This window comes from Larus michahellis, chromosome 21 (genome assembly GCF_964199755.1).
Source record: "Larus michahellis chromosome 21, bLarMic1.1, whole genome shotgun sequence".
Taxonomy (NCBI): domain Eukaryota; kingdom Metazoa; phylum Chordata; class Aves; order Charadriiformes; family Laridae; genus Larus; species Larus michahellis.
The window spans coordinates 2,650,263-2,763,437 of record NC_133916.1 but is presented as its reverse complement, the minus strand read 5'-3'; the positions used below and the strand labels follow the sequence as shown (position 1 = coordinate 2,763,437).

General features: G+C 53.0%; 5 protein-coding genes and 2 long non-coding RNA genes across 13 annotated transcripts; 1 reads left to right on the top strand and 6 right to left on the bottom strand.

Annotated features, from left to right (window-relative positions):
- Positions 1-1,214: 1,214 nt before the first annotated feature.
- On the bottom strand, positions 1,215-3,232 carry LOC141733763 (uncharacterized). The gene is made up of 2 exons (XR_012584388.1): positions 2,603-3,232; positions 1,215-1,813 (listed from the first exon to the last, which is right to left on the bottom strand). It is a non-coding gene; the product is annotated as an uncharacterized LOC141733763 (long non-coding RNA).
- Positions 3,233-22,572: 19,340 nt separating this feature from the next.
- Positions 22,573-24,361, top strand: LOC141733529 (uncharacterized). Its single transcript, XR_012584329.1, has 2 exons — positions 22,573-22,896; positions 23,531-24,361. It is a non-coding gene; the product is annotated as an uncharacterized LOC141733529 (long non-coding RNA).
- A 2,828-nt stretch (positions 24,362-27,189) lies between these two features.
- Positions 27,190-38,893, bottom strand: PI16 (peptidase inhibitor 16). Of its 5 annotated transcripts, none has more exons than XM_074563991.1 (8): positions 38,775-38,893; positions 38,039-38,198; positions 35,828-35,937; positions 33,107-33,325; positions 32,380-32,489; positions 31,508-31,596; positions 29,016-31,091; positions 27,190-28,634 (listed from the first exon to the last, which is right to left on the bottom strand). In XM_074563991.1, the coding sequence occupies exons 3-8, from the start codon at positions 35,843-35,845 to the stop codon at positions 28,492-28,494; spliced, it is 2,655 nt and encodes an 884-aa protein (XP_074420092.1). In that variant the 5' UTR covers positions 35,846-35,937; positions 38,039-38,198; positions 38,775-38,893; the 3' UTR covers positions 27,190-28,491. The 5 variants fall into 5 exon arrangements, with proteins under 5 accessions (XP_074420092.1, XP_074420093.1, XP_074420094.1 ...); XM_074563992.1 differs by having other exon boundaries at positions 38,039-38,172; positions 38,775-38,875; XM_074563993.1 differs by lacking the exon at positions 38,775-38,893 and adding an exon at positions 35,527-35,645 and having other exon boundaries at positions 38,039-38,074.
- On the bottom strand, positions 38,438-65,762 carry C21H6orf89 (chromosome 21 C6orf89 homolog). 3 transcript variants are annotated; one of them, XM_074563995.1, is made up of 8 exons: positions 65,587-65,762; positions 59,749-59,956; positions 58,309-58,474; positions 46,207-46,361; positions 45,764-45,885; positions 44,376-44,502; positions 43,572-43,695; positions 38,438-43,191 (listed from the first exon to the last, which is right to left on the bottom strand). In XM_074563995.1, the coding sequence occupies exons 2-8, from the start codon at positions 59,935-59,937 to the stop codon at positions 43,106-43,108; spliced, it is 969 nt and encodes a 322-aa protein (XP_074420096.1). In that variant the 5' UTR covers positions 59,938-59,956; positions 65,587-65,762; the 3' UTR covers positions 38,438-43,105. The 3 variants fall into 3 exon arrangements, with proteins under 3 accessions (XP_074420096.1, XP_074420095.1, XP_074420097.1); XM_074563994.1 differs by lacking the exon at positions 65,587-65,762 and adding an exon at positions 64,285-64,412; XM_074563996.1 differs by lacking the exon at positions 65,587-65,762 and adding an exon at positions 60,302-61,764.
- A 2,040-nt stretch (positions 65,763-67,802) lies between these two features.
- RAB44 (RAB44, member RAS oncogene family) lies at positions 67,803-83,026 on the bottom strand. The gene is made up of 17 exons (XM_074564523.1): positions 82,856-83,026; positions 81,204-81,429; positions 80,991-81,105; positions 80,597-80,768; positions 80,171-80,314; positions 79,724-79,814; positions 79,506-79,601; positions 79,000-79,187; positions 78,552-78,600; positions 78,137-78,231; positions 77,234-77,628; positions 72,623-73,210; positions 72,025-72,106; positions 71,579-71,693; positions 70,729-70,830; positions 69,806-69,882; positions 67,803-69,335 (listed from the first exon to the last, which is right to left on the bottom strand). Exons 2-17 carry the CDS (start codon positions 81,411-81,413, stop codon positions 69,248-69,250), a joined length of 2,607 nt encoding a protein of 868 aa, XP_074420624.1. The 5' UTR covers positions 81,414-81,429; positions 82,856-83,026; the 3' UTR covers positions 67,803-69,247.
- A 3,007-nt stretch (positions 83,027-86,033) lies between these two features.
- CDKN1A (cyclin dependent kinase inhibitor 1A) lies at positions 86,034-90,821 on the bottom strand. The gene is made up of 3 exons (XM_074564519.1): positions 90,705-90,821; positions 87,997-88,407; positions 86,034-87,456 (listed from the first exon to the last, which is right to left on the bottom strand). Exons 2-3 carry the CDS (start codon positions 88,397-88,399, stop codon positions 87,392-87,394), a joined length of 468 nt encoding a protein of 155 aa, XP_074420620.1. The 5' UTR covers positions 88,400-88,407; positions 90,705-90,821; the 3' UTR covers positions 86,034-87,391.
- An 11,206-nt stretch (positions 90,822-102,027) lies between these two features.
- SRSF3 (serine and arginine rich splicing factor 3) lies at positions 102,028-107,983 on the bottom strand. Its single transcript, XM_074564299.1, is given in 8 exon segments — positions 102,028-102,887; positions 103,176-103,206; positions 103,209-103,261; positions 104,012-104,039; positions 105,488-105,489; positions 106,225-106,368; positions 106,839-107,046; positions 107,861-107,983. Coding segments are annotated over 7 exon segments (492 nt in total). The 5' UTR covers positions 107,045-107,046; positions 107,861-107,983; the 3' UTR covers positions 102,028-102,859.
- Between the last annotated feature and the right edge of the window lie 5,192 nt (positions 107,984-113,175).

Sequence of the window (113,175 nt, the reverse complement as noted above, 5' to 3'; positions counted from 1 at the left end):
GAAGGCCAGGGGCTGCCGGTCCCCCCTCACCAGCCCCGGCAGCGATGGAGGGGCCCCGTCTCGCGGCCGCGCACGAGGAAGTGCCCCCGCGGCGCGGCCGCCCTCGATAAGGCTGTTTGCGCTGTTCTCCCGCAGCGCCGAGCTCCACGTAGGCAAATCGTTTTTTAGAAAAAAAATAAAAAAAAAAATAATTAAAAAATAAATAATAACCCTGGTGGAGGAGATCCTGCCGCCGGGGAGGTGGGACTGGCTGGTGCCAGGAAATGCTCGGGGTGGGGACTTGGACCGGACCCAGGCGCTGGTGGCACGGTGGCCCTAGACCCGTCCCCTGTCCTCGCACGGCCCCGTCCCCCGGCATGGTCTTCGCTCAACGTGGGGGGTTACAGAGGAGATGGGTTGTGCCACATTCCTCCTCCCCTGGACAAGGGAAATCCCGGCTGGAAACAAGGAGAGAAGGCCACAAAGGGCACGGTGGGACCGCTGGGAGCGGTGGCCTGACCTGCCACGCTGGCGGTGGCGGCTCCGTCCGTGGCTGCCGGAGAGGAGGGGAAGAGCTGCTTTCCACGCTCCCCCTTCCTGCTGCGGGCTCTTTTTTGGGGAGAACTCCCTCAAATCCCCCCAAGCCGAGTTGCCCCGTCCCCTCCGGAGATGGCAGCACTCCCGGGGGGAGCTGATGGTGTTTTATCCCGCCCTGAGGAGACCCCAGGCCCTGGGGACAGAGGTGGTGGCACAGGCCGGCCGGGGTCAGCCGAGATGTTTCCCTGCAGCCGCCGCACGCCTCCCTGGCACTTGCACGATGCCGGGCCCCCCGGGTCCTGGGGGAGAAGCAGGAGGCCTGGTGAGCTCAGGGAGGGGGGAAAACTCTCCTGGGCTTTCGATTTGGCTTGTGACCCGACGGCCGGGCCAGCGTGGCGAGGGGCTGCAGCGCTGCAGCGGCGGCCCTTGTTCGAGGCGCCGTCTCTTGTCGGGAAAAAAAAAACCCACCCAAGCCCGTGTTAATTCTCTAATCTTTCGGAGTGGAGTTTCTCCCTTAAAAAGCCGCCTGCGCTCTGCGGCCGCGCGGCGCGGCTCTTGTCAGGCTGCCAGAGGAGGCCGGAGCAGCGTCACACGCCGCAAAGTTTTACAAGGCGAGCGGAGCCGTCTGGGGAGAGGGACGGGAGAGGGGACAGACGCACGCACGCACTCGGACGCGGAGAAACCTCCTCCGGGCTCCCTCCGGCTCTGATCCCAACGTTTATTAATATGTTTTCTTTTGGTTTTTTTCCTCCTTTTTTTTTTTCCGTTTTTGTTTTTGGAAGAACAAAGACTTTGGGGTGGGTTGGCGCGTTTGTTTTTCCGGGGTTGGTGTCGGGGACGGCGAGGGGGGGAAGGAAGGGGGGGAACCGGCGGCTTGAAGGCGAGAAAGTCCCGAATTTCCCTGGCCGAGTTGCCGAGTCTCTGCAAAACTTGAAGGAGGAAAAGACGGGGGGGAGGAAAAGGCGAGGAAGGGAGCGGGGAGGCGGGGGGGGGGGAAATAATTAAAAAATAAAATATGATGACGTCACTTGGAGCTGGGGTGCCTTCCCCGCTGCCTGTCAGATGCGCCTGAAAAGAACAGGGCAATAAAACAACAGCCGCCTCTGTCTCCCTCGTTAAACACGGCACTAATTGGATGTTAATTTCTCCTTGCTCTTCTTGCTGCTCGATTGTGAGGGCTCTGCCTGGCTCTCCCTTCTCTCGCTTTCTTTCTTTCCTGTTGCAACGCTCTTGGCAGCTCCGAGGGACTCCGGACTGTGCGTTCCCCTCCCGCTCATGGACTGGAATAATTCAGGAGCTGGGAGTATTAAAAAAAAAGACGAGGCGCGGGGGCGAACGGTTCAGAAACGGGGCGGGCGCGATGGATTTCGAGAGCTGGGCTAATCTCCCCGTTTCCCGTGCATTGTCCTGCCGACTTGGAGCTTTTCTCTTCCCATTTGATTTCTCTTCTTCACCCCCCCCCGCCCCCCGCCCCAGCCTTTTCGCTTCGTGTTGGGTTTGGGCTGCCGGGCAAAAAATATACATTCCAAAAAAAAAAAAAAAAAAAAAAGAGGAGCGGAGGGGGAAAAAAAAAAGAAAAAAGGCCAAAGAAAAGGAAAAAAGGCAAAAAAAAGGAAAAAAGGCAAAAAAAAAAGGAAAAAAAGGCAAAAAATAAAAGAAAAAAGGGAAAAAAGGAAAAAAAGGGGAAAAAAAGGGAAAAAAAAAAAAAGCATGGTTCAATGACGACAAACCCCCAAACCTCCTCCCAGCTCCCCCCGTCTCGCCGCGCCGCCTAACCCCTGCGTGGAAACAGGCGTTTTAGGGAGCCGGAGCAGGAAGTTGTTGTTCTGTGTCTTGCCCAGGTCATCCTCGCAGGGTACGTGTGCCAGAGCGGTGGGCGCGGGGGGCTCGGCGGCCGCCCCAGCGGCGGGCGGCCGCCCCCAGCCTTGCCCCCCGAGCCGACGAGGCGGTGGAGGGGCGGAAGGAGGGGGTGTTTTTGGGGGACGGGAGAGGGGGCCCAAGGGAGAGGATGGGTGGGGGAGCGGAGGGGAGGGAGCGGGAGGCGGCGGTGGGGGGAGAGAGCGGGAGCCGGGGAGTAAAGTCCTACCTGGGATCGGTGCCAACTTCCTGCAAAGGGTTACAGACCCGCGGCTTTGAGAGCCCACCAGAGGCGAGTGCGCTCTTGTCACGGTTCCAAGGCGAGATGAAGGCAGCGGGAACAGGTACAGCAGATGCCGAGTGGCCTCGTTTGCCCGCCCGAGCGGGGCTTCGGCTGGATTTAAACCTCGCCGAATAAGGGAGGCTTCGATTCTCCCGCCGGCGGGGGCCTCGCCATCCCCGCACGAGGCCGGCGCGGCCGGTGGGTGCCAAGGGTGGGGCGCAGGGGCCCGTCGGCGGTCGGGGGGGGTGGTGGTGGTGGGTGCATGGCAAAGCCCGGGGGGGGGGGGCCCTCCGCCGCTCGTTCGCCTTCTCGCCGTTGGGATTAACATGCGGAAGATGCGCCTGTCACTTTGCTTACTGTCAGCGCCGGCTCGGGGATGGGTGACGGCTTTGTTCGGCGCGGCCGGGGGAGCCGTGCCAACTCGGACTTGGCAGGCGAAGGCGGGTGGGCAGGGAGAAGGGGGACGAGGGAGCGGGAGCGGCCGCCGGGGCGGCTGCGGAGGGACGTGGCCGCAGGCCCGCGTCGGAGCGCGGCGGCTTTCTGGCGGCGTGCGCCTCCCTCTCCCTCCCTCTCTCCTGCGCTCGCCTGCGCCCAGGCTGGTGCAGACAAAATGAAAACGTGTTTTGTTTTGTTTTTTTGGCATCTCCCCAGCAGCACTACCAACCCTGGCCGCCTTCCCCCCCCCCCTTCCCTCCCCTCTCATCCTCTCTCCGGTCCCTTCCCCGTCGCGACTCCCCTTTTACAATCGGCACAACCCAGGTGCTCGGGCTGCAAAAATAAAAAAGGCCAAAAATACCCCTTGGCACCCAAACCACCCCCAATCCGCCCCCCTTGGCAGCGACTGCTCCCAACCTTCCTCCATGGCGGGTGGGTTGTTGTTTGTCTATCCTTTTTTTTTGTCCTTTTTGGTCTTTTTTTTTTTTTTTTTTTTAATCTTCCCCCCCCCCCATCGGATCCCTCTCGCGTTGGGTGTGTGCGTTCCTATTCAAGGACCCGCCGCCTCCTGTCGTGCTAAAACCAGGAAGGAGGGAGCCCAGGGCTCATTTCTGATGGACGCTGGGGCGGCGGGCGAGGGAGCCGGCGACGGAGGGTGCCAGGATGGAGGAGGGGGACGAGCAGGCGGGAAAAGGAGCTTGGGGGGGGGCGGAAAAAAAAAATAATCCACCTCCCCAGGCCTTTTGTTTAACCTGCATCAATGGCTTTTTTATTTTCCTCCCCTTGTCCTCTTTTTTTACCCCCGTGCTTGAGCCTGGCGGGGCGTTTTCGAGCCCAACGGGGCAACTTTCCGGAGTGGGTGGTGTCGGAGGTTGATTTTTTGGGGAGGTGGCGGGCTCGTCCCGCGGGCGCGCAGCTCCGAGTGCAGGAATTCCTGCCAGCTCGCCTTTGTGCCAGCCTCCGTTGGCCTTGGGTGTCTCGTTCGGATGGAGCCTGGCATCCAGGCACCGCCCATTTCTTGGCGTTGAGCTGCGAGGAGAAGGAAAGGGGAGAGAGCGAGCGAGAGAAGGGAAAAAAAAAAGCTGTCTCACTCAAACTGGCCTTTCTCGGAAAAGGATCCTTCCCCGATGATTGTCCGGATAAGCGGAGCTAAATCCAGCCACCACTCAACAACAAAACCACTCTCTTCCACGGTGCGTCTCTCTTGCTGCCTTGGTACGAAATCGAACCTCACTCTTAATTTTGGGTGGTTTTTCTTTTTCCTTTTTTTTTTTTTTTTTTTTTTTGTTCGTGCGGTTGGGTTTTTTTGCCTTTGATTTGAAATAACGTTTTGTTCCTCCACTTGCTCAGTCGCTTTGTTGTTGCTGTAACCTGCCTTCTCCCCGAAACCCCTTCCCGTGGAGTCGTCCGGCCCTTGGTGCTAAAACATCCGACTTTAAAATCGGTCTCCTATAGAGAGGGATGTATAGCAGATAGGCAGGTCCCTACGTGCGGCGTTTGGAGCAGGACTGGAGGGTGATTTCTCTCCCTGCCCTCGCCCCGCCGCCCGGGACGTCCCCGAGAGCTACCCAGGGCTGGGTGCGTGTTGCCCGGGCGCTTCTTTAGTTCCCCACCGGGTACTACCGAGCGGGGGAAAAAAATATGTCGAATCATGTCGGATTTGCAATTCAACATGGCAGCCGCAGCTAACGTGGTGGGAGCTCCTAGCACCGAGCAGACCGGCGGGCACGCGTGCTCCCGGCCGGCCGTGCCAGCGCAGGGTGGGGGCACGGGAAGGGTGGAAGGAAGGAGAGGGAGGACGGGAGGGAGGGAGGGAGGACACCCGGGCGAGGTCAGAGGAGGAGGATAATTTTATTTCTTTTTTGGGGGGGTGAATTACACCAGGAGCGATTCAGGAAAGGAGGGAACTCAAGCGGTCTGGTTTTGTCAGCGTTAACTGTTTAGAATCTGGCTTGTTTTCCACGCTGGCATGGCGTGCCAGGGCAGGCGGCAGGGCCGGGGAGATGCCCGGGAGCGGAGCGGGAGGCTCTGCTGGCCCCGGCGAGCGAAACTGGCCGAGGGAACACTCTGGCGGATGATTTTCCCGGAACGATGGCGGCCTTTAGGCTTTGGGGATGGACTGAGCCGGGCGCTCCCTGGAGGCAGCTGCTCTGCGAAGGCATCGGGACCATTAGCGTGGCTGCCCAGTGCCTCCCGCCTCGTGGAGGTTCGCGCCTCTCCGCTCGCAGCCGGGCGAGATCTGGCACCGCTGCGCCGAAGCTCTCCAGGTCTGTCCAGCTGTAACCGAGCCCAGGGGTTTGGCCCCAGCGCGTGTGAATCTGCCCTCTTTCTGTCAAACTTAATTTAGGCCCGTTTGGGACACAACAAAAGCGGTTTGTTTGCAGGGCAGGGTCCTCCTTCCCGGCCACCGTGCGCTTCGCAAGCGCTCAGGAGCCATGAAAGCCACCCCTCCTCCTTCACCAAATTTTTCCTCCTCCTTCCCGCCCCCCCCCCCCGCCCAGCTTCCCCCCTCCTCCTCCCTTCTCCGAAAAAAACCCTCTTTCAGTGAGTGACGCATGGCCCTACGGTAAAGCCTTCAGACTGGCCACAAAACACCCGAATGCCTCGGCCCTGCTTTGCCTCCATGACCCGACAGCCTGCGCTGGCCGGCTCAGCTGTGCTCCAGGGATGTCCCTAAAATTCCCTCGCCTGTCCTTTTCCTCCCAGAGATCCTCTCCCGGGTGTCGCACATCTTCCCGGCCCCACAGAGAGCTGCATGGCCTCGTGCACCCAGGTTTGGTGGCCGGGACGCCGGGGTCTGGCTCTGAACCTTGCCGTTTGGCACAGCCGTAGGCAGGTTTTCACAATACCCTGCGGCTGGTTTGGAAGCCGAAGCTCCCGTGTTGCGGGGGCTGGGGGTGGTCAGTCGTTCGAGGGGTCTGACCCCCAAAACGTGCTGGGATGGCCTCTCCAGCGGAGCGTTTACACACCGCTTTACATCCAGACCCTCAACGCCAGTGAGAAGGCAGCACAAGTTTTTTGCTCATCAGCCCAGCTTTCTCCTTGCAGATTATTTACACCAACAGGGGCTGGGGTGAAACCAGACCTCTCCCAGTTTGCTCCCAGTCCCTGTTGCTTCCCTGGGAAAAGCTGGTGGAGGGCAGATATGAAAAAAAACCCACTGAAGCTGCAGTGGGCTCTGCTGTGGGCAGCCCGAGAGGAGAGAAAGTCTGAACTCAAGCAAGACACTTCTGACGTGTCCTAAGCAAAACATCTGGCACCCCTGGAAGAGCCATCCAGCCAAGGGACGCAGCTGTTTTATTCCACACAGCTCGCAGCAAAATAGGGCTCGTGCTTCCAGAACATGGCTCAGCAAAAAAGATGAATTCTTGAAATTGGGAGTTGGATCTTTCTGCTGTTTATTGCCTTTGCTCTCAGGCTGCTCCGGGGCGAGCTCTGCTCCGACTCCAGGCAGGAGACCCGGAGCTTTTCCCCAAGGCTCGAGCCTCACTCGGCTGCTATAACCCCCCAGCAGTCAGCAGAGCCACTCTGCATTTGCATTGACATTCCTGAGAGCAGGATCGGGCCTCCAGGTTTGTCGAGGGGGGCTCTGGGAAATTTCCTTTCCTTAAAAGGGCCAGGTTTGGCCAAGGCAGAATTTTGGATTGTGATTTCCTTTTTTTTTTTTTTTTTTTTTTTTTTTTTTTTTTTTTTAAAACTAGGAGCAAAACTCGCATTGGTGAAAATCGCCTGATTTAGTGTTGCAGAAAACGCTGTGCTCTGTGTCTCCACAGGCCAGCCCTGAGGGGACCAGCTTCCCCCATGCTGGACCATCCATGTAGTCAGCTTCACCGCTCCAGTGACCGCTTCTGGTGGGGAAAGAGCGAGTAAAGGCAGGGAGGCTGACTTTGGCCTTTGCGGGCTCCATCCTCAGCCTTTCCACTCATTGTTCCAATGGATCCGGGGACACCAGTTTAACGGGATCTTTGTAGAAACACATCCAAGGGAGAGCTGATGCTGGCAGCTTCATGCACCATGGGGAACATACAGTATCCAGAGGTACCCAGAGCTGATTCACCCTCCGTACCACCCCACAGCTGGTCCTCGGAAGAATCAATACAATTTATTTTCCTTCCTGCAGTTTTTTTTCCTCTCTCTCTGCCACCTCTTTCATTCCCTAATTTCCCTCTGCTTTTTTCTGTAGTACTGGTTTGTTATTGTGGAGTTGCTCATGGCTACTGTTTAGCTTTGATGTTACTTGGCTGCTGCAAAAGGTGAGGTCTGGGAGGACAAAGCGAGGCGGGCGGTTTGTTATTGTAGGGTTGCTCATGGGCACTGAGCTGTGCTGTCTGGATTTGCGGTTGGAAAGCCCGTGAGATACGCGGGGCTAATGCACACCGGGTTTGGCATGCTAAGGTTGCTCACAAGATCGTCCTGGCTGCAGAAAATGTAAGAGGAGTAGCCTCCCAGCACAGGGCACGACGAACACGCTGCTTGAAGTGAGGTCTGTGGGGACTAAGAGGTAGGTCTTATATTGTTGCGATGACGACGACCAAAAATCGCCCCGTATGTAACACCCTGTGGTTTTGGGAAGTCCGTAGCCAGGCTGTGGGGTGGCAGTTTTGGAAGTACCTCTCCTCATTCCCACCAGCACTGTTGTGTCCTGCGGCTGCTGCCAGCACATCAGTGTCACCATCCGGTGGGGCTTGGGGACGGCGGACCAGCCCAGGGGAGATGGCCGTGCATCCCAGGGCAGCCCCGGCCCATGCAGGACCGGGCAGGAGGTTTCTCCTCACCTGCAAGACCGTGACAAGTGTTGTGCTTCCTCTTCCTCCTCCTCCTCCCAGCTCAAGGGCTCCGCAGGGCAGCCACAGCTGCCTTTGACTTGACCGACTATTGAGCCAGGACCTTCAGGGTCTGGTTTGAACCCGCAGGATGGCCCATGCTGACATTTTAGTGTGAGGCGTGGGGACCCGAAGTGGCTTTGGCTGGGCAGGGAGGTTCTGGGAGTAACACCAAGAATTCCCAGGAATGGTTTTCCTCTCCTTCAGTCTTGGCTTCCTCGGTGCCGGGCACTCTCTCTGCCGAGGGGAATGGAGGTTGCAGGGGCAGCACGTGGCATCCTGGTGTGTGGAGCCGGGATGGCTGCAAGCAGGCAGCAGGATGGGAGCAGGATAATTTGCTTGCACCGAGTTTGACAACACAAACCTGAGGGCTAGGAATGGCGGCATCCTGCGCACGCATGGGGAGAGGGTCCAAAAAAGCCTGACTCGGAACAAGAGCTTGAGTTATAACATTTTTGAAGCAGGCTGCACTCCTCATGTGGAGACTCCACCGAAAGTCAGGGTGGGGGCTGATTCCAACGTGATCAACAGCTTGAACTTCTGCACATCTGCTCCGAGGGCTCCTGGTTGTGGGAGAAGAGTTGGGAACAGCCCCACAGGGAGAACGTCTGGGGCCATCCCTCCAGCCATGCTGCCTTGGGAGCACATCACTGTGGCTGAAGAGCTGGGATGGATGCAGAGGGACACGAATAAAGGGGTCTAGGAGGGTTTGGCTCCTTTCTCCAAGCTGGCACTGCACAAAAGTTAAGCAACCTGACCGCTCGGCACGTTTCAGTCTCCCAGGAATATGAATACAGATAAGAAGGTCTCCAACGTTACCTCCCAGTTCAGTCCCGCCGGTCGTCCTACAGCCGGCTGGGGGATTGCCTCTGCTGTTTTAAGTCTGCAAAAGCTCCTTCCCTCCCTGGCTCCATCAGCCGTGGGCTGTTCAGCACACACCGGACTCCACCCCAGAAGCGGCTGCATCTCAGCAGAGTCGTGGCGACGCACGGTGTGTCGATCCCCAACGCAGTCTTTGTTACACAAGTTGCTCCCATTAGTCCTGAAATCTTCCTGGCTGTTCAGAGAGGCAGCAGCAAAAGAAGAGTCCGGCAATGAGCTCCCAGAAAAGGGATACTTGAGGCGGTGGAGCGTGGCTGTGCTGGAGCTGAGGGGCAGGACAGGCCCCCGACCTGAGGCTGGATCCAGCCGTGCCTGAGCACTGGGGGAGTTCCCATCTGGATCTCAGCTTTCCAGCCTGGGCCCTCCCCTGCCCAGGGGATTAGCCGAGATGTGGTTCCCAGGGTGGGGGAAGGGGCTAATGAACAGAGACAGGATAACGAAGCAGGTAGGGGCTTCCTGTCCTTTAGGGCTCAGGAGGAAATCCTGCAGCTGGTGAATCTGGATACGATTAGTGTCCATTTCTCCCTGTGTAATCAACCCATCTGTTCATCCCTGCGCATCAACAGCGCACACCCCGTTGCAGGCAGATGCCTCCCAGGCACTGTTTTTAGCCGTGTCTGCCATCGCCAGTCCGGGCAGACTGAGAACAAGGCTCGCTCTGAGCCGTGGGTGCCGTGACGGCGTCTGCTCCCTCTCCCTGCCGGGCTCAGCAGCGTAGGTCAGGCCAGAGGGAGCCCCAGGGAGAGCTACAGCCAACAAACCAGCTACGATTGCTGCAAACTGCATGACCAAGCCCAGGAAAAGCCTCTTCTTTGGAGGGAGGGAGGGCGGGCGCCTTCTCCAAAGGGCTTTGAACAGAAGTTCAAAGCGGTCTTTGTAACGGGCTGATAAGCTCAGCTTTCCAGATGCTGCCTGCTCATTTGAGCTCAGCTTTACTGCAAGCAGGTAGGTGAAGGTGGATTACGTTCAGCTGCCAGGCTTGTAAAGTCTTGTTCATCAGGTGGGACGCTGAGGACGGGTTATACAGTCCCCACGTGGTCGCGGAAGGGACTGGGCTTTCAGTCCCGCTCTGTAGGAGCACTGGTTCAAGTTGAGAGGCGTTGGTGCAGGATCCTGAGGATTCGTTCCGCCTTCTTTTCCTTGGCAATCTTGTTCAACTATGCAAAAAGGCATGTGGTAGCCCTGTGTTGGCTTGCAAATGCCCGGCTTGGGCTGAAGTGAAGTCAAAGGAGGAACTGGTGTGTGGATCGATGCTTTTCCGTAATGCAGTGGCTCAAGCTTGGATGGTCCTTCAGGGTCTTCTGAAAGGTCAAGCCTGGTGCCAGAGGCAGGACAAAAATCTAAGCGTTACAATTCCCAGTCTTGTTGTCGTGTAAACACAAACTGTGTGAACTTGCCGTTATATTAGCTCTTCCTTGCGTTGCATTGGGTCGTTGGAGCGTCTTGAGGGATCCATTGTACTAAGTGCCGTCCACATACGGAAGATAAAGAATCCTTACCCGGGGCAGCTTATACGCCCAGCCCAGATCTCTCCTGGGTGTAGTTTTAAGTGATCCAGGCACCTGAGCTTCTGCCATTTGCACAGAGTGCCAAAATGTCACCACCGGCCAGAAACAATTTGAGGTATGCAACACAGATTAAACATTTCATTTGCTTTCAAGGGGTACTTGTTGCTTAACTTCTAAATGCAACCTGTCTTCGGCCCCTGTTATATTGCGCTGGACTGCTCTTTGGGTCCTAAATCTTCTGATTTTTGTTTGTTTTGGAATGCACTGATTTACCGCTAAGGAATAAATGAAAAGCAAAAGAAAACAGCAGTACTTGTTTGCATAGGCCCTACATTGTTCCGTGTTCTACTGCTACCAAAACAGAGGCAATAAATCCTACTCCCTGGACAGAGAGAGGGGTTTTGGGTGGTGGCTGTGTGCAAATAAGGCCAGGGAAGATAAACAAGCAGAAAAATATTGGTTTTAGGAAATGACAGTTGAGGATGGCCAATCAACTGATGGGTCAAAGCCAACACGACACCATCAATTAGCAAAGACATATTGATATTATTTCTCAGAGGCATTTTTTCGTCAACAAAGAGGGAAGAGAGATGGATCTGTGTTATGGTATCTGTGGTCAAACTTGGCTGCAATCAGGAATCTGTATAATTTCTGTGTTGGAAAAGGGGAGTTTTGTAAAGAACTCTGCCTGTAGAAAATATGTCCACAGTTCCAGAAGGGCTCAGCCAAAAGGGTGATGAAAATCTGTCTGTTGGTGTCATCGTCAGAACTGGTGGAGGTGGGAACATTTGCTAATCTTGCTTATTTTAGGGGGCCTGCTTCCTGCAGCAGTTCATTTCTGAAAATGCGGCTCTGAAAGCTCAGCCCTTGAGAGTCTAATACAATACACGTCTCAGACTAGAAAGAGGGATGCATTTTTCAGCCTGTAGGTTCTTGCCTGCCTAATTATGATTTCCAGCTTCTTAAGATTAGGCCTTTGCTTTGTGTAAATGTGACACAGAAGAAGTGGCTGTGACATTGCCTTGCGTTTCCTTCTCCAGCTGGGGAGGAACCCAGCTAAACCTGCAGAGTGTCAGAGCTTGCAGAACTGATGTGGAAGGAGAATTTAGTCTCACATTTGAAAAGCAAATTTGACCTCAGCTCCCTGAGCAATCAAAACTGCGGCAATTTCTCTTCCATCCACCTCACACAGGATGGCTTGGGGACAGTCTCCCTCTTCAGGGGTAACTTTTGGCACCCTGAGGAAGTGCAGGCTGTAGATGGATTGCTGTATCCACACCTGTGTAAGGCAAACAACCTTCATCAGCTCCGGTGGTTACATCTTTGTTGGAACCTTTAGAACTAGGTTACAGCCTCCGCTGGGGGGTTTGACTTCACTGTTCAGTTGCCTCTATAGACACAGAAAGTGTTTGAAGCTGCATGAAATGGCCTTTGGATGAGCTCAGGCCTGGCCAAAGCCTAAAACAGTTTGGCTTGTGGGATTCATTGCAGCTGCAGCTCCAAATCCAGTTTGGGGTGGGTCCCAGGGATGTGGAAAGCCAAGCCAGCTCACACTTTAGCAGGCAGAGTGCTCTCTACCACCATCCATCTTCTGGAAGAGAGAGAAGAAACTGCCTTGGGTGTTGGCGGTCCTCCAGAGCAAGGTGGAATGTGGGTCACAAACAGACTGCTGGGCATGTACCAAAAAGACTGGCAATGTTGTCAAAAAACCCTAGCTTGGATTTCTCCGTTTCCTTGGTCTGGAGACCCAGGGCTGTGTTTGTGAGAAGAAAGCCAGCTGCATCGTCAGCCTGGGTGGGAGAAGCAGGCAGGGAAGAGCTTGGATGTACCATTTGTACTTCAGATGTGCTGTGGCAACAGTATGAATAATGCATAGAAGTTCAATTCTTTTCTCTCTGGCGGAGGGCAAGGTGTCCCAGCTGATAAGAACTGGGAGCCCACTCTTGTTAAAGCCAGCATTAGACTTAGACCTTCATGAGATCTACCGCCTCAAGCAATTCCATTGTTCAAAGCACATTCGGTTAATTAGTACATTAACTAATTAACCTTCTCAGCATCCCAGGTAGGGAGTATCTATCTCCCAAAGGAGGAAACCGAGGCAAAGTGACTCACTAAGACGGGATGCAGGAGCTCAGCAATGCCGCTGTATTAAGTCTGGGTTTTTTCCTTTCCCAAATGGTTTTGTTGTTGCTGCTGTGGCCTTAGGTACATAGTTCCCCTGAGACAGAAATGGGGGAGTCCTAAAAACTCCCAAGAGAGCGCTTAGGCCCAGTGAGGAAAGGTACCACTGGACACGCCTGGAGAAGAAAAGAACCCATCCAAATGCCCAGAAGAGGCAATTTGATTCACCCGCACGCTTGTACTAACTAAGGGAAAAAAGCTAATGCCATTTCTCCCCGTTTACGAGGAAAGTTTTTCTCATCAGCAAATGAATAAAATCCCTTTGCTTCTTACTCACATTTTCAACCAGTCTAAATTTCATGAACCAGGAGCAAAACGGCCAGCGCGGGGAGTAGAGAGCACGTGAGAGATGATGGTGGGGCCACGTCTGTATGGGCTCACTGGGATGCGAATAGACCAGAAGGATGAGACCTGAAGAGATTCCAGCAAACAGCCAGAGGGGAAGCTTTGATGCTGAGGAAGTCCACAGACTCAAACGCGTGATGAGGAGGCAGCTGATTTCCACTGCTTTACAACGTGGTAGGAAAAAAATAGAGCTAAAGCACAAGGATAGAGGTCTTTGGCTTGCAAGACGCATGACAGCATCACAGGCTCTTTCTCACAAGCCCTGATCACAAACAGAAATGGGAGCCTTGTCCTCCCCACCCAGCTCTGATCTGAAGTCAGACAGCCCTCTTTGCTCTGCTTCCCATCAAATGACAGTCCTTGGCAGCATGTACATGTGTGTGGAAGAACGAGCACCAACTCCTGCACTCAACGATCATTTCCCTGTGGAAGAGAGTCCGCTGGGGCTTGAGTATGGGCCCACGTGCCTTACCAGCCCTTTGCTCCTGATTTTCGACCGGCTTTTGCCCAGGCAGTAAGCCCTTCACAACGCTGGAAGCTTGACCAGCAACGTCAAGGCTGTGCCTTGAATGAGAGCTCTGGTGAGGCCACAGCAGCAGCACCTGAAAGCAGAAAGCGCCAAGAGCAAGTGGCTTGTCCTGTAGAAGGGACTCTTTCATAACCACGTCTTAATCTACCACCAGTTCGCTAAGCCCACAGCGGCCCAGATTGGAGGCTACAAAAATATCCCCCTGCTCAGCAACTCCTCCCTTGTCCCTTGTCAAGCTCCAGCATTTCAATCGTATTCACACAAAACCGTCTCAGCTCTCGCAGTAACCCAGGTCCACAAAACCTGTGCGTTCGTAATCCCCTTCCCTTGCCGATACACTCAGATGCTTTCCCCTCCATGCTAATAAGCCTCCTTAGTGCATACACCCCTCTTATTTACTCTTATTCCCATCCTTCACCCTGTGCACCCCCTCCCCCCATTTGGCTAAAATATATTGAATAAGCAATTAGTGCTGAGGGGCTATATGCCATTTTGCGTGGGCTATTAACATCTTCATCGTCCCAGCCCCATGCATGTTCCTAATCCTCTCTTGCCCCATCAGGACCCACCGGGAAGGTGCTGCCCAGCTGACCCAGGGGCTCTGTTACTGGGAAAGGCAAACCAGCCTCTCTTGTATCTTGCCCTGCCCTGGGCATTGTAAGTTTTCACTTAGAATAAGGATAAAAATAAAGTTCCTTAGTTTGTCAGGGTTTTTCTAGATGAGAGTATTGGTGTCAGAGCAGCTGAAGTTGTTTCTCATTCCTAAGTTCAAACTGACATGCCGCACGTCGTCGTTTCTTGATCTATCGCTATAGGCATCTTTGGTCTTCCTCTATCGCTAAAGGCCCTTTGGTCTTTATTCTGCGAGCTGCCCTGATGTTTTTCCTGGAAGAGCATTGCACAAGAAACGCAATATCCTTGCAGTAAAAAGGCTCGGGTCTGCAAGTCAGCCTTGCCTTCCCCAAATCCTATTAAAATAAACTGGGCTTGGATTTCTCAAATACCTTCACATTTCCCCAAACTACAAGGTTAATCTGAAGTGCGCAAACCTACCTCTGAGGTCATATGGCTCCCCACCAAGCCCCTGGGAGAAGCTAGGGCCAGCAGGCACTTGATAAAGTGTGTTGCAGGTGATGCTTATTTTCAGGAACTAATCAACCACAGCAAATGACTAAGCAATGCCTCCGTAACAACTTTCACCTGGAGATCTTAGGTTGGTTTGCAGAAAGTTGGTGATGATCAAATAGTGAGGAATAGCGGTTATTAAAAAAAAATCTTCTGATGTTAGGTTTCTTCATGGGATAACTCAAGATGTCAGCATTATGTTTCTGCTCGGAATTACTCCACAGAGAAATGGCCCTTCCCACTGCCTAGATAAAGCCCAGCAGGTCCAGCCTCTGGTGCTTAAATTTATCCCACATGAATATGCCACAAAGTGCCTTGGCCAATTAACAACCTTCCTTAATAGGATTTTCCTACAAGATCTCTAACAGCTTCAAAACTCTTCTAGGTCTTGTCATTTCCAGTTCCCTGCATCCTTAGGGCACAGGGCTTTTAACTGGGAACTCTTACCCATCCTGAATCCTGGGAAAGTCCCGATTTTCACCGCTTGCCTTGCCTAGAGAAGCAGAAAGCCCAGGAGGTGTTCTATTTGCGTCCTCCTAAGGGTCTTCCCATGAGGGTTACTGTCACACAAGGTTGTGAGGTGCTTGCCCTGCTCTAAAAACCTCTCGTCTGGTTTTGGTCAGGACTTGAAGGGACTTCACCTCTGCGGTGGCTTCATCTCAACAGCTTGTGGGCTTCTTCAGTAAGGCTGCTAACTAGGAGCTCCGTGCTCTAGGGAGAGGTTGAGGGGCTTTCACTCCATGCTTCTCTGGTCCCTCAGGCCACAGCCGTGCTGTCTGGCCGGGTACTTGTGGTGGTGATCTGTGGAAGGGCAGAAAGACAGGTAAAAGCCATGGAGCTCATGAAGTGCTTTTGCGCTGCTGGAAAGAGCCAGGCGGTCGCTGGGCAGGCAGGGCTGAGCGCTCGGTGCGGCTCAGCACCGTCCTCGGCGTGCTCGCAGGATGGGGGACAGACCTGTCCCCAGGTTATGGGCAGGAACCAGGCAGCCGCCCGCACTGTCCCCGGTGTGCTTGAGAGTGGGGAGGCATCGTGGCCGGCCAGCCCGGACCCTGCACAGGCCTCAGCCGTGCAGCCCTGTTTCTGAGGCAGACTTATCCGGAGCGAGGAAACCTCGGCTCACTCCTTGCCGCAGATGCCGTTAGGATCCGGGTTGTGGACGCCATGCTGCTGCCGTAGCCGCTGTCCCTGAGGCCTCCTGGCCTGCTCCGGGTTCCTCTCCCCCTCCCTGCGGGTGTTATTTACACTGTTTCCTGCCCAGGGAAGTTCAGGAGTTTGACGTTACCGGGTTGGTTTCCGCAGTCAGGTTTCCCGCCGGCAGCTCCAGCAGAGCCCTGCGGTACCGGCGGTGGCCGGGCAGGAGCCTGCCTGTGCCAGCGGGGAGGACGGAGGTGCCAGCTGGGCCCGGGGAAGGCAGCGTAACCCCTTTCAGGCCGGACGCCTCGAGCTCAACCGGCCTGGGAAGGCTGGAAAAGCCGACCCCGTGTCCATCCCTCCGCGTGGGTCCTGCGGTGGGGCAGGACCCGCTCAGCCCCGGCGGGAGGAAGGGAGGACGCGCCCGGGCATCGCTGCGGAGCTTTTGGGTTCCTGCCGAATCGACGCCCTCCCCCTTCCCCCCCCCATCTTTCCCGCCTGGCCTGCGTCTCCCCTCCCTTCCCTTCTCCCTCCCATCCCGCAGCAAACAAAATGGCTGCTGCATGGCCATTTTGTTTTCCGTCTGGAAGGGGGAAGAAGCCAGGATGCTGGGACTTGGCTCTTTTTTGGAGGCTGCGGCCATGTTCGAGCCCAACTCTCCCGTCTCGACGTGGCACCGGCTGTAGCGAGAGAGAGCGAGAGAAAAAAAAAAAAAAAAAGAAAAAAAAAAAAAGGACCTTTTGGAACGAGACCAAAGTCAGAGGCAGAGAGTGGGTAGTTTTGGCGTATGTTGAACACTGAAAATGCCTGGAATTGCCAAACTGAGCTTTTGTATTAGCAGCGTAAGGCTACTCGGTGCATGCAGAGTCGCGGGGCTGCACGGTATAGCCGGACGGAAAGGTTTGTTCGCTATATTCAATAAAACAGCCCTCCTTTCTTCTGTATTTATAAAGTACCAGAGAGCACTGTTGTCTAATTTGTTTTTGGACAGGCGGATGGTTTTACACATCGGCTTGGTATGATTAGAGCCGGTCATTGCCGGACGGTAGCATTTTAACCTGTTGTGTGTCCTCTTGTTTTTTGGTGGATATAAGATCCGACCTTTCCACTGATCTGGCAGTGCCTGGATTTAGCTGATGTGATCCGGAAGATTTATTTTAGGAATTTTTGTTTTGTTTATTGCCTTCTTGCCTTGAAAGTTTTCATCTCGGGAGCACAAAAACTTCATTTAAATATTAAAAGAAATAGCTGGTCTTGGCTTTTTAAGCCCTCGCTTTTCTTAGGAGGATGGAGCTGTACTGTGGTGGCAAGCTGTTTACTGCGCCAGCCTGTGTATCCCGCACACGTTCAGGTGCGATACACAACAGAGACGCCATCAACAGTAACACGCCTTGAAAGTTTAAGGGAACTTGGTGGCGTTACCATACAATTTTGCGCAGAAGCGTGGCAAAAATACCAGAACATGCGCCAAATAAAAGCGATTTTTTTTTTTTTTTTTTTTTTTTTTTAAAGTGATTCTGCATTTCCTTCGGTAGCCTGGATGTCTTGGAGTTAGTAGTCACGTCTCTTCGTTCACGGCCGATCGGAGGAACAGCTCTCCGTCCAGTGGCATGGGGGGGGGATCGGGCTTTGATAAGGCATCGGTGTTGGGGTGATCATCCTGCCTTTCCTTGAGGGGCTTCCCGGACATCTGGAAAGACGCAGACACTTTCAGAGAGGAGCTGGGAAGGAGAGCAGAAAGAGGGGAAATCGCTTTTCTTGCACAGCAAGGTATTTGCCTCCATATCTGCTTGGCTTGCTTACAAACAGACAATGTGGAGAATCGCAGGGGTGACGGTGGTCCCGGCGCCGGGGCGGCATGGGTGGGCGCTGGGCGGGCGGTTCGCGTTGCAAAGTAAATGTTTTGGTCCAAATCTACGTTCGGGGTGGACGTTAACCTGCGCACCTTTCGTGAGCAGCTTTTGAACTGAACATCGAGAAGGAAAACAGTATTAATGGAAGAGTTTTACAGAGTATGCCAGGGATGGATCTTCTTTCTTTAGATTTTTGAGCTACACCTATAGAATTGAGTATGGAGCAGGTAAAAGTAAGCCAAAAGGCTGTTTTTTTCCTCTTATATCTCTTGATTTTTAGTATTTTGGAGAAATGACGCTATGAAATATCAATAACACCTGTTTCAGTTTAATGACAAAAATTCTGGGATTTTTTTTTTCCGTCAGGAGATTGTAAATTATATGCTAATTTACAAGGAAAATACATGAACATTTAGAAAAAAACGTTACGTTTGTGGCCACCTTTAATAACAGATTTATGAAGGGTTAATAAAAGATAAGTTGTGTAACAAGCAGGTTACAGATGCCTGTATTATAAATAAGAATTCCAGATTCATTAATGATGATCCAGATGTTTATAAACACCTGAAAGGACTCGAGACAACCCCTAACAGATGAGTAGCTATTTATTAAGATACCTGCTAATTGTTTAATAATAAACAAATGCTACAGCAATGTTGATACGAAAAACTACCTACGTCATTAAAAAAGCATGGAGGAAAAGTATTGCTGAGACACGGGGGCTGTTGCAGGAATGAACTTTAAATATTTTTACTTCCATTTCCCTTCGCCTATTTGCAGTACCTTTGATTAACTGTTTCGAAGGGTAGTATTTTAATACCGACTCCCGGGTGGGGTGCCAGGGAAGATGGCTGGCCTTGCTTTTCCGAGAGGTTCGCCTGGCCTGTGAGAAGTTAAAAGCAACTTGTCCTTGTGGCTAGTTTGGCAAATGTCAATTTTTTGCTTTCCAGTGGCACCGGGTGCATCCAAGATGTTTTTTTGGGCCGTCTGCTGCATTTTCTCTGAGCGGGTTTCCTTGCTGCCGGCCGGTAGAGTTGCGCGGCTCTGAGCGGTGCTGTATGTGGATGCACACCTCGGCAACGTTGGGGAGCTATTGAAAACCTTCCCCACCTCTTTTTTGTTTCTGCTTATTTCGGGTTTGGTTTTATTTTTTTTTTTCATTTTGCCACTCCAAGCAACGCGGCGAGGCGAGGGACGTGAAGTCACGACCGGCTTCCCTATGGGCAAAGCTAAGGAAACAAAATGGCCGACGGTCAGCCATTTTGTGCCAACGCAGCCGGCTGGCTGCCGGCAGGCTTCGCCTTGGCCAGGGCCGCTTCTGCCCCAGCCCAGCCCGTCCTCCGGGAGGCTGAAAAGCCTCTCAGGGACGCGGGGCCCTGATTTCCCGCTGAGAAGCCCTGCCTGTCCCCGGCACGTTTTGGCACCGACGCGCGGGACCACGGCTATACAAAGGCTGAAAAGCAGTGTCTGCTTTTAAAGGAGCGACTTTGTTGTTTTATGGTTTCCTCCTCCCTCCTCCCCCCTCCTCCATTTCATTCAGTGCTCCTTAATAAACCAGATCAGCTCCTCAAAGCTTCGGAGCCTTTCCAGCTTCTCTCCGAGGCGGGCACCGCGCCTCCCCGTTTTAAAGGCAGAGACTTGGCCGCGCTTGGGCATCTTTGCTTTGCAAATGTGTCAAAATCTGGGGGGGGAACATCAGCTTGGGGTCACCACGAGCCGCCCTGAGCCCTGCAAACTGAAGAATAGTTGTGGGTCGCCTCTCCCTTTCAAAAACGAGCCTGAAAGCTGGACTAGAAATGCCATTTTTTTGCCAGCCTGGAGGATCTTGCTGTGAAGGAACATATTAATCCTCTACCTGCCAATTTTCCTCACGCCTCCAAGCACCTCTAGGCAGCAGGACTGTGCTGTGGCACACGCTGAGCACGGGGACCTTCCCAGCTTTTTCACAAAAGTCAAATTTGGCTACTTTTGAAGGAGTCATAGGAACGTGGAAGAGGAAAATTGCAGTGCCACCACCTTAAGGGCTGCACGGAAAATGGCCTTTTTCAGAGAGGTCCAGCTCTTAGCAGTCAAGTATACAAAAAATCTTCAAAAAATGGGCTTAAATAACTGAGAAGGCAGTGAGAGGCCTTGGGGTATGGGCTTCCGACTCCTACAGACCCTGTTGGCTGTTTTATCCAGAATTTTGCATAGCTGCATCGATGCGCTGGAAGGGAAGGCTTCGTGTCTGGAATGCAGGGCAGAGCTGGAACGCAGCTCGCTTTGGCGATTGCCGTGGGATTTTTGTTGAGAATCTCAGTAGATACGGAGTTTGCACGAATCTTGTGGCTGCATGGATATATATATATATATGACTAATTCATAATGCCTCTTTGTGAAACTCCAGGGGGGGTTTTACCATTGAGCTGTTATCCAGTATGCGCGTGATCCTCTCTCTCCCAGGATCTATGGTTCTTCTGCAGATATTAAAACGGAACATCACTCTTTCCCCCTCTGTTAAAGACAGCCGGGAGAGGTGGATATCGACCTGTCCTAACCCGGTTAGGCTGGCCCAGGCGAGTGTGATCAGAGACTGCCCAAGGCTGGTTCCATGGACTTGCTGTGCGATCTTTGACAAATTTGGTCACCTCTCTGCTTCTCCTTCTTCCCCCATCTTTTGTCCTAGTGGTTTAGACCACAAGCCACCCAGGAGAGGGGCTTGCTCTTGTTGGAATGCGTATAGCACAAACAAGCGTGACGGTGATACTAAGGATGGGATGGTCGTAGTGATCCTTACCAGGCATTGTATTTCTAAATCCTCCTGTTTTGACTCCTTTCTTCATGGATCCTGGCAAGATCAGGATTGCAGAGTCAGCAGCTGGGTATGCCCAAAACCTATACTCATTAAGAAAATTATAATAATTAAATCTCCTGTTTTCAGGATTACTTATAGAAGTCAGAAGGGATTTTTTTTTTTCTCTCCGTGTATAATTAGATCTATGTGAACTAGGAGTTATTTAATGTAATTTCCCACCCACAGTTTGAGATTGACCCGAACGCTTATTCTCTGCCGTGATTTCAGGAATGACCTTTTAAATGCCTGGCCTATACATCTTGCTTGTATGCTTAAAATGATATAAAGCACCAGGTTGGCAATCAGGAAAAATTGTCCCTCCAGGTCAATTGCCAAGAGTCTCTTTGGAGAAGATGAGTGTCCTCTGCTCTAAGCATCACCTGATGCGATCATTGGGGCCAGCCACCTCCCCAGTCCTCCACCATTGCAGCGACCGCTGGCTTTCTTGCCACCATGATCCCTTCCGGTTGATGCCTGTGGCATTAGCTTAATTTTTGGGCAGCTGAAACACTTTAGTTTAAACTAAAAGTTCTGTCCCTGAGGAGGCAGAGTGGCCTGGGACAGATGGGATGGACCTTTGAGCCTGATTGTAACCTCGGTGAAGCTCTGGCTGGTGCTGCGTGTCCTAAGGAGGGATGCGCAACCTCCATGCATCGCTTTTTAGGCCAATAAACCAGGAAGAATAATATTTCCCGTCAAAAGGCTGTTTGGAATGCAAGGTACTTGGCACTGTGGATGGGCTGCATACTTAAATGCTATAGGAATCAGTCCTGCAACATTGATTTTTTGACGTTGTTTACACTCTGTCACACCAGGAGAGGCTTGGGCCAGATGGCCTGGCGCAGTAGGTCATCCCTTGTGAAGGCTGAGTTTGTCAAAGGAAATTAAGAGAATTACCTGAACCGTGTTGAATGCCAGTGAGAAGGACTTCTGGAGAGCTCTGCCAAGGAAGCGGGACACGTTCCAAACCTTGCTGCAAAGATGTCCTTGTACCCCAGCCCATCCTAAACTCTCACCTCAAGGATCCCAGCTACAACAGTTCACCAAACCTTTGGGAATCTCGCTTATTTGGGCTGCTGCCTGTTAGCTGTGGAAGCACAAAGCGTTAGGCAGCCTTTGTCCCTTGGGGGACTTCTCTCTTAGCCCCTGCCTCTCCCACCACCACACTCAGCAGACGCTGGGGGAGGCTGGGGACCCTCCTGCCAAGCTCTCCTGGGAAGTCCTCCGTTGGGTCTCTGCTGTGCTGCACACGCAGCTCCCGTAACGTGCCACTGGTGGCTCCCTGTTCGCTACGGCTTTCTTTAATCTGCGAGGGGAATTCTTTTGAGAAAGAACCTCACACGTTTCTTTTAAACTGCCAACTTAATACCTTGCATCTGTATTTGGGTGTAGAGAGAACGAAAAAGCCTCAGAAGGTGAGCCAAGGGCTTGGGGGGAAGCCAGTCTGTCTCAGATCCATGCTAATATTGCCTGGCTGAGCTGTAGCATTAAAGGGACACCAAGCCTGCATGTTGCACTCATTTGTTTAGGAAATGAGATCTGCCTTGATGTACTCGATACTATTACATTTGCAGCCTAAAAGCTTCCTTGTACTCAGTTATTTCTAATCTGCTCAATTCCCTGGAGTGCCTAGCAGCTAAATTGATGGATTCTCTTATCTGGTCTGGCAGGTTTGTTCTAGATACGCTGTGTGTTCAAGAGGTGAGGTCAGCCTGGCTGGATGTTGCTTGGCGTTACTGCCGTTTCAGAAGGGACGTGCTATCTGCCTGCGTGGCCCTGGGTTCAAAGGGGAGGGCTGCTGCTGCCGTAAGGTCTTGGGTGCATAAAGTTTGCAGCCAGTGTGATTGCCAAGGATAAAGTATAGTCCAAGTGGATTGAAGGAGGTTTAAAGAAGGAAAGGCAGGTCCGGGACAAGGTTGGGTGTGAGACTCCTTTTCCCTACCATCATGAAGTCTGATGAATTTTCACGCATTTCTCTCCACAGGAGCCGCGGAGCACCCGACGCCTGGATAAGGATCATCTCATTGCCGTAGACTGCCACGGTCCCAAGCTGTCCTTGAGGCTGAGGTAGTAGATTGAATAGTTGTGGAGTCCGATCCTCCCTTTGAGCTAACTATACAATCTACTGTCTTTCCTAAGGAGACAGTCAGGTCTTCAGTTCTCGTCGTCTATTTCTACACCAAGCATGGAGGCGGGTGGTACAAGTAAGGCAAAGCCAGCGACACGGCCGTGAATCAGGCGAGACCTCTGTACTGCTCTGTGGAGGTGAGGTAGTAGGTTGTATAGTTTGGTGGGAGGGATTTTATCCCATTTCAGGTGATAACTATACAGTCTATTGCCTTCCTTAAAGAGCAGCAAAACCACCAGAGGACTGGCTCAGCCACAGAGCTCCTGAGGCGTCACCTCTTTCTGTTGAGGACCCCAAAACACAGCACGATGTTGTTGAACCACTCAGGGGGTCTTCTCTTATAGCATCCGGGATTGCATTCTTCCAGAGACTGCTCTGTGCCTCGGTCAAAAGAGCATGGCACCACCTGCTTACAGAAAATCTACTTCTCTGTTTAACGGGTGCAAGAGAAACAATGAAATGAGTCGGTGCGTCACCTCCTGCTGTTCAGGTCTACTCTTTTTTTTGCAGGAGATGGGTGCAAGTTGTAGAGGGTTTAAGCATGCTGTTCTTCTCTGTTCTGTCCTCGAGTCCTGTCCTCTGGAAGGGAGTGGATACTTTGGTACAAAGAGAATAGGTCTGAGCTTGTGATTTAAGTTCGTTGCACCTAATTCTGAAGTTTGGGTTAAGAACTAGATCCAAGAGCAAGCTCAGCCTGTGTACTCAAAGCCCCGGGAGCTGATCAGATTTGGCTGCTTGGCCCCTGCTCAGGAAGTACATTCTGCTTTGGACAAGTTCCCAGCTCTCCCATGGTATAGAGTCAGAGGGTGGTTCTTTCTGATTTGATAATCCATATCAACCTAACTCACTTATATGCAAACCCCAGCGAGGAGATTAGGACTCCTGTGTATTTACGTAGAATAAGCCACCGATTCAGACTAACACCCTGTCCTCGAGGGCAGACAGGTAAGGAAGAGACGGGAGCCCAAGGGAGCAAGTCCTAATCCTTCTGGGTTCTCCCAGGCAGGTAGCACTGCCATCGGGCATATGAGAAGACAGCAAGCTTCAGAGCTCTGGCACTTGTCAAGGGACAGGGAATCGTTGTTCCTTCTCTTTCTTCAGAGCAGAAAGGACTGTCTCTCTGCCATGTTCCAGAGTTAAGTAGGCTCAAGACCGTGAGTGGAGCTGTAACACGATGAGGGCTGCGTCAGTTCTTCACGACTGAAGGACATCTCGGGCCATTATCACTGCCATCTCACTGTCGGAGAAACGCGGGAGATCTGAGACGTCGTGGAGCGAGGGCAAGCAGAGGACACCTTCTCAGATGAAGTGGGAGGAAGAGAGCTACGAAAAGAAATCGGAGCCCTCGCATTTCACCCTGAGCAAACACACAGGGAGACCCAGACCTGCCTGCTTGGGCCATGGGACTCCCCAAAACGAAGCAGCTTGGTTAAGGCTCCTCTGCTTCTTGGGATGGGGAGTAGCTCCAGCAAGAAACAGGGATGTGAATTCCTCAGGCTGGGCAACAGCTGGTGGGTGGGGATGCCGCAGTGTCTAGCGGCGAAGGAATGCAGTCCTCTCTCCATAAATCTGGCTCTTCAGCCGTCCTGGCGACTTGCTGCACAAAACTACAGCTTGGTCCTCGCAGATGCATTATTATCCTCTAGCTGCTTGCTAAGGGGCAGGACTCCTACCCACAAATTGCTTGGAAGGTACGGAAATAGCACCACAAGCGTGGGAACAGAGCGGCATAGCCACTTCATATTTAGGAGGTATCCCCTAGAAAAGAACCGATCCTGCGTGTCCCAAATGAATCCGGTTCAGTCCCCCTCCATTGCGTTGATGTTAATGCAGAGAATCTCAAGCAGTGAAACTGTGAGCTGGAAGCCATGAATAAAATATTACCGGAGATATTCTCTTGTGAAAATAAACTTGTTTTGACTTTTTTAAAAACAGTGTCTTTTTTCTGCCTTGAAGTGAGCTTGCCTGGTGTATTGGGACCTCTGGAGGGGCGGCCAGCGTTCCTGACTCTGAGTCACTGACCAAATTCTCCATTTGACCAAAACCCCGAGCGTGAACGGGAAGCCACAGCCAGGACACGATGAGGATGTGGGGCAGATTGGGTGGGCCGAGCAGCTGAGACCATCCATTTTGGCTGTCGGCAGTGCTTTCCTGGGCCGCCCCGAGTCCTAGCCCAAAGCCCTGACCTGCTTCCTCACCCTTGGCCAGCTCAAGGGCTGCAGGTTGGGCTTCTCTCTGCCTTGGCCAATCCTCGCTATAAGCATGTTTAAAACTCTGATACCAGCAACAGGAAAACACAGGGACTTCCAGGCGCCACTAACCCATCGTCTTGTCTCCGATAAATCACAACTAGGGCTCAGAAACCTGCCAAGGCAATATTTACTTTCTCCAGCGCTTCCTGGAATATGGGAAAGGGCAGCCTGCGCCCAGGAGGAGGGTTGGCAGGTTGTCTGAGCTTATAACTATGGATATTTAGGACACCCAGCTAACTCCAGGCACATCTCAGCAGGGCAGCAATGCCATCGCTGGCTGCAATGGCAAGGAGGGGGCAGGCACCTTCTTTTAGCAAAAACCAGCCAGGAAACAAGAGGGAGAAAGGTGAGTCCCCTCTGGCACCCTTGGGGACACCGCGGGATGAGAGCGCTTTCAGCCCAAGCACTCAGAGGGAATATTGGGCAGTTGGCTGGACCTACCCCCAGCACGGCCCCAGTCACAGATCCCCAGGATGGTGACGCTTGCCCCAACCCTTCCGACTCACCACCTTCAGGGGAGCTTCAGGAGCACGAAGCTCAGCGACCTCTCGCTCAACCCACAGCAGGTACGTCCCTCTCCCTGCTGGGAAACAGGACCCAGGGTTGCGGGGAGGAACCAAGCAGGTGGGGTTAATGCAGCAGCCAAGCCTTATAAACACCACAAATCCCACGATTTTAACTCAACTGACCACAGCTGATGGTGAAATGCCTCCTCCCACCACACTATGGGGCTGCCAGGACCCAGCAGCATCTTTGCCAGGGTCTTGGCTCCATTTCCCCCCCCACCTCCAGGAGCTTCCCGCCGTGTCACCCTGATGCCAGAGCATCCATCCTCCATGCCAACCCCAGAAATGGAGCCGAAACGCTGCAAAATTCTCCCCTGGATGTTTTGTGTCCTCCCCTGCACGCCATACCCTGCCCCTGCCATGAGGTCACCTTCCCTAAATCCCTCTAATTTAGGATTAAACCAACCCAATCCAAATGCTGGTGCTGGCAGGGCTCAGCCCCACAGCCCTGGGGTGCGGGGGGAAGAGGATTTGCTTTCGGGTATTGAATTTTCTGTTACAAGGAACTCTATAAATAGGTCCTTGCACAATTACAGGTCTCCAGAAGTCAAACCCTTAAGGAAAACAAAACTCAACGGTTTTTAGAAGGTTCACTAGCCCCAAAATCATGATAAAACAGTCAGATTCTACAATTATTTTGATGGGCTTCTGCTAATGCTGTTAATCAGCAGCACGGTTGCTCCCAGCTCCATAACGGCTCTCAGCAGGGTGGGGGCTCCAGCATTGCAAAAAATCAGGTGTTGACCAAATGCCCTGATTTTGCTGGGAGGAAAAATGCTTTTCTGCTCCTTTTATTGTTTCTAGGGAATTAACGCTACAGTCTCCTTCACCCAGATGCAAAACCAGACAGGGGCCTGAAATGCTCTCCCAGCTCCATCCCTTACAACAGGCGGACGGCAGCCGCTCTGGCTGTATTTCTGTCATCTTGTCCCTAACCCAAAGCTGGCTTTTTTTTCCCCCCGAAAACAGCTCAGTAGCAGGAGCTCAGCCTGCAACGAGAGCCTACGGCAGCCATGGCACCTGGGCAGGAGGTTATTTTTAATCTGATTCTTAACTACATCTGATGCCTGTGATTAAATAAAGCCCTGGACTCTCTGTAGGGTTCTGCGTAGCGAGTTCGGAGCTGCCCAGTTCTCTGCGGTGTCTCTCCCACTGCCATCTGCCGGTCACCGTTCAGCGGGGCCAGCCGTGACCGTGACCTAAAAAAACCCCGCAGGCAGCTGGTTTCCTGCGAGAGAACTGGTGCTGCTGGGCTCCTGCAGCAGGGTTTCAGGGAGAAGGGAAACACAGAGCCGCGGGGCAGCAGAGGCACAAGGATGGGGAAAAGCAAAAAGCCAAGGTCTCACCCCAGCGTCGCTCCCGTGCTGCGAGTTTGCGCCTCGTGCGGCCCTTTCTCCCAACGCCGCTGGCGGCTGGGTGACGTTCTGCAGTGAAAATGCTGCAGAAACACGGGATCTGGGGACACACACTCGCATGCAACTTCGCTCTTTGCTGCAACGATGAAAAAGTGTGTGTTTGGGGGTGGGGAGAATCTGGCTGCCGGGTCTCTCCAAATGGGGAACCAGAAGTGCTCCAGCCCCGGTTTTGATCCTTTTTTTTTTTTTTTTTGCTCTGAGCTCTCTTCCTCTTGCTTTCCTCGCCCAAAAATTCCTGGTGGGGACACATTTTTGCTTTGCACTCAGCTGGGCGCTGGGGGAATACTGCCTACGTCATCCTCAGCCTCCTCCTCCTGCTGCTTTTACACAGGCTTAAAAACATTACGTTGCACCCCGATGCTTTTGGAAAGCCACAAAAAAACCCCAACAAACCCTTCAGCAACCCCAGGAGCCACGTTGTCTTTTAGCAATTCCACCTAAGGACACCATCGAGAGCGTTTTACAGATTGAATACGCAGGTCCCCGGCTTCCAGATCCCCCAGCGAGACACTGCACGCCCCACAAGAGACTTTCACAAGAGGATTTATTCAGTGCATGCTCTGGGGATGCACAGGACACAGCATCACGGGGGAGGACACGAGTATTGGCCTTCAGGTCGTTCTCTACCTCATCTCTTTAAGAAACCAAAGGATGCTACAGCCAGAGAAGGGCCTATGTCTTCTAACCCCTTCCACCACTCTGCAAAGCTCGTCACATATTTAACACACCTTTCTGGGAATCCTCAGGTGAAGGGAGCAGAGACATGGGGGAATAAAACACACAGTGTCCCAGACAACAAAAGTGGTCCTCCAACAAGTCCTGGAACCACCAGTAACCTCTAACATCATTCACTTGGCTCTCTCGAGCTCAATTTGTACCAGCACATGTGATGACTTGTTTCTCCTGGACCACGTTCCACCACACACAAAATATATGTCAACCGGGATCTGTATCTAAATTCAAATACACTTAAGTTATGCAAAGAAGGAAGCCATGCAGAAGAAAGCTGTAGGAAGGAGCCGGGAGCTCCTCTTTAGCACTGAAGGTTTTTCTTCTGTGCGTGCACACACGTGCAGGCACACGCGTAGAATAAAGTCGTGGCCATGGACTAACTGTGGAATGGCGGCAGAGAGCAGAAGGGAGGAGGAGGAAGGGTTGCAGAAGTGTGAGGAGGAGAAAGGAGTGGAGCTGGGTAGTACTGGCCGCAGCTGTACCAGAACCAGGAAGGAAATAGGAATCCTTTCCTGTGGAAAAAATAAAAGCGCCACTCTTTTTGGACACGGAGAGAAGAGATGAAACTTCTCCAAAATTGAGACAGACAGACACATCAGGAGGGGAAAAGAGCATTTTTGTTGGAAACTCATCCTGACAAAACACCAAACCCCACCACCATGTCTCATCTACAGACACACACCAAAACCAATGACCGTGTCTCATCGCCGCCCGGGTGGCCAAGCCATTCTGCTTTCCCTGGGGACATGGTGTGGCGGGGCCTGCCAACCACACAGGTGGGTGGGACAGCTCATCATTTCCAGTTCGGAAACAGACCAGAAGCCCAGGCTGGCTGGGAAGAAAGGAGAAGCATCCAAGGTCACCAGCATTATGGCAGGCACCCTCCTGCCCTTGGGTCTCCTTGGGAAGGGGACCAAGTCCCCACAGGACTGCCAGCTGCCCTTGGCTCGTCGGGGTTGGAGCAGATAAGGCAGTGTAAGAAGAGAGCGTGTCAACCTGAATTGTCCGTGGTGTCTCCCAAGCCTACCGGGGTTGTGGAACAACCAATGCTGAAGAAAGCCTTGGTGACTGGTGGAGGGACAGCTGAGAAAGACCATTCAAAGCAGAAGGCCCACCAGGATGAGACTGGGTAGGAGGAAGAGTGAAAGCCCCAAGCAGGTAGTTGGGGCTCCAGCTGTGGGCTGATCCATACTTGTCTGGTCTGAGTTTGTCTCCAGTTCTTCAGTGTCCAGGGCACCTGCTGGCAGAAGAGAAGAAAACACAGAGTTAGAGGGGAAGATCTGGGCAAAAGAGAAACTCCCGCTCATGCAGGTCCATCAGTGATGTGCACCAAGACACCGCGAGGTGTGAGGCAGCAGTGCACCGATCCAGCGAGGGCATGACACAGCCGGTGGGTTAGTGGGGAGCAGGCTGTAAATAAAACCATGCTTCACGAACGAGACATCCAACCAGCCCCTTCCAGTGTTAGAGGAAAGAGTGAGGAAAAGAGTTGGTGCCACATACGAGAGGAGGATCCAGAGGACCAGTTCGATACTGGTTCCTCCCAAGCGCTCTCCATGCTGCTTGGGGATCACTGAACATCTGAGTGTCCATGCCAGGACAGACTCCACAAGTACCTTACCTGAGAGGGAGGTCTGGAAAGCAGGGCTCTGCCCTCTTTTTTCTTTGGAAGATGATGTTAAGCGCAAGAAGGTGGGCTCTTCAGGGCTGAAGACCACTGACTTTGAGGGGGTTATGAGCTCAGCTTTATTGAAACCTAACTTGATCTCTGGAACAATTTGGCTGAGGGATGGAGGCGGACTGGAAAAGGCAGATTTCTCTTTCCTGTCCTCTTCTACACCTTTATTTGTTTCTGGGACTGATTTGGGGCTGAAGGCCGTGCCCATGCTTTCTAATAAGGCTGGATCCTCTGTGGTTGAGGGGCTAACAGGCTCTCCAGTGTCTACCTCTGCCTCTGCTTCTGGAGATACTTTATAATCCAGGTCTAATGTGGGCTCAAAGGAAAGAGTTAGCCCAGTTGCCTCAGTAGGACCGGGTCTTTCTGTTTCAGTGGGTTCTGGCTTTGTGGTTGTGGCAGTTTTCAGTTGTGTCTTTGCTGTTGTAGTACGTACTGGTGTTGTAGTGGTGAGTTTTGGCTTTGGTGATGTTGTAGAGGCAGGTGTTGGCTGGGCTGTAGTGGTGGTAGATGCTGGCGTGGTGGGTGTTGGCTTGGCTGTGGCAGGTTTTGTCTTAGCTACAGTTGTGGTGGGTGCTGGCTTGGCTATAGTGGTGGTGGGTTTTGCTGTGGTGGGTGTTGGCTTGGCTGTAGTGGTGGTTGTGGTGGGTTTCAGTGTGGTGGGTGCTGGTTTGACTATAGTAGTGGTTGGGGTGGGTTTCAGTGTGGTGGGTGTTGCTTTGACCATAGTGGTGGTTGAGGTGGGTTTCGGTGTGGTGGGCATTGGCTTGGCTGCAGTGGTTGTTGTGGTGGGTTTTGGTGTGGTGGGTGTTGGCTTGGGTATTGTGGTTGTTGACTTGGTGGTAGGGGTAGTTGTGGTGGGTTTTGGTGTGGTGGGTGTTGGCTTGGTGGTAGGGGTGGTTGTGGTGGGTTTTGGTGTGGTGGTTGGCTTAGGGGTAGTGGTAGTTGTAGTGGGTTTTGGCGTGGTGGTTGTTGGCTTGGCGGTAGTGGTAGTTGTGGTGGGTTTTGGTGTGGTGGTGGTTGGCTTAGGGGTAGTGGTAGTTGTAGTGGGTTTTGGTGTGGTGGTTGTTGGCTTGGCGGTAGTGGTAGTTGTGGTGGGTTTTGGTGTGGTGGTGGTTGGCTTAGGGGTAGTGGTAGTTGTAGTGGGTTTTGGCGTGGTGGTTGGCTTAGGGGTAGTGGTAGTTGTAGTGGGTTTTGGCGTGGTGGTAGTTGGCTTGGTGGTAGTGGTAGTTGTAGTGGGTTTTGGCGTGGTGGTTGTTAGCATGGTGGGCTTTGGCTTGGCAGTAGTGCTGCTGGGTGCTAGCAGTGTGGGTTTTGGCTTGGCTGGGGTTGTTGTTGGGAGCGTGGTTGTAAGTTTTGGCTTTGGTGCCGTTGTGATCGGTGCTAGTGTTGCAGGTTTTGGCTTGGCTGTGGTTGGGAGCGTGGCTGTAGTCGGGAGTGTTGTTGTGGGTGGTGGCTTGGCTGTGGTTGTGGTGGGGAGCATGGTTGTGGGTGGTGGCTTGGCTGTGGTGGGGAGCGTGGGCTCTGGCTTGGCTGTGGTGGGGAGCGTGGTTGTGGGTTTTGGCTTGGCTGTGGTGGGGAGCGTGGTTGTGGGTTTTGGCTTGGCTGTGGTGGGGAGCGTGGTTGTGGGTGGTGGCTTGGCTGTGGTGGGGAGCGTGGTTGTGGGTGGTGGCTTGGCTGTGGTGGGGAGCGTGGTTGTGGGTGGTGGCTTGGCTGTGGTGGGGAGCGTGGTTGTGGGTTTTGGCTTGGCTGTGGTGGGGAGCGTGGTTGTGGGTGGTGGCTTGGCTGTGGTGGGGAGCGTGGTTGTGGGTGGTGGCTTGGCTGTGGTGGGGAGCATGGTTGTGGGTGGTGGCTTGGCTGTGGTGGGGAGCGTGGTTGTGGGTGGTGGCTTGGCTGTGGTGGGCACTGGTGTTGTGGGTGCTGGTTTGGCTGTGGTTGTGGGTTTTGGCATGGCTGTGGTTGGGGTGGATGGGCTTGCCTTTGTTGTCACAGAGGCTGGAGTGGTCTCTTCTACAGTGGGTTCTGGTAAGAGACGAAAAGTGCCATGGGTTAGGGCTGGGGTCAGCTGACCTCAACAGCTCCCCTGCTCTGAGCAGGGCCAGCAGAAACCAGTGGGGGTGTGTGAAGCAGCAGCCGACCCTTTTCAGGTCACTCTGGGCCATCCCCCACTCTGAGGTCCCAACCTGGAGACATCTCGTCTGCCTCACACAACCTCCTGCCCCTCAAGGGGCATCCTCATGGGGCAACAATTGCTGGCTAAGGTCGTGCGAGGTCCTTGTCTGATCCTCCTCATCTCGAGGCAGCTGACCTGTCTTAGGGGCTGCCGTCGCACCTGATGTGTCATGGTCCAGCCCTGGGACTGCTGGGCCAGGACTTCCTGAAAGCTCCAGGTGGGTTTAGAGCTTGGAGCCCAACCCACAAGGGTTCACTTCACTTACCACACAAGGAGTTGACACAGACTCTGCCCTCGGGACACTGCGAGCATGAGGGTCCTTCCTTGTACGGCTTTCGGCCTTTCATATTACCCCTGGAAGCAGAAGACGGCGGCGTGAGGAGAGAGGGAAACACCCATCCCAAAGAGGGGGCTTGAGTCAACTCGAATATCCCAGCCAAGCCAAAACTCAGGATTAATGTAAAAATCAGGTCTTGGTCTCCTGCCACAGAGTGTCAGTGCCGTTTACTCAACAGCCTGACCTCAAGGCTGCTAAAACCAGGGGAGACAGCTCCATGGACCAGCTCCTTCACCACCCCCTAGAATGGAGCAGATGATGGGCACTGAGACAGGAGCAGAAGGGAGACAAAATCACAAGACCCCTAAGAAGGTCTGCAGCAACTGGCTGCTCTTGTTGGTCTCAGCAGCTCCAAGCAAGTGGTCCCCAAGGCTAGTCCCAGGGCCTTGCAAGCAGGCACCCACCTCTCCTCCCACATTCAACCCTTCCTGCTGGTGCAAACGTGCTTCTCCATCCCAGGCAACTGCTGCTGCTGGCAGGGAAGAACAAGGCATGGAGCAGGGAGCTGCCGGTTGTATCCTCAGCATCAGCCTTGGGTGGCTCTCAGGGGGAACTCCCTCCCCGGGTCTGCACCAGGAGCTGAACCAGACCTCAGTAATCGCAATCATGGGCAAGGATCACCAGACAACCCTTCCTTCCTTTGTGACCAACCCAAGATAACAAAAGCCTTTCTTGGAATTGCTTTGTTTTTATTTCTGAACAAGGCCAAATCCTGCTCTGCTATAGGGACTGAAGGAAGGACATTTCCAGCACAGAAACCCCGTCAAGAAGCACCAAGCCACGTGAGCCACGGGACTTACGGGGGATAGTAGTTGCAAACAAGCAGGTACATGTCCTCTGTTTCGATTCCTTCGATCTTCTCGCAAAACTTTGACCCACAGCCGATCTGATGCGTGCTTGCCCAGACCACCTGAGGCAAAGACCAGGGGTGAAGGTGAGGTGATTGGGTGAAGGCAGGTGCCCTGTTGGCAGCCTGGTCCCCAGCCTTGAAAGCTGCTGTCACTATACTAATGTCCCCCTCATCTCTTAGTGTGCGCCCCAGATCCCACACCCTCACGTTGCTTTAGCATTCAGGATCCTGCCCCTTGCTCCTGTCTGCACCACCTTCCCAACCTCGGGCTGCAGCCCCCTTATCCGAGTGTCCCAGCTTTCCTACCACAGAGTCCACCCCGGTAGAGCATCACCATCTCGGCTTTGGTTCTGGAACCTTCCATCCATCCATCCATCCTCGTATTTACCACCACCATCTCTGCTCCTCCTTGCTCCCACCCAAACCGTGAAGAAACAGAGACTTCATATCTCTGCCCGAGACAAACTGGCACCCAGCTCTGCCAAGGAGCCAAAAAAAAGGGCTGCACAGCTTGTTTAAAAGAGGTCTTCTCCAAAAAGGCTGGTCATGGCTGGCACCATGCCCACGTCCCCCTGTATCATTCTGATTCCCGCCCGGTTCCTCACGCCTTTGCAATGACTCTGGGGGCCCAGCTCCTTTCCCAACAACCCCATCCCTCCGCCCCACCGACTCGGTACCTGGGTGTAGTGGCCACACATCTGCCCGGGGACACACGTGGAAGTCGTCAGGTTGTAGTATTTCTCCTCCCCATTCCAGTCTTCCACCGCGAATTCTAGGTCCAGGGTTGGGGCCATAGCGAAGAGGTTTTCCCCTCGTCTGCCCCTCTCCTTGTTGTGGTCCCAGATGCACTTCTCTGCGTAAGCTTGAGCAAAGGCCTCCAGCTCCGTGTCCCAGCTCTGGAAGAAACTCGGCGTCAGCACACAGAGAGGGACACCAGGCTCTCCAACATACACAAGGATGCGTACCAAGGACCCCTGGACTCTCTGGCCACAATTTTCCCATTCACGTGTAAAACTCAAATTCTTACCCGCTACGTGGGTGTCTCTGAGTGTCCTCTGAGGAGTCCTCAGGAGAGGGGAGCTCCTCAGTCAGTCCCAGCACAACCCAAACCTTAGCTTATAGGGCAAATAGGTGAAGGTCAGTGCATCAGCACGACTCTCACAACCTTGCCTGGAGCATCTCTAACATCATCATGGACCACCTCTCAGCGTGGAGAAACTGTGAAGTTGGATGGAGGAAGGGAGGAAACTCCCCCTGGGTCACACAGGAGGGGACATCCCTCTTTGACCAGGGTGAGGACGGGAGGGGAGCAGGACACACCTCCCCTAGCAGCTGCACAGAGCCTGGGAGCACACACTCCTGGGAAACATCATCTGTTTGCCTGGATGTGAGATGCGGCCGGCTGCCAGGAGCCCCCTCCGGAGCGGCAGCGGCCCCACCGCCAGCTGAGCCCACCGGCCCACGGTCCCCTGCTGACCGCATTGACATGCAGGAGGAGGAGGAGGAGGAGAGGAGAAGAGGTTTTCTCACAGGGAGACATGCAGGGAACCCTACACTGCAGCTGTTTGGACCGTCCTTGCGCCATTTGATGGAGACAGCAGCTTTGCTTCTGCATCGGGCTGGAAGGCAGCCCAGCAAACAGCGGGTCCTGAGGGGGGACCTTCCCAAACAGAGCCAGGGCTGGATCCAAAGGGGGACAGAGCATGGCGCTGCTGCAGGACATGTCACCCTTGCGGTGTCGAGGGGACACCAAGCAGCAGCGCTAAGGGACCGGGGGAGAAGGAAACACCAAAACATCTGGATGGGGGCACAGAATGTTGGTTGACCTCCCACCGTGGCCCCAAGCCAGGCTGAGAGCGATGGCTGGAAACCCTGTTTGGGGAGTGCACACCCCTCTGGCACGGAGCTGGGCTCCAGAATCTGAGACTCACACCTGCAGGATTTGCCTCATTAAAAAAGAAAAGTAGCTTTAGGCTACGTATCCCCCACTTCCCCCCCCATCGCCTAACTATTTCCACAGCAACCAGAGCCGTGTCCCAAACAGAAGCGCGGGGTGACCTCAGCCGGGCACGGTGCCACCGCAGCAGGTGAGCTCGGAGGCGAAGGCAGCCCAAGCAAACATCCCAGGAGGGAGGCGAGGACGGCGCTCTCACGGAAAACCTCTACCAAGAAATTGTCAGGGCTGCCGTAAGCTGAATGTTCCTTGCGCTTCAAAAATAAAAGCCTTTGGCTCTGGGCTGCGAGTGGGTCCCCCGTGTTTAAGCAGAAAGCAAGCAACGCTGCGGCGGGGAGCACCTCAAAGCACGCGATCTGCAATCAAAGCTTCAGCCGGCAGCAGCAGTCACCGGTTCAGAATTGCCGCTGCCTCAAGAACCTTGAGAGATTGTTTCCCTCAGGCTTTTTCTAAGACCTTAGCTCCAAATCCCTTATTCTCCAACTTTTCCATGCCTTGCTCTGGTGGGTGTCCGTGGGATCACGGTGATCGGGGTTCTGGCTCTGTCCCCTTTGAGTCTGAAGGCACCGGTCAGCCCTCCTATGCCTGAATATCGCTTCTTGCTTCCTTTGCTCTGTAAGCTCCCATTTACCAGCCCACAAAGGTTTAATTCAGCCTGGGCAACTTTTGGGCCAGGCAGAGAGGTCTCCTCCAAGCTCACCATGACCGAAAGAGCAAAGCATTCCAACTATCCGTGATAAACAGTTGTTGTCCTCCTCCTCCTCCTCCACGCGCATTGCAAACAGTGAGAAAAATCACATGTGGTGCAAGATAAAACACGATAGCCAAATTTTAATCAAATCAAGGGTCCGAGTAAGACAAAAAGCAGCACCAGCTCCAGAACTCCTTTTGGCTGCCACTGCGGCTACACGTGATGGTGTAGAAACCTGACTCGGTTTCCCCAAGCAAAATGGGGGACCCCTCACCTCCAAGAAAGCCACACACAAGTCATGGAGGGGATCAGCAGCACGACGGAAAGCCCCAATAACTGAGTGACCCGGTTGTCATGTGCGAAGTTGGTGTCCCCTCCCATAGACAAAAGCCCCGCAAAGGCAAACACCCCAGACGGCAGGATCCCCCCTCCAGCCCACGGCGATGTCTCACCTGCCTTTGCTCCCCATCACCAGGAGCACTCCCATGAGTGAGACCTGCAGCGCTCTGGCACAGAGCATCAGGGGACTCGGATCACACTTAGGAACTTCCACAAACAATCAAAGGCAACTCTATGGGTGAAAGGAAACTCATCTCTTTAGAGGCAATTTAGGGAACCCCTCCATTGCTGCCTGGCTGTAACCCTACAGAGGAATTGCCCTGTCTCCCCTAAAGAAAACTCTCCCAGCATTAAGATCGAAGCTCGCGCTACACAAACACCCTCTGACATTCCCCTGCAAGAAAAGCCACTTACCATCTTCAGCATATCCATAGCAGGAGGAGAGACCTGGGAGCGGTATTTATTGTGCCCATCCAAGATTATCTGCTTTTCTTCATCGCTCAGGGACCAGCTCAGCTCCAGCGCTGTGAGCAACAGGAAAACAGGAGGAAGACCTGAGCTCAGCATCGTGCAGCCAGCTTCTGCTCTTAGCAGCCCACGGCTCTGGCAGTCACATTTAAAGCACCTCCCAAAAGCAAGGAACACCCAACAGCTTGAAGATTGGGGAGGAAATGTATTTCTTTATTAGAGCAGACTTTCGGAGCCACGCGGTACACACCCATCTCACATATCGGCCGTGATGGAGAAGCTGCAGTACGGCCGGTGCCAACGAGCGCGCGTGGTCCGCTCCCCGAGACAGACCCTGTGCCTGATTCGTAATCCCCAAATCGAAATATTTTCATCCCAGCCTCTGCCGCTCCAACCCTCAGATGTCGACTTAGCCCTCAGTTACAGGTCCTCTCTTCTACCCCCTGCCCCTGTTCTCTTAAACTATAATAATAATCATCATCCCTAAGCAACCGGCAAAGCCCTGTTTTACACAAGGGTCCATCCTCCCCTGTCCCTGGAACGCAGCTGTGTCTAGAAACGAAGGCAGCAAGATGCAACTGCTGAGAGTGGTTTGCAGCGTAGGAACTCCCCAGCTGGGAGCCAGAGCCCACCTCATCCAGCCCTGAGCCTGTGCCCCGGCCGTGTTGGGGAGAAAGCTGTGGGCAACTGGGGAATAGCCCCCCTGGGGCTCCCCCCGCCTGCTGGGAAGGGGGGCGGGTAAGCAGAGGGTTGATGCCCCTTCCCTGTGCCAACAGGAGAAGGGTGAGCAGGAGAGGAAGAAGAGGATACAGAGGTGAAATTGCCCCCCAAAAGGGGAGCCAGCCTACAGCTGCCTTCGGGGCTGGCTGGAATAACCAGCCTTTGGCTCTGCGGGGCCAGGCTGTGCTCCGTCCCCAGGCAGACACCTGGGGGGCTCAGCACCAGGTGTCCCCAATCACCCTGCCACGGAGACTGCCCGGCAGAGACCCTCCAGCCTCTTCCTCCCCATTGGAGATTGTGCAACCACCCGGCCCTGCTCCAGGCGCTGCCCTGGGGGACTGCAGGCAGTTAGAACGGATCCGCAGGTGGGCAGCTCTGGCAGAGCCAAGTTCATCACATGCTGGTGGCTCTGCCTCCCCCTTTCCCCTCCTGGCTCCCCAGGCAATGCTTTGCCATTTTTCCCTTTGTGGATCACCTCTCTTGACACAATAGCTCTCCTACGGCCCCCCAGATCTCCTACCTCTGCGTATTATCATCTCCATCAGGTCCAGGGTCTACCATACTCTCAACAGTGCAATTTCTGCAAGCAGGGTCTGAGGCTCACATCTCAACAACCTCTCGTCAACCCATCTGGTCAAAGGAGAGGTTCCCATTTATTGCTAAGGTGAACTGGAATCTGGGTCAAGGCAAACCTGTCTCCATCATGAGACACCTCCAAAGCTCTGCTGCTGCATCTCCAGAGACCTGGAGAAACAACTAGCAAGGGCCAACACTGGCTCCAGCTCCTGTGGGCCAGCTCGCTGCGGCATGGCTTACGAGGAACACGGCAGTGCTGAGAAGACCCCAAAACACACACCGCTCCCTGCAAATGTGACATGGAGACGAAGGGCCAAGCTCCACATAGCCCCTGGCACTACAGCATCCTGACGAAGCCTCGCAGAAGATAGCACAGCAACAAGGATCAAGGGAATGGGACACGCAGTGCTTGTGGGCAAGAGAAAAACAGCCCTGGAGGAGCCACAACCGGGGCACGTGGCCGGTGCGGGAAACGTGAGGAACAGCCGATGCGTTTGGCAAGGTCAGGCGCGGCTGCTGGCAAAGGGGGTGCGGGGCCATTTCTCAACTCCCCAACCTGCCCCCGACAGCTCTTTCTGGAGCCAATGTCTGAAGCATTAACAGCCCAAGGTCCAAGCCCCACCCTGGAGCTGACAAGCTGGTGTCCAGCCGGCATTAGGTAAGCGCATGAGGAATGCGGCTTTCCTTCTGCTCACTCAAAGAACAGCCCGTCCACCGCACCCCCAGGAGCCAGCACAGGGGACAGGAGCTGAACGCCGACACCTGATGGGGTGTGTGGGGTCTGCCTCAAGGCTGGTGGGCTCCAGGAAGGCCCAACTCTTCCCTGCAGGAGCAAGGAAGCCAGGTTTTCTACTGACTCACGTCTCGAGGGTCTTCAGCGTGGCTTCTCTGGCGTCTAACAAGGCTAACGCATCGTCTTGGGAGCAGCAGGATCTTTCTCTACTTGCCTCTAAGAGCTCATCGTCTTCTGCCCCTCAGGGTTTGGCTGAAACAAGCTGGATTTGTGAAGGACGGGCAGAGGCTGTTATTAGGAAGGAGGAACAGGCAGAGCTGTTGCATCCACTTTGTTTAGGGAACCAGGCTAAAACTGACAAAACATTTGCCAAAGTGTTTCTTTCGACATTTTCCAAACTGAAGTGTTCCAGCTTTTCACTTAAAATGACACTTCTGCTTAGAAAAAGTGCCCTAAAAAGGGTCAGATAACCCCTTAGTGGCAGACATGCAACATGAAAAGAAAATAAAGCAGGAAAGAGGAAAAGGTGCGTTAAACACTTGTATTTAATTGCAAAAAGTAAAAACTTTTTTTTTTATTCTTCTTACATACAAATCTCATTTATTTACACACTTTACAGGCTTTTTCCAAGTATTTACAAAGTTTGCAATATATTAAATTATGACCATCCGTAAAATTCTGCATTAAGTGCATATTTACATTCTTTTTTTTTTTTTTTTCTTTTTTTAATCCACCACTGAATTTATAGTGTTCAGCATTGAAACAGTCTTTATGCATATATAGCTTTACCTCCTGGCACCCCTGAGCCTTTATAACCTGCCTCCCCTCCCTGCAGACAAAGAGATAATGCTAAAAATAAATCACCTGTCAGTTGTCTGAATCTCCAAAGCAAAGGGGAAGTCCAGCATCTCCCTTGTTTAAGCTCAGCAGGACAGTAAATCTATCCTTTACGAGGAGGAGTTTCCTGAAGAGGAGAATATAGAGTTCTACACACAAAAAAAATTTACGAAGAGGAGAAAGTTTGGTTCGCAGGAAGCAAAAGCTTTTTGCGTCCCCACCAAAACTGGCCTCACCCCAGAAAGCGCTCGGTTCCCCGGGGCTGAACATGGACCACCGAGCCTGGGACTGGGCTGACCCTGCCAATGTCCCTCCCCGGAGCAGCATTCCCGGTGTGAACACAGGGGTTTAAAGGCAGGAGGATCACAGCTTTCTGAGCAGCTGGTGTTCACAGAGCTCGTATGTTTAATAACAAGATGCTCTCCTGCTCCTCACCTCCTCTCGCTCCGGGTGTTCCCACGCTGCGAGCAGGATTTGCCGTGGAAGGGTGGACAAGGCTTGCTGCTAGAAAGCCGGGGAGGCCAGCCACGAGAGAAGGGAGGTGCTTTGATCCAGCCCAGTAAAACCAGTTTCTCTGCCAGATCATTACGGCAAAAGGACTAGCGGGAGAAGCTAAAGGCCCAAATTCCCGGGAAACCCGACCCTAGAAAGCTCTCCGGGGTTTTGCAAAGGGAGTTTGAGGCTGGGATCTGCAGAGCTGCCTTGGGGGAATTTGTGTGTGCAATGCCAGTGCGGAGGGGAAAAAAAACAACACAGAAAGAAGAAAAAAAAAAAAAAAAAGAATCAATAGAAACTGGCAGCTTGGCTCCCGTAGGGGATGCTGATTTCCTGGTACTGAAGTACATAATAATACTCCTTTCTCCCCCTTTCAGTTACCCTGAGTTCAGGACTGACTGAGAGCAACAGGTCAATGACCCCTGCTTTTGGAAACCAGCTTTAAACCACGATCCTCCTGCCCAGCTGACAGGCAACAGCCCATCTTTCCAGCCTGACAAGGAGAGCAATGACCCCTCTCCGCATCTCTGCCCACGAGGTTTTTCGGGTAGCACCGATTTCCGCGCCTCGCTGGTGTGATTTCAGAGCTGCTTTGCAGCCTCTGGCACGGTGGGCGAGTAGGAGTCCATCTCCCAGCTCCCAGGCAGAGAGCTCTGAAGCACGCAAGCAGATTTTTAAAAAGCTAGGATGCAGGCAGCGAGCAAGCACCCCTCTGAGCTGGGCAGGGTGGGGAGTGGGGGATTGTCCAAACCAGCTTGGATACGCGCAAGTGTCAAAGTGAAGCTAGAGGTGAGGGAGACCACGATGGGACACACACCCTCTGTGACTCATCCGATCACATCTGTCCCGCAATGCATCGATAGCTGAGAAAACAGCCACGTTCCCCCCAGTCCAGCCCCAGCAGATCGCTAGGAGCTGCCAGGAACTCTAGGGAAGCCACAGCCTCCTGCAGCCATTGCAAAGGCTCTGTGAAGCCAGAGCCCTGGATGAGGAAGACGACCAGGGCTCGCTTGCAGCCATTTGGCCAAGGTGTCAACACCTCCTTTCGGCCATCCGAGTTTTGCCGCTTTGGCTTCACCTCTGAGTTTTCCATCCCGGCTCCTTGCCCACGTTGCGATGCGGAAGGCGTTAGCACTACTTCTCTGGCAGCAGAAGACAGGAGCTGCTCTAGAAGCCATGCTACAGACCGGGGCTCCGCACTCAACAGCGGCCAGGGCCAAAATCGGCTCTTTATCAGCAGGAGAATTGCCCTCCTGTTTCAGTTTAGCAGCTAATTCCTTACAGCTTTTGGAAGAGGAAGAGAAAATATACTGGAAGTTTAAAAACAAATGATGTAAACTCCAAAGGGAGTGAGGTTGGGACATATGCAATGTATCGCCTAGACACAGATCTGGAAACTTATGCAGAGACCATAAAGTGCACTTGGAAAGCTGATCTGCAAACAGTCCAGATTCACCATCTTCTGTCCAACCAGCTGCAACTCTTTGCGGAGGGGAGAAGCAATACGTGAGAGCACTTTTGCTAAATAGGCACAAACCTGCCCTAGAACCGCCCCTTTCCCCCCAATCTAAACAGCAACCGTAAATCGATCCATTTTCTCCAATTCTTCCCAAAGGAGCCAGACAGCCACAATGGCTTAAGTGCGACTCACAAAATACAGGCATTTCGCAGACACTTGAGAATTGTCTCCACAGCTTTTTTACAAGTTACATTCAAGGACACTTAGAAGGAAGAGCATCACCAAACCACCTGCGATCTCAGCACTAATGGCTCCAGCAGGTTCTCTCCCCACGCATCTCCAACCAAACGCTCTGCAGAAAGGGACCAGGTACAAAACCAGTAAGAGGTGAAGTAACCCCGTCAGCCTTTGAATTTGACTTGAGAAGCTGCCAAAGTGTAAATAGCAACAGTCACTAACAAGGCCCTAATTCTGCCATCACCAAACTCCCAAATTTCCATGAACTAAGCCCCAGGCTTTAAGAGGAGGGAGAGGGGTGGTGTGTGCACATGTGTGTGTGTCTTGGCATGTACAAGATCGCAGGTAGTGTCACAAGTGTAAAACACACCCCAAGCATTAACAATACTAACAGAAGCCTTATTAATCCCATTCCCTTTAATATTTTGCTACAAATTAAATCAGTCCTTTTCTCTTCTAAGAGAGTCAGACTCTCTCCCTTTGGTTCTATTAAATCTGGTCCGTGTTTGTCCAGTGTCGAGGGCCATGCACACAGGCTGACATGGGTGCTGCCGCTGTTCTTATTCGTTTACAGGAGAAAAACAAGGGTTATGCATAGAAATGTTTGTAGTGTCAAGGCCTCAAACTAAATTCTTTGGAGCAGGAGCTGGCCTCTGCCTTATGCTTGTACAGGAGCCAGACGTGGTCATCCCACTTGGCAGCTTTTGTCAGGCCCTAATAAGATTAATACCACGTTTGCTCCCATTCTCCTGGTCTTTTTCAAAAACAAAGGCTGGACAGACATTTTTCCAATCTGTCATTTTACGCGTACCTAAAATATTTACAGAGGAAAAGGTTCTCACTCGTGAGAACAGAGTTAAATTGCTTTCAAACAAAACCCCTCCCAATTCCATATTAACAAGTGTGAGAGTATGTCCTGAACCGCAGCCCTGGCCTATGAGTTCAGCCTCACACATCTGTAAATGATCTTCAACAGCAGGATCAGACCCAAAGGATCAGACTTGGAAGGGACCACAGCATCCGCGGCCTGCAAACACTGAAACCGAGCCTCTCTCAGGGCATTGGATAAAGCAGTGCTCAAGCAACAGGAAGCATGCGAAGGCAGCTTGGAAAGGACTCAGGAAAAACCAATGTTCGTTCTGAAGACAGAGTTCCAGGTCTGGAAGAAGTCGATGCAAAAAAAATGCCAGGGATGAGGAAACTTTCGGGTGCTCCCGTAGGTACCCTGGGCCAGGAACGCAGGCAGCACCTCTCAAAGCAAGGAGCATATGAACATGGTGCAGCCCTGGTGTGTCTCAGGTACACGATCAGAAGGTGAAACTTGTACAGAGCTGCTCTGCACCCAGCCCCATCTACATCCACAACTACTGCACTCTCAGCACCATCCCCACTAAAACTTGCATCAGGATTTTTGTAGGAAAGGAGGCGAAGGGGGGGAAAAAAGAAGCAGCACAGCCACTATTTGATTCACTCACAACCTGCTGATAGAGAACCGCAGAAGAGTGACCACAAGACACAAAGAAGAGGCCTGAACAGATTCTTTTGGTACAAGAACAACGCAGTGGGTGAGGGTCTCTGCCCCGAAGCTTCAAGGCTCATCTCAGCCCTGGAGCACGGAGCCGACATGGGCTTTACAGGGTACACTACTGAGGCACACAGCTACGTACGTGATGGAGAGATGGGGTGAAGCTGGGACACGTCACCAATTCATTCCCTTTATAGAGCTGGCCTGACAAGACAGGCTCAAAGCCTCCTCCTCAGGAGGAACGTACACAGCAATGTCACACACCCCCTCCACTCCCAGACCCCCCCCGGAAGTTTCAGAAGTGCCATAATCCACAAAGGACACAAGGTGAATCTCATCCTGAGAAATCCCTCTGTTGTTCATGGAAAAAAAAAAAAACCTTTGCTGCAAACCCAGGGCTTACCTGAGGGGACAGGGAAGGTCATAAATAGCTTGAGCTTCTCCCAAAATACATTTGAGGAAAGGCAAAGAATTACCTCGAGGGTCAGGAAAACAGTCATTTTTAAACACTGTAAACATGCAGCGTGGCAAAGCTGCCTGCCCCAGTTGCCCCAGCTCTATCGCTTTCAAGACATTGCCTTGGCTTCAAAGCTGAAAGTCTTCTTGTCCTGGAAACAGCTCTGTTTTCCCGCCTCACTGTTCTTAGCTAGCAGCTCCGTCACAAACAACCGCCGGCTCTGTCCCTTTGGCCATGAAGCTCATCGTCCAGTAATCTGCGCTGGCATAACCTTTGGAAGACGCAATAGAGGCCAAATTAGAGGAATCCATGTTTAACGACTGCTCGCATTTCCCATGAACCGATGGGGGTAGGCAGAAGCTCTTTGGAAAGACACTGCCCTCAATGACATGCTGGGTTTGTAACACCCAGCAGAGCATTGAGTCTTGTGTGGCCCATACTGTTCAGTTTTCACACCGAGCATCTCATCATATCCCGTTGTTTGTGTTCCAGGCCACAAACTCCCAGTCACTCCTCCACACAAGCAGGTACACACCAGTTTGGAGGCGGTAATGGCACACAGAGGTGTCAGACAGAAAAGACCCAGTTGGAAGCAGTCTCCTGACTCCGAGGGATCTCCCAGACCCTGCATGCTACAGCCACAGTACTCACCCAGGTCTCCAGCTTCCAGCTCCACCTTGAACATCTCACAGTGTCCTCTGCACGTGTCCAGAGGTACAACAGTCAGGGTGAGCTGTCCACTTCCAACAGCAAAGAGGCTGTGCAGGCTGTAGCTCTAGGATGAGAGGACAATATTTCAAAAGCATTCCTAGCTCTCCTTGGGTCTGTCTGATCAAACCAGGGGCCAGTCACTGCCCTGCCGCAAGGTGAGACAGTGCAAACCGCAGATTTGCTTCTCATCCCAGCTACCAGCGGATCATAGCTGGGGTCAGCTGCATGCAAGGGTCCTCCTCCCCTCTTCTGTCCAAGGCAATACAGGCCCTCCACACCCAAAAAGCCCACAAGAAAACGGAGGAGGAGATCAGGCTAGAAGCCCGAACTGTCAGTGAAACGTCCCCATGGCAGGTATCTCAGAATGGGTGACACTTACTGCCAGAAACCGCTCCTAAAATGCAACTCTTCAATGAATTCTGCCCAACCGTGCACAAAAAGACCATCCCTCATCCAGCTACAGAGCAAGGCCAGGACGTGAATGTGAAAGGAGCTGGGACACCACGCGGGCATCTGTAGCTGCTGAGGGAGATGGATGCGGGGTACCGGTACCACCCAAAAGAAACTAGACGCGACTTCTGGGTGGTACAGCAACCTTGAGATGTCCCAGAACTGATACCACACTAATCCCTTCTGCCAGGATTCTATCAGCTGAAAATATCCTGCAAATCGCCCAAAGACTCGGGGGACTGGAGGACGAATCACAGACAGGGAGATAATACACCTCTGGGATGGATTTCTCACCTTATTCCCCAAATCTGGATGGCGGATGAGGAAGCAGCTCTCCAAGGACACTGTTTTGGGGAAGGACAGCAGAGAAGAAGAGGGGAAAAATTCCTGCAGAATCCAAGTTTTATTCACAGATTTGTTCCTAAACAAAACAAAACAACCCATATTAAAGAATTATCATGCAACGATAATGCTTGTATTTAAAAGGCTACTTCCAAGGTCAAAATTCTTCACAAATATTCATGCTTGATAAACAGCCTGCTGACAGACTAGCCTCTAGGCGCAGAATTCGACCTCTCAGCTTCCAAAGCTGTGCTCCTTCATACCTTCATCTTGGCACGGGCAGCAGGACCATGTAAACAGGGAACAAACAGATCATCATGGATCTCTAAACTTAATTTCCCTCCCACCTCTTCCCTTAAAATGATCTGAGTCATTGATCGGATCCATTAATCGCAAAAGATGCAGAGAGGTGGCATTGTACACAACCATAACTGAAACCACATGGCGAGGCGGGGGGAGTCCAAGTCTGTTCTCTAGGCCAGGGAATGTAACTGGAAAAGGCAGGGTGGGGCTTGTTATTTTTACATCTTTGTCTAGTGTCTTGACATGATTAATACTTCTGTCCCCTGATCATCCATCTACCAGTGCTGCAGTCGAGAAGTGCAGCAAGAAGATCCCATCTAAGCATTAGCCAAAGCAGACTCCACCATGCCTTTCTCCAAGTCTGCTTGGACACTGCTCCTTTGCTCCTACAGAGGTGCCAGGGAGCCTGGTCCACACCAGGTGGCACCTTCTCACGTTACTTCTCACCCTTCTCCACATGAAAAGACTTTGCTAATAAACTGGGTTGCTCTCTAATCTTAGAAACCTCTTAGACACCTCTTGGAGTTCACATGTCTTGTAGCCACACTAAAGGCTTTAGCAAAAAGCTTTTAGTTAACAGGGGGTCAGGATTAGGGTTGCCCATTTTTCCTGCGTGAAACCAAACACAAACTGCAGGATCCCCTGGCTTTCTGTTAATTCTCGGTGTTTTGCTAAAATCATGCCATTTCTTCTTGGTCAACACTAATGGTGAAGGATTTCCACTGGGCGGACAGCAGCGATGAGAAATGTAAACCAATTGCCTCAGGTGATCAGACCACAGCCCAGATGATTAACATATGGCCTGAAGAACAGGACTGAGCCGTCACTGGGATATTTTTGTCTTGTAAGGGGAGAAATATGCGAAGTCCCAGGCACAGCACTCCATTTTTAGTGCAGAAGTCTTCTGCTTGGATCAAACGACTTCCCTCCAGTTAAAGTGCAACGTGCAAGCACCTGGTAATTCACATCGGCCAAAAGCCTGGGCACCCCTGCAGAAGGGACGCATGCATCTATCACGGGTTTTGTCTTTGACTCACCAGGGAAAGAAAAATGGGCAGCTCCACAATTCAGCTGAATTTTCTTCTATTATAACCTCTGCCAGGTCTGGATCCTGGGACTGAAAATGCTTCAGTTCTTCATAGGAGAGATGCTGCCCTGTCTTAAACGACACAAAGCAAAGATAAAAGCTGGGCGCCTGGGGTTCTCTCCCTCTCCTATTTCCATCCTGCCAAAGAACATCCAAAAGTAACAGCCATCTAAATCGCTAAGTTTCCAACTATAACAATAATTAGTTAGAGGACCAACTTGCTAAGGATGCAGTGGGCTCCTCACCCCCTGACATCTTTAAACTGGGGCTAAATGTCTTAGATATATGTTCTATCAGCTGGAGTTTGTGGTTGAAAATACTGGGCAGGGGTCTTTAGGTGCTGCTAATCAAGAGTTTGGATTAATCATCTGGCCTGACATATCCATGCATTACCTTGATTAGAAAAGGCTGAGACCTCTGGAGCTTTTCTGATAGTTCTCCGAAGTCTGTCACTATCTGAAGGCTTTTCACAGCAGAACAGACTGTGCAGTTTGCAGGAAGCGTAGAGGTGTTCTGTCTGCAACCTGCTGCCCACCAGTCCTGGCATTCTTGGGAAGAAACAAGAGAAATGTGTTTAATAAGATCAAAAATGAATTGGAAAGGAGACAGACTCGATGATAAACTCATTCTCTCTAATATGAAACACTGAGATTTCTTATAGCTTCCAATGGTTGTAAGTTAATCAAAAAGAGCAAGTTTCACCAGGCCAGGGAACTTGTCACAGAACATTTACAGCACAGGCTGGAGATTCTGGAGATAAGGCTTGGGGTTGTGAGAAATGGGAGAGCTTTACAGAAATTACACTTTTCTGTACATATGAGGCATACAGGCTAAGTTACCCTTTCATTATCAATAGGAGGGTGGTGACCACTATATATAGTGCAATTAAATCGAAATGAGTCCACAGTCAAAAGAGCAATCCTCAAGGAGACACCCAGAAGATTTTAAAAAAAAAGAAGATCCAGGTTGAAAAGAGTAACTCTATTCTGGTTAGCACTGATGCCATGAACCCTGCTACGACATCCCTAAAATCACTACACTTTACCACCGCATTAACTAAGAAAGATTCTGTCCCGGGCAGAAGATGCTGGGGAATGTGGGATTTCACCAAGACGTGCTGCTGCTGTTTTCACTCATCCCATGCATTGACTTGAAGATGAACTGGGGAGAAAAGGCCCAGCACGAGAAACCCCTGGACCACAGCTATATCCATTTCAAATTCCAGAAATCACTGTTACACCACAATTGGCTGAACTGGCCTACGATGAACACTGCATATGTTTACATATTCAAAAATTCAATTTTTTTATGGGAAACCATTACTTGATGCCCATATCCCGCTTCCCTGCTCCAACTTAACAGCCCTCACAGCGCAAAAAAAGTAAGTAAACATTAACAGAAGAGACTTGTTGCAGCACTGAATGAACAGAAGAAGAGCTGATAATGCCTAACGCCCCATGTATTTCCATGCTAAAGGATCTGCAGGAGCAGCCACCACAATAAAAGGAGGCGGCTTTAATTTCACGGCAGTGACAGCCCTGGTTCTACAGCCTTAATCTGACAGGGAGATGTTTAACTTTGTCAGCGGCAGCAAACCCACCCGAATGCCTGATCTGTCAGGGCGGATTAGGAAAAACTGAAGGCTCAGGACACACCTCACACAAAAAGTCCAGAGATCTGTCCTCACGCCAGGCCCACCCGCCCCCCCGCACGGTGCCAGCGCATGTCAAAAGAGCTGATGTCTCCCGGACATTGCTGCAGGCCACCCACTCGGGAAATGGAGCGGATGGGAAAGGTGAGAAGGCAGAGACAGTGAAACCTGTCTGAAAAATAAAATTGGGAAATGTGGACGCACAGCAGCTTTTCAGGGGGGGCGAAAGAGACCACACACAGCCTGCCTGTTACTGCCATCGCAGCTTCCAGCCACACTCATGCTCCCGCACACGGGTAATAACTGATGAACAGCGCTTGATAGGAAAGCTCTTGTTTTATTTTTCCCTCCGACATCTGCAACAGACAACAAGGAATGTTCTAGAGGATTTACGTTCATTGGGACAGAACAACAAGGAGCAGATTTGGATTAATTTTGCTTTTTTCCTCTCTCAATATGTCCAGTCGACTCCCAAATGCTGCATTTCCCACCCTACTGCCGGGGTATGGACTGAAAGGGACTAGGATATAATTCCCAGTCTTTCTGGAAGACGCGTCTACACTGCTTTCAGGGAAAGGGGTAAAAAGGCAAAACAAAGTGTAAAATCCTTATTGCGAGCAGAAGTCCCAGTCCCATGAGAAACTGCTCCAACGTACTTTCCCTCCCTGCTCACAAGAGAAAAAAGAAAATCTTTGTTCCACTGCCTGTAGAAAGCTTCAATTTTACAACAACAAAAAAACTCAACTCACAAAAACCAGCTGGTCAGTGACAGGAAACAAAAGGCTGAAAGATCTCACCAGAGGAAGGGCAGTCGCCATGAAGAGAACAAGAAAATATATCTTATGGTGTCTCATCACACAGGGAGTAGCAATACTATAATTTCTTTCTGGGCAAAACTTAGAAACCTCATCCCAGAGCATTAAGCACAGTTGTCCCAAAATTTTCTCTTCGGGCTCAGGGCAGTGCCCCACGTAACGGGATGCTAATCAGCTTGACAGTATAGAGCTTGATTCCTCTTTTGAGCTAAGCTGGGATATTTGCATTCTCAATTGCTCGATTCAGGAGGTTATTTCTTTTCCCCATGAATAACCCAAGCGGAGCAGGGTTGAGACGCATTTCAAACGCCGCAAGTGGGGTTGTGGGATTTTTTTTTTTTCCCTTTTTTTTTTTTTCTTTCTTTTTTTTTGGTAATTAATCTTTTAGATTTATTGTTGAGGGTGTTAGTCTGTGCACCAGCATGCGTGTGACTGGCATGACAAGTACGGGCAGCGAGAAGCGCCTGCCCTTCCCAGGGAGGGAGGGAGAAGAGCCGGGGCGCAGAGGAGAGGGCATGCAACTGCACACTGGGGACCAGAGCAGGAGTTTTACCAAGGATGCTTATTCTCTCTTTCGATTACCCTCCCTGCATTCCTTTTACATTATCACCCTTCACAGACACCCTGGGGGATTATTTTGGTTTAAGTCGAGCCCGCTGTCTGTGCGCACGCACAGTCTGCTCGGAGACTGAAAAGAAAGATACACTCTTCATCCCAGTGCAACCATCACGTGCAGCCGTCACACGATGGTCCCATCCACTCGCATTCAAATGTTAAAGTGCTGGGCGTGTGCAATTATCCCTGCGGAGCCCGAGTGCAGGAAAGCAGCTGTAGTATTGACACGTACAATATCCATTGCGCGACAGAAGCGCGGGCCAGTCTCAGCTAACCTCTCCTCCGCGCTTGTGCTTTCTCACCCCTCTTTGAGGAGCAGCCTTCAGTTCGTAAAGCAGAACCTCAGCTCCCCATCGGTCATACCCACCTAATACTTGCTTTTATGCTTTATTGGCTCTCCAGAACAAGAGCTGTCTCCTCCCCTGTGTCAGGATAACTCCTAGCAGAGCCAGGGCTGGGGACTTCCAGCTGCTAACGCAGCACAGACAGAGATAACAACTTTCCTTAAAATGCGCCTATGATTAATGCTAGAAGGAGTTTATGACTGTACTTTCCACTCTGCAGAAAAATAATTTTCAACTTGCAATTAGTTTCAAATGAGTACCCCGCCCTTCTTGGCCATTTTCACAGAGGATCTCCCAAGTTCTTGGCTGTCCCCAGAACTACAGAGGGGTGTGTGTGCACAACCCCAGAGATGCTGGGTGTGGATGATCAGATTGGAAGCTAAGAGGTTACTGAGAAGACCTGGCCCTGCTTCTATGGTTTTACTGCAGTGAAGCAATAAAACTTATGGAAACTTGCCCACATAGATCTGAGAGCAGCACCTCAGCAACAGCCCTGGTGTCTTTAGGGACGATATGGAGAGCTAAATATCAGTCTGCGACTGCAGCAGGTTCAAAGGGAAGCCCTGTAGCCGGGCGACCTTTTGCTCCTGCAAGACACAGGGAACCAAGGGCTGCTCCTGACCCTAATGAAGTGTTGAGAACGTAAACCCTGCTGCACGTAGAGCTGCAGGTGCTGAGGCAGCTTGCTGGCTCTCCACCAAGCTGGTTTGCTCCCCAGCACTCAGGAATACAAGGCTGAAGGAACCTCCAGCAGGCGAGCGATGGCTAGGTCTGCACAGGAAAGTCTGGTCCAGGGGAAGGGGGACTCCCCCAGGACTTCGCAGTAACCCCAGGTCTTCTGACCTTACAGGTCGTTGCTACCCTCACCCATGATAACTAGAAGAAAGCTCCCCGGAGGACTGCCTAATGCTCTAAGCAGCTCCACAATCTGCAAAGGTTGGTTCCAAATCCCCGATTCCTCTTAGGATGACACTATTCCCCATTCCCACCATGTACCTCACTAGGGACCAGCGCTACGAGGGTTCAGGGAACTTCAGGAAGCCTAGATGAACTCAGGGCTCTAAAGAAAGACTAGCCTGTGCGCTGAATATTCACAAGACATTTCTCTGTCCTTTCTTGTAGGTCCATTGTACAAGTCTGGCTGCAAATGCTCATTAACACCCAAAACACTTTTGGAGTGTCCCTCACAGGATCCAACACAGCATCAAGAACTACAAAAATACTTGTAATCAGGGTAGGTGAGCAGGTAAAACCTCAGGGCTCTCAAAAAGCATGAGCAACTCTACATTGGCCAATTCAAATGTAAGCTCAGGATGGGATGGACTCACCCGGGCCCAACCCAGTGACACATTTATGGCACTGCACTGACAGCCACAACCTTGCTCCTACGTGCTACATCCAAAAATGAGAAGATGCTGATGTCCACTCCTACAGTGTCTCCCCTCAGCTGCACATTTCTAAAAGACAGGGAATTTTTCAAGGTGGATCTGAAGAGACCCTTCAAAAGAAGGGATTAAGAACTCAGCCTACGCTCTGCTGTCTGCGACCACACTTTCCCCTTGGCCAAAGAGACCCTTCATGGACTTGCATCTGACACAGACCATGGGATACTTACCTCGTCCATTAATTGTCATAGCAAAAGCCCAACTCCCAGTTGATTCTTATGGTTGACATAGGGTAGAGCTTTTTAAGAGGCATTTGACCCTACCTGTAAAATTCCCACTGATGAAGGGGCCACAAGATCCTCAGCGCTCTGACATCCCATTACTATCACCACAGAAGGGCTGCAGCTCTCCCTCCAGTTGGAAACATCTAGCTTCCAGATGCTGGATTTTACAGTGCTGTTTTCCATTATTTTAAGGACAGGGATTTGCAAGGTCTAGCCCTTAACCTTGAAGTGAAGTTGCAGCTCATAACCTACTGTTATTGCTTTGACAGCCAAAGAATATGCAGGCCAGGTTGTTCTTACTCCTAAGATACGACTAGCCACTTGCCACATTGAGACCACTTATAGATACTATACCATAGCCTCAAGTGAGTAGCTCGTTACTTGTCAAGCTACGTCATTGCAGCAGGACATACTATATGCTTATCACGCTCCCTTTCCTAGACTTTATAGAAAGATAAAACAGTATTTTAAACACTCAAAGCAATTTGGACATCAATTCATGATCACAATCTATGACCTGGGCAAATCTCATCATTCTTACTTTACAGCTGTAGAAATTAAGAGCTTTGCAATTACTGTGTGGCACAGTTCGGAGGAGACATTGGCAGCACTTGGCCCAAAAGCAACATTTCCCAAGCTCCATCTTGCTGAAATTTTTCACTAGGCTAAAAATTAATTTGATCATTTATAATGTCATGTCAAAGTCAGGCTAAACTGATGAGTTCTTGAGTAAGTCAGACAGGAATCATAAGGAGTGCTTATTAATTACAGTGTGGAAGTCCTGATTAAGGAATGCATCACAGTGGGGTTTTAAATCTATACTACAAAGAGGGTCCCTGTGCAACACAAGATCCTCACTTCTTTCTCATATGGAACTTTTTTGTAGCTCTGACTATATTTAATATATTTGTGCCACGAGAAGAAACTACCTCCCCATTTGGTTCACAGCATTTTTAGGAACAGCTAGCAACAAAATAACAGCTACAAACAAACCCATCAAGAAACTTCTACTTTTGTTCTGGGTAAAAAGTCAACATCTCGAAGAACTACTCATTCATTTCACTAATGGGTAACGGCTGGTCAAACAACCAAATGATGATTAGTCAATCTCTAGCAAAGCACAAAAATGATTTTGATCCAACGAGACATTGTGAAATCAAGTCTGCTCAGCCTAGCCCAAGAGGAATTCAGAGTCCACTGGGGCAAAAGAGCATTATTTCCAGGAGAAATCTGCACCTACCAATCTAGAAAACTGAAGGCAGGGACCAAGCTGTCAGGAAAGCCTCCAAAGTCCACTCCAGCCTGCACCGCTGGTGACGTGCCCTAGAAGGCAGCTCGTGCTGCTCTGGCAGCGTCCACAGCAGCGGTCTGGCTCGGAGGAACAGCACACTTTGGAAGCAAATCCCTCCCAGTTGCTGCCATTTGCCCGAAGGTGGCTTCACTCCGTAAAAGGTTTGATGTGCCTGTGTCACTAGCGCAAGGAGGGCTCTGCTAGGCTGCTAAATGCCTCTGTGACAGGCCACGCACGGCACGCTCGCTCTCTCTCCAGGGAAGCAAATCCAAAGCGAGAATTCGCTTGCTCTGCAAATGAGGAAACAAGAAATTCTGGAGGCATCAAAATATAGAAGCAAAAGGAAGAGTTTTTCATCTTCTGGATTACCACAATGATTTGGAGTTAGTTTACTGTCAGTAAATGCAAACAAACAGTCCACTGGCTGAACGGAGGCCAAAGTAAAGCAGTATACAAAAACAGCTTGGCACCACCCTGCACTGCAAAGTCAGCCTTTTTTTTTTTTTTTCCCCCCTTTGAACGAGCCAAGACACACGTGTCTGTTGGTCACTCTCAGGTTATATTATAAAAGGGTTGTTTACACACACACAAAAAGAGATCAGATAAACTGGCAGCTGTACAGCGATGGGAGGGAGCCCTGCACAGTGCTGCAACCCACATACACCTCAAAACGCTCCAGCCCCTGGAGCGGGTGCATGAAAATACGCACAAACAAGAGCAAACCAGCTTAACTTTGCTTAGTGGGGGAAAAAAAAAAGAAAAAAAAAGTGAGATCCTTGATGAGCAAGAGGAGAAGGCCACGCTGAAGGCAGCACGAAGTTAGAAATCAGATCCTGCTTTACCTCCCAAGCAGCGTTGTTGTGCAACCCTTTCATTCAGCGCAGGCCCATGTTCCTCGGGCTCACGCATCGCTGAACCCAGCAGGTCAGACGCAGCGTGGGCTGCAAAACCCACGGGGAAAGACTGGCTGAATACCTGGGCGCTTAAGCCCATGTCGAAACAGAAAGTCCACCCTCACGTAAGGCAGGCGTGCTGGATGCTGCCTTTCTGCACGGAGCTGCGCCAAGGATGAACACACCTCAGGGCTAAAGTAAGAGGGGAGGAGAGGAGTGTGAGAAGCGAAGAGAAACGCGGCAGTGGCTGGTCCACTGCAGGCTGCCTGCGAAGGGTTAAGATGAGAAAGACGGCCAGGACCTGGCCAGGCGCCAAGACAAGCCTCCAGCTAAATGGAAGGTGGCCAGCCAAGAGGCAGAGGCTGCCGTCCTCTCCCAGACACCCAGCCTGCTGTGACCCGTCCCCAAGGCACCCAGCAGGCCTTGGGACGGGACAGTGACAGGCCATTTACAAGGCGTTGCTTAAACACAGTTCCTCCAGCAGGGTTCCTTTCTCTAAAATAAATTACATATAAAACCCATAGACATAATTTTAGCCCTACTGGTCTCGGCAAAAAGGAATATTTAACACGAGGAGTCTTCTCCAAGCTAGGGACAACTAGCACAGGATCCCTTTTCCAACACTGAGCTATGTATATGCTTGCATCTGATTTTAGGTGTGCTGAGCAGCTACCGATCCAGTTGATTTTGAACTCTGTACGACGTATGCGGTGAGGACTGGGTCTCATTATCAGAAGCAAAGTTGGATTTTCCTTGAGGTCGTTACAAACGCCTGCTATCGGTACAACGAGCAAATTGTCACGTTGTTGCATGAGAGCCTGTTCGCCACTGCCCGACCTGCTCTGCTGAGGTTTTTGAGCTGTGAGGACTGAATTTACCATAGGCAGACACACAGGTTCATGTAAGAGCAACTTAACGCTCTGCTCATCACGTCATTGCTCTGTGTGGCTTGCAGGAAACAGTCATCAACCAGTTGACATGAAAATTCATATTTAGATATTAACAAAGCTATACAGATGTCACACAGTTGTGAAGGGAAGAACCACTGAAAAACGAGTAGGGTGATCACCATTGTGGGTTTAAAACTACAAAAAAAAAAAAAGAGAGAGAGAAAACCCCTTTTCGTTTGGCTCCAATTACTACAGACTTTGAGAGCTCATTCATGGACATGCTGGAGCAGGGTCAGAGGCAGCCTCAGAGATGCTGGGAGGGCTGGAGCCCCTCTGCTGTGGGGACAGGCTGAGAGAGCTGGGGGGGTTCAGCCTGGACAAGAGAAGGCTCCGGGGAGACCTTCCAGCCCCTTCCAGTCCCTAAAGGGGCTCCAGGAAAGCTGGGGAGGGACTCTGGATCAGGGAGGGGAGCCATGGGACAAGGGGGAATGGATTTACACTGGAAAAGGGGAGATTTCGATGGGATCTAGGGAAGAAATTCTTGGCTGTGAGGGTGGTGAGCCCCTGGCCCAGGTTGCCCAGAGAAGCTGTGGCTGCCCCATCCCTGGAGGGGTTCAAGGCCAGGTTGGACGGGGCTTGGAGCAACCTGGGCTGGTGGGAGGTGTCCCTGCCCAGGGCAGGGGGTAGCACTGGCTGGGCTTTAAGGTCCCTTCCAACCCAAACCATTCTGTGTTTCTTTTATATTATTTCCTAATGCTTGCAGGGAGAGGGAGGTACCTGCACCCCTACTTACCACCAAAGAACTGAAACACAGAGGGAATGACACTTCCACCCCAGCCTATGTCAGAGAAGAGAAACGAATCCAGGTTACATAGGCCCTACTTTCTCCTTGGGACAGCACCAGAAGGTCAACCCATGTGCCCACCCAAAATCCACCATGTTCCTTATAGGAGGTAGAGCCCAGAGGTCTGCAAACCCACTGCCTCCCTGGGGGCTACCTGAAGCACAGATCTACCCGGTCAACAGCCACAGGCCGTGGTGGTGAGAGGCGTTTCCTCCAGCCCAAAGCAGGCAGCGTGACCCAGCACTGGGGCTTTCACAAGCTCTGCGTAAACACCAGCTCAGGAAGACCAAATGCAAACCACATTTATGCAGAAGTTTTCCCCAACTGAAGGGCCCTCAGTTCCTAGCCCTGGGAAAACAGCTGAAAAAGAGGCATGGACGCCAAGGCCAAGGGTCTAAGAGTCAGCTTTGAAGAAACAAAGGGTGGGAACATTAGTTTTAATATGGGAATTGGTCCGGGGGTGAAAGCCAGCAAGCAACGGAGCAGAGAGACAGGCAAAAAGGAAATTTACTTTGGACCTAATCCTATAAACTTAATGCAATCAAGAGCTTTGTGGACACTGCTCCTCACCTTGGCCGCTCAAAGGTCCACCCACAGCCACCGACAGACAGGCAGCCCTTGTTATCCACAGCACGGCTCTTGGGGTGGAAGGGACGAGGATGATGGTGGGGATGAAGGCAGATCACCCTGAGTATACTGCACCCCCGCTCCTCCCAAAGCCTCACCACTACTCTAACATGGGGCTCTGGCTCTTGGGGTAAAACCAGGCATCCGAGCTCCCTTTGTTCTGCAACACACACCTGCCTGCTCAGCCCACATCTACCAGGAGACCAGGCTCCAACCTGCAATCCCGGAGACAGGAAAGCTGCTGTGGGCAGGCTCAGGAGGGACAGCACGGCCCCAGAGCACATCCCCACGCAGGCGGGCTGTCCCTGCCTGCCCAGGCGGCTTCAAGCCCGGAGGAAGCAAACTGGACCACCCATGCGCCCACACTGGCCACGACTGGGCTCCGTCCGCACCACATTGGGCGGCGCAGGCAGGGGAAGCCTGCCAGCGCTGCCGGTGGGCCAAGGCAGCCTCCGAACGGCTAACAGGTGGCTTTCAACAAGAACAGCCCGAGCTGGATTTGAACTGGTGCCCAAGCACAGAAAGTTCCAAGTTTCCTCCTCAGCCCCCTCAAAATTTTCATCTACCAGGATCTACGTAGAGAAAGGACTCGTCTGTACATCGAGTCCCTTCGTTAGTGCTTTTCTCTGCTGCTCAGTCTCCTTGGACAGTGCCATCTCCTATGCAATCACGCACCAGAGAACACTACGCCTGCTTACAAAACCTCCCGGCCTTATGCTCGCATCAACAAACAGGATGACAAGCCATAGCACTACCCCTTCCCTTCAGCAGACAACAAGGCCAAAATTAAGGGCAAAACGTCACATCATGCACAAGGCAGGGCTGACAGACAGCTCGGGAGCCCCCCAGCCCCAGGCCATGCTGCTCCCTCTTCCGGATCCCTGCTGGATGGCTTTACTATGGTCCACTCAGCAGCGAGCCGTGAAGTTGACACCAGCGCCATTGGGACAGCCGGATGCTGGGAGAGCCCCGGGGGCCGCAGCTGCCTGCTGGGAAGCCAGGACGTGAGGGATTCCCACAGGATCCCAGCCAAGGTTCAGGCTGGGTGCTGCACTCTCCCATTCCAATAACCAGAGTCTAGTCCACTTTCTTTTGCTGAGGCAGGATCAAAATTACCCCAGCCACCCCTAGCGAATATGTTAATTGGGACATGCTATGGTTTCCACCACACCTAATACTGTTGGAAAAACAGAGCGGCAACTGCCTCATCCCCTCTGCACCTCCCCTCCTTTTCCCAGAGCTCGCTTGCTGTCCACCCTATTGCTCATGACTTCAGAAGATTTCCGGGACTCATGGAGGTATGAGGGGTTTTATATGCATTTAAACAATCGCCTCACATCCTTCCTCCCCATCCATCCTTCCCTTTTGCCCTGCTCCTTTGGATGTTTCCCTGTCTCCTCCCCATTCAGCTGGTTTCCCCATCAGTAGCCCAGACTTGCTCCTGCTCTTATTTATCTTCACAGCAACAGGCTCGTGATTTCAGGCAGCCCTTGTCCTATAAACCTTTTGCTGTCCCAAGGAACCTCCCTGGGCTCTCCCCACCCAAGGGAGCCTGGCGGCATCTAAAGGAAGAACCTACCAACCTTCTGAACAAAACTTCACTGAACAAATAGGAACATTAAAGTTCACGTTGGTTTCCTCCTCCATACAGAAGCAGAGGGGTCTTCACTCATGTCAAGGCTGAAATGCAGTAGATACGCAGGCTACAAATGCCAAGTCGCTATCAGAGCCATCTCCTCGCCTTTGTTTTTTCCTCCCTGTGAGAGATGCCAGTGTATAAGGAAGGAGACGAACAATGGGGGATACCCCATCCCACCCATACGGGCCCAAACCAACAGAAATCCCACGTGTCAGCGGAAGAGAGGGAGACACACAGAGAAAACGCAGGACGGCGCTGGCATTTCAGGGCGCCCTTTTTAGCTACGGCAGGAAGGTCAGAGCCAGAACAGGCAACTCCAACACAATGAGCTGCCGAAGCTAAATATAAACCCGTCGAGGGCATGGATACAGGAGTTTGTTTTTACAGTGAGCCGACAGACGATCAACATTGTGCCACATCCCTGCTCAAAATAATTCACAGCTTTATCACCACTGACAGTCTTTGTATTTTATCAGAGGCAGAGCCCATGCTTACACCCATTTGCCAGCCTAAGTCAGTGGAAATGATTAACTGAGAATGAGAAATACTCAAAATTTTCCATCTCTATTATGCCAGCCTCGGAAAATCTATTATGTTGCTCTCCTGTGATGGGACCACCTCATTAGGGAGCCATTTATCTAGCTTCCTCACACACACATTACTCTTAATGTTAGGTTAACTGCTATAAACGCCCTAGCTCTCAAGCCCCCAGTCCTTTCCCAACATGCCACTTGGCAAAAACTACCCTTCCTCGTCACGTGTTGAGGTTTTTACACTTTGCTCATAGATACCAAGATTTGGTTGACAAACTGTTTTTGCCTGCTTACTCGGGGGGGGGGAGAAAAAAAAAGTGACATTTACCCAGCATAACTCAGTATGATTCTCAGAACTGAAGAGATCTTTTTAGAGGAAGGGGAACTCTTGTGGAAGAAAAAACCTGAGGTGTTAAAAGCAAGAAAAAGAGAACGTGCAAGAACAAAACGAAGTTAGAGACAAAATATGCTTCAGTCCCAGTGAACGGAAGGAAAAGTGCCCTAGCTAGAACTCAGGATGCTATTTTTAAGTACAGTGGTAGGAAAAGAGAAAACCATGGTGCCATGCCAGTAACACGTTTGTTATTTGGTGCCCAGGGAGACACTCAAATGATTCGCATGGCTGATATTTAACTTGGTATTTCTTGCTAGGCTTATGTTACAGCAGAGAAATCGTTTCCTTACTCTCGAGCATGTACTTCTTGGCAATGGGCAGAGAGAGCAGCCGGATGTGACCGATGAGGGAGCCCCAGGCATGGGCTCTGGAGAGCGGAGCTTCGGGTGGCAGCGGGCTGTATGGCTGGATCACAAAGTAAACAGTCAGCAAGACCAATCCCAGCGTGAGCAGGCCCTGCGAGAGAAAAGAGGCATGTAATTAATTATATGCAGTGAGTTGGTGTGTCTTCAGAACAGGACACACCTTCTGGCTGGTATCAGAGGGTTGTGGCTGCGTACTGTAACAGGAACACTCACATTTTTGCTGTGGCTCCTTGTTCAACTGCAATGCTATTTACGTACACAGAGTTGTCACTCAGTTTTATTGTTAGGGGTGTCCAAGGACAAAAATCAAGCAGCCTTCAAACCCAAGCCACACAACTCTGTTCTTCTATCTTAGCACTGCAAGTAATCTAGCGCCAGACCAATGAGGATCATCTACAGATACTTCCGATTCCTCCCACCTAATCAAATAAAAGCTCGCACTTCTGCCATACCTCTTACACAAGGTTTTCAAGGCTTTTTGCAAACATCCGTCAAGCCTTGAAACGCTTTGGCAGAGTTGGCACCAGCTCCCTCCTCCATACCAGAATCCCAAATAAGCCTTAAAGAGATGACATGACGCATTTCGCCCCCTGGCCAAAGTCAAAGTGAATCAACAACAAAAACAAGAACAGAAGCCAAAAGTTCAAGCTTCCAGTCTCCTGTTCTCCTGCCTCATTTTACAGCTTTTTATAGGACACGAGGAAGAAAGCTTGATTTTTTTTCTAAATAGAAACCATCCCAATGATTTTGTACAGATGACACTAAAATATTACTGAATATTATGCCAGTGGGAAGCTTTTCATCCTTGTAGCAAACACCTCGAACCTGCCTAACAATAGCATCCTTTCACCCACTTTGCAAAACCTTTTACAGCATCTTTTAGTTATGGGTCTCAAAGCATTTTTCTAGCATCAAGCATCACGGCAACCGGTTTATTAGACTAGAAGGAGAATAAAGACAGGCAAGAAGCTTGTGACAGGATCAGAAACAGAACTTGGATCGCTTCATTATTCAACCCTGAACTTTAAGAATCTCCTCCCTTCCTCACAGTTCCACTGAGGGTGTTGACACTAGGAATCTTTGCCTGAAGAATCAATCCAAGCCTCATTCTTTAATAGTTTAAGGAGAGGAAGGTGTTGACATGTTAAACTTTCGATGTACATGAGTAATTTCAAATCTCGGTCGGCTGTATTCTGTTTTCAAACAAGCTCGTGGGACAAAGGAAGGAAACTACACTTCACAGCTTTTTAAATAAAGAACTCACAAAAAGTCATCAAGAAAACGCAATGGGAAATAAAAGGTTCAGGTGCAAAAGAAGAACTCCGACCCTCCAAATGGTCTGCTCATGCCCAAAAGACACCTTACCTTGTAGAGTGCTACTAAGATAGGGTACCGCGGAGGTCCCCTTTGGGGTTCGTTTCTTTCCAAGAGCTGCTTGATAAATTTCTCAATGGCTTTTTCTGACATCCCACACTGGTGGCCAGTCTGCCTCACTAGATCAATCGTCTCCGATAGCTTGTCATAGATGCTGAGCTCGTTGGCCGAAAGCTCCATGGCCTCCGATGAAAAATCCCTGCGGAGAGATTCAGTACATTAACAGAAAACACACTCCAGCCGTACAGCTCAACACCAGCATGTGCAGAGAGATCACAGGAACGTCGCAATGTCTAGGCAAGAAGGAAGGCTTCTCCGGAGCAAACCTGTTCACAGCCTGAGGCACAACATCTAGCTGCAATCCTAATAGTCTCAGCTGGTTCAATATCTCCCTGGGATTGAAAGAAGCCGTGAAATTTCCTGACAAGAGAAGAACCGGCTGAGATTCACAGCTTATGTAAATGAACAAAGCTTCCCAGAAATCAATGAAACTCCATTTATTCATCTATTCCAAATGAATATGTCCCATAAAGCGATTGCTCACCAAGTACAAGAGCCGGCAATACAAAGCTGATCATCACACGCAGTGGCCAAGCTAAGCTCGCCTGCGCTATCATTTTAGTCACTTATATTAACGTAGGTTTGTTTTCATTAAATCTCCTGACAGCAATAAGAACATGATAGAGAAATAAGCAGTACATGCGGGGCAAAGTTCAACAGTTTACAATTTGTTTAGGTTTTCGCAACATGACGTCCAGGCCAACTGATTATTGAGTAACAGTAACGTGATAGCAGCATGCTCTGCAGGCAACGAAAGGTCCTAGTTCCTCTGAAAATTTGCCTGCAGGTCGTTCAGATGCAGAAATACCACCTAACTAAATACCACAGGAAGAATAGCATCGTGAATACAAAACAGAGACAAAATGGCATTTAACAGCAAATTATTTCCCACCGTGAAATTTCAACGGGGAAGCTTGTAAGAACACACCTATGAGCGATCAACATTAAGATGACCAAAAAAAAAAAAAAAAGAAGATAAATGCATTCCTCTACCGCTCCCCCTGTCTGCCACAAAGGCAGAGCCTTGCGATACCAAGAGCAGCAGATGGGCTGAAGAAAAGATGCAAAGAAACTGCTGGACAAGCTAATAGCTGCCAATGCGAGAATCTTATCGTTAGAGAGACATTTAGCCTCAGAGAAACACTGCTGGGGGAAAGGGAGCATCTGTGAGGCCTTGCTTTGCTTCTTGTTTCTGAGCTGGGAAAACTAACTTGGATCAAACTGGAACAACCGAAACTCTTTCTGGAGAGACACAATTTAGCAATGCATCACCCTGAATGCACAGCCTGAGGATCATCATGTAAAAAACACAAGCAGCACAACCGATACACCCAGCTCACAGCTGAAAATGGCAATCAGGCCCCTTTTTCTCCAAGTACCCCCTGACACCAGCAACCCGTTCGTGAATCCCGCGTTCTGCTTCACCCAATTCACCACCTCGCCCCAGGGAGTCTGGCGCCGAACTGCAGGAATTGTATAACTATTTACACAGGTCTGCTCTGCACACACCTCGCAGCACAGCTGGCGTTTTAAAAGCACAGATCCGTTTTGCTCACTCGAGAACAAGCTGACAAGCACTGCATAACATGCTACCTAAACTTAGATTTGCTCTGCTGTAACTCATTCTGGCTGCTCCTGCAGGACAAGTCAGCCATAAATGGATGTACGTACCAAGAAATAAGATTTCACCAAACTTGAAATCTGATTTGCCTTTAAAGAACTGGTTGACAGCTCTCCCCCTAAACCATGGGCTCCTACAAGTCAGAACCCAAGCCATGTGTCGTGGTTTTGGCCGGATTGGCCAAGTAGAATGACAGATGGCCCTCCCCCCGACCTCCAAAGAGAGGAGAGGAAGAGACAAGGAGATGTATGAGTTTAGAAAGAGAACTAAACTACTTTAATAAAAATATTAATAAATAATTAAATAATAAATAATAATAAAATTTTTAAAAAGTATATACACAAAACCGTATCCAGCTCCTAGGATGACCTCCCATCACCAGCAGGCACAGGGAAAGTCCCAGACTGGAGACAGTGATGGGCAGGAGCTGAATTCCGGATCTGGAATCAGGAATGCTCAGATCGGGATCAAAGGCAGACGAACAGACAGGGTCCTCCTCGGACGTCGGCCATTGAAGAAAGAAGACTTGACCTTTTGATCCCTCAGCTTTTATACTGAGCGTGGGGCAGATGGGATGGAACACCCCTGTTGGTCAGGTTTGGGTCACCTCTCCTGTCCACTCCTCCCTACAGGTGGGACCCCTCTAGGCTTTTCCACTTCTGACCCTCTAACGGGGCAAATAACGAAATTAGCTGACCTTAGTTGTTATAGCAGCAAGTATAAGCAAGAGCCTCTCTGCGTACCATCCCTTGGTATAATCAGGTCTTATCACTCTGAGAGAGAACAGTTTCTGAACAATATGCTGTTAATTTCAGAGTTTAGTCAGTTAGAAGAGGCCCAGCTAAAAAGTAAAATTACAAGACAGAAAATTGGTTCTGTTTTACCTCACACCAGGACACCATAGCATTTTATATCTTTTTTTCCTGCAGTGCTAGAGTGTAGTTTCAGAAAAAAACCAACCACTTTTCAACAGGACTCTCCCTTCCAGATAAACTCCCTGTTCTGCTCTTGCACATTTGTTTATGTGGTCACATGGTGAATCAGATCAGGAAAATTATCTGGCTGAAAAATAACTCCTATTTGTTTGGTCAGCAGCTGCCTAAGCATCCAACTCAAGCAGTTAATGTCAGATGTTACATTAACATTAGTGTCAAATTTCTAGCCACAGCCTTAGAAACACCAAAAGAGTAAAATGCCAAATTAAAACCTAACCCCAAGCACGCAATGAGAACATACTGCACTACATTGCCAGGTTAATTAGCTCCTGGCCCTGTTCTACTGACATTCCTTGCGTTCCATGCAAATATTTGTCCCAGATCTTACCACCTGAGCAGCCCCATGGGCCAGCAAAGCTGCCCTAAACCAGGTTTGATCAATAATATCTCATTATGGATCGTAAGCTCTCCAAGGCAGGAACCTTTTCTTGTCTGTAAAGCACCTGGCATGCACTTGGCTCTATGAAAACAATACACTGCTTTACAAACTCTTTCATTTATGTAATACCCTGCTTCATATAACAAGCAAGAGCCAGCACATCTGCAGGACATTAAATGCCTTTTTTTTTCCCCCTAGCTTTTATGATTACCCTAGTTTGCCTTGATGCTGCAACTGGTGCATTAAATGGTCTGAAAGGTTATCTAGCTTCCTCAGGCTCCCGTGTGCCAAAGCTTTCGCCCGTGAAGTTCTCCTGTGCTGAATTCCAGCAGTTTCAGCGAGCTTTCCCTGCTTACAGAATCTGCCTGGAACCACTTAAAACAGAAATACTGTCAAATGTGGTGATTTCCCCCTTTCCAAACAGCAGGAGCATCCCGCTAGGATAAAATGCTGAGATGCATCTTCCCCCCCGCCCCCCCATTTGTCTTCAACTCTGAACAAACACCTTTGTAGACAACCCCTGCAAGTCACAGGCACTAAAAACCCAATGCAGCTCCTTGGCAAACTCAAAAGTAACCAAGGTCCTCAGCTAGGAAATAAGGCATTGGGCTCTCACATTGTTTTGAGAACAGATGAGGCCTTAAAAAACAAATAACAACCCATTATTTCCCTTCCTATTACCACAATACAACCGACAAAATAATAACAACAGACTACTGTACCCGCTCCGCCATCACACACACAGACTGAGCAAGTCTTATCCCTTGCACACAGCAGCCCCTCAGAGACAGGCCTTTGAAACGAGGGAACCCATATGTTAGGGCTATTTTTTTATAAACTCCGCCACCCTAGGAGGAATAAGCAGCTCTCTCTGCAGACATACATAGCGATGGTTCTCAGCCTGACGGGTTTCGACCAGAGCGCCCAGTCCCACCCGCAAACCTGATGCACAGCGAGGTGTTCCAACCCAGGCCTTAGAAAGATAAATATTTAGAGAGAAACGCTGTCGCAGGAGTCTTTAAAAGGGAAAGCTTGCTTGCCTTGCTGGTGAACCTGAAACAGCGATATAATTAAAAAAAACCCATTCTCATCTGCTTTAACACCATTAATCCGCCTCCCTCGGCCCTGCTCAGGGGGGTCAGGTCCCAGCTCTGGGCTAAAAGCCCTCGGGAGCGGGGCCTGCACCCCACCACAGGCCCACGGCATCGCCCTTATTAATCTCTGAGGCAGAGGAGCTCCAGCCAGAGCCTTTCTTTTTTTTTAATTAAAAAAAATAATCAGTAAATTGAGGAGAAAACAGCCCCCACCCCCGCAGCTGGGCGCCTGGCGAGGGCCTGGTTGAGGCCCGGGGAGCCCCGCCAGGCCCGGGGAGCCGCCACCCCCCACCTCCCGGCCCGGGCCCACCGTGAGGGGCCGAAGTTCCCCCCCGACCCCCCGGCCCCGTGCCCCCCGTCAGCCGCCCCCGGCCTCACCCCGGCACCGCCCGGCGGCTGCCCCGCTCCGCCGCCCGGCTCCGGGCTCCTCCCGCCCGCGATGGAGGCGGGACGCGGGGGGCCGAGGGGCCGGGCCGGGCCGCCCCCCCGCTTCCTGCTTCCGACATGGCGCCGGGCCGGGCACCCCCACAACCCTGGCGGCCCTAAGACCCCCCCCCGCATCCAGAGCCCTCTCCCCCGGTGGCCCTGAGACCCCCCAATACCCACCGGAGCCCAGCGTCCCCCTGAGACCCCCCAGCATAGATTTGAGCCCAGAACACGGACAAACCCCTGTATCCCTAACACACACACCCCCAGCACCCCCCCGAGTCCATGAGCACCCTCAGCTCCCCTTCAGGCACCTGTCTGAAGCCCCAGCACCCTCAGACCCCCCCGGGAACCCTCAGACCCCCCTGCAACATCCGCTTCCCTAGGACCCTCAGACACCCCCCCGGGCAAGACACCCTCCCCCCAGCACCCGCTTGGGCCCACGAACACCTCGAGACCCACCCAGCACCTGCCTGACCCCCCATTACCTTCAGACATCCCCCCCAGCACCCCCCTGAGCCCCCAGCAACCTCAGACACCCCCCTGCTAGTCCCAAGACCCCGCCAGCACCTACCTGAGCCCATAACAACCCTGAGGCCCCCCCCCCCCCAGCACCAGCCTGACCCCCCTGGGAACCCTAAGATGCTCCCCCCCAGCACCCACCTGAGCTCATGAACACCTTGAGAACCCCCCCTAGCACCTACATGACCCCACCATTACCCACAGATCCCCCCCAACAACCACCTGAGCCCCCAGCACCCTCAGACACCCCCCTGCTAACCCTAAAGCCCCTCCCAACATCTCCCTGAGCCCCCAGCACCCTCAGACCCTCCACCAGCACCTTAAGATGCCCCCCACCCAGCACCCACATGAGCCCCAAGAACCTTAAGACACCCCCCAACACCCACCTGAAACCCCAGCACCCTCAGACTCCCCCCAGTAACGTTAAAAAAAAACCCCAGCACCTGCCTGAGCGCACAGCACCCCCAAGACCCCCCCAGCACCCCCAAGACCCCCCCAGCACCCCCAAATCCTTTGATAGCCAGATCCCACAGCACCCCTGAGATCTCCTTTGCACCCCCTAAGACCCCAAGATAGCCCCAGCATCCCCCCCCAGCGCCCATCCATCACGCCCTATGGCCCCCCAGACCTGACAACAGCCCCCCCCAGACCCATTTACCTCCCCCAGCTCCACTGCGCACCATTTCTGCTCCCCACCAAGACCCATCCAGTGCCCCCCTAAAGCCCACTTACCCCCAGCCCCGCGGGGACACGGCTGCCTATTCCCGCAGCTCGAGTGACAAGCAGTGACGACCCACGGGGTGTTAACCCCCTAAAAAGGGTGGGAAAGCCCTAAAAAGCATGGGAAAGGCTTCCAGGACTAAAGGGCTGGGAGATGGAGCGAGTGGAGGTCCCCAGAGCCACCCCACAGCATGAAAAGCTCAGAAGGAAGCAGGAGCAAGAGGTCTCAGGCACAGCTTTGCTTCTTAATTGCAATTAAATGCATTTTTAGAGTCAGCTGTTGGTCACGGCTGTGACGGGTGGTTTTGGTATCTCTCTGCTCCCTTTTCAGCCTTGTTTAAAGTTCTCGGCCCCAACAACTTCCTGCAGCGAGGAATTCTGCAGTTTAATTAAACACTGCGAGAAAAAGTACTTCCTCCGATCAGGTTGGAGTTTCCTGCCCTGTCAATCCCAGCGCGGGAAGCGGGATGGTCTCCACGTCCCGATTTTACTGCCTTTTCAAGGGGAATGGGGTGAAATTCTGGGGCACCGAATGCTTTGCCTGATGGTTTGTTGCCGCTCGGCAGGACCCTGTCCGGGTTCTCTGCTTTCCAGGTGGACGCATCAAAGTGAGACGGTGGCAAACGCCCGCTAAATTTGGGCTGGTTTCCGAGATCTTCCGCAATCTTGGCTCGAGCTGGGGCAGCTCCTCTATTTCTCACGAAGCGCCTCGAGGAATTACAAATGGCTCAAAGGGAAACAACCTGATTTACAAAAAAAAAATAATTCCTGTGGTCCAAACAAATATGCGTTTCCCTGTTGCTATTAATATCTCAGACCTTGATCCTCCTCCAGACGCTGGTGGGTGCGTTTAACAGCTTGCAAATGAGCGGTGCCTTTGATTGTGGAGTGGGAACGTTTGCTGGGATCGTGAATGATTAAAGCTGAATGATGGTTTCAAATGCAACGTGCTGACCACGTTTCCCAACAGGTTTTATTGCCTTCCTGGTCTTTCTCTTGACCTGGCAATAAAAAAATTGGTTTCCAAGTGCGGAGGGGAGGTTTGCAGGGGGATAACGCTTGTGTTCTGCAACACCTTTGGGCACAAACTCAAGCCTTTTTCCTAGACGTGATTTCTAGTGGAATTAAGTCAGACATTTCTTTCTGTCTGCTGTTCTGGGAAGCCTTTTCTTTTGCAGATCTCTCTTTTGGCCCCTATTGAAGCTTCCCTGGTCTTCCCTTGCAGCGGCAACACCGCAGTTTGAAGGTATTCCTGCATTTGCTGCCATCTAACGGGAGGATTTAGCCTCGGCGACCTCAACTCGTTATTTTGCGAGCAAATAAAAGCGTTTTCCTGCACAATCCTGCTGCCAGTCGGCCAAGCAGCATCTTCCGCACATAATCCCAGCAAATTTAGGCGATGGGACAAACCGATCTGCTGGATGGCTTCGGCGTACGTGCAGCCGGGCGGCTCTGCACGGGGGCACGCGGAGCCAGTAAAAAGGGCCTTTTAGGATGAATTAGGCTGAAATGGTGCTTCTCTTACCACAGGCCAGACTCGCAAGTTGCAGTTGAATTTATATTATTTTATGATAAAAACAGCAAAGCAGAAATAGTGAAGATGGGCCCAAACAACCACAAAAATACCCTATTCTTAACTACCCCAACTCCAGGCACAGCTCTGAATGGAGCCGCATAAACTCGTCCTGAGGAGCTGTGGTCTTCAGGCTGCTCCATCGCTAAAAATATTTTATAATGAAATACGGTAAAGAGGGATGGACATGGCATGGGAGTACGAACGTATCACATTAAGAAAAGGAAGTCTTTTAAGGATGGAGAGCCCAGGGAGGGTGGCTTGGGACAGGGGATGGGAGCTTTGGTGGCACAGAGGTGCCAGAACAGCGAGACAGGGTGTGCAGAGGAGATAACTCACCTGTAAAAGACTCGGAAATTCCTCCATCATTGCAAAGTTGTACCCTACCCTGCCTGGGGAAGCTCGTATCCCTGATTTTACTGAGCATGAGCTTGGTCCAGCGGTGGTCTCTGTGCATCTCCGTCTGCGGATCACCACCCTTTCCACCGAGCGCTTTTTGGGTATGACACAGAGCTGGCCCCGTTTGAAGGCGTAATTCCGTGACGAGCAGAAGCAGGGGAGTCTGCTCTCACCTGGCTCCCAGGGAGATTTGTCACCGTCTGATAAAGACTAAACTTAAACTGCAATTTTTCCATCAATGGGGGTGTTAATTAGTCCCGGGTACTCAGGCCTTTATTCATACAGCGGTTGCTACCCGTGGGGGGCTGCTAAAAACAGCCCCTGGGCTCCAAAACCATTTGAAGCAGGGAAAGAAAAACCAGGTACATGTACACAGGCATCAGGAGCTCTTAAGCCTTGTTTCCTTGGAAAGCTGAGCTATAACAGAGTCAGAAACATGCAGAATGATATTCCTTTTTTTTTTTTGTTAAACTATATAGTGTTATTAGTAAATCAACTTTTGTTGTCACTATATTTTTGTAAAAAGCAGAAACTGGCTACTATGATACTTGGCCATACTATACATATAAATAATAACGGCGACAAAAAGCAAGCCCATCTGAGCAGAATTATTTCCCCCACATGCGCATGGAAGCGCAGTATCTCAGTACATCTGCTGGGGACGAGGCAACGCAGGCGATATATAAAAATACTGAAATGTAACGCTTGTATTCTTGTTTATTTAGTCTGTGTGTCTTCCTCTGCAAAAATATAGCGCTCTGCATCAAGCTGTGGAAAGGAGAAAGAAGAAAAAAAAAAAAAAAAAGCCTTGAAATTGTGAGGTGTGCTTGTTTAGATTTTTCAGGCTGGGTTTTAAAACCGATGCGGGGCTGCGGAAGGGCAGGGTGCAGCAGATTGCTTTTCCCTGCCCGACCTTAAATTCCCTGCAATAGTGCAAAAAAAAAAAAAAAAAAATCTGTTCTGGGTGCAATGCAAGGAAAAAGGGCTCTTGCAAGCATTTATCTGATCCTATATCCCACCACCCCACGGCTCTCTCTATTATCCTGAACACGCTTTTGGGGCTTTTGTATTCATTTGGAGCAGTTTTTAGTTTTCTGTCAAGATCCGTTACGCGCCCTGGCACGATAAACCAGGAAAGAGAAAAATTAGCTTTGCTTTGCCTAATCGGAAGGACTTAGAAAGTGCCTTTAGGATATACCGCAGATTTCATCGTTCCAGATCCAATCTGATTAAAAAGCCAGAGCAAAAGTCACCGCTGCACAGTGGCACCGACAGCCCTAAACCCCCTTATTTCATACACTTCAGGAGTCTTCAAGTGACTCCTGGTATTATTTTCTTTTATCCCAAGACTCAGTTTTTCTCCCTGCTGCTTCCAGTATTGCTCCAGCATCTCGCATCCAGGCGGATTCCTTTTCTGCCTCTTTCCTTAGCCTGTTTTTGTCTCCAAAAAGTGGTAAAAAGTTTCCCAACAAGTATTTCGGGGGGCTCCTGTGCTCTGGGATAACAGCAGCAGGTGAGTGGGGACAGGGACGGGTGACAGCCGGCTCCTCCGCAGCGGCTTTTGCTCTCAGCATCCGAGGGACATCAGGCAGGGCCGACACATGGGGAGAAGAGGTGGTCCCCCCCCAGGGCTATTTTTATGCTTTTCTGGTTGTCATTGCCATTTCCGATCACAACGGGGAGGGGGGGGGTGTCTGTCCATCACCAGCAACAGCCCTTCTTCTTCTGGGGTGGCTTTGCTACCTCTTTTGCCTCATTTTTTAATTCATCTTCACGAACTTTGAGCGACCTGGGAGAAAAGGAAGCAAATTAGCCAGATATTTCCCCCCCCTATTTCCCGTTGCTTTGCGATTTGTCTTGACGAGCGTTGGTCAAGGAGGCTCAGCAGGGCTGAAAGGAATTAGGAGCCTTCCAGCTCAGCGTGATTGGAGAACCCTGGGCTCTGCTAAAAAACGCCAACCTAAATCAAATCACAGACAGAATTTATTTCAGTCAGCCCAGGGAGAAATCAGCAGCATCCCGAGAAGGGTTTTTATTAATCTCCTTGCAGTGCCGACTGCTCAGGAGACGTCTTGCAGCGCTTCTCTCCAGCTCATCCCGGCCATGCTCACGCTGCTCCCAGTTTTCCCTGCCATTTGGGCAGAGGGAGTCTCAAATGACAGTAACACACCAGCATTTGGAGTTAAAAAAAACCCAACCAAACAAGGAGGGAGGCCATTAAATTCAGGACACCTTGAAAAACCCAAGCACAGGCCTCACCTGATTAAGCTGACCATGGACTCGGAGACGTTGTGGCCCGAGGCAGCGCTGCATTCATAAAACATGAGCTGATGCTCCTGGAAGACACAGAGCCCGAAGAGAATTGTAATATTCTTGCGTTGGAATAGCTTAATATGGGAGTAAATGGCCAGGGGACAGCCACAGTCAAGGGGAAACAGAAGGACTCAAGGAAACAAATAACTCAATAACTGGTTTACTGGAATGTGAGGGTGAAATCCGGCTTTTTTGGTAGCTACGACATCAACATTTAGTATCAAGGAAAAGGCTGACACTGCAGATGGACCGAGATGGGATGCGCTCCCGTTAGTGGAGCGAATACAGAGACATAACTCGACGTTCCCAGGTCTTTTGTGCCTGCCAGTGACAGGTTTGTGAAAGAAAAAGATAAAAATAAAAACAGCATCTAACCCCTTGTCCTGGTGTCTCCATTTGTAAAACCGGTCACTGGATACTGCCCCAAATCCCGTAAACTTTGAAATTAAGTTGGTAAAGGTGTGATTCTTCTCGCCTAATTTTTATTAGCCACCTACATTTGAAGGGATTAATCGTACTTTAAACATTTCACTATCTTTAAAACAGGTAGGGCTTGGTGGGCTTATTATTTATACGATGCTAGGAAGATGCGCAGCACTTCCCAGCAGAGATGAAAGCATTTTAATTCATAGATCCGGTTCCACAAACTGTTTTACTGGGGCGGTGCTGAGTCAAAACTAAAAGGGCAAGGGAAAAGCAGGGTGAAAGATGGGTTCAGAGATCACTTTGCCGAGGCACAAAAGGCGGGTGAAGGGCTTTCACCTTTCCCCAGGTCCTCGGGCTGGTGGCACCACCCTTAGCTGTCCTGGGGGGTAGCTTAACTTGGGGGGACGGCAGGACAGCAGGCTTCAGCAGGGCCATGCACCTACCTTGGCCAAGCGTTCCCCCTCCTTGGTGGGGACCTGTCTCTCTGCGGCGCAGTCGGTTTTGTTCCCGAGGAGCAGAATAACGACTCCGTCTTCTGCTCCTTCCTGCGCAATTAGAGAGGGGAGGCTCAGGAGCGCGACCGGATCTCCCTCGAATCACAGTCGGCCACGTTGCCTGCAGCATCCCGGAGCACCCTGAGGGATGCCCATGGATTTGGGCCAATGACAAAACCTTAAATCCTTAAGCGCGTTTAACAGCATTTAAGAAAGGGATAATTTTTTCCCCCTTAAATCATCTCTCCTGATCTATTAACAGGGCATAACACCGGGTGAGTCACCTTTGTGTTTGACTTCAGGAACCCTCCAGAAGATGCTCTGGCTGGGATTTACACGCACTGAACAAGGCGACATCCCATTTTGTTGCGGCGTTTGTTTGTAAACACAGACTTTGTACTGGACTGGAAATCTCTGCCATGAAGTTTTTTAATAAGACACAAGTTGCCTCCTGTTTCCCAGGACTCAAAGTGGGCTATTCTTGATTTAAAATCGTTATAAAAATAACTTTTAACATTTTCCAGTTTTTAATTTTTAAAAAGTTGATCATTAGCATAACGATGCTATCAACAAATTACCCCAGGGAACACTGCAAAAAATGTGACAATTGTCAGTATCTGAATTTAAAATCTCCAAGAAAAAAATATTTTCTAACTAAAGCAAAGCAAAATGCCCTTTACAAAGTTCTTGGTCACCCCCGGACGTCCATCCTTAACCGGTGGCAGAGGTCGGGTGGGGAAATGCTGATCTCAGAGTTCTCAGACCTCGGGACAGAACGAGGTTTTCCAGCTTCACCCACCTGGATGCAGCTCAGCCAGTACCGCGTGTCCGAGAAGGAGTACTCCGACGTGATATCGTACATCACCACGACCCCGTCCGCCTTCCGGAAGAACTGCTTAGTGATGCTGCGGTACCTGTGGGTATTTTAAACGGTCACCGATACGGTCTAAGGATGTTTCTGCCTAGGAGCAATCTGAAATCCCAGTGGGAAAGTTAGGAACGCATGTCTACAACAAAAGGCAAAACCCAGATTTTGCTCCCATCCTGATCGTAGAGGCCGTATAAACAGCCTTTATCTTAATTACTTCCCTTATTATGCTTTATCAGATCACACACTGTCCAGAGTCCCTTCTTAAACAACCCCTCCTTTGCTTAGCAAAACAAATAATGTTCATTTCCAGTAAATTACCAGAAAAAGAGAAACCCACAGGTTGCTCTCCTTAAGCGGACAGCACGGCAGCTCACCTTTCTTGACCAGCTGAATCCCACAGGCGGAGGGCAAAGCACTTGTTGTCCACGATGAGGTTTTTGACGTGATAATCCAGTCCTAGGAGACACAAAAAGGGATATTTTGATACTGTAGAGCCCATCCCTGCAACAGAGGATGGATGGATGGATGGATGGAGAGGGCACATGGTGCAAGTGTGGGCTGAGGCTGCAGCTCAAGCAGGCTGGTCCCAAGTGAACCTCCAGCTTCTAGATCTTTTAAGGGCTGGATTTGGGGAAGTGCTCTAATTTCACGATGAGTAAATCCAGTTTGGTTAAGAGAGGAGAAGAGAGCTGAAAGGCAAAGCAGAGGGAAAAGCACTAGGGCCATTGGTATTGCTGCCCTAGAGAGGGCAAGGAGGACCGGCATCGCCTGCTTGTGAGCATCCAGGCGTGTGAAGTTGGTAGTCCTATTTGGTCCTTGGTGACCAAATAGGTTGTATAGATGCTTGGCATGAGCGTGCATGATCATTACATGGGTGTAATGATCACCAGCAGCTTGTGGGGTGGTGGAAAGGGAATCGTGAAAGGTCACCCCAGCGGGTGTGGAGCTGTGCTGGAGCTGGAGGAGACCTACCCACTGTGGCGGCGAGGTGCGGGTTGAAGGTGTCGGCGTGCAAGCGGTACAGGAACGACGTTTTGCCCACGTGGGAGTCCCCGATGAACAGCACGTTGTAGAGGTGGTCTGGGTCCGGGGAGGCCTCAGGAGAACCCCTTGGGGCAGCTCCTGCCCCATCTGCAGTCACAGCCCCCAGCTCTCCTGGGCTGGGCTGGGATTTCTGGCTCATTTTCCGCCCAACTTCTTGCTGCTTCTCCCGTTGACCAACGGTGAGGTCATCGCCCTGTTCTCCCACGAGCTGCCTCTGAGGCTGCAGGCTGCTGTTGGCTGCATCCCCCAGTGAGCTGTCTCCAAGGACCATCCCCAACTGGTCGTTTCCAGCATCTTCCTGTCGGACCCTCATGTGAAGGGTTGACGCTGGTGGCACCTCTGGTTTTGGAGGCTCAGCAGGTCCAGCAGCTGCTTGTTCTGTTTCCATCACATGCGGCGGCTTCTCCTCCGGCTGCTGGGAAGCAGTGTGAAGCCTCACCTTATCTGCCTGCGCTGAGACCTGCTCCTGAAGCTCGCTTTGGGCTCCCTGTCCCGAAGCGCTTAGCCGCCGCACATCTGGAACGAGAACATCCTCCTGCATCATCGTTTCCAGCTTTAGTGTGCTGATTTGTACTGGCACCTTGGAGACCGGGGAGGCCAGTGCAGATGCACCGTCATCATGGCCCTGCTTTAGCCCTAAATCCTGAGTTTCGCCTAAACTCGCCCCTGCCTCCAGCCTCTCTCCCTGCACCACTTCCAGACCTTGAGCTCCATCCAGAGGCCCCCCCTCTGCAGCAGCCCCGTCTCCCTGCGGTAATTCCAGTGGCTGGGTGTCCTCCAGGATCTGCCCACCAGGACCAGCAAGTGCTCCCAGCTTTGCTCCCAGAGCAGGACCCTCGGCAGCAGCGGCACGCTCAGGGTACAAAGTGGCCTCAGCTGGAGGGGACGCACGTGCACCAGCAGCTCCCTCCCAGGCATCTGCGGTGTGAGCGGCACACAGACCTGCCATGGAACCAGGCATCTGGCTCTGCTCCTCTTCCCGCATCCCAGCTGCATCCCAGGGTGCCAGATCTGCCTCCGAGCTCCATCCTAGGGTCAGTTTGAGCTTATCTGCCTCTGCAACTGGCTGTGCATTGGCATCAGTGCTTTGAGCCTCCAGCGTGTGCAGGATTTCAGCCTCCTCAGGGGGCTCCACACCTGCACCAGCCCCCTCTCCCTGCCCCACTCCTGCTCCCTGCGGATCCAGCACAGGCTCATGTGGCACCTCATGTTCCTCCAGCCCTTGTGCCCCATCCTCTGCCTCCTCCCCAAGCTGCACGGCTGCTCCACGCGGCCCTCCCCGTGGGGCTTCTGGGCTGAGACCCCCATGCAGCTTCGTATCTGCCTGGGTGTCCTCTATCTCCAGTTCCACTGACTCTGGTTTATCGGCCTGATCCAGTGGCTCAACATCTGGAGCCAGGCTCCCTCCCTGCTCTGTATCCAGGGAGCTGGCCTCACTCGAGAGCTGCAGATCTGTCTCAGTGCTCCCTTCTTGGGTCAGTTTGAGCTCATCTGCCTCTGCAATTAGCTGCACGTTGGCATCAATGCTCTGGTCCTCCAGCGTGTCCAGGATTCCAACCTCCTCAGGGGGCTCCACGCCTGCACCAGTCCCCTCTCCCTGCCCCACTCCTGCTCCCTGCGGATCCAGCGCAGGCTCACATGGCAGCTCATGTTCCTCCAGCCCTTGTGCCCCATCCTCTGCCTCCTCCATGTGCTGCAGGGCTGCATGGCATCCCTGGAGGGTTTCAAGGCTGGGACTCCCACACAACTCCATGTCTGCCTGAGAGTCCCCTGCCTCCATTTCCACTGACTCTTCTTTATCAACCTGATCCAGGGGTTCAACACCTGGAGCCAGGCTCCCTCCCTGCTCTGTCCACAGGGCACCAGCCTTATTCTGGGGCTGCAGATCTGTCTCCGTGCCCCCTCCTGGGGTCAGTTTGAGTTCATCTGCCTCTGCAATTAGCTGCACGTTGGCATCAATGCTCTGGTCCTCCAGCGTGTCCAGGATTTCAGCCTCCTCAGGGGGCTCCACACCTGCACCAGTCCCCTCTCCCTGCCCCACTCCTGCTCCCTGCGGGTCAAGCACAGGCTCATGTGGCAGCTCATGTTCCTCCAGCCCTTGTGCCCCATCCTCTGCCTCCTCCACATGCTGCAGGGCTGCATGGTCCTCCCATCCCTGGGGGGTTTCTGGGCTGGGACACCCACGCAGCTGTGTGTCTGCCTGAGAGTCCTCTGCCTCCACCATTCCCACTAGTTCTGGTTTATCGACCTGATCCAGGGGTTCAACACCTGGAGCCAGACTCCATCCCTGCTCTGTCCACAGGGCACCAGCTTCGCTCAGGGGCTGCAGATCTGTCTCCGTGCTCCCTCCTGGGGTCAGTTTGAGCTCGCCTGCCCCTTCAATTAGCTGCACGTTGGCATCAGTGCTCTGGTCCTCCAGCGTGTCCAGGATTTCAGGCTCCTCCTGTGGTTGCAGACCTGCACCAGCCCCCTCTCCCTGCCTGATGGTCACTCTGTAGGGCTGAAACACAGGCTCATGTGGCAGCTCACGCTCATCCTGCCCTTGTGCCCCATCCTCTGCCTCCTCCATGTGCTGCAGGGCTGCATGGCACCCCTGGAGGGTTTCAAGGCTGGGACCCTCACATGGCTCCATGTCTGCCTGAGGGTCCCCTGCCTCCATTTCCACTGACTCTTCTTTATCAACCTGATCCAGGGGTTCAACATCTGGAGCCAGGCTCCCTCCCTGCTCTGTCCACAGGGCACCAGCCTTATTCTGGGGCTGCAGATCTGTCTCCGTGCCCCCTCCTGGGGTCAGTTTGAGCTCATCTGCCTCTGCAATTAGCTGCACGTTGGCATCAATGCTCTGGTCCTCCAGCGTGTCCAGGATTTCAGCCTCCTCAGGGGGCTCCACACCTGCACCAGCCCCCGCTGCCTGCCCCACTCCTGCTCCCTGCGGATCCAGCGCAGGCTCATGTGGCAGCTCATGTTCCTCCAGCCCTTGTGCCCCATCCTCTGCCTCCTCCCCAAGCTGCACGGCTGCTCCACGCGGCCCTCCCCGTGGGGCTTCTGGGCTGAGACCCCCATGCAGCTTCGTATCTGCCTGGGTGTCCTCTATCTCCAGTTCCACTGACTCTGGTTTATCGGCCTGATCCAGTGGCTCAACATCTGGAGCCAGGCTCCCTCCCTGCTCTGTATCCAGGGAGCTGGCCTCACTCGAGAGCTGCAGATCTGTCTCAGTGCTCCCTTCTTGGGTCAGTTTGAGCTCGTCTGCCTCTGCAATTAGCTGCACGTTGGCATCAATGCTCTGGTCCTCCAGCGTGTCCAGGATTCCAGCCTCCTCAGGGGGCTCCACGCCTGCACCAGTCCCCTCTCCCTGCCCCACTCCTGCTCCCTGCGGATCCAGCGCAGGCTCATGTGGCAGCTCATGTTCCTCCAGCCCTTGTGCCCCATCCTCTGCCTCCTCCACATGCTGCAGGGCTGCATGGCATCCCTGGGGGGTTTCAAGGCTGGGACTCCCACACAGCTCCATGTCTGCCTGAGGGTCCCCTGCCTCCATTTCCACTGACTCTTCTTTATCAACCTGATCCAGGGGTTCAACATCTGGAGCCAGGCTCCCTCCCTGCTCTGTCCCCGGGAAGCCGGCCTCACCCGGGGGCTGCAGAGCCGCCTCCACCTCTGGAAGCAGCTGCATGTTGGCATCGCTGCTCTGGGCCTCCAGCGGTGCCACATCTGGTCCCGCTCCGCCATCCTGCACCTCGGTGGGTGGTGCAGCCGCCGTCACCCCCGCACCCAGGCTCCCTCCCCTCACTGCTGCCGCTCCCCTCGCGGACTCACCCTGTGGCTGCGGCCCCTCCACATCCCCTTCCTCAGCCCCGGCTCTGCTGCTCCCTCCGTGCTGAGCCTGGGCTGGCAGCTCCTCGGCATCTAAGGTCTGTCCCCAGGGCTGCACCTCCGCACCAACGCGCTCTTCCTCCAGCCTCCCAGGGCCAGGAGCCACTGTCACCTCAGGCGTGACACCGTCCCCCTGGGCTGCTCCCATTGGTGCCTCACCTGGGGATGGTGGCTCTGGCTCCAGGCACTCTCCCGGCTTTACTTCAGGTTTCTCGGAGAGCCCCAGTGGTGGATCAGCCTCTTCCCCCAGCCCTACGTTCAGGGGCTGTGCGAGCTCTCCCGGAGCCGCAGCCGGGCCAAGCTCATCCATGGCAAGCCGCCATCCCGCTGCTAGACCTGTGTCCCCAGCTTCAGGTGTCCCCAGACCTGCCTCCAGATTTTCTCCCTGACTTAATGCCGCTTCCTCAGCTTCTCCTGGGGGCTGCACTTTTTCCCAACCTGTTTTTCCCTGCATCCATCCTTCTACCTCCACCTCCATCAGTGCCTGCTCTCCTGCCTCCATGCTCTCTCCCGGTGCTCCTTGCAGATGCTCAGCTGCCTTTAGCATCAGCTCCTTCACACCAGCACCCTTTCCCTGCAGGAATGACATCCTCCATGCCTCCTCTGGGCTCTCTCCCTGCTCTGCCCCCGGCTCCTGAGCCCTGCGGTGCCCGGCTCCCACAGACGCACCAGCCTGTGTCACGTCTGGAGCACGAAGCTCAGCTGTGGCCGGTCCCTCTTGCAGGTCTCCTTCAACTGGCTGGTGACTGATGTGGCCGGAGAGGGTCTTTCGTCCGACTCCGGGGGTTGTGCCGTCAGCTGTGGCTGCCTCCGGCCCTGTTTGGGGCTCAGCATCATCCCGGGGGTGACGGGCAGCGTCTGCTGGGGCGGGGGATGCTGCTGGTGCCTGTGGCTTCAGCTGTTTGCTCAGAGCCGCTATTGCATCATTCATCTCTCTTAGCAAAGAGCTTTGGTCAGAAAAGCGTTCCTCTTTTAGAAATTCTGGGAAGGGGTCCTCTTCTGCAGAGCTCACTCTCTGCGGGGCTCCCAAAAGGCTTATGTCTGCCGGCGGCATTTCCCAAACTCTGGAAAGGGCAGAAAAGGGAGGGGGTCAGCCCAGTCTACATGTGAGGCTCCAGCTCCCTCCCGTCCAGCTGGGCTGGCACCAGGAGGGTCCCTCCTCCACCACCTCACCCCGTCCCGCTCCAAACCCAACCGTATTGACGCTCCGGGTGTACCGCAGGGTCACACAGGCGGCGGTGAGGGACAGGGGAAAAGGGGACGCATCCCCAGGGAGACAGACCCGGGGTCAAATCCTGCCCAGCAAGTGAAAGTGCCTCTTCCCAAGCTCATTATCAGGAATGAAAAAACCAGCTCTTGGCCAGGTACTGCCTGAGCCACAGGAGCGACGCAGGGCAGGGAGATGGGGTAAGAGGTCTCCTCCCCGGGATGAGAGACGGGTGGGAAAGAAGCAATAGAAGGAGTAAATATCGAGTTTTGCCTGGGGAGGGAGGGGGACTTGGGTGCTCGGTACCGGCTCGCAGATGTCGAGGGCACGAGCTGAAGCAGCAGCCGTTGCCCAGGACCCCTTACACTTGGTAGGTTGCCTTGGCTTTGGGCTCGCCGCTCTGGGACCCCAGCCTGATCCGCATCTCGGAGCGGTGCTTCTCGCTCTTCTCCAGACTCGTCTGCAGCAAACAGGGTGGGAAGAGGAGAGAGGAAAGCTCTTGGCGAGGGAGCGTATCTACCAGAAACGATGCTGAGCTTTCCAGCAGGCATCCAGACGTACCTGCCCGAAATCTTGGGGGTATCAGAACTAAGGTGCTGCTACCCCCTCCCTTCCCAAGCATCCATAGGGCACCGTGCTGACCCAGTTTGAGAAAGCTTTTAGGGGAGGCGCTGCCCCTGCCGCAGAAGCACCCGGTGCTCTTGGGCTCCCTGACAGTCCCAAACCCAACAGCGCAAGGCCCTGGAGCCCAGACACCCCACCCCATCCCAGCTGAGGTACCTGTGGGGACAGGGGCATCTCACCGGGCAGCTCTGCCGCTGCTCCGTCCCTGCAAACACAGAGCACAGGGGTCAAAATGGCAATTGCATCCTCTTCACCATGTCCACCCCTGCCCCAGGGTTGTCCCCAGCCCCAAAGGCCGTGATGGGCTGGAGCAGGACAGCAAGACCTATGACCCTTGGATCAGTCCTGGTCGGGTTCTTCTGGGTGAAGGACATCCGCCTCTCTGCCGCCACTGCCCTTGAATGACAGGTTCAGTGCATGGTGGTGACAGTCCTGGGTTTTTTTTCCTGATGTTTTTCACACCAAGCCACGATTAATCTGCACCGTGGAGACCACTGAAGCACCACGATGGCTGAGACCCATCAAACTCATTCCCCATCCTCTCCAACCCCCAGAAGGAAACCACATATGCGCACAGGGATATGGTGGTCACCCAGCTGCTCACCCGGGCTCCTCCGTGCGCTCCCAGACCACTGAAGCCCTCGCTGCCTGTAGCCGCCCCTGGGTCTGCTGGAGCTGCTGGCGGAGATGCTGCAGGTGATCCTCCAGCACCCGGTTGCTCTCCTCCAGCTGCTGGTTTTCGGTGCTGGCGGCTTGTTGTGTGCTGCGGAGGCTGCGGCACCGGGTCTCCAGCTGCGGGATGGCAACCAGGACACTTGCACCCTGCCAGGACCCCCACGAGAACCATGCCAAAGAACGATGGATAACCATCTCCTCTAGACCTGGGGCTGAATTTCCATCCCTCGGGGTGGTGGGTGGGAAACTCAACTTGGACGCTCCGGGATTGGAGGGGAGCATGGGGATGGCAAAGGAGAGGTCCTATGTGACAACCTGCACCAAGGGCTGGTGGGGACAGACTGGGATCAGCTGTGCAACACCGTGTTGCTGCTACAGGTGCAGCCCAGAGACCCCATACGCACGATGGGGGACCAGGGGTTGAGGCCAGCTCACCTCTATCTGCGCCATGACCAAGCGCTGCACCTCCCTCTCGCTGGCATCCAGCGCTTGCTGCAGCTCCACGCTGTGCTGGTGGCTCCGGGCCATGCTCTGGGATGGCAACAAGGATGTTAGCACCCACTTGCCCACCTGGGAACTGCCACGGGGGTTTGGGGGTGCTGGGTGCCCTCCTGGGGTGGGTGGTAAGGGGAGAGGAGCAGCTGGTGACCCACCTCCTGCTGCAGCTGCTGCTGCTCCTGATGGATCTGCTGCTCCAGGGCCTCGCAGAGCTGCTGCACCTCCTTGTCGTGCTCAGCCACATGCCTGGTGGGGACGGGGTGGGGGTAGTCAGACCCTGCTGCAGCAGGTGCAGGTCCCCGGGACCCCACATTGCCCATGGGATGCGCAGGCTGCAGCAGGTCTGCTCGGAGGGGTTCACCCAGCAAGGACGTGTCCAGCGGTCTGAGTCCGGCACTTCTGTCATCCCGTGTGGGACTGTAGAGGGAGCCCAACCTCAAACATTGGCTCCAAGTGAAACCTTCAGCCACCCATGGAGATGCTGAAAGCACCCAGGTTTCTCCCTCCTCAAGTACGTCTCCACAGCTGGGGTGAGCAGGGGGCCCCATCCCTGTCCCCATCCTTCCCATCCTATCTCCCTCTGCTGCCCAGGGGTGACTCACTTGTTGAGGGTCACCTCCAAAGCTTTCTTCTTACTCCTGGCTTCTTGGATGCGGTGCCTCATCTTGGCCAGAAAGTCCTCCAGGTTCCCCAGGAGCTGGGGTTCGTCCTGCCGCAGCTTCACCCAGAGCTGCCAGATCTCCTGTCTGCAGGGAGAGGGGCGTTTTGTGGTGAGCATCCCCCCCCGAACCCCCCAAAGATGGGCCGGCTATGGGGTCTTGGGACATTTAGCTCACACCATTCGGGATGTGTGGTCCTGAGGGGGACAGATGAGAAGTGGGGTGACCATGGTCCTGTCCTCTACTCCCGTGCTTGGGGCAAAGGCACCTCCGAGCCATTTCTGAGCTCTTTGCCCCAAGTCTTTCCCAGCTTGGACAGCTCTGCCCCATCCTGCAGGACACCCATGGGTGCTGAGCAAGGTGGCTTACTCTTCAGAGACGTTGGCTGTGCCCAGCTGGTCCATGAAGGCAGCAAAGTGTCTCCGCTCCTCGCTGTCCGCCCCCTCCAACGTTGGGCTGGGGAGGACCAAGCGGACCCTCCGGGATGCCGTTTTCCGCCGGCGGTGGTCCCTGGCAGCTTTTTGGGATCTCAGGAACTGCCCTGCCAACAAGACACCCCAAACCCTCAGCGCCCGCCTGGGGCGACAGCAAAGCCCAAACCCCGACACTCCCCACCCCAGGGCTTTGACAAGCGACTTCAGCACAATAGAGGCCGTCACCAGGCAAGCCATGGGCTGAGACCCGGGCATGGGGACACTTCTGGGGCCATCGTGTGCCACCCAGCAGGAGGAGCATTTATTGGAGGCAGCCTGCTGGCACTTACGGAGCCCGGCAGTGAACTCCTCGGTGCTTAACCGCCCGGTGCCGGCAGTGTCCAGCCCATTGAAGATGAGCTCCAGCTCCTCCATGCTGCATGGGAAATCCTCCTCCTGCAATTTCTAAGAACAAAGCAAGTCAGGGGAAAAAAACCTACCCATCATCCAGTCTCCTTCCACCCCTGTGGCATTTGACCTGAGAAGATGTCCCCATGCCTTACCTGCATGTCCGAGCGGGTGACAAACCCCGCCTGGTCCTTGTCCCGCTCCTTGAAGAAGTCCTGCACCCTCTGTGCGATTTCGGATGCCCATGGTGGCTCCTCACCGGGGCTGGGGGCTGGTGCCGGTGCCTCACCGGAGCCTTCACGCAGCTGCTTGCGCCGGCTGGAGCCCATCCGCCGACCCTTGGTGGCCACCCGGTGCTCGGCCATGGCTCCCGGCTCGGTCCTGCCGAGGGGGAAACCCACGGGTGCTGAGCCTCGGCCGGCTCTCTCCTTGCCGGAGCTCTTTGCTCTGCTGTGGTGGGTCCTCAGAGCAGGATCGAGCTGAAAATGCATTTTGGCTGATGTAAAAGGCCCCCGGGTTTGGCAATAGGAAGAGAAGCGCTTATCTCCGATTGCGTGGTGCTAACGGAGCCTCGACCCGCAGCCAGCAACGGCCGCCCCCACCGGCTGAGAGCCCAGCACCCCCCGGGCAAGCGGCTTCTCCTGCCACTGGCCAAGTGCCCACCCCAAATCTCCCCATGCTCCAGCCCGGCTATGGAGGATGCGCAGGGCACTGGCACCATGGGGGGCTTGAGGGCCGCCTGGGAGGTGACACAGCCGGGAGGTGACACCGGCAAAGGACCAGCCAAGGCACTGCTGGGGGTCTGGGTAGAACATGGTGGTTCCACCTGCTTTCTGGGAGCTCAGCAGCAGCTTTTAAAATTCCTCCCCCGGCTTTCACAGCCGTGAGTCACCCCCGGGGAGGCTGCGCGAGACCTCGGGCAGGTTTTCATCACTCCCCCCGGCTTGCGGGGTCTGAGCACAGGACATTCCACCCCCCACCCCCGCAACCCTTGTCCCCTCTCCCCATCCTGGGTGGGTGGCGGCGTCACCAACAGCCCCCCCGCCGTCCCCAGGAGGGATTGCTCTCTGCATGGCAAAGCCAAAAAACCGAGCAGAGGAAACCACAGCCACGGAGAAGGTGACGCAGAGCTGGGGCCACGCTCGAGCCGGCTTTCCGCTCCCGGTCCAGGGACCCCCCCCGGCACCGACCTGGCTCCAGCCTTCTGCCCCCGTCTTTCTGCAACGTGAAACAGCACTTCTGCTAAATCCCAGGGTGCACCAGAAACATGGGAATAAGCCCCAAAATCAGCCCCTTCAAGCAAGAAGGTCTCGTGGAGTTGCTGGAGGCCCACAGGACACCGGGGGCGGGGGGGTGAGGCGGGGGCAGAAAATGGGTGCTTTTATGGTGGTCCCAGGCTCTAAGACAGCAGAAGTGGGAGCTCCGGGGGGCAGGTGGGGTTGTTTAAGGCATCGAGAAGCCCCCAGTTACCTGCCCCAGCCATGGGGGTGCCCACCGCACAAAGCGGGTGCGGAACAAGGATGGGGGCTGGGATGGGAACCGCGCACCCCCCATCCCCGGCTGAGCGGGGCCGTCCCCCCACCCGCCAGCATCACCAACTCCCGGCGACCCACCTCCCCTCCAAAACACCCCACGCTGCTCCCAGCCATCGGAAAAGGGCCCCCAGCCGCAGTCCCCTCCACAGGCAGGGAGAAAAAGCCCCCCCCCACCCCCTGGATTTACCACCAGTGAGAAAACCCCTTTATTTTCCTTGCTTTTCTATTTTTTCAGGTGATGTACGAGCTATCCCCGGAGCAGCAATGCTTACCTTTCCCGTGTCCCAAGAAGAATCCTCAGCTTATGGGTGCCGGGGGCAGCGCGGCTCCCTGTGCCAGGGGGGATGCGGGTCCCACGCCGGGGGTGCTGCTGCCGCCCACCCACCTGCCCTGCGCCCGAGCTCTCATCTTCTCTCTTACTCAAGGCGACTTTTCCGTTTTCGGGTGACACTCAACTGCCGGCGCTCACACGTTTCCTGTTTGCCGCCGTGCAAGCGGGGTGCGGGAAGGGCCCTTCCGCAGGGTCACCGTCCCCCCCAAAACCCCGCCGTGTCCCAAAGCAAGGGCACCGCCGGCGCCATCGGGAACCGCGGCACAAGCCCCCGGCCTTCCCTTGTTTGCGGTGGTTCCGGCCAGGGCTGGAAGGTGTTTGGGGCAAAAAAAAAAAGCATCGGAGAAACAGCAAGTGTTATTTTAAGAGCCCGAATAACCCAAACTACAAGACTACAAGACTAAAAATAACCCAAGCTACACGAATATGTATAACTCACAGATTAACGTATAACTCACAGATGATGATGTCCTGCCAAAGACAGAAAAAACCTGCAACCTCCCCCCCCGCCTCCCCGCGGAGGCTTTTTGGCCCCAAGATTTGGAGATCTCCCTGGCTGTGCTCCTCACATGGATGTTTTCTTTTTTCCCAGGCTCCCGGCTGTATCGTTAATTCAGCTTTAAAGCCAACACCAAACCCACCGACTGCACCCGCTCTGGGCTGCGAGGGGATGGCGGAATTAGGTGGGTGGCACCCATTTTCGCTGCATTTTCACTGCAAATTGGGAAGAGGGCCCAAGCAAGGGAAAAATACTAACTATTGCCTTTAGGTTATAACTAGACTTAACATCCAGGGGCTCCCGGGGCAGGAGCTGTGGGGTGGAGGCCGGTGCTGTGCCCGTCTCTCCCGTCCGAGCTGGTTAAATCACTCGCTGGGAACCAGTTGCGCCAGTACCCTGCCCCATCACACCCACCCGCGCCCAGCCCAGCCCAGCTCGTTTGCTGTTTAACATAACGAAGCAGCAGCCAGCTCAGGTGCAGCCGCTCCTTTTGGGCGTCTGTAGGCACAATTCAAGGCTCAGCTGTTTCCTCTCCACTCTCCGAGCCGAGCTGGTGCCTGTTATCCCGGGGCTGGAGCAGCCCCGCGGCCAGGCTGGGGGCTCCGCTGGCAACCACCACCTCCGAGCTCACGTTCGTTGCCCTGTCTCGCAACCCCGGAGCTGTTTGCTGCTGCATAAAGACTGAATTTCGGCTTTGCTTTCCCTGAGGATGCATTTTAGGGGGGAAAGCCTAAATGCCCCTGGGAGAGCTCATTGATTCGGGCCCTCTGCCCAGCCTCCAGCTGCAGAGCCGGGGTGAGCACCAGCCCTGGGAGGGTACGATCCGGCCCCACAGCACCAGCGGCCCCTTCCAGCCCCGAGGAGACGGAGACATGGAATCACAGAATGGTTTGGGTTGAAAGGGACCTTAAAGATCATCCAGTGCCACCCCCTGCCCTGGGCAGGGACACCTCCCACCAGCCCAGGTTGCTCCAAGCCCCGGCCAACCTGGCCTTGAACCCCTCCAGGGATGGGGCAGCCACAGCTTCTCTGGGCAACCTGGGCCAGGGGCTCCACCGCTCTCACAGCCAAAAATTTCTTCCCGATATCCAATCTAAATCTCCCCTTTTTCTGTTTGAAGCCATTCCCCCTCGTCCCATGGCTCCCCTCCCTGATCCCGAGTCCCTCCCCAGCTTTCCTGGAGCCCCTTTAGGGACTGGCAGGGGCTGGAAGGTCTCCCCGGAGCCTTCTCTTGTCCAGGCTGAACCCCCCCAGCTCTCTCAGCCTGTCCCCACAGCAGAGGGGCTCCAGCCCTCCCAGCATCTCCCAGGCCTCCTCCGGCCCCGCTCCAACAGCTCCGTCTCCTTCTGCTGTTGGTGGCCCCAGCGCTGGACGTACCAGCTCCCTCTTGCACAGCAGAGCCAGACCCTGGCTGCCCTCAGAGCACCACAAAGAGGGACGAGAAAATATTTGCTGATTTATTTCTTGCTTCCTCCATCACCACCGCTCCGGACAAACAGGAGGTGACAGCAGAGGGGAGCAGCTGGCAGCAGCCGAGGGGGCTGGAAGGACTGACGTAAGGGGAAAGATTAAAAGGGCTAAATGTGTAGGGCTTGACTCAGCAGCAGCTAAAAGGCTGGGTGATTGTGCTCCGCAAGCATTTCAAGGGGCATCGGCGCCTGTGAGTGTCACCCAACACTATGGGGACAGGCAGATGCCTTAGGGATCCTCGGTTGAACGATGACCCAGGGTTGTCATTGCCATCAAAACTTTATTTTCACCTGGATCCTCTGCAAATCAGGTCGTTTATCACATTAACCATAACTTGAGCTCACAGCCCGCAGACAAGCCTTTGCTCAGCCCTCGGAGGAAGCAGCCGATGGCAGGGGGGAGGCATCCCTGGCTCCCACCATCAGCCCTGGCATCCAGCAGCTCCAGTCTGTCCCACCTGGGACTCGCTGCTGCATGTTTCCATCAGCAGTGCCACCACACACTCTTACATGTCCCTGTCCCACACCTTGGGTCACCCTCAACCTGGGACCCATTTAAAAGAGGACTGGAAGACATGACCAGCTTGCCCACGGCTAACGGCCACTTGCCCCACAAGATAGTGCACTGGGGGGGTGGGAGTAGGGGACTGGGGTCACTGTGGAGGAGGAGGAACGACGTGGGCAGCAGAGGAGCCTACGTTCACACAGGGGTCCTGCAGTGACACCCTGCACAGGCGGCAGTGGCTTCTGCCAGGGACACGGTGGCGTCACCAATCCTGCACCCAGGACCACGGCACAGGGTTACACGCGGGGGCTGTGGCGAGGTTTCGTCCCTCTCAGCCCTCACACAGCTCCCCCCCCAGCCCCCCGCTGCCATGTTTCATGCTGCAGAGGAGTCACCCAGGGCTGCCACAGCCCCTTCCCACAGCCGGGTTTGTGCTGCAGCCGCCCCTGCTCCCCGCCAGCCCAAGGGCAGCTCCCAGCTCGGGGCTGCACCCCCAGAGTGACCCCCCAACATGACCCCCTAAAGCGACACACACCCCCCCCCAAGCCCCCAGAGCCAGGCAGGGACCCAGACCAGAGCATCCTCCTGCCCCCAGCCAGACCCTGCTCCCAGCACAATCATTCCCATCAACCCAGAGACACCAGTTCCCCTACGAGACAAGTCTTTATTCAGAGTTAACATTAACAGACAAACAGGTATTTCCCCTTCCCTCCCCCCCCCCGCATAGACTTAATAGCATTTAATTATTATTATTAATTTTTTTTTTATAAATAAACATTTAATGCTGGGAACTTGCCAGCTTCACCGACAGCAAAGTGCATCACGGTGCAAGGTGGGGGGTCGATCCCGTTCCTTTTCTGCCTGGGACCATCTTGCACCAGTTTCCAGAGTCCAACTCCAGCAGAGGCAGGAGATGAACCCCATCAAAGTGCTGAGACCTGACAGTCTTGAGTCCTTCAAGAGCAGGGACCCATCCTTCAGTGCTGGGACCGAGCAACCTTCGCTCCAGGACATCCCTTGGTCCCAGAGGCGACCGAAGCTGCTCGCTCCGCAGAGCCAGGTGAGGGTCTTCTCTCCCCCGGTCCCGAAGGAGAAAAAGTCCAGGAGGAAAACTACAGTTTCTTCTTTCGGTGTCATCCCTGCTGGCGAGCAGGACTCCTTCCTTCCTAGAGCAGTCCAACATGGCCAGAGCAGGCGGCTCCCCAGCCCGGTGTCAGTGTGGAAGGAGGCAGGAACAGGAGGGCAAACCCAACGGCAAGGTAAGAAAGTGGGGTTTTGGGTCAGCAGAGTCCAGGGGAGCCCAAAGCCCCCTAAGGCAGCCTTGGTCCCACAATGAGCTCAGCGCTGGGGACCTCCAGCGGGTTTGTCACTGTCTGCAGCCCATCTGAGGGTGACGGCACCGGTGAGTCACCCGAAGGAAGGGCTGTCCGGGGAAGAGCGCTTCCTCTCCCAGGCGGCCACGGGAAGGAGCGGCCCCCGCGTCGCTCCGCTTCCACGCATGGACAAGGGCTTGCCACCGCTGGGTCCATCCCGCTGGGAAGAGGGGCCACCACCATGTGCCAGCAAACGGGGTGTCCTCAGGGTCAGGCTGTCCCAGGGCTCTATGATCCTTATCTCTGTCACTTTCTTCAGGATATCTGGTGCCACCAGGTGGCTGGGACACAAGTGTCCTCCATGGCCAGCCGTCAGGCAGGGGAGGGACCACAGCCAGACAGCAGGATGGTGCAAGGACGATGCTTGGCCCCACCAACACAAGGCAGGAGACACACTCTTTCTTCAGTCCTCCTCCATCGGGCTACACGCCTCAACGTGGGCTACTCCTATACATTGCACACAGCGAAGGTCCCTCAGGACCCCAGAGCTACTCATAAATAGGGAACTACAAACTCTACATTGCTTCATGCAGACAGCTTACACTGTACAGGGTGGGGGGGAAAAGAGACACGGACACCCCCAGGGCATCGGCAGCTGTCCCCAATGGCAGAGGAGCTGAGCACCACCAGGTCACAGCTTGGGCTTGTCAGGCTTGGGCTTGTCAGGGATGTTCCTCCGCTTGGCGCTGTAGAAGTCTGGAAGGCAGAAAGAGAGGGTTGGAAAGTGCCTCCAGCCCATCAGGAGCAGCAGAGCAGGAAGAGGGAGGTGTCCCCAGGGAAGCACCTCAAAACCCAGCCCAGGTGGACTCCATTTTAGAACCACCCACCCAAAGCCAGGCATTCCTGAAGAGCCTGTAGGTCTCCACCATCCCTTCTGTTTGGTCTCACCTGTACTTCCACCCCAGCCCTTGATCTTAGAGGACAGGCTCTGACCACGGGAACTGAGGGTGATGAACTATTTTGGGGCATCTTCAGCTGTAAGACCCACAAACCTGACGCGAGCCCCCTGCCTAACCGCAGCAACAAAAGGCACCCAGTTCGCAGCCTTTTTTCCCTTGGAAGATGGGCTCTGCTCACCCAGGAGAGAGATGCATGGAGGGTGGTCCCCTCCCCATGCCCAGAAGCCAGGCAGGGTTCTTGCACCCAAGTCCTCTCCATCTGTCCCTCCCAGGAAAGCCATGACACAAGCAGTGCCACCAAGCACGCATGGAGTGACACCAAGCCTCCAGCACTCACCTTTGATGGTGGTCTGCCCACGTTTCAAGCTCTGTGGGGAACCAGCCCTGTAAACCTCCGAGCTCTGCTGAGACCCCTCAGGGCAAATCCTGCCAAGATGGCCCTTGGGAGAGACCTTGTGAACCAAGGAGCTCCCGCTCTCGCTGCTGGTGACCGTGACCAGGCTGTGGACCTCCTGGGGCGGCTGCTCATCCAGGTAGACCCTCTCCCACTTGAAGTGTCCTTCCAAGGGAGTCTCCGTCTCAAAGTTGAAGTTCCACCGCTGCTGAGCTTCTTCCAGCTGTTGCCTCAACATGTTCTCATAGTCATTCTGGAGCTGGTGGTGGTCCACGGGGCCAAAGAGGTTCCTGCACACCTTACTGCTGCATGGCATCTGCCCGGCCCTGCTCTGAGACAGTGGCATCGTGGTGGCTGGGAGGAGAGCAGAGCGAGTTACTGGGGTGTTGGGCAAGCCACGAGCAAGCCCAAGGGCTGGCACATTGGCTACCAGGGCAAAGCAGGCAGTAGTCAAGGTGGGACAAGCTGGGTTGTGCTCTGGAGATGGGGACCTCCATCTGCCAGCGCTCATCCTGGACTCGGACATTTGGATTTTAGTGGTGTCTCTGGCAGAGGTTTGAGCATGAAACACGGCCTGGTGCGACACAGAAGGATGGGGAAGGTGCAAACGCTGACGTTCCCCGTTCCTCCTCCAGCAGGTAAAGTCCTGCCGGGAAGCGCATCCGGCACTTCGACACCACCACCAGCTCCATCCACAACCCTGCCGCGGTCCCACCTCCACGCAGCCACAAGGCAAGTCGGCGGATGGGCAAGTGAAGCAACGAGATATTTTTCTGGCCAGTTTCTCAAGAACCCAGGTCCGGTGGCAAGGAAGCCTTTTAAGCAACTGCAAGAACATGCCACAAGCTTGACCACTTTGTTAACCACCCTCCTTATCTGCAAGAAGCTGTTGGGTAACTGGAGGCAAGAACCTGTTTGTTTGTTTTTATTCAAATCGGTGCCAAAAGCCATGACCTTCACAGTAAGTGGCAAAGCCTCTCCTTCCTCCCCCTTCCACACGCGTGGGGCTCGCGGATCCCTCGCACCGCCCGCGGTTACGAGGAACCTTGTTATCAGAGCAAAGCGAACAACGCTCCGGGATTTGACAGCTTTTGGAGCTAAGGCTTGACCCCACTTGGATTAGCCGTGCTCATTAAATCTGCTTTAAAAAAAAAAAATTCACGGAAATAAAATCCCTATGTGCCAGACAGCTTCCTCATTGCCCGCTCTGGAACTCCCAAAGCCGGGACCGCAACAGACACACACACCCCCCCCCCCCCCGGGGTTTGCACCCCCAAGCGTCCCCAGGGACGGGGTGCTCAGCCTCCTGCAGGGAAGATTTCTGCCCAAATTCAGCACCCCCGGCCCCTCCGGATGGCCTGTGCCGCACGACCGAGCATGTCACCGGCACGGCGTGCCCACGGGCGGCTGGAGAGCCACCAGCCTGGGGGCTGGGGGGGGCCACACTCTGTCCCCGGGGCCACCACGACCCTCCGCCCGGCCCCGCTCCCAACCCAACTCGAGCATCCCCGAGTAAAAATAGCAATCCAGCTTCCTATCTCCTGGCAGAGGGAGCGCGTAAACAGGGTGACCTCACTGCAAGGCAAGTCCCAGCATGTCCAGGCAAGCCCTGGCAGGTAGCGGGCAGGGGGCATGTTTCGACGCCCCGACTGGCCACCCTCCGGCCCTCCCGGCTTGTGTCAGGCGCCGACCTCCCCATCCTCGGGCCACCACCATGGCCCAGGTGCCACCCCAGAGTCCCACGCCTTGAGATAACAGCTTCGCCCTGACTCATGATTGCAGATTGACGGAGCCACCGAATAGGGAAGGACGGGGGCCAGGTCACCGTCCCCTCCCATGGGGTTGGCCGTGCTTTTCGCAGCCTCTCCGAGGTTTCAAGGCTTCCTGAACCCAGCTGGAGAACCCCGGGGTGAGGCAGGTGCGCGGCTGCCTTCACACCTCACCCAGCCCGGCCGGGAGATGAAGACACTCCCGGGGACACCCTCGCCAGCCCCACCTGCGACACCCAGGACCAGTTACACCAGTTGGGGAGCAGGAGGAGGGGGGAGTACCCACACCCGAGGGAGGACGGAGCCGGCAGCCGATGGGACCCCGCGCCAGGTGCCTCCCGGGGCCGGGGGGGGGCGAGGCGCCGAGAACGCCCCGCTCACGACACCGATGAGCCCGTGGGGCTTTTCAACCGCGGGGGCTATTCCAGAGCCCTCGGGGGGAGGCGACCGGATCCCAACCCGCCGCCGCCCAGCCCGGGGGGACGGCGGACACACGGGGATGCTCCGCGGCCGCGCCCCGCACCGCGCCCCACCGCCACCGGGGGGCGACCGCAGCCCGGACCGGCGCCCCGCGCCCGGGGAAGGGCGGGGGGGGGGGGGAAAGGACAGACTGCGGCGGCTCCGCACATCCCGCCCACCCCCCGGGCTCAACCACCCCCGGCCCCGCCACCGGGAGCGGCCCCGCTCCCTCCCCCGCGCCGGGGACGCGACCACCGGGGCGGAGCCGCCGCCGCCCGCTCCCGCTGCGGCGCCTTCCCCGCTCCCCCGAGCCGGGCACCGGCGCCCTCCCCACGGTGACACTCCCCCCACGGTGTCACCCCCCTCCACCGTGTCACACACCGCCCCCGGGCAGGAGCCACCGGCCGCCGCCGCCGCCCTCACCGTCTCGTCGCGTCTCCCGGCGGCCGGTGCCCGTCGCCTCTCGCCGCGCTTTATACCGGCGCGGGGCGGGGCCTCGCCGCCGCTCCCCGCGTCGCCCGGGATTTCCCTCCCGCCCCAGCCCCGCCCCGCCCCGCCCCGGGACCCGCCGGTCTGTGTGTGTCGTCCTCCCCCCCCCCCCGCCCCACCATCCCCGTCCCCGGTCCCGGGAGGACGCGCGGTGCCAGCGGGGAGCGGGACCTACCGGGACCCGCCGGTCACCGGGTGCGGGGACCCCCCTTCCCAGGGGATGCAGGGAACCCCCTCAGTAAGGGCTGCGGGGACCCCCCCATCGGGGGGTACAGGGACCCCCATCCAAGGGGATGCAGGGACCCCCCCCCAGTTGGGGATGCAGGAATGTCGGCGTAAGGGGATAGAGATATCCCGTTTAGGGGATACAGGGACATCCTTCCCAGGGGGGTGCAGTGACCTCACATCAGGGGATACAGGGAACCCCTTCATACGGGGGTGCAAGGACCCCCCCCATCAGGAGATACACGGAACCCCCCTAGCAGGGGACCGAGGGACCTCCCCATTAGAGGATACAGGAACTCCCTTCCTAGGGGATGCAGCCCCCCCCCGCCCCGCTTACAGGATACAGCGACCCCCTTCCTAGGGGGGTGCAGGGACACCCCCAGCCCAGCAGGGGATGCAGGCAGCTCCGCATCAGGGGGTGCAGCGACCTCCTTCCTAGGGGGTGCAGGGACCCCGCTGTTAGGGGATAAAGGGACCTCCCCATCAGGGGATGCAGGGGACCCCCCATCAGAGGGTAGAGGGGTGCCCCCTCCCCATCGGGAGACACAGGGACCTGAGACAGCAGCGCTTTAGCTGGCTGGGGAGGGCTGGGGGGCTCCACATCCCACCCAGGCTTTCCTGTCCACCGGCTCCCTAATGCAGAGGATTCCGGTGGGAAAGGGGGATAACTGGTCAAGGATGGGGCGACGGCCTCTTCCCCTCCGGGTGCCCACCTCGGAGCCAGCCGGGACGACGGTCCCCTGGTTCCCAGGCACGGCCCGACCCCGTCCTGGGCCGCAGGGGCCACCCCTGCCCTCTCCTGCCAGATTTTGTCCCCGGGGCCTGGCTCTGCTCCACCAGCTGAACCCCCCCAGCACCCAAAAGCGTTTTGGGGAAGGATTTGCTGGTCTGAGTCCTGCAGGGATGAAGAGGAGGAACAAGTCCGTTCATGTCCTGCATGAACCCGGGGGGAGGATTTGGAGGGATTTGTGGCTTATTGGAAAATGCATCCGAGTCCACAGGCAGGGAAGGTTGGAATCCAGGGGGGCTTCTGCCGGGGGTTACACTTCAAGGCCGGGGGGCAGCGACCCCCTGTGCTGCCGAAGGAGCTGGGGCAGTGGGGCCGACTCTGCCCCACGGCGCCAGAGCTGATGCCCTCGGAGTCAGCTTATCCCGGCGCACGGGGGGGCCGTGTCCTGCAGCACCCCCCGGCGTGGCACGAGCTGCCCAGGCACCGTGGGCAAAAGTGTCATTCCTGCAGGGCACAAGAAGGCGACGGCACGCTCCTGAGTGACAGAGACCAAGTCAAATCGGTCCCTCGGGGGTGGCAGGTGCCCTCGAAGGCCCCTGGAGCTGGGGGTGCTGAGCGGGACCCTGGGTGTGTAAAACACCCCTACATCTCCCGGCTGGACCAGCAGCTTCCCACCGGCCGGAGCAGCTGGAGGATATGTTCAGGCATGTTTGGCTGGAGGCTGCCACGCGCCGCGGCAGCGTTTGCCGTCACCGGTGTCCCCTCCGCGGCGCTGGGCCAGCACGAGGTGCTGGTGGCTGGGTCGGGGGCGGCCGCTCACCCCCGTGGCTGCCTCCGGGCCCGGTGGGATGGGGAGGGAAGGTGAGAGGTGGGTGGGGAATGCTGAAAGCAGCCTAAATTAATACCACACACTGCAGAAAATCCACCCTGGGAAAGCTGGGGATGTTCCCGAATTCTGCCTTTCTGTTGGTAACACGCAGGGAGAGGCGGGCGCCGGCCCGGCTGCTGTTTCCACCTGGGAATGATTTTTGGTCCTGGTGGCAAAGAGCAGCTTTTGGAGCCGCGTTGCGGAGGGCTGGACACGTCACGGCTCATTTCCTCGCCGACCGCCAGCTCCCCTCCAGCCGCGGTTTGCCGTTTCGCTCCCTCTGGATGCGAGGAGGACGCGATCGGCACCGAAGGGAAGCTCAAAGCGCTGTGGGCATCCCCCCGCCACCGTCAGCGCAGCCTCCAGCCGGGGCGCTCAGACGAAGCAGAGGATGCTCACCGCTTAAATCAGCTTTTTTTTTTTTTTTCCCCCAGAAAAGTCCCCCCGAATACGCAAAAGGGAACAGGAATATCAAAACCGGCAGCTTTTTAAATTAGCGCCCGAAGTGGCAGAGGAAGGAGTGGCGTCGCTTGTGCAACCCACAGCGGGATCCGGCGACCGCTGATGCAAGAGCGAGGGACCGAAAAAGCAAAGCGACGGGAGATAAACCCCCAGCCCGCCCGGTGCGAGCATCCCGCTTCCACGGGGGAGACGTTCCAGGGCAAACCCAGCCAGAAAATAAAGCGGATGCGGATTTTCCCTTAGGAAAAATATTATTTCTGTGATTTCTTTTTGGTGGGGGCTTGGTTCCGGGCTGGGGGCGGGCAGGTTTCTGCCTCTCGCTCCCCATCCTCGTGCCCCCGCGCCGGGAGCTGTGGCATTGCCAAAGGGGGTTACTGGAAATGGGAAGTGGGGAGAGGAACGGCAGCAGGGTCTGGGTCAGAGAGTCCGTGGTCATGTTTGCAGCGGCACCTCCAGAAAAAAAAAAAAAAGGGGGAGGGGGAAAAAAAAAAAAAAAGCGTGATTAATACAGAAGGCGGTAACAGGAACTTTAAAAAAAATAAAATCCCAGAGGTGACTCACGGTGTTCAGCCCCAAGAACCGCAGCCGGAGGAGGGCAGAGGCGCGGGGCTGGGACCAGGACGGGCAGGTGGGGGGTTCCCTCCTCCCCCTTCGCAGCCACCCTCCGGGAGCTGTCGCTTCGCCCAGGCCGTGAGGGGTGTCCCAAACCCCCACCCCGGAGCGGGGGGAGAACCCGTCCTTATAACTTGAAAAACCCACCCCAACGCCTGGAAGCAAAAGGAATGTATTAAATGACTGCTCGTTTCACGGCCTCCAAAGTTACCTTCTCCCCAGCACTGGGGGCACCCAAACACCGAGCGGCGGCCGCTGCCTGGGCCTGGAGCCCTCGGGAACGTTCCCTTCCCGGCGGATCTCCCCAGGCGGGTCCTGCAGGCGCCGAGGGGAGAGGAAGGCACGGCGGACATGGCTGCAAATACGTTATTCACGGCGGGCAGAGCCGGAGCGTGACTCAGCCTGTCCTCAGCGCCGGGGTTTCATCAAGGGAGCGTGCCCGGGCACATCGTCTCTGCCACCGACTTTCATCCTCTCCGGGGACACGGGGAGCAGCACCCCCAGGGGGGACGCGGATGGGAGCTTTGGCCCGGAGCGGGGGAATGGTTCGGGCCGGGTGAAGAAATCAGGGTTCGGATGCCCCAGCCTTGGGGTGAGAAAGTGGAGAATGGGGAAAAGTGGCTTCGCGGAGCCACGTCGGGTAATCCTGACCCCAAAGAGAGGAGCCAAACGTGGTGCCAAGGAAGGATCCCGGCGTGTTTTGTGGGAATCACGCGCTGAGGTCCAGCCCGTGCTCGTAACCCAAATGCACACGAACACCCCCGTGTAAGGATTTCGTTAAGGCTGAATACAAAATGTCATTACTACATTTAAGTACGTGGTCAACCTGGAAATGTCTTCCCAGACGGAAGCCTTCCAGCACCGACCGCAGAAATGAAGCAACTCGCGTGGTTCCTCTCCCAGCCCTCCCCGGCAGCGAGGAAGGTTTGGAAATTTGGTGGTGAAAGGTGTACGCGAAGTGGGTTTTTTTCGGGGGGGGAAACGTCATATTCCTGTTAGATCAAGCAACGTGGGGGGAAGAAACAGCGCAGGGTCGGGCGGACGAGCATCCTTCGGGTCTTCGGGGATGGAGCTGGGAATGACAGAGCAGGGCGCGGGGTGTGATTTTTCATGGTGGGATAAACATAAGCTCTGCGAAAACCTGAATTTCTGCCCAAGGAAAACAACCTGAGAAGGGGGGAGGTAACGCGGGACCCCCGCCCCGGCACGGAGAGCGGGGACGAGCACGCGGGGTTGGGGGGGGGGGGGTTCGGTCCCACGAAACGCACCGTCCTCCGCCCCCCAGGTCAGACCCACGGCTGTCACCCAGATCCCGTGGGACGCGGGGGTGACTCTTTCCCTCCTCTAACAGCCTTTACTTGCAAAAACACCCCCCCCAAAGGCTCGGGAAAGCCCAGACGCTCCCTCGAGGTGTGAGAGGCTCTTACAAAGCCCCCCCCCACCCCCCCCAACAAAGCCCCGCGCATTCAGGCAGTAAAAACCCCTCTTCAGCAAGATTCAAATTTCCGAGATATTTCCCCCCCCCTCCATTTTATTTTTTATTATCTCCGCTAACAAGCTTTTTTCTTTTAAGTGGGAAACGTGAAGGCTCTTAATGAAACACTCACGCTCCAGCAAAAGTCTAAATGAACCCAGTGTTCGGCTGAATGGCGTTTATATCCCGGCGAAGGCTGTTTTCCCATCAGCTCTTTGAAGTGCCCAATTAAGTGATTTTATACTAATAGGATTTTCCCAGGAAAGAAAGACAAGAATGACAAAACGCTGAATGCTTGATTAACTCTGCCCCTAAAAGAACTCGGATCGTGTTAATTGACTGTTTCCCTGCCATATACAGCCCTTGTTTGCTCCATTTATGAAGGCATTTTGATGAGACACCGGACCCAGCAGAGTGGAAATCGAGTCCCACCAAGCACAAATGGGGGATGAGACAGTCCCTAAAACAAGGCTTTTGCTTACTGGAAATATTCCTGGATGCGGGAGCCGGGCTATGAATCGCTCGCTTCATTCGGCCCCTCACTCATTTTCATCCGAGATTGTTTTTAGCCCCATTCACAGTCATTAACGTAATTGCTTCACTGACTTTCCATGAGCAGCTCGGAAGCTTTGTGGGTTGGTTTGTGGGTTTGGTTTTTTTTTGCTGGCAGCACAGGACCCCATTGTTCGGACCCGGCGAGGGCGGCGGCGGGTACCTGGCTTCGAACCTCGGGCTCGTTTCCCTCTTCATTCACTCGCCGCTTCCCCCCATTGACCACGACCCCAGAGCAAGGCAGGACCGTGCAGCGGCCGGGGGGAGCACGGACGCCCCGCTGGGAACCGGGGCCAACGGCTCCGGCCTTTCGCAAAAGCTCCATCCAAAACATCCCCAGGGGTTGTTTTTTTTTGGTGCCAGCTCTTCCCCGCAGGCAGCTCGGCGAGGGCAGGGGGGAGCGTCCTGTCGGGGTTGTGGTGGGCAAGGACTTCTCCAGGCCCACCGGGACTTCCCGTGGCAGGATTCGTCTCACGGGTGGGAATAAAGGAGCAGAGTGTGGGGCAGAATTGCTCCCGTCCATGCGGCGTGCGGGGTGTCCAGACCGCTCTTGGTGCAGCCACGGGAGGTTGTCGACCGACATAACTTGTCCCCAGTGGATGACACGTGCGGCACAGCGCTGCTGACGAGGGATGTGCTGCTCCCCGAGCCGCGGCGTTGCTTGAAATCCATCGGGAGCATGACCTGGCCCTTTAGAGCCGTGCGTGAGAAGGAGGGGACTATGGAGAGGTGTTGGCTAACGCTTGCTCACCGCGGGCGCTTTGAAAACAATCCCCGAGCCAGCGCAGCACCCTGCGCCTGCAGCAGGCAGACACAAGGACGGGGCGTCCGCGAGGCTCCCACTGGCGGAGGCAGCGACGCCGAACTTCGGGGAGACGCGTGCTGCAGCCCACTCGCCCGCCCTGGTGCCGGTGGCTCACCGTGTGTCAGCACGTCCTGGGATCTCCCCGCTCACGACAGGCGTTTCGGAATTCCTGTCGCCTTGGGAATGTGATTCACCTCCCTGGGGGGCGAGGAGTGGGGCTGGGCGTGGGGCAGAGCAGAGGGAAGGGGAAGGGGCGGATCGGGGCACGGGGAGTAAAGGGATGCCTGAAGGGGCATCGGCAGGAGGGCAGTGCCCAGACCACGCGCCACGGACGGATGGACGGACGGATGGGTGTCTGGCACGGTGGCTCAGTGCACGGTCCCGCGCGGAGCAGAGGCAATGGGAGGGGACGGCTCTGCGTGTACAACTTCCAATAAAGCCATCGGTGATGATATGGCAGCCGCCACCCAGCCGCCAGGGTAAGGGTCGATTGCACTTTCCTTTCCACGTGCCGGTCGTGCCCAGCAGGATTTCCTGGAGACGGGGGTGAAGGAGCAGCTTTCACCCCACTCTGAACCTCCGCTGGCCTTGACACAGAGCTGTGGGGACGGACGTGGTCCATGCAGCGTGGTGGAGCTCCGCTGGGTTCCACCCAACAAGGAGCTGAGTCGGGGAGTCCCAGGTGCCAATATAAAACCTTTTTCTTTTGGTTTCAGCCTCCCTCAGTGGTTCCTGCCTCGCCCGTGAGAATCCACAGTGGACCAGGGAAAGGCAATTTGCTGGATCTTGGAGCTGCTGGAAACAGGTTAAAAATGTCCCATCCTTCACCTGCCAGCAGCGACGCTGCACCAGAGCCCTTCCCACCCGCCGTAACAAACCTGGGCTTCGCAGAAGACCAGAAAAGATTTCTAGATGACCAACTGCAATGTGCCACAAAGAGGGCAGGAGGGAGACAAAGAGGGAGAGGGAGGTTGTGAAACACAAAAACCCCAAAATGCCTATAGGTCAAAAACCACCCCAGCGGTCCCTGGGCAGAGGAACCTCCCGAGTCCCAAATCTGGTGAACGTTCAACCACGAGTCTCCGAGCGGGAGATGTCAACCAGGCAGCTTGAAGAATGACTATTGGCAGGAGCAGCAGCGTGGCACTCCTGAAGCTTATCTCTCCCGCTGGGGCAACCTCCTCCCCAAAAGCTTATAATAATAACACCGTTATCAAAAGCTGATCAATCCACCGTTTGCCAGCAGCAGGAAGCACGGCACCCAGCGCAGCCGGCGGGCGTTCGGCAGTGACCGACTGCATTTTAATTTGAGGGCAAATAATGTCAGTATTAGTCAGAAATGAGCGACTGCAAACGTTTTCTAGCAAACAGAGGCGAGCCCCGCGTCGGCAGCGGCGGGGAAAGGCTGGGCGTTGCGGCGACAGCTTCCTCGCGGGGACGACGATGAATATTGCTGAATATTCATGGGCAAAGCAGGGGAGATAATGCTGCTCTCTCACAGCTGGCGGTAGCGATCTCCCAGCTGGCTCCGAAGTGACACCCAGGGTGACACGGTGCCTCACCCTGATACCGCGGCTCCACCCTGATACCGCGGCTCCCGACGGAGGGCTGCGGCTTTGCTACGGGCTGTTCACACCACGGCGTCGCCGGGCTGCTTTGCCGGTGGCGGTGGCTGCACGTGCTGTGCGACCCGTCAGCGTCCTCGTGTGTCCCCCAGCGAAGCGCCCCAAGCCAGGACAGGCGGACTCCGGCTGTAGCAGGATGAATCCCAGGGTACTGCCGGGTGGGGTACCACCACTTGAATCAGTGGCAGCATCTAGCCAGGAAGGAGATACACTTCCCTTTTCCGATTGGGATTACTCCCACAGAAACATCTGACAGCTAAAATTACTCGGAGGACGGAGCAAAAACACCACTTGCATCAATGCGAAGATTTGTTCAACGAAAAGTTATGTCAGCTCCTAAATTATTAAATAATAGATGAATGAATCACTTGGGAACATAGCGTTCCTATTGCATAGTCTATTTTATATTTGTCTGGATCTCATGTTTATTTTAGTCCCCAACAGTATTTGTTTGAAGGGCACTAAGAGAATGTAACTAATGGTAGTGAAACTTCAGAAGTGAAACAGAAAACGGAGACAGTGACAGTGTTTCTAAGAAGCCGGAGCGCTTCTTGCGTGGGCTGGCAAGCTGGGATGCTGCTTCGGCGTCAGCTACTTCTTTACTAAATGACTGCAAGCAGTTGCCAAGCGAAAATTGTCTTTATTTTGCCTACTTTTGGCAGGTTGAGGTGTGAAATTGAAGCTCGCTGCGTTTCAGCAGCCGGGAAGCCGAGACCCGCCTCTTCCCGGCAGGTCCCGGGTGCTGCGCTGTCACCTCCCCGTGCGGGATCCAAGGTCGAACCAGAGCTGCTGGAATCGCACTTCTGCCCTTCAGCCTTCTGTTTGCAAAAGGGGTTGATGCTCCAGTTTTTTCACTTTATTTTTTTTTCCTAGCTAAGTGACTCTGCACTACAGCAGCACCAGAGTAGGACGACTGAGGAGGGTGACAGTAGCTCAGGTTTTGGGATGTTATTCTGAGGTATGATTTGAACAGGGGTATGGGGACAGGGATTAAAACCAGCAGAAACGGCAGAAAGTTTGTCAAATGTTCAGCTGCTTCACAGATCTTTATGTCAGGAGACATTGCGGAATCTGGTGGTGATGGGATCATGAGTAAAAGAAAGTAAAACCAGAACTGAAACGAGGTGATGTTAACAGCAAAAAAAAAAAAAGCTGCAGAACCGCTCGGGTGCTGTCACTCCCAGTGGGGAGTTCTGCTGCCAGGTCCCTGCAGAAGCACGTAGAGGCTCAGAGATAAGAGGCGCAACCGGCCCCTCCAGGACCCGAGGGCACGGCGCAGCGTCTCCCCTGACGCCAAACCAAAGGAAATGCAAAGGCCCAGAGTAGGAAGCGTGCAAGTGATTTGCTGTTGAGAACACATCTGAGCTCTCGGTGCACCTGGAGCGCGGAACAGCGCAGCTCCAGCAAAGTGTTCCTTTTGGAGGTGAACTGCGGCAGCTCCCCAGCATACCTGAAACACGACTTTTTTAACTAGAACCACGGTCGGTGTTGGGTAAGATGGCAGTTTCTCACCCGAGCACGATCTAGGGTAGCTGAACCTCTTTGAAGGTCAGTGGAACACAGCCCATTGAAAGGAAGAACATATGTAACCTCTCCATTTTCCGTTTGAAGTGCAAGGCACATTCTTAAAATGATCTTCTCTGCCATAAACAGAGAGCAGCATGCACATAAAAAGAAAAAAAAATAATCCCTTTCTTCACAAAGCCATTTGCACACAATACCCTCCCAAGGGAGAGTGTGAGAAAAGAACAAACTGCACATAAACAGAGGCTCGTTACATCGTTTAATGTGCTCTGGGATGTGCTGGGACCCAGCGCTGATGAGCGTTTTTCCCCTCTGGAACCAGGGCAGCATTAACCTCAGGAGACTTCTAGGGGGCAAAAGCAAAGGCAGCAAAACCTCCCCCCAAATAAAAAATGCAGCCGAACACGTTCGTGTCAGTACCAGGAAGCTCCACAACAATTTAGAAAGTGGCAGACAGAGGAGATTCCCCCGTCACTCGGGAGCCCTCAGAGCAGGGCTGTGGCCAATGACGGGGTGTGAGTCCCCTCATGCTGCCGAGGAACCGCTGGGTAGCATCCGTCTGTCCTCCTTGGCCAGGACAGATCAGTCGGCCTCTCTTCCCACTTTGAGAATCTTTGGGGAGAGGTGAGAGATGGTCCTGGTCTTAGAAGGTCAACACGAGTATTTCCTTATAAATTTAATTTCAGAGTAGACTTTCTAAACACGAGCCACAAGGCTCTGCCTGTTCACCGGGCTGGTTACTCTCTCACAGAGCAAACTGGAAGCCTTAAATGCGAGAATGTGTTGCTGCATTAAAAATAACACTTGCTAATTACACCCTGGCTGTACACAGCCAGCATTTATACACTTCCCATCTTTCTCTAGAAGTTGCTAATTTTGTTCCCAATCAAACCCCCACCTGATTACATAAACCCAGCCATCTGCTGTGCAATGGCAGCTCAGATCCAGCCTAAGGGCCAACCTCTTCCATCAGCTGAGGAGTAAGATATGAAGTCAGAAACCCGAAACTGATAAACATTCCCAGTTCTGCAGACTCCCTTGTGCACGAAACCCACAACTTGCTTCCCCGCAGCGTACGCTGTCTCTGGTGCTTCAGGTTTCTTTCCCTCCGTTCCCCTCGGGTAGTCAAAACCACTGAAAGGCGCTTGTCCCCCACCGCGTAACCACGAGAGGAAGCGTTGTGCCAGCAGAGGCTGGCTCCCAGGCAACGAGCGCCACAATCCTTCCACAGATCAAACCCTGCTAAAGCACGTATTAGAAGAAGGGAGCCCAGCTGCGTGCAGCACACGGTGTGATCTCAGCCCCCAGCTGCCCTTCACCTCACACAAACAGCCCCGAAGGAGCTGGGCTGTCAGCGTCTTGAGGCTGAACCCGCCCGGGAAGGGACAGGAGCTGGATGGGGACACCCCGACCTCTGCTGGGGAGCCGTGACACTGCATGGCAGCAGCCACCGCACCCACGGCCTCTGAGCCCTGCACCAGCCATGAGCCCGACACTCATGATGGATTTGTCTCTTTTAAGCTCACTGCACTCCCAGTTTGGGCCAGGGGCTGGTAAACTCCTAGTCCAGAGAATCACAGGATCATTCAGGTTGGAAAAGACCTTTAAGATCATTGAATCTCAACCATAAGGAGTACTAAATTAAAAAAATAAATAAATCAACACTACACCTCTGCCTCCACTGTCCCCACCTCCCTCTCCAGGCACCACATGAAGCAGCAGAATTTCTTTCCATTACAGCTTCTCCAGCCTTGTCCCCGCCTGGATACCACAAGTTGAAGGAAATTAAACCACAAGACAGATTTAACTGATTTAATCTAAATGCAAAGGAATAAAAAGGAGGCACTGAGCAGTGCGGGAGCTCCAATCGCACTCGAGCCATGCCACGGGTTTACACTCCCAGTGAAATCTTCATGCAAAGCTTCAGTTTACAGACCAGCCATTTCAGAACTGACAGATATGAAGAACACCTTAAATGTTCCCAACCCACATCCCAGACGCAGAGAACGTTGTGAACCTTGGAATCCCCAGATAGCTTTCTGAGTAAGTGTTACGGAGCTCACCGCAAGGCAAGAAGTCAAGCTGGTGTCACCAATCTCACCTAGACTGCACCTGTAACACTGGTATCCAGACACCAGTGACAGCATAAGGCAGGGACGCAAGGCAGGACACAGCCCAACTGCAGGCAGGGACCTGTCACAGCAGCATGGGAATGGTTCACAGGTGTGTCACAGCAAGATGTGACCAGTGCCATCTCACCCCGAACTGCAGAGAGCACTGAATTTGAACCAAGCTGCACCACAAGACCCAAGCACGCGTTCTGCAAAGCCAAGGTATGGAGCAGGTACTCGAGTTAAATACTGAACAACAAGTTGTAACCAAAACTTTAATCCCAAGGATCTCACAAAAGACATTTTACAAGTGACATGAAAATTCTTGTACAGTAAAGAAATGTTTAATTCATAACTTTTACAATGTACCATTACACACTCAACACATCCACTCCAGTTGTCAGTTCTGCTGTGTATTTGGTCTGTTCAGAGGTTCTGGAATAGATGGTCAATCAAACAATTGGCTATTTAAGTAGTACTCTAGTCACATGAAGTACAAAATTAACTGACCCTATGGCTAAAAATTTATATTTCACATAATATAAAGTAGCTCAGTTCCAGGTAATGGAAGTCAGAACTAGAGCTCTGGATAAGACTGCAGCTCAGTCATTCCCTTCACACACCACTGGCTCGACGTTCCTGACTATTTCCGGGAACTGCACTATGGAGCACCTACACCTCATTCTGCAGACGGACACCGCTCACAGCCACACTTCCGCAATGAACACAGCTTCATTGCACGCTTCCTTCCAACAGCTGAACCCCAGCAAAACACACCCCAGTACATCAAGACCTGAAACATTCTTCTATCTATGCAAGACAAACTGATTACCATTCAACACAAACAAAAAATTATGTATAATGGTACATTGTAAAGTGGTTAATATTACAAATCATATGATCTGCTCAGAACCATATACAGATTCACATCTTTACATTTGCCACCTGTTACAAGATACAAGGAACAAAGCAAGTTCAACAGCTAAAACATTTTAAAAATGCACCAAGCTTTATGAAGTTTCAAAACAAAACAATGTTCTTGTACATACTCCTCCTGTCCTCAGCTCTAATGACTTCCTGTACAAGCTCCTCCTCACAGTCCTATTTCCTCTCATTTGACCTGGAGCGACTGCAGAAAAAGAGAGGTGTTAGTATGAGGTGTTAGCATCCAGGTGCCAAGAGCAGCAGATTTTTGCTTCAAAGCCCCCAGCCCAACTCAGTCAGTGACATTTAAACATTTTAAAAATACTGTTCATTTAATAAAACTGGGTATTTAATTCTTCAAGGTAAAGAACCTTGTAAGACACTAGAGATGATTCTCCACCACAACCCATTTCAATATCACCAAGACATGGAAACAATCATTTTTACAGATACACTCAAAACACATAGGCCACCACTGTAAGGCTCATCCTACCTGCGAGACCTGGAGAAGGAACGAGAAGGCTGTGTTTCTCTCCCGTGAGAAGTGATCTCTCTCTTCTTCTGTCTCTGGAGAGGGACCTGTTAAAGGTTGCAAAGCAAGATCATTATAGCGTCAAGGTAAAACTGAACTTGTTAGGTTAATGAGGCTATCTGAAGAGCTTCCCTTCATGAAGTTAAGGTTTTTAACTATTCAACAGGGGAAACCTGTAAAGATTATGGTATTAGCCTTTCCTTCAGGTACAAATAATCAGCTTGAGCCATACAACACAGCTTAGTTGTGTTGTAAACAGGCATCTATTCCTCTGCAGCACATTAATCTGTTCAGTCAGACTGTGCCTCCACTAATGCGGCGTGTCCATGTAATACTTACACATCCTGTGCAGTAATGCAGCACCTTATGCTACAAAAACATAAAAGTCACATATGGACTCAGGAAGCTCCCAAATCCCAACACAAACTGCATTACACCACTGTGTCATCACCACCTAACACTTCACAGCATGCGACAGCAGCACACGCTCACTGTGGTTCTTATCATCTGTGCTCATGGCTCACAGTAACACACAGACTTGGGGAAAAACTGCAGAACAGAAAACCTAATTATTCCATTCTTAATATCCTGCAACCCTGAATCCCAAATAGCTATGTAAATATATTAACTCCAGGCAAGCAATATGACAGAAGCAAACCCATTTATCCCTTTTACCAAATTACAATGCCTACCCTGCAATTTAAGAATGCACACAGACCAGAAATTAAGCTGTTTCGGTTTGCTTCTTTGTAAGTCTCCTGGACAAAGTGGTCAGGGTGCAATTAACTGATGCATACCTGCTGCGGCTACGAGAAAAAGCTTCTCCTTCGTGGTGATCTAGAACCAGAAAAAAGATGTGAGGCTTTTTATCAATTCTTTCAGCATTAATGGGGTGAGGCATTTCCCAACTTGTCAAACTCACTGTTGGGCCCAGGGAACGTGCCAAGAATAACTGGGCATCCATCATCCAGTAAAAGGCATGGAAAGATTAGGCAGTAAAACAAAGCTCAGTGTGAACAGCACGTTTCCACCACGAATTCACTTTAACTAAGAATGCTTCATAGCAGAGTTGTCCAATGCAACACTTTCCATTTCCACTAAATACACTGCCCAGAACACCACACCAAAGTCCCACAAGTGGTTCCAAAAAAAAATAAAAAATAGCACAGACCAAATGTTTTGGAACCCATGCAAGCCAAAAAGGTCCATGACAAGACATAAGAGATACCAAGTGGAAAAAAAGTGAAAATGCGCTCAGTGTCAATATTGATAATGCCATTAAGTGCTACATTAGAACTGCATATTTGTGATTGTCATTTTTAATGCCATAGAGTGTGTTTAGACTATTTCTTTAAAAAAATAATAATAAAAAAAATAACCTTAGCTCGGCCCAGTTTCATCCAAAAAGTAATTGTTTTAAGTTTTGAAAACTGTTAGTAAAACCATTTAAAGGTGATAGGATTTTTCTGGCAAGGAAAAGCTAAGTTTGTTAGAGCTTCATTAAAAATTTAGTTTGGCATCTCACATGCAAATATACTCGTTTTTACGTTATTCACAGTGTAAGAGCTTCCGTATCACCCTTAAAAGTTTTCTCAAGCAACATATGTACGTTACCACTCAATTATGCACAGCCAGCCTTTGATTGAGAAAAGTAATTACTTATAAGCCGCTTACTCCTTATTTTAACCAGCAGTAAACTGTATAAGCAGGAAAAACTTACTAGTTTTTGGTTTCAACAAGCTAGAAATGGTGAGGTGAGGCTGCCGGACTGACTGCCAAGAAGAATTTGCTGAAAAGGTTTTGCCAGATGTTGCGTTGTATTTAGTTGGTTGGCGAAGGGGGTGTTGTGGATTTTTCCTGCTTTTTTGTTAGCCGAAGGCTGCTGCTGTAGTTGTTGTGAAGACATTTGGTAAATAAACAGCTGAGCTGATTGGCCGGGAATGTGTGGGCGGTCGAGGTGGCTGCTGCCGATTTGGTTAAGGTTGGAGAGAAGGCTGAGAGAAAACAGCATGCTCGGGAACCAAAGGGCGGTGCAACCTGACGACTGGCCATGCCTGGGTCATGTGAAACGACACCAGCCAAGCTGAATGGGGCGCGCTGGTCACATGACGCTGAAAGGGCTAGTTGACTGGCTAATGCAGACTCAGAGGGTGGTGAGAAGAGACATGATGGTGACTCTGTAACGGGTTCATTTTTATTAATAGATGGACCAAAAAGCATAAAAAAAATGAAAAACAAGCCATCAGTACAACCATCTATTAGCTAACAAATACTCCTAATGTGTTATTTTTCAACAGCAAAAGGGTAAGCTTGACACCCTGACCTGAGGACTTCACTCACCTGCAACAGGTAAATTCAGTCCTGCAAAAACCACGTTGCAGACTTAAACTGCCAGACATGCTGGTCTGGGTCCAAGAACCTGTCAGTTACCAAAAATCCTGCTATCTTTTAGAGCTGCATTTGCAAACCTCAAGTGACAGGATCGCCACATGATGATTTAATTCCAAACTAACACTATAAAGTGTAAAGATTCTAGATGCTTAGAGCAACTGTTACTCGATCTATTATTAAACAGCTGCCTACTTGGAAAGTATTTAAATTGTGCAAACAAAGCGGAGAAACACATCTGTATGGAAATGCTAAGCTGCTGTATGTCATGTTTTGCCATTATGGAATAAAGGAAAGGAACAGCCTAAGTAGAAGTATTGGGAAGAAAGGGAAAGTGTGACTAGAAGATGAGCAGATTTTAGGAGGAACGAGGATAAGTCCAGGATAGAGGGCGCTGACTACCAACTTGCACAGTGACCTAAGGACAAAAGCCAACATTCAACACAACTTAAGTTCACCTCGATTTTGTGGGGTTTTGGGGTTTGTTTTTTTTTTTTAAGCATTTGCCATCTCCAAATTGTGATCAGATAGATGAATGTTATCCATCAACATGCTTTTAAAAAGCCTGCTTCTAGGATGCTAAGTGGTAACACTGCCAACAGCTCTATGAGTGTACTTTGACCTAGGGTACCTGCGACGGGGAGGAGGACTTCTTCTGCGATAGTCGTCTCGAGGACGCCTGCCCCAGGATGGAGGTGGACCACGGTTCCGACTCCGTTTCTCACCATTGGAAAGCTCCACTCTCACACGACACCCACAGAGGGTTCTGGGAAAGAGAGACTGACATTGGTTAGCGTGTCCAGGGACAAAAACATTCTGCCTATACACAGTATTCAGAGTCTAAAAATGTAGATCCCAGCATGACAGAGAAAAGGTCTGGCCACTTCTGAAAGCATGCCACACTATTAAAGCAGGCACAGAAGGAAGCAAGGATACTCTCCCTGATGAGTTTTGCCTCTTTATAGTAACACCATCTTGAATTTAATTAATGCGCATCAAGAGGTCCAAACCACCTCTAACTTGGGAATCCAACTCTAAAATGTAAAATTAACTATCCCAATGCTATTTTTGCACTATTAAGAAAGACTATCCTTATACCACTGTACAAATAAATATTGCATAACAAATGAGTCAAGTTTTTTGCCAGTTGAAGCTTCCCAATTTAAACTGTATTACTAACCCACAATTTCTCTTATTTTCACCAGGCAAGCCAAACACACAAGAAGCACATTTTACCTTCCATCTAGTTCTCTTACTGCATCAGCTGCATCTCGTGGATCTTCAAATTCCACAAAGGCAAAACCGGGAGGATTTCTTGCCACCCATACACTGCGCAGTGGTCCATAGTAGCCAAAAGCTCGCTCTAGTTCAGTTTTGTTGCCATTGTTTCCAAGGTTACCCACATAAACCTTGCAGTCCAGCGGACAAGAGTCACGATGCATCGCTAAGACAAAAAAGAAAGCTCATGTATATTTAACATATGGCAAGTGTTTATTCACTTACAGGGCAAATAGTTCTGTTGGTTGCTTTTCCCAGGAACTTCAACAGCAATATAATCTGACCAGATAAAAACATTAACCTGTGTGGAGGGGAGAGGGGGGCCGTGCGGGGGGGACCGTTTAAAACCAAACAGGAGAGCTAGATGCTATATCATAATCGTGATTAAAATTCACTACTTCAGGGAACTTCGTTAACTTTTAAGGCCCCAAACTCTGAAGCGGGGGTGTGTTTCTCTGCGCCCCTCTCCCCTGCCCCTGGGTTACAGTGGGGGCCGGGCCTGCAGGGGGAGCGCTGGGCGGGAGAAGGGCTCCATTGTTCTCAGAGCGGGATTCAGGGGAGGCTGCACATGCCGAGAGAAGAAGCAGCAGCGCCATCTCCAGCAGAGGCCACGCCGGGAGCGTTCGGGGAATCCCTCCAGAGAGTCTCCTGAGCGCTGCGTGAGGAACCAGCGCTCCCCCGGAGCGGGAAGGAAAGGCGCCACACCACCCCCGCGGCACCTCCCGCCCCGCCGCACCTCGCCTCACTGGCCGCAGAGAAAAGGCGGCGAATGGGCCCTTCAAGGCAATCCGAGGCCTACCCGCCTTCTCCCCGCCCGGCTTTCCTCAGCGTGGCGGCTGCCACCGCCCGCGGCCCAGCTTTACAAAATGGCGGCTGCTCTTTGTTTGCCGCCACCGGGCCCCGCCGTTTCCATCCGCCCTGCCGGGGACCGAGACCGCGGGTGCCGCCTCCCCCCCGCCCTCCGAGGTGAAGATCCTCACCGATGCTAAGGGAGGGCGCGCGAAGGCAGCCCGCGCTATATTCGTAGCCGACTCGACCCTCAACGAGACTCCCGCTCCGCTTTTCCTCACTGGACAAAATGGCGGCCGGCGCCTACCCCGCCCGCCCTTATATACGGACAGCCCGCTCTCACGTGACGCCAACCGGCGGCAAATCAGAGGGCGCCGCCCCGCTGATTGACAGCTCGCATCGTCCCGCCGCCTGCGCGCGGCCCCAAACGGCAGCGGGCGGGCCTCTCCTCAGAGAGAACGGCGGGAGGCGCGGGGCCGCTGCTGCGGCCCAAACCCTCCGCGTTAGAGACCGATTATCGAGGGAAAACTTTAGCTCCCTGGAAACGGCAACAGGCCCAGGGAGGCTGTTTTGCTGGATAAAAGGAGGAAGAAGGTTTTCTTTGCTCGTTGTGCCACTCTGATCCGGTGGGATACATTCAGGCCGTGTTTTTTAAGCATCATCCCCTCGTCGTTAGGGGAATGTATGAAAGCTTTGATTCACTAATAACCATTTCTTCCCTTGGGCAGGGGCTTTAAATAAATGCGTCGAGCAAACCAGTGTTGACCCAGAGTTTTTGGTAAATTTTATGTCTGGGCTGCCACCTACTGAGGCACAAAAGGGGGAAGTGATTTTTTTTTCAGCACTCAATAGAAAACGAGAGGACGTGAATTGAGGAATTTTAGTTACAGAGGGCATCATTAGTGGTGTTGACGTGCTTTACTAAACTATCCTTCATTTAGCGAGGACATATAACGTGAGTTTTAACACAAGTTAAAAAAATAACTTGCTCCAGGGGGGTTGCCTTGGATAACAAACCTCTTGGTTATCAGGTAATGCGAGAAGCCCGTCCAGGGCTGTTGCTGCAATAACTTCCCCAAAGCTGTATCTGTAGGCTGTGCTTAATCCAGACTTTACCTTTTTGACTTGGGCCAGACAGACAAATTTATCTGGTACAAGTATAATTAATAATACTTAAACTAATATGATATGTGATAAGGCATTTTGAGTACAAATCAATGCACACGCACTGTGTTTTCCAAGCAGGAACTGTGCAGAGGCTGGGGCATCCTCAGTCTGCTAGAACTGTACCAGCATGTAAAAAAAAATTACTGGAATTAAAGACAACCAGCTGGTATAATTCATTAGAATTTTCCAAAATATTTTGCAGCATCCCTCATTATTTTTAAGAGCCTCTTCTCAGCAAAATCCTCCCAAGGGTCAAAATTGTCCAAAGGAGGGAAAAACAACAAGGATTTTGAGGTAACTGATGCTCTAAAGTATTTTTATCATGTGTACAATTATCTGCCAGTAACCAGCTTTTAATTAAAGAAATCTAATGCATTGTAATCTAAATTAGCTGATGGTTAATTTCCTGAGGCAACACAAATGAAATAATTCGAAGCTTACTTGGGGCTGTTCAGCCATTTCACTTTATGACTTCTTTCAGGTGGTGATTTCCCATGCTCACCTCCCTTCTGGACTGGCGTCTGCAGCATGAACTAGATCCTGCCTCATATCACGTAACGCACATTCGAAACGTGATTTAAGTTTTGCAATAATGCAATGGTGTTATAAAGAAACTAAACGTGGCACATCACCGTGACAAAAGGCAGGGGTCAGAAGAGAGGCAACTGTATTCAGCCAAAACCCAACTCGTTTCCACAGCCGGTTTTAGGACGCCCCAACACAGCACTTCAGTAATCCAAAAGTCAGCATTTTGATTGTCCTCTGAAAAATGATACCCTGACACAGCTCTGAGCAGCACTATGTACGTGTACCTATATACATATAGGAAAGCTGCATCGTGTTACGTTACTTTCTTCCTTATGCCAAGTTTATAAGATAGTGTTTGAAAAATCCTGCTGCGTTGCAACTCTCTTGCTTTTGCAGTGAGAAAATGCCATTCATGTCCAATATTTATGAGATTGTACAGAACTTTTACATCAGATCTTCCATGGAAGGAAGGAGAGAACACTGACCGTACAAACAAGACCCAAATCTATTGTGAAGAGGTGGGCTTGACTGAAAAGGCACCTAACGCCTGCACAGCTATTTACGGGACCAGGATCCATGACCAGACTGACGGGAAGTAAGGTGTTACATTCAAGCTGCTATCGCCGTTTCTGAGATTTGAAATCTCACATAAGAAAATGAACATATTCTAGCCCTTATGGTTTGGCAGAAACCTCAGCTACGTGAGCCAAATTTAAGGGATACTTCAGGAAACAGACAATATTTACTAAGAATACGTCTATCAGCAATAGGATCTTAGAGTTGATCCTCAAGTGAACCTAGACATTAGCAAAAATACTTTTTTACTGGCATGATTCTATCTATAGAAAGATCTTTTGCTAGGAAATGTCATTACACAAAAACAACAGGAACTGGTCTGAGGGGGCAGGTTGACTGCACACAGTCATACCCCAGCCGGCTGTGTGAAGTTCTGGTGGATTCAACCCATTTTCACATCCTGCCAATTGACTAATCTCGATGAAGGCTATTTTCTAAAGAAACAGTAATTTACACTTGCCTGATCTTTAGATATGTTAAAACCAGCTTGCGTAAGCTTATTCCCACTGCGACTGCTCTTCTATTTACAGGGTATAAGTGCCTGTCCCTTATCCCCTCACTTTTAAAATGTATATGTTTTATACTGCGAAAGCTTTTAGCTGTGCCTCAGACCTTAGGTAAAGGGAGAGTGAAACAAGAGACTGTAATTTATACATCATAGACCTAAACTAAGACACAGCATCCAGTGCAGGGACACAGCGTGTCCAAGACTGCAGTACTTTGGGATTAGTTAGCAAGACATCCATTTTCTTGAATGACACGTCACTTGGAGACTCCAAGTTCCTCAGCCTTCATCCCCATCTTTCCAGGTGTGACCTGCTGTCGGTGGTGGGGTCCCACCTCCTTCTGCATCTTGTCCATCTGGGGGCCGGGTGTTGATCACAACCCCAGCCCCTGTGCTGGAAGCCCCATGACCTCTGCGCGGTGGCAGATGGAGGCACCCCTCTCAGGGCCAGCACACCATTTTGCTGTCACCACAAAGAAAGAAGAAATCCAGAAATCCAGACCAGCTCTTGGACAATTTGGTCCTTTTAGAAACTGTCCTGGTTTGAATGACACAGGACTAATTTCTCTTCTAATGCTTGGGAAAACTGCACTTTTAGAAGACTCTAGTGTCTGAATTTGTGAAAATATTCACTTTACAGCCAGCTCGGGTGTAGGGATTTCAAGGTCTCAGTGTTTTTGAGCTCACCAGGTGTGGGGATGAGGAGGAGCGAGACCCGGGCACTTGACCCAGGCTGCCAACAGGATTATTTCATACCGCAAATGTCACATTCAATATAAATTAGAAAGTTTGCTGAGGAGTTCCCTCTCTCTCTCCTGATGGCTGCCATCCTGAGCTGAGCACTCCTTGCCCCGGTGCCGGAGCCCTGAACCCTTCCCTTCCTCCCAAAGCCACAGCACTCGCAGGGTTCCATGTTTGCTGTCCCTGCTGGGAGTGCACGGCTCCTGCTGATGGAATGGGCTGGGCGTAGTCCTTGTATATTTTATATTACTATTGGGAACAATATTGGTTCTTTAGTATTATTAATTATTTAGTCTTATGCTATTAAATCTGTTTATATTTCAACCTTCATGTTTCTTTGTTTTTCCCCGATTCCCCTTCCTGGCTGGGGAGGAGTCATTGGGTGATAGAATAATTGTCTAAACGACAATAAATTGTTATGGGTTTCTCAAACCATAACAGAAACACCTTCTTGATCCTACAGACATTAGCGACTGGGCACCCCGGTTAGTATAAAGTCTGGGGACAAGTTATCTGTGTCTCAGGTAACCTCGGGGCTCGGCTGCCTCTTGGGCAGGATTTGGGGCTGCCCCTGAACCGATGGGGCCGGCACCCACCTCCCCAGCCAAACCGAGCTGCGGGCACCAGATGGCGGCGTTTTCCTCTGGCAGGGCCCAGAGAGCTCCTCTCCATGGCAGGCAGGCCCCATGGCACTGCGGAACATCTCTCCTTTTATTCTTTTTCCTTTTTGTTTTCCTCAGATTGTTCTCAGCAGACTTCTCCAGGCACACCGCAACGCTGCCGAATGAACCGGGGATAAGCTCAGAGAGCCCAGGAGGCGTTAGAGAAGCAGCACAAGGGACTGGAGGCTTTGTCTCGGCTTCACCTGAATTTGTTTTGCACACAGAAAATATTACATCTGGAGACTATTTCGGGAAGGAAAGAGTCAGCCCCAGGCTTGGCTCCAGAGCAGGTTTTGCAGGACAATACACTTAACCTCACTACTGTGTTCAGTCTCGGGCGCTTCTGTAAATCTGGCTTGAAATCAGAAAATGGAAAATTCGAACAGTGAGCCTGACTCACTGCTGTTCAACTCTAATTTTAATTCCCTGGAAGATGGGAGTTCTGTCCAGGATGATGCAGTACGTAGTGGATTAGGTGCCAGGATTTAAAACTGCCCACGCAGTCCAGACGCTGGCCCTGCAGCCAACTCCCCCCAAATGCGATTACTTACGCCTCTCCGGATTGCACAAGACTGTCCCCCCCAGCAATAAGAAGGTGATACAGCAGAGCTATAAGCACCCAAACGGAGGGCAAGCCCGGAGCATGCTCTCTCTAGGAGCTGAATTTCATCTCCTTTAGATGGTTACGGAGACGATGCTGCTGGTGTCTCCTTCCTCCCGGGTCAGAGGGCTAGTGATGGCCCCTGCAGGGTGGAGTGATGTGGGTGTGGTGGTGCAAAAGTCTTGGTGGCCTCCAGGTTTGCTGCGAGGTGTCATTTCCTCTCATCTCTCAATTAGGGAGGCCAGAAAGGGAGAGCAGCCATTCATTAGCAGCTGCTTCACCAGCAGCTCAGGGGAACTATATTTACCATCCAAGTGTGGTCAAACAGTTTCCTCTCAACAGGGCGGTGTCTTTCTTTCCACACACCGTGCTGAACAGCTCATGTGAATTTTAGTCTGTTAGGCTAAGCGCAGTTACGGAAAAAAAATCCAAAAAAACACAGTAGGTTTTTACATTAGAGAAGCATGAAGCCTTCTGGAGCCCACACTCCTGTTACTGGTGAGTAACAAGAGAACAGCACGTGGAAAAAATTCATCAGATCTGTCCATTCATCTCCCTGCAGATAGAGGATTCCTTTGATGCAGTACAGTCTTTGTCTAATTAAGTTTTAAAATCCCAGGCAAGAGGATCCCCCTTGCCCTAACGAGGCTATTTGCACATTTTCTTTGCTTTCTGTTCCCTCCCCCCATTCCTTCTTCCCCCTCAACTGGGCCTCCAAGCTTTCTC

Coding starts and splice junctions, on each gene's coding strand:
- CDKN1A (XM_074564519.1), bottom strand. CDS start 88,399: ATGCCACTGTCTCAGAGCAGGGCCGGGCAGATGCCATGCAGCAGTAAG. Junction 87,457..87,996: donor TGGGCAGACCACCATCAAAG/GTGAGTGCTGGA, acceptor TCTGCCTTCCAG/ACTTCTACAGCGCCAAGCGG.
- C21H6orf89 (XM_074563994.1), bottom strand. CDS start 64,412: ATGTCGGAAGCAGGAAGCGGGGGGGCGGCCCGGCCCGGCCCCTCGGCC. Junction 45,886..46,206: donor CTCAGCCTTTTCTAATCAAG/GTAATGCATGGA, acceptor GTGTCGTTTAAG/ACAGGGCAGCATCTCTCCTA. Junction 44,503..45,763: donor TGCCCATTTTTCTTTCCCTG/GTGAGTCAAAGA, acceptor TGTTTTGTTTAG/GAACAAATCTGTGAATAAAA.
- PI16 (XM_074563989.1), bottom strand. CDS start 35,980: ATGCTGAGCTCAGGTCTTCCTCCTGTTTTCCTGTTGCTCACAGCGCTG. Junction 33,326..35,827: donor CTATGGATATGCTGAAGATG/GTAAGTGGCTTT, acceptor AGTTTCTTCCAG/AGCTGGGACACGGAGCTGGA. Junction 31,597..32,379: donor GTTTGCAACTACTATCCCCC/GTAAGTCCCGTG, acceptor TTCTGCTTCCAG/GGGTAATATGAAAGGCCGAA.
- RAB44 (XM_074564523.1), bottom strand. CDS start 81,413: ATGGCCGAGCACCGGGTGGCCACCAAGGGTCGGCGGATGGGCTCCAGC. Junction 80,315..80,596: donor ACAGCCAACGTCTCTGAAGA/GTAAGCCACCTT, acceptor CTCTCCCTGCAG/ACAGGAGATCTGGCAGCTCT. Junction 78,601..78,999: donor GAGCGCACGGAGGAGCCCGG/GTGAGCAGCTGG, acceptor CTGTGTTTGCAG/GGACGGAGCAGCGGCAGAGC.